Source organism: Salvelinus fontinalis, chromosome 42 (genome assembly GCF_029448725.1).
Source record: "Salvelinus fontinalis isolate EN_2023a chromosome 42, ASM2944872v1, whole genome shotgun sequence".
Lineage (NCBI taxonomy): Eukaryota > Metazoa > Chordata > Actinopteri > Salmoniformes > Salmonidae > Salvelinus > Salvelinus fontinalis.
The window spans coordinates 23,203,277-23,347,455 of NC_074706.1; the positions used below are offsets into that span (position 1 = coordinate 23,203,277).

The 144,179-nt window shown below is 43.0% G+C and overlaps 5 protein-coding genes across 9 annotated transcripts in view; all 5 read left to right on the top strand.

Annotated features, from left to right (window-relative positions):
- The first annotated feature begins 5,350 nt into the window (after positions 1 to 5,350).
- LOC129841178 (zinc finger protein 205-like) lies at positions 5,351 to 33,039 on the top strand. Of its 2 annotated transcripts, XM_055909326.1 has the most exons (7): positions 5,351 to 5,859; positions 6,232 to 6,362; positions 6,559 to 6,714; positions 8,898 to 9,050; positions 9,425 to 9,536; positions 14,414 to 14,538; positions 26,169 to 33,039. In XM_055909326.1, exons 1-7 carry the CDS (start codon positions 5,583 to 5,585, stop codon positions 27,111 to 27,113), a joined length of 1,899 nt encoding a protein of 632 aa, XP_055765301.1. In that variant the 5' UTR covers positions 5,351 to 5,582; the 3' UTR covers positions 27,114 to 33,039. The 2 variants fall into 2 exon arrangements, with proteins under 2 accessions (XP_055765301.1, XP_055765302.1); XM_055909327.1 differs by lacking the exon at positions 26,169 to 33,039 and having other exon boundaries at positions 14,414 to 15,721.
- A 3,795-nt stretch (positions 33,040 to 36,834) lies between these two features.
- Positions 36,835 to 63,770, top strand: LOC129841176 (uncharacterized). 2 transcript variants are annotated; one of them, XM_055909325.1, is made up of 8 exons: positions 36,838 to 37,868; positions 39,092 to 39,213; positions 48,261 to 48,440; positions 52,453 to 52,611; positions 58,264 to 58,375; positions 58,618 to 58,745; positions 61,938 to 62,005; positions 62,322 to 62,484. In XM_055909325.1, the coding sequence occupies exons 1-8, from the start codon at positions 37,586 to 37,588 to the stop codon at positions 62,386 to 62,388; spliced, it is 1,119 nt and encodes a 372-aa protein (XP_055765300.1). In that variant the 5' UTR covers positions 36,838 to 37,585; the 3' UTR covers positions 62,389 to 62,484. The 2 variants fall into 2 exon arrangements, with proteins under 2 accessions (XP_055765299.1, XP_055765300.1); XM_055909324.1 differs by lacking the exon at positions 61,938 to 62,005 and having other exon boundaries at positions 36,835 to 37,868; positions 62,322 to 63,770.
- A 3,317-nt stretch (positions 63,771 to 67,087) lies between these two features.
- Positions 67,088 to 72,264, top strand: LOC129841181 (zinc finger protein 34-like). The gene is made up of 3 exons (XM_055909330.1): positions 67,088 to 67,575; positions 70,298 to 70,428; positions 70,614 to 72,264. Exons 1-3 carry the CDS (start codon positions 67,317 to 67,319, stop codon positions 71,808 to 71,810), a joined length of 1,587 nt encoding a protein of 528 aa, XP_055765305.1. The 5' UTR covers positions 67,088 to 67,316; the 3' UTR covers positions 71,811 to 72,264.
- A 12,383-nt stretch (positions 72,265 to 84,647) lies between these two features.
- On the top strand, positions 84,648 to 93,889 carry LOC129841186 (zinc finger protein with KRAB and SCAN domains 8-like). 3 transcript variants are annotated; one of them, XM_055909336.1, is made up of 7 exons: positions 84,648 to 85,174; positions 85,544 to 85,674; positions 85,849 to 86,013; positions 87,546 to 87,710; positions 88,101 to 88,212; positions 90,003 to 90,130; positions 91,692 to 93,889. In XM_055909336.1, exons 1-7 carry the CDS (start codon positions 84,898 to 84,900, stop codon positions 92,610 to 92,612), a joined length of 1,899 nt encoding a protein of 632 aa, XP_055765311.1. In that variant the 5' UTR covers positions 84,648 to 84,897; the 3' UTR covers positions 92,613 to 93,889. The 3 variants fall into 3 exon arrangements, with proteins under 3 accessions (XP_055765311.1, XP_055765312.1, XP_055765313.1); XM_055909338.1 differs by lacking the exon at positions 91,692 to 93,889 and adding an exon at positions 90,665 to 91,374 and having other exon boundaries at positions 84,650 to 85,174; XM_055909337.1 differs by lacking the exon at positions 91,692 to 93,889 and having other exon boundaries at positions 90,003 to 91,374.
- A 45,886-nt stretch (positions 93,890 to 139,775) lies between these two features.
- The window catches only part of LOC129841201 (protein suppressor of hairy wing-like), a 17,909-nt gene continuing 13,505 nt past the window's right edge, over positions 139,776 to 144,179 (top strand). Inside the window, exons 1-4 of the mRNA XM_055909366.1 lie at positions 139,776 to 140,286; positions 140,675 to 140,805; positions 141,006 to 141,176; positions 144,035 to 144,179. The exon at positions 144,035 to 144,179 is cut by the window's right edge and continues 20 nt beyond it. Coding sequence (XP_055765341.1) covers positions 139,998 to 140,286; positions 140,675 to 140,805; positions 141,006 to 141,176; positions 144,035 to 144,179 — 736 coding nt within the window. The 5' untranslated portion in view covers positions 139,776 to 139,997. The remainder of the gene's footprint in view (positions 140,287 to 140,674; positions 140,806 to 141,005; positions 141,177 to 144,034) is intronic.

The following is a 144,179-nucleotide window of genomic DNA, read 5'->3' on the forward strand; positions in this document are numbered from 1 at the left end:
GTCCCGAGCCATTAGAGCCGCCCGTCTGTTCCGAGCCGTCAGAGCCGATAGTCAGTCAGGAGCCGCTAGAGCCGCCAACCAGACAGGATCTTCCAGAGCCGCCAACCAGACAGGATCTGCCAGAGCCGCCAACCAGACAGGATCTGCCAGAGCCGCCAACCAGACAGGATCTGCCAGAGCCGCCAACCAGACAGGATCTGCCAGAGCCGCCAACCAGACAGGATCTGCCAGAGCCGCCAACCAGACAGGATCTGCCAGAGCCGCCAACCAGACAGGATCTGCCAGAGCCGCCAACCAGACAGGATCTGCCAGAGCCGTCAGTGAGCCATGAGCGTCTAGAGCCGTCAGCCAGCCATGAGCGTCCAGAGCCGTCAGCGAGCCATGAGCGTCCAGAGCCGTCAGCGAGCCATGAGAGTCGAGAGCCGTCAGCCAGCCATGAGAGTCGAGAGCCGTCAGCCAGCCATGAGCGTCGAGAGCCGTCAGCCAGCCATGAGCGTCGAGAGCCGTCAGCCAGCCATGAGCGTCCAGAGCCGTCAGCCAGTCTTGAGCTGTCCCTTAGCCCAGAGCGGCTATTTACCCAGAACTGCCCCTCAGTCCAGAGCTGTCTCTCTGTCCGGAGCTGCCTTTCAGTCCGGAGTTGCCCCTCTATCCTGAGCTACCCCTCTATCCTGAGCTACCTCTCTATCCTGAGCTACCTCTCTATCCTGATCTATCCCTCTGTCTTGAGCTATCCCTCTGTCCTGAGCTATCCCTCTGTCCCGGTGCTGCCCCTGTTGTCGATGTTACCAAAAGGATCTAGTGGGGGTAAGATGAGGGTGGACATTCATAGGGGGAAATGGAAGCTGGGATTGACTATGGTGGGGTGGGGACCTCGCCCGGAGCCTGAGCCACCACCGTGGTCAGATGCCCACCCAGACCCGCCCCTAGACTTTGTGCTGGTGCGCCCGGAGTTCGCACCTTATGGGGGGGGTTATGTCACGTTCCTGACCTATTTCTGTTAGTTTGTTGTATGTGTTAGTTGGTCAGGACGTGAGTTTGGGTGGGCATTCTATGTTTTCTGTTTCTATGTTAGTTTATGGGTTGCCTGGTATGGCTCTTAATTAGAGGCAGGTGTTTGGCGTTCCTCTAATTAAGAGTCATATTTAGGTAGGTGTTTTCACAGTGTTCGTTGTGGGTGGTTGTCTCCTGTGTCTGTGTATGTCGTTGCGCCACACGGGACTGTTTTCGGTTTGTTTGTTTTTCGGTTTATGTAGTCTGTTCCTGTTTCATGCGTTCTTCGTTATATGTAAGTTCTTATGTTCAGGTGCGTCTACGTCGTTTGTTGTTTTGTTAGTGTATAGTCGAGTTCGTGTTTTCTTTAATAAATAATAATGTCTTCAAACTCCGCTGCATATTGGTTCAATCCCTGCTCCTCCTCTTCATCAGAAGAAGGAGGAAAGCCGTTACACCGATGTTCACTCTGACAGAGCTCCAGAGTTTCTCTGTGGAGATGGGAGAACCTTCCAGATGGACAACCATCTCTGCAGCACTCCACCAATCAGGCCTTTGTGGTAGAGTGGTCAGACGGAAGCCACTCCTCAGTAAAAGGCACATGACAGCCTTCTTGGAGTTTACCAAAAGGCACCTAAAGTATTCTCAGACCATGAGAAACAAGATTCTCTGGTCTGATGAAACCAAGATTGAACTCCCTGGCCTGAATGCCAAGCGTCACATCTGGAGGAAACCTGCCACCATGTTTTTCAGCGGCAGGGACTGGGAGACTAGTCAGGTATGAGGGAAAGATGAACGGAGCAAAGTACAGAGAGATCCTTGATCAAACCCTGCTCCAGAGCACTCAGGACCTCAGACTGGGGCGAAGGTGCACCTTCCAACAGGACAACGACGCTAAGCACACAGCCAAGACAATGCAGGGGTGGCTTTGGGACAAGTCTCCGAATGTCCTTGAGTGGCACAGCCAGAGTCCGGACTTGAACCCGATCTAGCATCTCTGGAGAGACCTGAAATTAGCTGGGCAGCAATGCTCCCCATCCAACCTGATAGAGCTTGAGAGGATCTGCAGAGAAGAATGGGAGAAACTCCCCAAATGTGCCAAGCTTGTAGCGTCATACCTAAGAAGACTTGAGTCTGTAATCGCTACCAAAAGTGCTTCAACAAAGTTCTGAGTAAAGGGTCTGACTATTTATGTACATTTTATATTTCAGTTTTTATAAATTTAACAAAATGTCTAATAACCTGTTTATGCTTTGTCATTATGGGGTATTGTGTGTAGATTGATGAGGGGGGAAAACTATTTCATACATTTTAGAATAAGGTTGTAATGTAAAAAAATGTGGGAAAAGTCCAGGGGTCTGAATACTTTCCGAATGCACTGTATTTGTGGATGATACTATTATCAATGCTATTGCCACGACTGTTGATTGGCTGTGTCTAAACTACAGTCAGATGTTATAGCTATGCAGGAATCCCTTGCTGATTTAAAACTTGTGCTTATTACGGGCAAAACTAAATTGAACCTCTCATAAGAATGTTTCAGATTAACTACATGTTCACTCATTAGATGGTTATCCAATCAAGCGGATTCCTGTTTATAAATACTTAAGCATTTGGATGGATATGGATTTGACGCACCCCCTTTTCTCAATTGGGGGTCCTGTTGGCACTTTGTAATAATTTCGTTCCCAAATTAAACTGCCTCGTACTCAATTCTTGCTCGTACAATATGCATATTATGATTACTATTGGATAGAAAACACTCCCTAGTTTCTAAAACCGTTTGAATTATATCTGTGAGTAAAACAGAACTGGAGTTAGAGCAATTTTCCTATGAGGATGTGAGAATGCTGAAATCTGCAGGCTGTTCTGAGATCCGTTTATTAATTTGCCTGTCTTCTATTGGTTGAGATGCACTGGAAACGCCTTCCCCTGGATGTCAGTGAATAGTGAGAATTGAAATGGTGTTGCTAGGCAGATCTGAGAGCTTATAAATGGGCTGGCAACGTGGGGTCCGTCCTTTCTTCTCTTCGCCATGACGCAAAAAGGACCTCTGGATGTCGTTCTAGAAAGCTCCCGTTATAGCCCTTAGATATATCCGGCTCTGTTTTTATTCGATATAGGTGTTAAAGACATCATAATGTTGTTATTTTAAACCGAGTTATATCAGTTGATATCAATATATTGCGATTTTCGGATATTTATTAGTGCTGGCTTTTAGTGAGTTGGGCACGTCTTTGCCACATGGCTAATGTTTACTGCTAATTCGAACGTTGAAGACGACAATCTACAACCGAGCAACGATTCTTTTGGAAAAAGGACAACTTGCCCAAGATTCTGATGGAAGCTCATCAAATAGTAAGAACTATTTATGATGTTAATTCGTTGGTCTGTTGAAAAATGTTAAACTCATATTCCGCCATTAATCTTGGTGCGGTCTCGCTTTAACGCACGCTGTATGTCGTAGTAACGTTAATTTTAAAAATCTAACACAGCGATTGCATTAAGAACTAATGTATCTTTCATTTGCTGTCCAACCTGTGTTTTTTAGTCAAGTTTAGGATTAGTTACTGATTAGATTAGGTGCCTCTCCCAAGATTTCTCCCGACATATTGTTGGCAGCTTGGCTACTTTTCTCATTGTATAACCACGATTTGTGCCACTAAATGTGCACATTTTCGAACAAACTCTATATGTATTGTGTAATATGATGTTATTAGGACTGTCATCTGAAGAAGTTTGAGAAGGTTAGTGAAAAAATTAATATCTTTTGCTGGTTTATTCGTTATCGCTATTGTTGGCCTGAATCAATGCTGTTGTGTGGTTGGCTATTGTAGTAAGCTAATATAATGCTATATTGTGTTTTCGCTGTAAAACACTTAAAAAATCTGAAATATTGGCTGGATTCATATTTGTCTTTCATTTGCTGTACGCTGTGTATTTTTCAGAAATGTTTTATGATGAGTATTTAGGTAATACACGATGGTCTCTGTAATTATTCTAGTTGCTTTGGTGAGAGTTGTGATGGTGGCTGCAATGGTAAACTATGATTTACACCTGAAATATGCACATTTTTCGAACAAAACATATGCTATACAATAAATATGTTATCAGACTGTCATCTGATTCAGTTGTTTCTTGGTTAGTGGCTATTTATATCTTTATTTGGTCAAAATTGTGATAGCTACCTATGCAGGAAAAAAAAAAAGTTGTGTCTTTTGCTATCGTGGTTAGCTAATAGATTTACATATTGTGTCTTCCCTGTAAAACATTTTAAACATCAGAAATGATGGCTGGATTCACAAGATGTGTATCTTTCATCTGGTGTCTTGGACTTGTGATTTAATGATATTTAGATGCTAGTATTTACTTGTGACGCTATGCTAGGCTATGCTAGTCAGCTTTTTTACTGATGGGGGTGCTCCTGGATCCGGGATTGTGATGAAGTAGAATTAAAAAACATATAGATGAGCTGGTTAAGAAGCTAAGATTTAGATTTGGCTTTTTCTACAGAAACAGATCGTGCCTTTCTCTAAGCAGTAGGAAGCAGGTTATTCAGTCAACCTTTATCTGTACTTGATTAATGTGATATTATTTATCAAAGTGCAGCTGCTGCTACTCTTAAACCTTTGGATGCTATCTACCATAGTGCCATTCATTTTGTTACAGGTTACAGTTTTGATACACATTACTGTATCCTGTATCAAAAGGTTTGCTGTACTTCGCTAAAGACCCGTAGATTTCAATATTACTCCCTTTTTGTTTACAAGGCCCTACATAAAAGGCAGTTTTATCTAACTTTGTTGTTGAAGTATAGACACCTGAGTTGCCTAAACCATTCACATGATTTGTTAACTCTTGAGGTTCCTAGGGTCTCCTCAGAACTAGGTAAATCTGCTTTTAGTTTTAATGCACTGTATTGCTGGAACAAAATTCAAAACACATTTATTCTGATGTGCTGGTGCCATTCGGGCAATTTAGTATTGATTGGGGACTTTGTGGAGGAATGTAACTGTTTTTCAGGGTGATTTGTGATATTTTATTTGTGCTTCCCATGATTGTGTTTTGTATTTATATATATAATTGTTTGTGTGAACAATACATGTAGTTAGTTATATTGTATTATAAAGAGCACAATATTTCTTCCCTGTTAAAATAAAGGTTCAATAAAATAACGCTCTAGCTACTCTGTTTATTATATATCCTGATGCCTAGTCACCTTACCCCACGCACACTTATTAAGACCCAAAATATTTTTTTTATTTTAATGAACTTTTACGACATAGACAATTTTGACTTTGTGGCTGTGGTAACCCTGTGAAAGGCGGAAATACGTAAAACAACGTCTAGTCTGCCGGAAACTCACACGAAGAAGTAAACGGAAGTGAACAGTTATGAAAAAACAATTTCCACGTTATCGTTTTTATTGTTGTTATTTAGACGTGTATTAACACACATGAACTCAAAATATGACTCATTTAAATGCATCACATCACACCCCATGTCGTGTTTAATTCCCGTTGGAGACAGGACTTGGTTGAAAGCTGTTATCTAGGTAACGCTAGCTAGCTAGCTGCTAACGTTAGCAAAAAATGGCTAACTGTATGGTTTTTCACACTCAAATAGCCTCCATCATGGAGGTGCTAGCGAATGCCGCCGTGGCAGAGATCTGTAAACTCGTAGACGACGACTATGCCGTGTTTCGTTTGGAAATAAATCAAAGCCAGAAAGAAAACAGGGCTCTGCGGAGGAAACTACTAGAAGTGAAGGTTGCACGGGAGCGCGCAGAGAGGACAATGCGAGAGCGCGTCCTCGCCAGTCGTCCCAGTAGTGTTAAGATCCTTGACCGATACAGAGGAATGGCAAGAGGTACATTTTGCAGAAGGCAGAGGCTGTGCGACCTGTCGCCGTTCATTTATAGTTCAGTGCCTGTCGCCCCGTTCCCCTCTGTATATGTGTTCAGATGTTATCCAGAATTGTCCGTTTTTGGGTCGTATACAATACATCCCCTGATTACTTAGCTATCTTGTGCAGAGACATTATCATATTATAACCAGATTTTTGATTTACTGCATTTTCCATTATTTACTTAATGAAAACAATAAGATGCATGGAACATAATAAATAATATATCAAGAAGTTATGAGAAGTGTTACCTTAAATCCTTACCAATTGTAGACAATAATGTGTACAATATAACATTGAACCTAACCACCTCTTTTCCCCCAATCACACTCTCAGGTGAAGGACATCTCACTGGAGGCCACAGAAGCTTTCTGAAGCCAGCGGAACACAATACATGGAGAGATGACCAACCAATCACTGTTGATGAGGGGAGTGGAACCACATCCCAGAATTCTATGGTGATAGAGGTTAGTGTAATAGTGTTACATAAAAATTTGTTATCAAATGTGGCCTGTTTATTTCTGAAAATCTCCCCTCAGCTATTCACTTGCTTACATGTAACATCATCATTTATCCTCAGTTAAATAAAGGTAAAACATTTATTTTTATTTTTATCTGCCATAAGGAAGCTTGTGAGACGATATTGTTATCTTCCTGTGTCAGTCTGCAGATGCAGAGGCTGCAGGTCCTGGGGTCAAGCAGGAGAGGTCTGTAGGAGACCCACGGAACATCAGAGACATTCAGTCTGGAGCGCCCTCTGCAGCCACGGAGGACCCCACCAACCAAGCGCAGCCCAGGACCGGACGCAGCATCACGGAGGTCAGTGGAACACAGAACGCCGTCCTCAAGTCAGAGACAGACACCAAGACTTTAACTGTAACACACAGGCTCTTACACCCAGGATCTGACCATAGATCAGACCCAGAGAGACTGGGGCTGAGTAAACTGGGCAGTCCTCTTGCTCCCGGCTCCGAATATTTACCAGTATTTCACCAGAGCCAGAGGACTGTTAATTCCCGTGGGGATGGTGATGGTGATGCGTTAGACACTGCCGGTGATGATCCGTCTTGTTCTTACAATACAGAGATGGACCCTGGCAACATGCCCTTGGGTTTAGAGACACAGATTGATCTGTCTAGAGGGGACTGGAACCGGGGCAGTAGTAGTGTATACTCTAAAGGGTACCTAGATAAGAAAGAGGAGGTTATATTAGCAGATGAGGTGACAGTAAAAGTGGAGAGCGATGTTCCTCCCACATGGAATGCAGATAGTCTCCTTGGAGACGGACACTCACAGGGCAGAGATTTCTTAGATTACAGGGAAAGCTTGGAGACAAATCTAAATGTCGCCACCCACTCCCCTTTACACGTGTTCAAGGATCGCTACCCAGTTTCCACGTTGATGGCACCTTCCGATTCACACGGCTGTGTCCTTTTCGATCAGGTATTGAACTCAAACGACAGGGCTAGAGCCCAGGCTCAGGGAGGGGGAGCCACATCAGGCAATAGTAAAGAGAAACGGTTCCTCTGCATGTTCTGTAACAAAAGCTTCAGCAGCTCTCAGAAGGTGGAGAGGCACCAGAGGGTCCACACAGGAGAGAAACCATTCAGCTGTACCCAGTGTGAGAAGAGGTTCTCTCGCCAGGACACCCTGAAGAGGCACCAGAGGATCCACACAGGGGAGAAACCTTACAGCTGTTCACAGTGTCACATGCGCTTTGCACAGGCTGGTCAACTGAAGATGCACTTGAAGGTCCACACGGGAGAAAGGCCATTTGCCTGTACACACTGCGGGAAGAGGTTCTCAGAGAGGAGCTATCTCAGGATACACCAGCAGAAAAAACATTCCACTCTATAACATAGAAACATACCTATTCCACTCGATAGCTTCTGACATGTATATGAAAGCCTGCATAAATAAAAAAAACATTTAAAAAAACATCAGCAGAAAATATCCACAGATGCATTTGGAATAACGAGAGTCACAGATTTCAGTGTTGAATATTCCTGGTTAGAATATTGCATCCAGACATTGTGTGATATAAGTATGAAAAGTATTTTACATAGTGTTTGTACTGTAATGTTTACAAATGCCTATTTCATTACTTCCATTCAACAATAAATATTTTTCCCAAGACACTTTTGTAATGAGAAAGTGAATATAGTTTTGGTTTAGACATGTGTATGTGTGGTTTTCATATGGGGTATATAACCCATGTTTGTTTAATAAACACAAAATGGGACTTTTTATTCTGACTTTCATTGAGACTCCCTTTAATATACACTGAGTATACAATACATTAAGAACACCTGCTCTTTCCATGACAGACTGACCAGGTGAAAGCTATGATCTGTTATTAACATCACTTGTTAAATCCACTTCAATCAGTGTAGATGAAGAGGTGGAGACAGGTTAAAGAAGGACTTTAAAGCCTTGAGACAATTCATAGCACACGTGGCAAAGGAGATTATGAAAATGCATATAAAACGTTGGCCTACATTTAGGTGTACACGTCCATGTAATATAGCCTATGCAATATGATTATTTGACAATAGCAGTGTGTTTGTGTGCAGGGGGTGACTCATGTGAGATTCGAACCCTTTGCCACAATTACACAGAGAACAATTTAACCATTCAATGAAATACACGTGACAGTCTTGTTGTTAAGGACGCTTCCATGAACATGTCCAACTGTCTACGACTTTAGTTGTCTGCAGAAGGTGTGCCGGGATGTAATCGCTGCCACCTGGTGAGGCTATCAAAGGGCTAATGTGTGCCATGTTATCTGATGGGACCAGCTACAATTTAGCTTTCTGTCACATGCAAGTAAAATAATCATTTTAATTGGCTACTGTGCATTTTTTACATGAGAACCTGTTTAACTTTAAACGCTTGCTTATGTTTGCAAGTGTGGACCCTCCATGTGGAGTGTTTATCTTGTGTGTGTGTATGTACCTGAGGGAGTGTATGTCTGTGTAATCTGTATCACCTCTCTCTTCCAGGAGAAGGAGGGTCCAGAGGTGCTGCTGGTGAAGGAGGAGGGGTGTGAGGAGGGTCTGGGGAACCCTGAGGGGACCATGATCATGGAGGACAACCAGACTACACCTTCTCCTGAACCCACTGAGCAGCACAGAACCACACACAGTCTCACTGAGGTAAGCCCACTGTAAACTACTGTCTATATGGTATTAGGTTAGAGTAGGAGTGCTGATCTAGGATCAGTTTAGCCTTTTAGATCATAATGAATAAGGCTATGTAGATGGGTGGGGACCTGATTCTTAGTCAGCACTTCTACTCTGAGACTCTGTGGATAAGGGGGCCAGGTCTTTCTTGATTAATTTTGTCTAAAGTATGGGACCATGCCTTTGAATTATTAAACCATTAAAAGAATGTCAAGTAATCATATCAACTAACATGTTTGCATAGTACTCATAGCAGTCCCTCATTGCCCAATCAGAAGATGCTCCATAGCAGGGTGCTCATATCAGATTTCTTGATCCAACATCCTCTCACTCTGTATCTCTAACAGTCAGTAGACATGGAGGATGGGAAGCCTGATCTGCTGATAGTCAAAGAGGAGACAATAGAAGATGAACCAGAGAGCATTGACCTGCTGAGTGGACTAAAGATGGGGGAGCAAGGTAAGGGAGAAATACAGTGTACCAAACATTAAGAACACCTTCCTAATATTGAATTGCACCCTCCCCACTCAGAACAGCCTCAATTCATCTGGGCATGGACTCTACAAGGTATCAAAAGTGTTCCATAGGGATGCTGGCCCATGTTGACTCCAATGCTTCCCACAGTTGTCAAGTTGGCTGGATGTCCTTTGGGTGGTGGACTAGTCTTGATACACACGGGAAACTGTTGAGCGTGAAATACCTAGCAGCATTGCAGTTCTTGACACAAATGTGTGCCTGGCTTAAGTGTCATCAGCCGGTGGCAAATAACTGTCAGGCTCACAGTAATTAATTAACAAACACATTTAGCGTCGCCTGGCTACCACACATCGCCTACAAGCCACTGATGTTGACCTTTGGAACATCTACATTTTAAAAAGTCTAATAAAGACTACACATCACAATAGTCATTTATTTTAGACAGCTCTAAAGAAGCATTGTTACAAATCCCTTTGGCCTGACAGTCTAGGGGGGATGGTAATGGGACCCGAAACATAACTCATGCAAAGTGTAATAGTGACAAAGAAACGGTGAGGACGAAATATCCACAACAACTTAAATTACCATCAAACACACACAGGGTTTATTTCTAAACGCACTGTAAAGGGGGGAGCAGGAAAAGGGGCTGAGCTGGACCCAAGGAAAGAAACAATAAGCATCCAAAAACACCCCTAAGCTAGAATAGCCTATTTCAACAACGGCTAACTAACCAAAAATAGTGGGTGGTCCGCCCAGTTCTAACTAGTGTATTTAACAAAGTATTCCTACAGGTAAGTCACCCGTGGTCATACTTTATCTTGGTACCCCCTTTTCCCACCGTCAAACAAACACCATAACAAAACCAATACTCACAGGTGGGGACAAAGTGACATGTACTTGCAAACCAAACAAGATATCTATAGACAGATGGCATTGACAGAGAGATTGAGCTCCAGAGAAAACAACTGACAGGGTTTTTAAACCAAGGGAAAGGGAATGTGATTGGGTAAGGGAAAAGGAGCAGGTGTCTTCCGATTAGCGACTGATTGATGACTGATTGGGGAATGATGATTGTCACCTGTGAGTAGGGGAGAAGGAGAGAAAATAAATACACACAGGATACACACAGAATACTTGTATCCGTAACAAGCATGATATGAAGAAAATGTAGTCTATTTCAGAAGAACAGAATAGCATACTCTGAGTTGTCCTGATCTGGCTATGCCAAATGGCTGTGGGCTACACTAGTTCATTTAGCAGACAAGGTTTTCTTAGAATTCCGTGGCATTATTTTACAGTATGAAGAATACAATTGAACAAAGCAGAATAAAGGATATTTTCTCCAAACGATTTGAGGGAGTGCGCACATGCGGCTATTCTGGGTTGAGCGGTTAACAAAGAAATAGGTACTCCTATATGCTTAATTTAGAGTTATTAGTGTTCCTTTAGTTGTTCTACAAACGTCGGGCTATATGTTTTGATTTTTAATACATTGTACAGCTGCATGAGGAGACTCTAATGATGATTCGAAAAAAGCTGCTTGAAAGGCATGAGCTCTGCTTAGTTTTTTTGCGCACGCTGTACACGCTACATCAGTCACGCATTCACAATTTGACAAGCATTTGATAATGCCTAGAATTTCACGGCGGTATCCCCTTTGTGTGGCCGTAATGCACCATAAAAAAATCCATGCCTTTTGCAGCCAGTGGCAGTTGTGCCCTTCTCCCGGAGTGCTGCTCGCTCCGTAACGTGATCGGGTCTTTCTCACAGGCTACAAGTGAAGACAGACACATCGGGGGATGCAACTGCGCGCATCCTTATCCATTTCCGAGGTGCATATTGATGATACTGGAAGAACTGTCCACATGTACTTTTCGGCAGCCAACAAAATGAGTAGGCATAATGAACAGCAAAAGCCTATGTCAATCTACTATCCTCCGTAGTACTTTTTATGCAATGTGGCTGACGCAACAAATCATAACGAATAGCTTAAAATGTTGATAAACTATTAGGATATTTATTCACATTATAAGCACAACAATGCGCTCATGGTAGTAGGCTATAAGCGCGAATGTTCCATTAGCGGAAAACACCATTAGCAAAAATGAGAATGGGAAATTATCTTCCCCAAACTTGAAACTCACATGCTGCTTATGTATGCCTGTTAGGCTCTACAGCCCTTGTAAAGCGGCATAATGTGCTTAATATTAAGAAGTTATTTGGACATTTTAGTTGTGATAAAAACCTTATTAAAACATATAGGCCCATGGGCTAAGCTACATGAGGTGTGCGACTATGATTAGAAAAAGTTGCCCCCAAAAAAGGCATTGTTTCTGATGCTGGGCATCATTCACAAATGATAATATAAACTCAGCAATTGACAGTCCTCTCACTGTCAATTGCGTTTATTTTCAGCAAACTGAACATGTGTAAATATTTGTATGAACATAAGATTCAACAACTGAGACATAAACTGAACAAGTTCCACAGACACGTGACTAACAGAAATGGAATAATATGTCCCTGAACAAAGGGGGGGTCAAAATCAAAAGTAACAGTCAGTATCTGGTGTGGCCACCAGCTGCATTAAGTACTGCAGTGCATCTCCTCCTCATGGACTGCATCAGATTTGCCAGATCTTGCTGTGAGATGTTAACCCACTCTTCCACCAAGGCACCTACAAGTTCCCGGACATTTCTGAGCGGAATGGTCCTAGCCCTCACCCTCCGATCCAACAGGTCCCAGACGTGCTCAATGGGATTGAGATCCGAGCTCTTCGCTGGCCATGGCAGAACACTGACATTCCTGTCTTGCAGGAAATCACGCACAGAACGAGCAGTATGGCTGATGGCATTGTCATGCTGGAGGGTCATGTCAGGATGAGCCTGCAGGAAGGGTACCACATGAGGGAGGAGGATGTCTTCCCTGTAACGCACAGCGTTGAGATTGCCTGCAATGACAACAAGCTCAGTCCGATGATGCTGTGACACACCGCCCCAGACCATGACGGACCCTCCACCTCCAAATCGATCCCGCTCCAGAGTACAGGCCTCGGTGTAACGCTCATTCCTTCGACGATAAACGTGAATCGGACCATCACCCCTGGTGAGACAGAACTACACTTTTTGCCAGTCCTTTCTGGTTCAGCGACGGTGGGTTTGTGCCCATAGGCAACGTTGCTGCCATTGATGTCTGGTGAGGACCTGCCTTACAACAGGCCTACAAGCCCTCAGTCCAGCCTCTCAGCCTATTGTGGACAGTCTGAGCACTGATGGAGGGATTGTGCGTTCCTCGTGTAACTCGGGCAGTTGTTGTTGCCATCCTGTACCTGTTCTGCAGGTGTGATGTTCAGATGTACCGATCCTGTGCAGGTGTTGTTACACACGTGGTCTGCCACTGCGAGGACGATCAGCTGTCTGTCCTGTCTCCCTGTAGCGCTGTCTTAGGCGTTTCACAGTACAGACATTGCAATTTATTGCCCTGGCCACATCTGCAGTCCTCATGTCTCCTTGCAGCATGCCTAAGACACGTTCACGCAGATGAGCAGGGACCCTGGGCATCTTTCTTTTGGTGTTTTCAGTGTCAGTAGAAAGGCCTCTTTAGTGTCCTAAGTTTTCATAACTGTGACCTTACTTGCCTACAGTCTGTAAGCTGTTTGTGTCTTGATGACTGTTCCACAGGTGCATGTTCATGAGTTGTTTATGGTTCGTTGAACAAGCATGGGAAACAGTGTTTAAACCCTTTACAATGAAGATCTGTGAAGGTATTTGGATTTTTACGTATTATCTTTGAAAGACAGGGTCCTGAAAAAGGGATGTTTATTTTTTTGCTGAGTTTATAATTCACAAGTGATAGGCTAATATTGTCACCCATCAGACTATTCTTGATTTAATCTTGTCTCTAAATAATATGTGTGAAATTTGTTTTGATTTAGAATCGACCATTATCATGCACCTGTATCGAAACAGGGGCAGCGGGAAAAAATAAATGTCATCTATGCACTTAAATAGCGAATACAGGACGTTTTCCCCATGGTTCATTTTCATCTCAGCCAGGTAAGCTATACTCCTGTTGTAAAGAGAAGAAATGTGCTTAATATTAGGGAAGTTGAGAAATAAATATAGTAGGCCTAGCCTATATGAAGCTGATGGGATCCTTATCTTTTTAGGAGGCCATCACTCTGTTTTCTTGCGCAATTGCATAGCCTATTGAAATGTTGCGCAACATGTGCTCATGGGCTCTCATGAAGTGTTTGATTAGATTTTTGATTACATTTGCAATGTAAGAGTGATTAGAGGGACAATAGAATGCTGAGTACCAGGCAGTTAGCAAGTTTGGTAGGCCGCTAATGACCAGCAGCAGCAGCATCAGAGCTTGGAGAAGCCTAATTACCGTGACTCTACGGTCACATGGAATTTGACTGCCTTCATGACTCGTGACCGCCGGTGTGGTGGTAATACAGTCCCCGCAACAGCCCTATGCCTGGCACCTACTACCAAACCCGTTTAAAGCCACTTAAATCTTTTGTCTTGCCCATTCACAATCTAAATGGCACACATACATAAACAAGCCATGTCTCAAGTCTTAAAAATCATACTTTAACCTGTCTCCTCCCTTTCAGTCTGTCATCTCTGTGTCATGGAAAGAGCATGTTTTGTATACTGTGTACATATAGCCTACATACAGTAATAGATCTTCAATGGGAATAGTGATGCAACTGGCAATTTTTTCTTCATTCAAAAAATGAAATCATTACAACTTATGTTTACATACAAAAACACAAATTATAATGTATAAACCTGACCTGATAAGTGACATTTAAAAAAAAAATAGGTCTATTTTCTAACCTCTTCTTGCAGGTGGTTGGCTGGAGGCTAACAGGGGAGACTGGGTGGCCATCTTGGATTCCCAGAACCAGACGGGGGCAAACAAGGGCCCAGGGGACATCACTGAGAAGGCCAGGACCAGAGGTGACATAGTGGAGGTCAGTGGATGGGACAGCGTCCTCAACTCTGGGCTGGGGAACAACACTGTTAACCACAACCAGAAACAGACAGTCGAACACAAAACAACCAAACTTAGTCTCCATGACAACAGACTGGCTGAGACCAGGGCAAGGTGTAGATTTGGTCTGCGGGGACGGGGAGGTGTCTGTATGCAGGGGGAGAGAACAACTGACACAGACTCAGCTAGCGATGCTCCGTCCTGCTCCTATAGTTGTGATTCAGAGACACTGATGGCACCTCTGGTTAACCACCTAACAGGTGCTGCCTTCAGCCTGCCTTCTATAGGATCTATCAACTGGAACATGGACCCTGCGACAACCCAGGTACTCCCTGGCCTTCGTCCTCCTCACAGTCACCTTATGTTAAACCAGACTTCAGACAATGCTAGTGCCTCAAAACTAAATGGCTATATAAGCCCGATGACAAATGACAGTAGTAGTAACGCTATCTGTAGATCACGTGGAAAAGAGAAGCGCTTCCCATGTTCTTTCTGTGGGAAAGCCTTCAGTTTCCCGAAACAGGTGGAGATCCACCAGAGGATGCACACGGGGGAGAAACCCTACAGCTGTACCCATTGTCACATGTGCTTCGCACAGGCTGGTCACCTAAAGAGACACCAGAGGGTCCACACAGGGGAGAAACCCTACAGCTGCCCCCAGTGTGAGAAGAGGTTCTCTCACCAGCACCAGCTGAAGATGCACCTGAAGGTTCACACGGGAGAGAGGCCATTTGCCTGTACGCAATGTGGGAAGAGGTTCTCAGAGAGGAGCTACCTCAGGATACACAAGCAGAAAATGCATACGGCCCATGTATAGTGTGTAGTGTTGACATGTAATACAGTACTAGTTAGTTTGTAATTCATTCTCTTGGTTTTGGATGTAGTAAGGAACTGAATGAAGTGAAACAGGAAAGAATGAGTATGATGGGGCAGAGTAAAGGATATGGTGATGGTTGGTGTGAAGGTGTCTGTAAAAATTTTTCACTGGTGTAAAGTAGTGAAAATGTGTGTAATGTTGAACCTTTTCCAAAGTATTCTCAAATTAATTTATCAAAGGGAGTGTACCAGATTTACAGAAAATGTAAAGTGTTACCATAGTGAGAAAAGTTATTATACTTGTCACGTATCGTTTTGTGCAATAAAAGTACTGTACTTCAAAGTTATGTTAGTGTATGACCATTTTGTTGAAATGAAATACAATATTGACTGTGCTGACCTACTTGGTTATTTTTGTATTATTTTAGGGACTGAGTTTCCTTTCTCAGTCTAACCAAAACATTATACTTAATTTTTTAATCAACACATATGGACATTGGCTCCATATTGTTAGGTACTTGAAATCACAGTGTTAGAGATGGGCTAAACTTTATTTATTATTTTACCCACCTCCACCTTCCCACATTTAGAGGAACTAAAAGATTTATTATAAACTGAGCAAAAAAAGAAATGTCCTCTCACTGTCAACTGCGTTTATTTTCAGCAAACTTAACATGTGTAAATATTTGTATGAACATAACAAGATTCAACAACTGAGACATAAACTGAACAAGTTCCACAGACAAATGACTAACAAATGGAATAATGTGTCCCTGAACAAAGGGGGGGTCAAAATCAAAAGTAACAGTCAGTATCTGGTGTGGCCACCAGCTGCATTAAGTACTGCAGTGCATCTCATCCTCATGGACTGCACCAGATTTGCCAGTTCTTGCTGAGATGTTACCCCACTCTTCCACCAAGGCACCTACAAGTTCCCGGACATTTCTGGGGGGGAATGGCTTTAGCCCTTACCCTCCTATCCAACAGGTCCCAGACGTGCTAATGGGATTGAGATCCGTGCTCTTCGCTGGCCATGGCAGAACACTGACATTCCTGTCTTGCAAGAAATCACGCACAGAACGAGCAGTATGGCTGGTGGCATTGTCATGCTGGAGGGTCATGTCAGGATGAGACTGCAGGAAGGTTACCACATGAGGGAGGAGGATGTCTTCCCTGTAACACATAGCGTTGAGATTGCCTGCAATGACAACAAGCTCAGTCCGATGAGGCTGTGACACACCGCCCCAGACTATGACGGACCCGCCAACTCCAAATCGATCCCGCTCCAGAGTACAGGCCTCGGTGTAATGCTCATTGCTTCGACGATAAACGTGAATCGGACCATCACCCCTGGTGAGACATACCGCGACTCGTCAGTGAAGAGCACTTTTTGCCAGTCATGTCTGGTTCAGTGACGGTGGGTTTGTGCCCATAGGGGGACGTTGTTGCCGGTTATGTCTGGTGAGGACCTTCCTTACAACAGGCCTACAAGCTCTCAGTCCAGCCTCTCTCAGCCTATTGTGAATAGTCTGAACACTGATGGAGGGATTGTGAGTTCCTGGTGTGACTCAGGCAGTTGTTGTTGCCATCCTGTACCTGTCCCGCAGGTGTGATGTTCGGATGTACCGATCCTGTGCAGGTGTTGTTACACGTGGGCTGCCACTGCGAGGACGATCAGCTGTCCGTCCTGTCTCCCTGTAGCGCTGTCTTAGGTGTCACACAGTACGGACATTGCAATTTATTGCCCTGGCCACATCTGCAGTCCTCATGTCTCATTGCAGCATGCTTAAGGCACGTTCACGCAGATGAGCAGGGACCCTGGGCATCTTTCTTTTGGTGTTTTTCAGAGTCAGTAGAAAGGCCTCTTTAGTGTCCTAAGTTTTCATATTTTGACCTTAATTGCCTACAGTCTGTAAGCTGTTAGTGTCTTGACGACCGTTCCACAGGTGCATGTTCATTAATTGTTTATGGTTCATTGAACAAGCATGGGAAACAGTGTTTAAACCCTTTACAATGAAGATCTATGAAGTTATTTGGATTTTTATGAATTATCTTTGAAAGACAGGATCCTGAAAAAGGGATGTTTCTTTTTTTGCTGAGTTTACAAATATAAGGAGACATCCTTATTCTTTTGGCAGGTTTTCTTTCCTTGTATTCTTTTCAATCGTAGGCATGTAATACCATTGACAGATGTTACAAAAAAGCCATCCCACAATAGGGAAGTGGGAGCTAAAGGTTCATGGTCCCCCAGACTACCCGCCAGACCACCCCACCCTCTTCAGTCCACTACCTCAGTGTTGTAAACACACAAAAGCAAAGAAAGAATTATCTTAAACTAGAAAAGGACATAAACAGGAATCACATACAAACAACCACAAATACTACTCAACAAACAAAAATAATGAAACAAATAGAATTGTCATATGACTGGCAATCAGGAGCTCCTTTTGTATATGAAATCTGGCCCATCCTTCTTGATGTGTTATTTGGTCCCACTATACCTCACACTTTATTTTGCAATCTAGTGTATAATAGTGTTTCACAGTTAGGTTAAAAGAGTCCAAGACTAACATATTTATTTTCTGAGTTTTAAAAATGAAAACCTTCCCCAGCAGAATCAAAAGATTGTATATCGTTTTGTATCTGTCCCTGCACTCAATATAACTGTTTGTGGAAAAATAACAAAATCGTGTAAAACAGGGAGCAACCACTCTTGTACTTTTGCCCAAAAGTTAACTATGGAGCAATACCAGAAAATATGTAACAAATCCAGCGCTTCCACACGACAAAAACGGTAGAAAGAGGATTCTTCGATGCCCAATATGTGTAACATCTTGTTAGTAGCCAGAAATATTTACAATATCTTCAACTGAAACATTCAGTTTGTGGAGTCTGTTGTTCTATAAATGCTTTTCCCAGTAAGAGTTGAATTTGTGTGGGAAGGCAACTAATTTGTTGTTTTCCCAAATTAAAATGGTACTTGTCTTTATCTCTAGTTAACCATCTGTGAGATTTAATATGAGGTCTACCAACAGTTTATATTTTCTTTCCCTTAACTTTTTCTTCCATTCTGTTTGAATTGCTGCCAATACCTGATAGTAAATATGTTCCCATACAATTGTGCACAGTGTAAAATTCCCATTACTATCAATTATATATTTTTTATTATAAGATCCTCTTTTTCAGAAACACATTCCCAATTTTTTTTATTTATCCGTGTATTTGAATTCAACCATATGATCTGGCTCTGAATTTTTCTGGGGATCATGGCTCTCAATTCTCCTGGGGACATTCCTGCTGTCAGCATGCAAGAAAGATTTTATTGATTATTTGAAGAATGGGTATACAGTGCCTTCAGAAAGTATTCATACCCCTTGACTTAATGCAAAGTGTTTTTTAAAATATTTGCACATTTATTGAAAATTAAATATCTAACTTACATAAGTAAATCAATGCATGTTAGAATCACCTTTGGCGGCGATTACAGCTGTGAGTCTTTCTGGATAAGTCTTTAAGAGTTTTGCACACCTGGATTATACAAAATTTGCACATTATTATTAAAATAATTATTCAAGCTCTGTCAAGTTGGCTGTTGATCATAGATAGACAGCCATTTTCAAGTCTTGCCATAGATCTTCAAGCCGATTTAAGTCAAAACTGTAACTAGGCCACTCAGGAACATTAAATGTCTTGGTAAGCAACTCCAGTGTGTATTTGGCCTTGTGTTTGAGATTATTGTCCTGCTGAAAGCTGAATTTATCTCCCAGTGTCTGTTGGAATGCAGACTGAAGCAGGTTTTCCTCTAGGATTTTGCCTGGCCTCTATTCTGTTTCTGTTTATCCTAAAAACCTCCTTGGTCCTTGCCGATGACAAGAATAATCATAACATGCTTGAAAATATGAAGATTGGTATTCAGTGATGTGTTGGACTTACCTGAAACATAACACCTTGTATTCAGTATATAAAGTTAATTTCTTTGCCACATTTTTTGCAGTTTTACTTTAGTGCCTTATTGCAAACAGGCTGCATGTTTTGGAATATATTTATTCTGCACAGGCTTCATTATTTTAAATCTGTAATTTATGTTAGTATTGTGGAGTAACTACAATGTTGTTGATCCATCCTCAGTTTTCTCCTACCACAGCCATTAAACTTTAACTGTTTTGAAGTCCCCATTGGCCTCATGGTGAATTTTGGCCACGATTGGCCTCATGGAGCGGTTTCCTTCCTCTCCGGCAACTGAGTTAGGAAAGATGCCTGTGTCTTTCTAGTGGCTGGGTGTATTGATACACCGTCCAAAGTTTAATTAATAACTTCACCATGTCCAAAGGGATATTCAATGTCTGCTTTTTTACATTTTTACCCATCTACCAATAGGTGCCCTTCTTTGCGAGGCATTGGAAAACCTCCCTGGTCTTTGTGGTTGAATCAGTGTTTGTTTGAATTTCACTGCTCAACTGAGGGACCTTACAGATAATTGTATTTGTGGGTTACAGGGATGAGGTAGTCATTATAAAACCTGTGTCATTCTAAACACACTTATTGCACACAGAGAGAACCCATGCAATGCATTATGTGACTTGTTAAGCACATTTTTACCCCTGAACTTATTTAGGCTTGCCATATCAAAGGGGTTGAATAGTTATTGACTAAAGACATTTCAGCTTTTTAATTAATTTGTAAACATTTCTAAAAACATAATTACACTTTGACATTACAGGGTAATGTATGTAGTCCAGTGACACAAAATTCAGGCTGTAACACAACAAAATGTAGAAAAAGTAAAGGGGTGTGAATACTTTCTGAAGGCACTGTAGATCAACTGAGAGGCAATGAAGGTGTTTGTCAAGGTTACTCTGCCATATAAAAGACAAAGCTTTACCTTTCCACAGCAATAGTATTTTGTCATTCTTGGCTAGTTTCAAATCTAAGTTCTCCTTTACAAGATCCTTTATTCTTTTGGAATGTGGATGCCAAGCATGTCCACTGGGCCATTGCTCCACTTCATTGGTACGCAAGACAATCCCGTAGGACAAAGAAGCCATATGTGGAGATCCTAGGCTGGTGTGGTTACACGTGGTCTGCAGTTGTGAGGCTGCTTGGATGTACTGCCAAATTCTCTAAAACGACGTTGGAGGCGGCTTATGGTAGAGAAATGAACATTAGATTCTCTGGCAACAGCTATGGTGGACATTCCTGATGACAGCATGCCAATTGCACACTCCTTCAAAACTTGATAAATCTGTGGTATTGTATTGTGTGACAAAACTGCACATTTTAGAGTGGCCTTTTATTGTCCCCAGCACAAGGTGCACCTGTGTAACGAGCATGCTGTTTAATCAGCTTCTTGATATGCCATACCTGTCAGGTGGATGGATTATCTTGGTAAAGGAGAAATACTCACTAGAGAGAAATACGTTTTTCTTGTGTATGGAACATCTCTGATCTTTTATTTCAGCTCATGAAACATGGGACCAACGCTTTACATGTTGCGTTTATATTTTTGTTTAGTATATATTGGAATTGTTCCTGATTGGGATGGCCAGCATCTCGATAGCCAATAAGAATAAATAAGGCGAAACTGGATCCCCTTGTCGAACCCCTCTAAATAAATAAATACCCAATATTCACTACTTTACTCACCGGTTTCTGATATAAGACTTTAAACGATTGAATAAATGACTTACCAAAATTAAAATACTGAAGGCATCTATATAAATGAGATTCCATCTTGTCAAAAGCCTCCTCAAAATCTGCACTTGCCTTTTCTTCTATTTCACAATGTTCAATAGTTTCCAGAAAAATACTGTCACCTATGTAGCGATCCTAAATAAAGCCAGATTGCTCACTTTCAGTAATTTTGCTTATTACGTTCGTCATTCTAAGTGCTAAACATTTTGATAGAATATGGGTGTCACAGCATAAAGTGAGGGGTCTTCAGTTTTTGAGATGCACAGGGCTTATATAATGGCCATTTGCCTCCTGCTTCAATAGTAATGTAATCAGTCCCTCTCTTTGGGTTGTTGATCATTCCCCCTGTTCAAATGAAACATTTAAGCAGGTGAACAAAGGTTCTTTGTTTTCTGTAAAAAAAAATACCCTCTACACCTCAATTGGTACACCGTCAAAGCCAGGAGATTTACCAGTTTGGAATTAGTTAATTGCCATTAGTAGTTCATCGTCAGCGATCAACCCCTCACAGGATGCTTTTTGTATTTCTGTTAAGCTGCAATATGTAACTTTTTTGGGTGACCCGACCAAATTCACATAGAAAGCCAAGGTGTAACTTTTCATCTTGGTATAGCTTGCGGTAATATAGAGCTTGTCAACAACAATATAAGCACCAAGCCTAGTCTATTTCTGTAAAGCTGCAATATGTAACGTTTTGGGCGACCCAACCAAATTCACGTAGAAATGTGCGTTATAGATCTGTCATTCTCATTTATTTATTATTATTTATTTTTTTTACCGTTATTTTACCAGGTAAGTTGACTGAGAACACGTTCTCATTTGCAGCAACGACCTGGGGAATAGTTACAGGGGAGAGAAGGGGGATGAATGAGCCAATTGTAAACTGGGGATTATTAGGTGACCATGATGGTTTGAGGGCCAGATTGGGAATTTAGCCAGGACACCGGGGTTAACACCCCTACTCTTACGATAAGTGCCATGGGATCTTTAATGACCTCAGAGAGTCAGGACACCCGTTTAACGTCCCATCCGAAAGACGGCACCCTACACAGGGCAGTGTCCCCAATCACTGCCCTGGGGCATTGGGATATATATATATATATATATATATATATATATATATATATATATATATATATATATATTTTAGACCAGAGGAAAGAGTGCCTCCAACTGGCCCTCCAACACCACTTCCAGCAGCATCTGGTCTCCCATCCAGAGACTGACCAGGACCAACCCTGCTTAGCTTCAGAAGCAAGAAGCATTGAAAGCAAGTCTAAGAAGCGGTAGATCTGTGAATTTCTATGCTTCCCATTCTTAAGTTTTGTTTTTGCGTCTTTTACTTTCGATTTTGTGCACCAGCTTCAAACAGCTGAAAATATAATATTTTTGGTTATTGAAAAGATATTTCACATTTAGATGGTATAATGATTCTCTGCACTGATTTCTTGTTTTGTCACAAACTGAAATTATGCAAACTGTTAGAATTTTAGCAACCATTGCATCAACCAGTGTGCATCATTGACCATATTTAAGCATCGGGTAGAGTATTTTCCGCATGTTATTTCTTTCTTGAGGAAACTGGTCATTAAGCCCAAAGTTCCTACTTTGTAATTGTCTACCCTTGGATTTAACCAGTACTTTTTCTTTGTAGGCCTAATGACCGAATTTGGCCATGATGGGGCGATTTTTGATACCTCATCTGCTAGGATATGTAGTTTTGTTTGTATTTTCCTAAGAATTTCCTCCATTATTCTCAGAAATACCTGTGAAAACTAGGTTCTCTCATCGAATGAGACTGTAAGTCTAATGAATCCACCTAGAGTCCACCGGTGTGTCAATATAAGTAACATAATTTAAAAAATCCCATCAAAATCTTTCCGTTTAAGCTAGATATCTGATTTTTTGGCATGGGCTGCGTCTCAATCCATCGCGTCCGCATCTGCAGTGGAAGGTGGCCAAGCTCCATCGGTGTTTGTCAGACATCCCGAAAAACGGTCTTCTCACGAAAATGGCTGTGGCGCGTCTGAGCGGTTTGGCCTACAAACTAACATGGAAAGATGAGACGAACATGATGGTGTTCTCCGTTTTGCTCAACGACCCGCACAAGTGTCACGGGACTCATGTGAATGTAACCAGTACTGTTTTTTTTTAATGAATGGAAGTATGGAGGTAGTTTTGTACCTACCCCAAAAAAGGGGTTAAATATGTGTAAAAGATTTCCTGAGATTTCTTTTATCTCCTAGATATAGGACAGACACTCCAAAACATTATTCCTTGTGATTTATTTTTTAACTGTCTTTTTTCCATTTATGAATGTATTATTCAATGCGTTTTTATTGGATTTGGTACTAAAGGCCAAAGTCATTTGATCAAATATATAAGAGTACCAGTCAAAAGTTTGGAGACACCTACAGTTGAAGTCAGCAGTTTACATACACTTAGGTTGGAGTCATTAAAATTTGTTTTTCAACCACTCCACAAATTTCTTGTGAACAAACTATAGTTTTGGCAAGTCGGTTAGGACATCTACTTTGTGCATGACACAAGTAATTTTTCCAGCAATTGTTTACAGACAGATTATATCACTTATAATTCACTGTATCACAATTCCAGTGGGTCAGAAGTTTACATACACTAAGTTGACTGTGCCTTTAAACAGCTTGGAAAATTCAAAAAAATGATGTCATGGCTTTAGAAGCTTCTGATAGGCCAATTGACATCATTTGAATCAATTGGAGGTTTACCTGTGGATATATTTCAACGGCTACCTTCAAACTCAGTGCCTCTTTGCTTGACATCATGGGAAAATCAAAAGAAATCAGCCAAGACCTTGTAGGCCTCCACAAGTCTGGTTCGTCCTTGGGAGCAATTTGCACTTTTCCAAAAAAAGTGCAAATCAATCCCAGAACAACAGCAAAGGACCTTGTGAAGATGCTGGAGGAAACAGGTACAAAAGTATCTATAGCTATAAATATATCTATAAAGTATTTATATCCACAGTAAAACGAATCCTATATTGATATAACCTGAAAGGCCGCTGAACAAGGAAGAAGCCACTGCTCCAAAACCGCCATTAAAAAAGCCAGATTAAGGTTTGCAACTGCACAAAGATCGTACTTTTTGAAGAAATGTCCTCTGGTCTGATGAAACAAATATAGAACTGTTTGGCCATAATGACCATCGTTATGTTTGGAGGAAAAAGGGGGATGCTTGCAAGCCGAAGAACACCATCCCAACCGTGAAGCAGGGGGGTGACAGCATCATGTTGTGGGGGTGCTTTGCTGCAGGAGGGGCTGGTGCACTTCACAAAATAGATGAGCATCTTGAGGGAGGAAAATTATGTGGATATATTGAAACAGCATCTCAAGACATCAGTCAGGAAGTTAAAGCTTGGTCGTAAATGGGTCTTCCAAATGGACAATGACCCCAAGCATACTTCCAAAGTTGTTGCAAAATGGCTTAAGGACAACAAAGTCAGGGTATTTGAGTGGCCATCACAAATCCCTGACCTCAATCCTATAGAAAATTTGTGTGCGAGCAAGGAGGCCTACAAACTTGACTCAGTTACACCAGCTCTGTCAAGTGGAATGGGCCAAAATTCTAAACTTATTTTGAATTAGTTGGTGAACGGATGATCTCCGCATGTGTGGTTCCCACCGTGAAGCTTGGAGGTGGTGGTGTGATGGTGCTTTGCTGGTGACACTGTCTGTGATTTATTTAGAATTTAATCAGACTTAACCAGCAAGGCTGTCACAGCATTCTGCATTATACACAATCCCATCTGGTTGCGCTTAGTGGGACTATCATTTGTTTTTCAACAGGACTTCCAGGCTGTGTAAGGGCTATTTGACCAAGAAGGAGAGTGATGAGTGCGGCATCAGATGACCTAGCCTACACAATCACCTGACCTCAACCCAATTGAGATGGTTTGGGATGAGTTGGACCGCAGAGTGAAGGAAAAGCAGCCAACAAGTGCTCAGCATATGTGGTAACTCCTTCAAGATGGTTGGAAAATGCATTCCAGGTGAAGCTGGTTGAGAGAATGCCAAGAGTGCAAAGCTGTCATCTAGGCAAAGGGTGGCTACTTTGAAGAATCTAAAATATATTTTGATTTGTTTAACACTTTTTTGGTTACTACATGATTCCATATGTGTTATTTCATAGTTTTGATGTCTTCACTATTGTTCTACAATGTAGAAAATAGCAAAAATAAATAAAAACCCTTGAATGAGTAGGTGTCCAAATTTTGATTGGTATTGTATATATTGTTTTAGACCTACGAATTCAAAATCAAATAGCTTACTAATCCATGGTATGACCATCTTAGAACAATAATAACCCCCCAGTCTTAGACTTAGAGAAATAATGTTTATTTGAGCATGTTATTGTCACTTGATAATGAATTAACAATAGTTGTGAGTGTTTTGACATTACCTTGGAGCTGTAGGTTGTCTTTGATCAGGTATTTTATTTGGAGCTGGCTTAATTCCATACTGGCCGTTAGGTCAGACTTTTACTGTTTTTTCTCCCCAATTCTGTGATATCCAATTGGTCGTTAGTCTTGTCCCATCGCTGCAACTCCCCTACGGACTCGGGAGAGGCGAAGGTCGAGAGCCATGCGTCCTCCGAAACATGACCCTGCCAAGCCGCACTGCTTCTTGACACACTGCTCGCTTAACCCGGAAGCCAGCTGCACCAATGTGTGGGAAGTAAACACTGTCCATTCGTGCACAACTTATAGCATTGATCATTTCTTTTTGAAGGACTGTAGTACATTGGTTTCAACCAGAGTTGTTTCCAAATCGGCAGTGTCTGTAGAATAGATCCTGCATCTTTTCGCTCCTTGGGGAGCTTGTTCTATTGACTGTGGTTAATGTTTTGTCATAGAAAGAGAAATGGGTGTGCTCAGTTCAAATGTTTGTAGTGACAAAAGTTCTCCGGGTGCCGCTGATGGAAAGCTGCCGGCGAAAAGCGTCCATTTGTTCTGGCCTCCGTTGCTAAACATGATATTTTATAATATCATGTCATGTTTCTGTGTGTACAGCAAATTGTTTCTTATATAAACCTTTATATTCTCTTCTGTACAATTTGTGTTCACAGTCTGCAGTCCACGAAGACCTGCTGATATCAGGTGTTGCTGGCGGAAGAGACTGGACCTCTGAGGCGGCTGGTCACAAACCTTGGCCTCGAATCAGGACAGTCGATCAAGAGCCGTCACTCTTCCTTCCCGAGTCGGAACCAGGACCCAACCGTGAGGGACAGAGACTCCACCAACACCACTATACAGAACACAACCAGTGGACAGGGGGACTGAACAACCTCAGTCCTGGTGGTCATCAGAGAGACAGAGGCTCCAGTCAGGGATCTAGTCTGCAGCCCAGACCCTTCTCTTCACATTCTCAGTGCAGGGATGGAGCAGGGCCTGGGGCTGATAGAGATAGACCCTCCTGTTCCTATGATACAAACACCGCAGTATCCATGATGAACAGAGCAGGTCACCCTGGGCTTCAGCCTTCAAAGAGGGTGGTGGGCGACCCTCCTGGTGGTAGTCTTTCAGGAAGTCTGTCTTCTTCAGGGTCTCGTCTAATGCCTAGTGACTGGGTTCATAGAAAGCCTGGACCTGGGTCTAGCCTTCCTCAGTTACCTCATGGTTACCCCACCAACACAGACAGGGTCAGGATGGGCGTTCCCCATGAGATGTACCTTGCTTATAACACAGCACACAATCCCAACAACACCCAAACAATGGCTAGAGGTCAAGGGGGGAGCTCAAAGACTAACCACCTGAGGGCGGTGGCTCCTGCTTCTACCTCCTCTGGTGTCATCGGGTCACAACGTGGGAGGCTGAGCATTAGGACGGACGCAGACAAGCCATACGCCTGCCCCACGTGTGGGAAGCGCTTTACTGAGGCAAACTATGTGAAGAAGCACCAGACAGTTCACACCAAGGAGAGGCCCTTCAAGTGCAAACTATGTCACAAGAGCTTCTCCTTCCTGACTAACCTTACCAGACATAGGAGTGTTCACAAAGGGGAGAAATCATAGCAGTGTGGCTTGAGTTTTACGCAGGGGATATCTGGGAACCATTCTTTAGCTGCCAAACACTACATGGCCAAAAGTATGTGGACACCTGCTCGTCTACACATCTCATTCCAAAATCATGGGCATTTACATGGTCTCCCCTTTGCTGTTATAACATCTTACACTCTTCTAGTAAGGCTTTCCACTAGATGTTGGAACATTGCTGCGGGGACTTGCTTCTATTCAGCTACAAGAGCATTAGTGAGGTCGGGCACTGTTGTTAAGCGATTAGGCCTGGCTCGCAGTCGGCGTTCCAATTCATCCCAAAGGTGTTCGATGGGGTTGAGGTCGGGGCTCTGTGCAGGCCAGTCAAATTCTTCCACACCGATCTCAACAAACCATTTGTGTATGTACCTCACTTTGTGCACGGGGGCATTGTCATGCTGAGACAGGAAACGGCCTTACCCAAACTGTTGCCACAAACTTGGACACACATAATCTTCTAGAATGTTATTGTATGATGTAGCGTTAACATTTCCCTTCACTGGAACTAAGGGCCTAGCCCAAATAATGAAAAACAGTTCCAAACCATTATTCACCCTCCACCAAACTTTACAGTTGGCGCTATGCATTCGGGCAGGTAGCGTTCTTGTGGCATCCGCCAAACCCAGATTTGTCCATTGGACTGCCAGATGGTGAAGTTGTTCTTCCAGATGGTGAAGCGTGATTCATCACTCCAGAGAATGCGTTTCCACTACTCCAGTGTCCAATACCGGCGAGCTTTACTCCACTCCAGCTGATGCTTGGCATTGCGCATGCTGATCTTAGGCTTGTGTGCGGCTGCTTGGCCATGGAAACCCATTTCATGAAGCTCCCGACGAACAGTTCTTGTGTTGACGTTGCTTTCAGAGGCAGTTTGGAACTGGGTAGTGAGTGTTGCAACCGAGGACAAACAATCTTTACATGCTACGTTCTTCAGCACTCGGCGGTCCGGTTCTGTTAGCTTGTGTGGCCTACCACTTCACGGCTGAGCCGTTGTTGCTCCTAGACGTTTCGACTTCATAATAACAGCTATTACAGTTGACCAGGGCAGCTCTAGCAGGGCAGAAATTTGACAAACTGACTTGTTGGAAAGGTGGCATCCTATGACGGTGCCACGTTGAAAGTCACTAAGCTCTTCAATAAGGCCATTTCACTGACAGTGTTTGTCTGTGGAGATTGCATGTCGGTGTGCTCAATGTTATACACCTGTCAGCAACAGGTGTGGCTGAAAAAGCCGAATCCACTAATTTGAAGGGTGTCCACATACCTATGTATATATGTGTATGTTACAAGAGCTTCTCCTTCCTGAGTATCCTTATTAGACAGTGGGAAGGTCCACAATAGGGAGAAATCATAGCAGTGTGGCTTGAGATTTATTGGTATTTTATTAGGATCGCCATTAACTGTTGCAAATGCATCAGGTTCTCTTCCTGGGGTCCACACAAAACATGATACAATAAGAACATTAATAGTCAAGAACAGCTCAAGGACAGAACTACATACATTTAAAACGTCACACAGATTACAAATGAGTACATACACACAAAAGATCTAGGTCAAATAGGGGAGAGGTGCTGTGCTATGAGCTGTTCATTAATCTGTTTTTTTAAAAACAGGTTTGCTGTAAACTTGAGCAATTTCAGATGGAAGAGAGTTCCAGCTAATCATGGCTCTATATAATACTGTACATTTCTTGAATTTGTTCTGGATTTGGGGACCGTGAAAAGTTCCCTAGTGGCATGTCTGGCAGGCTAAGTGTGTGTATCAGAGCTGTGTGTAAGTTGACAATGCAAAGGATTTGGAATTTAACACTGATTGCATCACCTTTTTTCATAAGAAACAGTCTCTGCTGCACTTAGCCAAGAGAGACTGGTATGTATATTGTTGATATTAGCCCTCTAATTACAGTGAAGAGCAAGACATTCCACTCTGTTCTGGGCCAGCTTCAGTTTTTCTATGTCCTTTGCAGCACCTGACTGGGCAATAATCAAAATAAGATAAAACTAGAGCCTTTATTTGCGGAGTGTGGTGTCAAAAAAGCCAAGCATCTCTTTATCATGGACAGACCTCTCCCCATCTTTACAACCACTCAATGAATATGTTTTGTCCATGACAGTTTACAATCTTTTCCTGGTTAAAAAAAATATTTTTTATAATTCCAAGGTCACACCATGTAATTTAGTCTCCTCAACTTGCTCACCGGCCACATTATTCATGATCAGATTCAGCTGAGGTATAGAACTTAAATGATTTGAGGGAATGATTTTTCCCAAATATAATGCTCTTAGTTTTAGAGATGTTCAGTTCAGACTAGTTTATTACTGGCCACCTATTCTAAAACTGACTTCAACTCTTTGTTTAGGGTTGCAGTGATTTCACTAGCTGTGGTTGCTGACACATATAGGGTTGAATCATCAGGGTACAGTCAGTATACAGTGCATTCGGAAAGTATTCAGACCCCTTAATTTTCCCCCACATTTTCTTACGTTACAGCCTTATTCTAAAATTGATTAAATAGTTCCCCCCCCCCCCCCCTCATCAATTTACTCACAATACCCCATAATGACGAAGCAAAAACTGTTTTTTTTTCAGAAAAAACGAAAATATCACATTTACCTAAGTATTTAGACCCTTTACTCAGTACTTTGTTGAAGCACCTTTAGCAGCAATTACAGCCTTGAGTATTCTTGGGCATGACGCTACAAGCTTGGCACACCAGCTTTTGGGGAGTTTCTCCCATTCTTCTCTGCAGATCCTCTCAAGTTCTGTCAGGTTGGATGGGGAGTGTCGCTACACAGCTATTTTCATGTCTCGAAGCCACTCCTGCTTTTTCTTGGCTGTACTTAAGGTCATTGTCCTGTTGGAAGGTGAACCTTCGCCCCAGTCTAAGGTCCGGAGCGCTCTGGAGCAGGTTTTCATCAAGGAACTCTCAGTACTTTGCTCCGTCATCTTTCCCTCGATCATGACTAGTCTCCCAGTCCCTGCCTCTGAAAAACATCTCCACAGCATGATGCTGCCAGCACGATGCTGCCAGCACCATGCTTCACCGTATCGAAGGTGCCAGGTTTCCTCCAGACGTGATGCTTGGTATTCAGGCCAAAGATTTCAATCTTGGTTTCATCTGACCAGAGAATCTTATTTCTCATGGTCTGAGAGGCCTTTAGGTGCCTTTTGGAAAACTCCAAGCGGGCTGTCATGTGCCTTTTACTGAGGAGTGGCTTCTGTCTGGCCACTCTACCATAAAGGCCTGATTGGTGGAGTGCTGCAGAGATGGTTGTCTTTCTGGAAGGTTCTCTCATCTCCACAGAGGAACTCTGGAGCTCTGACAGAGTGACTATCGGATTCTTGGTCACATCCCTGACCAAGGACTTTCTCCCCCGATTTCAGCCAGCTCTAGGAAGAGTCTTGGTGGTTCCAAATTTCTTCAATTTAAGAATGATGGAGGACACTGTGTTCTTGGGGACCTTCAATGACCTTAATTTTTTGGAACCCTTCCCCAGATCTGTTCCTCAACACAATCCTGTCTCGGAGCTCTACAGACTATTCCTTCGACCTCAAGACTTGGTTCTTGCGCTGACATGCACTTTCAAATATGGTACCTTATATAGACAGGTGTGTGGTTTTTCCCACCTTCTCAGCTTTAATATTGAGGATAGATTGTTGCTTCCATCAATGTAATTGTCTGCAACATTTCCAATTCCCCATATATTTTTGGGTAACAGACTTTTTTTGACTATACCTTTATTATTCCCCGCAAACCCTACCACCCCTCCCCCAATTGGAGTAAACTAAGAAACAATAACACTTAGGCTTCTACCTTCAGTTTATACATATTATATACATATCTATTTTACAATAGTTATATTTTGTTTGTTTTTAGTCCTTCCTCTATTTCCGATGTCCATCCAGTTTGTAACTGTGCTATTTAACAACATTTCTGAACATATTTTACAGACCCGTATGTTTTACATTGGTTATCTTATTAGTCCCACCCTTCAGCTCCATTCAACCCCTCCCATCTATCTCTTAACACCATCCATTTTGGATTTCTATTTGCCATATATTTTTCAACTGTGCTGTGATGCTTCACAAAAGTACTGAACCTTTTTATTTTCATAGCTACTACAGATTGTAAATTAAAGACAAAAAAAATCTAAAATAATTATTATATTATTGATCAATTGACTATGACTTTTCAAATCACCCAGTATTGCTATCTGCAGCATTAGTTCTAGGTAAATGTTGCAATTCTTCAGCCATTCCTGGACCTGTGACCAAAAACAAGCTAAATATGGACAGTACCAAAATATATTATCTAATGTCTCTTCCTCCTCGCAGCAGAATCTGCAGAGCTGGGAAGATTGTATCCCCCATATATATATATAATATTATATTGGTTGCAAGAATTCTGTATAATAATTTAAATAGAAAAATTTGAATTTGAATTTTTGAATCCGGCGTCGTTTTGCGTGTCAATTCATATACCATGTGCCATGGAATCGGTACATCGAACATCTCTTCCCAACTATTTTGCGATTTACATGTTACAGATGTAAATTTTTTGGTCCTTAAATTAAATTGGTATATATTTTTATTTATCACAATTTTCTTTAACAATTTGTGGTTTTTAATGCAGGGCCTGACAGACAAGTTCCTTACTTTTCCCCCTTCCACTTGCCTCTTCCATTTTTGTGGTAATGAGGCAATTAGTTGGTTGTAATTTTGGGTAGAGCAGACATTTCCATATGTCTGTGTTAGCTGCATGTGTGACATAACTCCACCAGTCCTATTCATGATATCATTTGAAAAAATTATACATTTTTTAAAGATTTTATTGAAAAATAAGTTTATATTAAAATTAGTATATTTGAGTTTTACCACAAAATTTGTTATATTGATTTTTCTGTCTTTTCAGGTGGATTAAACTGAAATTGCAAACAACTTCAAATCAAATTTTATTTGTCACATACACATGGTTAGCAGATGTTAATGCGAGTGTAGCGAAATGCTTGTGCTTCTAGTTCCGACCATGCAGTAATATCTAACAAGTAATCTAACAATTTCACAACAACTACCTTATACACACAAGTGTAAAGGAATGAATAAGAATATGTACATAAAAATATATGAATGAGTGATGGCCGAACGGCATAGGCAGTAGATGGTATAGAGTACAGTATATACATATGAGATGAGTAATGTAGGGTATGTAAACATTATATAAAGTGGCATTGTTTATTAAAGTGGCTAGTGATACATTTATTACATACATTTTTCCATTGTTAAAGTGGCTAGAGTTGAGTCAGTATGTTGGCAGCAGCCCCTCAATGTTAGTGATGGCTGTTTAACAGTCTGATGGCCTTGAGATAGAAGCTGTTTTTCAGTCTCTCGGTCCCCGCTTTGATGCACCTGTACTGACCTTGCCTTTTGGATGATAGCGGGGTGAACAGGCAGTGGCTCGGGTGGTTGTTGTCCTTGATGATCTTTTTGGCCTTCCTGTGACATCGGGTGGTGTAGGTGTCCTGGAGGGCAGGTAGTTTGCCCCCGGTGATGCGTTGTGCAGACCTCACTACCCTCTGGAGAGTCTTGCGGCTGTGGGCGGAGCCGTACCAGGCGGTGATACAGCCCGACAGGATGCTCTCGATTGTGCATCTGTAAAAGTTTGTGAGGGTTTTTGGTGACAAGCCGAATTTCTTCAGCCTCCTGAGGTTGAAGAGGTGCTGCTGCACCTTCTTCACCATGCTGTCTGTGTGGGTGGACAATTTCAGTTTGTCCGTGATGTGTACGTCGAGGAACTTAAAACTTCCCACCTTTTCCACTACTGTCCCGTCGATGTGGATAGAGGGCTGCTCCCTCTGCTGTTTCATGAAGTCCACGATCATCTCCTTAGTTTTGTTGACACTGAGTGTGAGGTTATTTTCCTGACACCACACTCTGAGTGCCCTCACCTCCTCCCTGTAGGCCGTCTCCTCGTTGTTGGTAATCAAGACTAGCACTGTAGTGTCGTCTACAAACTTGATGATTGAGTTGGAGGCGTGCATGGCCACGCAGTCATGGGTGAACAGGGAGTACAGGAGAGGGCTGAGAACACACCCTTGTGGGGCCCCAGTGTTGAGGATTAGCGGGTTGGAGATGTTGTTACCTACCCTCACCACCTGGGGGCGGCCCGTCAGGTCCAGGACCCAGTTGCACAGGGCGGGGACGAGACCCAGGGTCTCGAGCTTAATGAAGAGTTTTGAGGGTACTATGGTGTTAAATGCTGAGCTGTAGTCGATGAACAGCATTCTTACATAGGTATTCCTCTTGTCCAGATGGGTTAGGGCAGTGTGCAGTGTGATTGCGATGGCGTCGTCTGTGGACCTATTGGGGCGGTAAGCAAATTGGAGTGAGTCTAGGGTGTCAGGTAGGGTGGAGGTGATATGGTCCTTGACTAGTCTCTCAAAGCACTTCATGATGACGGAAGTGAATGCTACGGGGCGGTAGTCATTTACCTCAGTTACCTTAGCCTTCTTGGGAACAGGAACAATGGTGGCCCTCTTGAAGCATGTGGGAACAGCAGACTGGGATAAGGATTAATTGAATATGTCCGTAAACACACCAGCCAGCTGGTCTGCGCATGCTCTGAGGACGCGGCTGGGGATGCCGTCTGAGCCTGCAGCCTTGCGAGGGTTAACACGTTTAAATGTTTTTCTCATGTTGGCTCCAGTGAAGGAGATCCCGCAGGTTTTGGTAGCGGGCCGTGTCAGTGGCACTGTATTGTCCTCAAAGCGAGCAAAGAAGTTGTTTAATTTGTCTGGGAGCAAGACATCGTGGTCCGCGATGCTTGTTTAAAAAAATTACGATATTTTGGAGATGATTTCATTTTCAAATAACCAAAAGTGAGCAGTTGTAATCTGAATAAAGGGAAAAAGGCCATTCTTGAACATGGGGTGAGACATTCTTACTAATTTACTAGAGAACCATTTCGGATTTAAGTATAACTTTTGTATGACTGACGCCTTTAGTGAGAGGTCTAATGCTTTAATATTTAATAATTTCTGCCCTCCGAATTCATATTCGTTATATAAATAGGCCCTTTTAATTTTCTCTGGCTTGCCATTCCAAATAAAATTGAATATTTTTTGTTCATATAATTTAAAAAGCAGGTAACTAGGTGTAGGCAACCATAAGCAAATAGGTAAACTGTGATATGACTAAAGAGTTAATCAGGGTGATTTTCCACAAATACAGGTATTTTCCTTTCCATGGTAGCAAGATTTTATCTATTTTTGCTAACTTTCTATAAAAATGTATTGAGTGAGATCATTTCTTTATTTTGGGATATGTATACCGAGTATGTCCACATCCCCCCCCCCCCCCCCCCCCCCTCATAATTTGTTTTACTCCTCTTGACAGTTTAAAACTTTCTGAGATGAAGCCATTATTTGCTATTTTACACCTAGGGTTACTATACATAACTGTAACCCATTTTATAAGAGATTCTCCAAAATTGAAATATTCTAGGCATTTATACACTGCTCAAAAAAATAAAGGGAACACTTAAACAACAATGTAACTCCAAGTCAATCACACTTCTGTGAAATCAAACTGTCCACTTAGGAAGCAACACTGATTGACAATACATTTCACATGCTGTTGTGCAAATGGAATAGATAAAAGGTGGAAATTATAGGCAATTAGCAAGACACCCCCAATAAAGGAGTGGTTCTGCAGGTGGTGACCACAGACCACTTCTCAGTTGCTATGCTTCCTGGCTGATGTTTTGGTCACTTTTGAATGCTGGCGGTGCTTTCACTCTAGTGATAGCATGAGACGGAGTCTACAACCCACACAAGTGGCTCAGGTAGTGCAGCTCATCCAGGATGGCACATCAATGCGAGCTGTGGCAAGAAGGTTTGCTGTGTCTGTCAGCGTAGTGTCCAGAGCATGGAGGCGCTACCAGGAGACAGGCCAGTACATCAGGAGACGTGGAGGAGGCCGAAAGTCAAATGTTAAATGGTTAAATGTGGTGGTTTGCGCTTTCAGTTCTGCACGAATGCCGCCATCTATCCACGGTTTCTGGTTAGGGTAGGTTTTAATAGTCACAGTAGGTGCAACATCTCCTATGCAGTTCCTTATAAACTCACTCAACGAATCAGTGTATACGTCGATATTATTCTCTGAGGCTACCCGCAACATGTCCCAGTCCGCGTGATCAAAACAATCTTGAAGCGTGGATTGATCAGACCAGCGTTGAATAGTCCTTAGCACAGGTACATCCTGTTTGAGTTTCTGCCTCTAGGAAGGGAGGAGCAAAATGGAGTCGTGGTCAGATTTGCCGAAAGGAGGGTGGGGGAGGGCCTTGTATGCATCGCGGAAGTTAGAGTAGACTACAGTCAATATGCTGATAGAATTTAGGTAGCCTTGTTCTCAAATTTGCTTTGTTAAAATCCCCAGCTATAATAAATTCAGCCTCAGGATATATGGTTTCCAGTTTGCATAAAGTCCAGTGAAGTTCCTTGAGGGCCGTCGTGGTATCGGCTTGAGGTGGGATATACACGGCTGTGACAATAACCGAGGAGAATTCCCTTGGGAGATAATATGGTCGGCATTTGATTGTGAGGAATTCTATGTCAGGTGAACAAAAGGATTTGAGTTCCTGTATGTTGTTACAATTACACATTAGTCATTAATCATGAAACATATACTTCCGCCCTTCTTCTGTCCGGAGAGATGTTTTTTCCAGTTGGCGCAACGCACAAAGAATCCAGGTGGCTGTACCGACTCCGACAGCATTTCCCGAGAGAGCCATGTTTCCTTGAAACAGAGTATGTTACAATCCCTGGTGTCTTTCTGGAAAGCAACCCTTGCCCTAATTTTGCCAACCTTGTTATCTAGAAACTGGACATTAGCGAGTAACATACTCGGGAGCAGTGGGTGGTGTGCGCCTCCAAAGTCTGACCAGAAGACCACCCCGTCTACCTATTCTCCGGCAGCGTTGTTTTGTGTCAGCCTCTGGAATCAGTTAAAACTCGGAGTGTGGTGTCAGGAAAACAACCTCTCACTCAACATCAACAAAACAAAGGAGATGAAGGTGGACTTCAGGAAACAGCAGAGGGAGCACCCCCCTATCCACATCGACGGGACAGCAATGGAGAAGGTGAACAGTTTTTAAGTTCCTCGGCGTACACATCACGGACAAACTGAAATGGTCCACCCACACAGACAGTGTGCAACAGCGCCTCTTCAACCTCAGGAGGCTGAAGAAATTTGTCTTGTCACCTAAAACCCTCACAAACTTTTACAGAAGCACAATTGAGAGCATCCTGTCGGGCTGTATCACCGCCTGGTATGGCAACTGCACTTCCCACAACCGCAAGGCTCTCCAGGGGGTGGTGCAGTCTGCACAATGCATCACCGGGAGCAAACTACCTGCCCTCCAGGACACCTACAGCACCCGATGTCACTGAAGGCCAAAACAATCATCAAGGACAACAACCACCCGAGCCACTGCCTGTTCACCCCGCTACTATGCAGAAAGCGAGGTCAGTACAGGTGCAGCAAAGCTGGGACCGAGAGACTGAAAAACAGCTTCTATCTCAAGGCCATCACTAGCACATTAGAGGCTGCTGCCTATAGGCATAGACTAGGAATCACTGGCCACTTTAAGGAATGGAACTTTAATAATGCCACTTTAATAATGTTCACATATCTTGCATTACTCATCTCATATGTATATACTGTATTTTATACCATCTATTGCATTTTGCCTATGCCGCTCTGTCATTGCTCATCCATATATTTATATATTCTTATTCCATTTCTTTACTTAAATCTGTGTATTAGGTAGTTGTTGTGGAATTGTTAGATTGCATGTTAGATATTACTGCACTGTCGGGACTAGAAGCACAAGCATTTCGCTACACTCGCAATAACATCTGCTAAACATGTGTATGTGACCAATCAATTTTGATTTGATCCGATTTTTTTCTTGAGCTGATGGTTGGGGGCCAGAACATAATTACAAATAATTTGTAGAACGCAAATTGACCGCACGAAGCCCAAGCAGATATGATGTTCGACTAAAACAATAATTTAAAACCTTGCTCACATTTGTATACGAACACGTTTCTCTCCATTATGTGTGGAAATACTTGGGAACAGATTTCTTAGTGGTACCTTATTTAAAAACAAAAAAACAGCGCTCATACGTTTTTAATTTAAACACACCCTTTGAGCTATGACGTTACCCAATAACATCCTTTCTCTTCAGTTTAAACGGAAGTGAACAGTGACCAAGAACAATTTCCACGTTAGCGTTTTTGTTGTTATTTCGACGTTAATTAACAACATGCGACGAACAAATATGACTAATTTAGCTGCACAGCATCACATACCTACCCCATGTAGTCTTTAATTCGAGTTGGAGACAGGACTTGGTTGATAGATGTTATTTAGGTAACGCTGAACTAACAATGGCTAACTGTATGGTTTTTCACACTCAAATAGCCTCCATCATGGAAGTGCTAGCAAATTCAGCCGTGGCAGAAATCTGTAAACTCGTAGACGACGACTATGCAGTGTTTCGTTTGGAAATTTCTCAAAGCCAGAAAGAAAACAGGGGATTGCGTAGAAAACTACAGCTACTTGAACTGAAGGTAGCAAGGGAGCGCGCAGACAGGACAATGCGAGAGCGCATCCTCGCTAGTCGTCCCAGCAATGTCAAGATCCAAGACCGATACAGAGGAATGGAAAGAGGTACATTTCGCAGAAGGCCAAGGCTGCACGGCCTGTCGCCTTTCATATATAGTTTCGTTCTTGTCGCTCCCGTTCAGATGTGTTACATAAAATTGAGTCTTGGTCAGTTTTTGGATAGAATGCAATAATGCCCCTGATTACTTAGTTATCTAGCGCAAAAACACAAAAATATTCTAACCAGATTCTTGATTTACTGCATTTCCTATTATTTTCTCAATGAAAACAATGTGATGAATGGAACATAATATTGTGAACAAAAATATAAACGCAACAATTTCAAATATTGTACTGAGTTACAGTTCATATAAGGAAATCAGTCAATTTAAATAAATCAATTAGGCCCACATCTATTACACATGACTGGACAGAGGTGTGGGCCTGGCTGCCAAGTGGGTGGGCTTATGCCCTCCCAGACCCACTTGGCAGCCAGGCCCATCCACTGGGGTGCCATGCCCAGCCAATCAGAATACATTTTTATCCCCCTCAAAAGGGCTTTATTACAGGCAGAAATACTCATCAGTTTCATCAGCTGTCCGGGTGGCTGGTGTCAGACGATCCCGCAGGTGAAGAAGCCGGATGTGGAGGTCCTAGGCTGGTGTGGTTACATGTGGTCTGCGGTTGTGAGGCCGGTTGGAAGTACGGCCAAATTCTCTAAAACGACGTTGGAGGCAGCTTATGGTTGTAGAGACATGAACATTACATTCTCTGGCAACAGCTCTGGTGGACATTCCTGCAGTCACCATGCCAATTGCAAAACTCTCAAAACTCTCAAAACTTGAGACATCAGTGGCATTGTGTTGTGTGACAACTGCACAGTGGGCTTTTACTGTCCCTAGCACAAGGTGCACCTGTGTAATGATCATGCTTTTTAATCAGCTTCTTGAGGTGCCACACCTGTCAGGTGGATGGATTATCTTGGCAAATGAGATATGCTCACTAACGGATGTAAACAAATTTGGGCACAAAATTTGAGAGAAATAAGGTTTTGTGCATATGAAACATTTCTGGGATCTTTTATTTCAGCTCATGAAACATGGGACCAACACTTTACATGTTGCGTTTATATTTTTTGTTCAGTGTACATTGATCACTAAATAGTATAGAAAGTTATGAGAAGTGTTACTTTACATCCTTGCCAATTCTAGACAGTGTCAAAAATGTAAATAGTGTACCGTTAAGTATTGACAGTAGCTAAACTTCCTCTTTCCCCCAATAACTCTCAGGTGAAGGAGATCTCACTGGAGGCCACAGCAAGGCAGCAGGACAAAATACATGGAGAGATGACCAACCAATCACTGTTGATGAGGGGAGCGGAACCTCGACCCAGCACGTTATCGTGATAGAGGTTAGCAGTGGTGTAGTGGAGGCTATACGCCATATACCCACTAAATTTTCAGTGAGCATTGCGTATACTCATTTTGTAATCCCCACTGATGCGTATCAAAGTAGTGTAGTGGAGGTATACGCCATATCAATTAATAAGGCTGATGAAACAGATCAGAATGTTTAGCTTAAAAAGTTGATAAACTATTATTTCTTCACATTTTGGGTGCAGCAATATGCACACGGCTGATGTTCCAAAATGCAATTTGTGGAAAACACCTTTCTAAAATGCGTACCGCACATGCTAGAGGTTTCATGGACAGAGATGGAAATATCCGTTAGAAATTTATAAAGAGGGGAGATCTAAAGATGCAACAACTATCATCGGTTTCTAACATGACAAGGATAATGCCTTGGCTGCTAGACAATGAAAGAAAGAAAACCAATAGTATAGGAGAAAGCATATGAGGAAGCCTTTATAAAATAATTGACTCCACATTTCTATGGTGGGATTTTGGCTATAGGCTACTTTGATCCAAGGTTAAACATGCCTCATAATATGAAGTAAAAAGTCCAGGTTTCAAACAATTAACGAACAGGAAAATATAGCGATGCTAATGCTGGCCTAACCGTACTCTGGTAGATGGAAAGGCTTTCCCAATAACCGTCTCAATTAAATGTTAACTAGCCTACCTTTCAGAATGATATCATGATTATTTCCATCAATCCAGTGGCTATTTTGTTTTTAAAATTCCATCTCGTGCTACAGAACAGTGCTGTAGCCAGATATTGATGGGTGGGCCTGCAGAAATGTGTGTGGGCCCCCCAAAATAATTATGATGGGGGGGGGGGGGGGGGGGGGCATGTACCTTCCTGCATATTTTGCCATGGGGCAAAGAGAAAAATTTGCAGTTTTAAGGCACATTTCCTGCAGATCTACACATTTTGCCATAGGGCAGAGGGAAACATTTGCAGTTTTATAGCTCACCCGATGCTATTCTACACATTTTGCCACGAGGCTGAGAAAAGTTTGCATTTTTAAAGCTAATTAAAACAAAAATATAGGTTTGTTGGTTGATAACGGCATTAGATTATGAGCTGTCTTGTTTGCTAAATAAACATGAAATAGGCAGTGGCATGGCGCATATAGCCATAATAGCACAGTGACATATGCCTCAAAGCAGTCATATTCATCACTTATTGGGGGTGTGGCTTTCAGTTAGTTATTTTTGGCAACCTAGCCTGTGAGAGTGAAAGTCATTCTAGTTCATATGTTCTGTTATATTTGATCAAATCTGACTAACCCAGTGCATTGCTTGCGAGGAATTCTATCTGATGGTGTTTGCATGTTTAAGTAAAAAGACAAATAATGTCCCGTTTGGAATACTGACAAGTAAAGAACATAAAAATGACTAATAAAAGCCACATCCATGCGTTCTCCCCTGCTACAGAAACACTGTTAACCAAACAACAGTTCTAGGTGCCTGTGTACTTGAATTAAAGGGTAACTACACAAAAAAAGTATTTCCTTCGAATTCCCCCCCCCCCCCCCCCCCCAGACCTAAAAAGTTGTCTCCTGATGTGGCTTAATCATTGTTATGGATTTACATCCAATTTTTTTTTTTTTTTTTCATTAAAAACGTGTAACTTTGATAGCAAAAGCCTTTAAAAAATCATTATAATAATAAACGTCTGAAACCTGCGAATGTATGACTCAGTTTAGCCTACTTTCACAGTACAGCTTAGGTTGGCCTGACTGTGAAAGACCAATATGGGATACAGTGCCTTGCAAAAGTATTCACTCCCCTTGGCATTTTTTCTATTTTGTTGCATTGCAACCTGTTATTTAAATGGATTTTTATTTGGATTTCATGTAATGGACATATAGTCCCAATTGGGGAAGTGAAATTAAAAAAATTACTTGTTTCAAAAAATTCCACTTTTTTTTTAATGGAAAAGTGGTGCGTGCCTATGTATTCAACCCCTTTGCTATGAAGCCCCTAAATAAGATCTAGTGCAACCAATTACCTTCAGAAGTCACATAATTATTTCAATAAAGTCCACCTGTGTGCAATCTAAGTGCCACATGATCTGTCACATGATCTCAGTATATATACAAACCTGTTCTGAAAGGCCCCAGAGTCTGCAACACCACTAAGCAAGGGGCACCACCAAGCAAGTGGCACCGTGAAGACCAAGGAGCTCTCCAAAGAGGTCAGGGACAAAGTTGTGGAGAAGTACAGATCAGGGTTGGGTTAAAATATCTGAAACTTTGAACATCCCGCGGAGCACCATTAAATCCATCATTACGAAATGGAACAAATATGGCACCACAACAACCCTGCCAAGAGAGGGCCACCCACCAAAACTCACGGACCAGGCAAGAAGGGCATTAATCAGAGGCAACAAAGAGACCAAAGTTAACCCTGAAGGAGCTGCAAAGCTCCACAGTGGAAATTGGCATATCTGTCCATAGGACCACTTTAAGCCGTACACTCCACAGAACTGGGCATTATGGAAGAGTTGCCAGAAAAAAAGCCATTGCAAGCAAACACGTTTGGTGTTCGCTAAAAGGCATGTGGGAGACTCCCCAAACATATGGAAGATGGTAATCTGGTTAGATGAGACTAAAATTGAGCTTTTTGGCCATCAAGGAAAACGCTATGTCTGGCACAAACCCAACACTTCTCATCACCCGAGAACACCATCCCCACAGTGAAGTATGGTGGTGGCAGCATCATGCTGTGGGGATGTTTTTCATCGGCAGGGACTGGGAAACTGGTCAGAATTGAAGGAATGATGGAGTGCACTAAATACAGGGAAATTCTTGAGGGAAGCTGTTAGTCTTCCAGAGATTTGAGACTGGGATGGAGGTTCACCTTTCAGCAGGACAATGACCCTAAGCATACTGCTAAAGCAACACTCGTGTGGTTTAAGGGGATACATTCAATGTCTTGGAATGGCCTAGTCAAACCCAGACTTCAATCCAATTGAGAATCTGTGGGATGACTTAGATTGCTGTACACCAGCAGAACCCATCCAACTTGAGGGAGCTGGAGCAGTTTTGCCTTGAAGAATGGGCAAATATCCCAGTGGCTAGATGTGCCAAGCTTATAGAGACATACCCCAAGAGGCTTGCAGCTGTAATTGCTGCAAAAGGTGGCTCTACAAAGTATTGGCTTTGGGGGGGGGGGGGGGTGAATAGTTATGCACGCTCAAGTTTTCTGTTTTGTTGTCTTATTTCTTGTTTGTTTTACAATAAAACATATTTTGTATCTTCAAAGTGGTAGGCATGTTGTTTAAATCAAATGATACAAACACCCCCAAAATATTTTAATTCCAGGTTGTAAGGCAACAAAATAGGAAAAATGCCAAGGGGGGTGAATACTTTCGCAAGCCACTGTATATCATTTTAGGTCATTCAGAGTGTACAGTACATTTTGGAAAATATTCAGACCCCTGCCTTTCCACATTTTGTTACGTTACAGCCTTATTCTAAAAGTATTAAATAATACCACACACAATACACCATAATGACAAAGCGAAAACAGGTTTTTAGACATTTTTGCAAATGTATTAAATATAAAAAAACAGATACCTTATTTACATAAGTATTCAGACCCTTTGCTATCAGACTCGGAATTGAGCTCAGGTGCATCCTGTTTCCATTGATCATCCTTGAAATGTATCTACAACTTGATTGGAGTCCACCTGTGTTAAATTCAATTGATTGGACATGATTTGGAAAGGCACACACCTGTCTATATAATTTCCCACAGTTGATAGTACATGTCAGAGCAAAAACCAAGCCATGAGGTCGAAGGAATTGTCCGTAGAGCTCCGACAGGATTGTGTCGAGGCACCGATCTGGGGAACGGTACCAAAAAATGTCTGCTTCATTGAGGGTTCCCAAGAACACAGTGGCCTCCATCATTAAATGGAAGAAGTTTGGAACCATCAAGACTACCTAGAGCTGGCCATCCGGCCAATCTGAGAAATTGTGGTAGAAAGGCCTTGGTCAGGGACGTGACCAAGAACCCAATGGTCACTCTGTCAGAGCTTCTGAGTTCATCTGTGGAGATGGGAGAACCTTCCAGAAAGACAACCATCTCTGCAGCACTCCACCAATCAGGCCTTTATGGTAGAGTGGCCAGACGGAAGCCACTCCTCAGTAAAAGGCACGACAGCTCGCTTGGAGTTTGCCAAAAGGCACCTAAAGGACTCTCAAACCATGAGTAAGAAGATTATCTGGTCTGATGAAACCAAGATTGAACTCTTTAGCCTGAATGCCAAGCGTCACATCTGCAGGGAAACCTGGCACCTTTGATACGGTGAAGCATGGTGGTGGCAATATCATGCTGTGGGGATGTTTTTCAGAGGCAGGGACTGGGAGACTAGTCATGATCAAGGAAAAGATGACGGAGCAAAGTACAGAGAGATCCTTGATGTAAACCTGCTCCAGAGCGCTCCGGACCTCAGATTGGGGCGAAGGTTGATCTTCCAACAATACCACAACCCTAAGCACACAGCCAAGACTGACCAAGCTTCGGCCAAGCTTCCGACCAAGCTTCGGGACAAGTCTCTGAATGTCCTTGAGTGGCCCAGCCAGAGACCGGACTTGAACCCGATCGAAAATCTCTTGAGAGGCCTGAAAATAGCTCTGCAGTGACGCTCATCATCCAACCTGACAGAGCTTGAGAGGATCTGCAGAGAAGAATGCGAGGAACTTCCCAATTACAGGTGTGCCAAGCTTGTAGTGTCATACCCAAGAAGACTCTAGGCCAGGGGTGTCAAACTCATTCCACGGAGGGCCTAGTGTCTGCAGGTTTTTGGTTTTTCCTTTCAATAAAGCCCCAGACAACCAGGTGTGGGGAGTTCCTAACTAATTAGTGATGTTAATTCATCAATCAAGTACAAGGGAGGAGCGAAAACCCGCAGACACTCGGCCCCCCGTGGAATGAGTTTGACACCTGTGCTCTAGGCTGTAATCGCTACTAAAGGTGCTTCAACAAAGTACTGAGTAAAGGGTTTGGATACTTACAGTACCAATCAAAAGTTTGGACACACCTACTCATTCAAGCGTTTTTCTTTATTTTTACTTTTTTCTACATTGTAGAATATTAGTGAAGACATCAAAACTATGAAATAACACATGGAATCCTGTAGTGACCAAAAAAGTGTTAAACAAATTCTTCAAAGTAGCAACCCTTTGCCTTGATGACAGCTTTGCACACACTTGGCATTCTCTCAACCAGCTTCACCTGGAATGCTTTTCCAACAGTCTTGAAGGAGTTACCACATATGCTGAGCACTTGTTGGCTGCTTTTCCTTCACTCTGTGGTCCAACTCATCCCAAACCATCTCAATTGGGTTGAGGTCAGGTGATTGTGTAGGCTAGGTCATCTGATGAAGCACTCCATCACTCTCCTTCTTGGTCAAATAGCCCTTACACAGCCTGGAGGTGTGTTGGGTCATTGTCCTGTTGAAATGATAGTCCCACTGAGCGCAAACCAGATGGGATGGCATATCGCTGAGGTAACCATGCTGGTTAAGTCTGCCTTGAATTCTAAATAAATCACAGACAGTGTCACCAGCAAAGTACCATCACACCTCCATGCTTCACCGTGGGAACCACACATGTGGAGATCCGTTCGCACTACTCTGCGTCTCACAAAGACACGGCGGTTGGAACCAAAAATCTCAAATTTGGACTCATTAGACCAATGGACAGATTTCCACCGGTCTAATGTCCATTGCTCGTGTTTCTTGGCCCAAGCAAGTCTATTCTTTGTAGTGTCCTTTAGTAGTAATTTCTTTGCAGCATTTATTTGGGCTGCAATCTGAGGTGCAGTTAACTCTAATTGAACTTACCCTCTGCGGCAGAGGTAACTCTAGGTCTTCCTTTCCTGTGTCGGTCCTCATGAGAGCCGTTTTTTTTTGCAACTGCTCTTGAAGAAACTTTCAAAGTTCTTGAAATGTTCTACATTGACTGACCTTCATATCTTAAAGCAATGATGGACTGTCATTTATCTTTACTTATTTGAGCTGTTCTTGCCATAATATGGACTTGATCTTTTACCAAATAGTGCTATCTTCTGTATACCACCCCTACCTTGGCTCAAACGCATTAAGAAGGAAAGGAATTCCAAAAATTAACTTTTAACAAGGCACACCAGTTAATTTAAATGCATTCCAGGTGACTACCTCATGAAGCTGGTTGAGAGAATGCCAAGCGTGTGCAAAGCTGTCATCAAGGCAAAGGGTGGCTACTTTGAAGAATCTCAAATATAAAATATATTTTGATTTGGTTACTACATGATCCCATGTGTGTTATTTCACAGTTTTGATGTCTTCACAATGTAGAAAATAGTAAAAATAAAGACAAATCCTGAAATTAGGTGTGTCCAAATGTTTGATTGGTACTATGTAAATGTTATATTTCAGGTTTTTAGTTTTATAAATTTGCAAACAAACTGTTTTTGCTCTGTCATTATAGGGTATTGTGTATGTTGATGAGGAGGAGAAAAAAAAATGTCATCAATTTTAGAATAAGGCTGTAATGTAACAAAACGTGGAAAAAGTCAAGGGGTCTGAATACTTTCCGAATGCACTATATGACACTGTTTTTCATAATTTTTCACCCAGGGAGCCACAGGTTCCTCGTTTTGTAGCCTAAGATTTTGCTCCAAATTTGCATCGTCAAATTCATGAAAACATGGCCATATAAGATATATACTGAACAAAAATATAAACGCATCTTGCAACAGTCTCAAAGATTTTACTGAGTTGTTGTTGATATATGGAAATCAGTCAAATTGCCATTGATAAAATGCAATTGTGTTCGTTGTCCGTAGTTTATACCTGCCCATACCATAACCCCACCATGGGGCACTCTGTTCACAAAGTTAACGTCAGCAAACCGCTCGCCCAGACGACGCCATACATGCCGTCTGCCAGGTACAGTTGAAACCGGGATTCATCCTTGAAGAGCACACTTTTCCAGCGTGCCAGTGGCCATCGAAGTTATGCATTTGCCCACTGAAGTCGGTTACAACGCCGAACTGCAGTCAGGCCAAGACCCTACTGATGATGATGACGAGCACACAGATGAGCTTCCCTGAGACCGTTTCTGACAGTTTGTACAGAAATTCTTTGGTTGTGCAAACCCACAGTTTCATCAGCTGTCCGGGTGATGATCCCGCAGGTGAAGAAGCCGGATGTGTAGGTCCTGGGCTGGTGTTGTGTGAGAGCAAAATTACAATATTATGTTATAATACTGTTACTGCATCAAATGGTTGTTTTATGGAATAGAATAGGGGGTTCTTAGAACACTCATCTGTGTGTGTTCTACAGAGTTGGGCCTTTGGCACTTAATGCTGACACTGGATTTACGATGCCTTTAGTGATAACCTAAAGACCCCATTCCATAGCATGAGTTGGTGTACTGGGAGGTACCAAGGTGGAGATGACGAGTATGGATAATGACTCTGGTTTCCACACAATGAGAACAATCTTTACAGCAGATACTGTCTACTGTGAATTATTGATTTCCTTTGTATCAATCCTAACCTTGTGACCCATTCCACACTTCTGTTGTTTGTCATGTAGACTAAGAGGGTGTATCTTTGCTATAAAAGGTTTTTTGTATTCTTTGTGTCGGGGCTCTCAACACAACAGTCAAGAGTGTTGTGTCGACCAGCCATAGTTATTGCAGAGCACTGACATTAATTCACTTGTGTGTGGTGTGACATGCTTTCCTTATTAATATGTGCATAAAGATTTATAACTTTGACTTGTGTGATAAGTTTGTCTCTCCTCATTTGATAATAAAGAAATAACCACCACAGTGGTTACACGTGGTCTGCAGTTGTGAGGCCGGTTTCAAATTCTCTAAAATGCTGTTGGAGGCGGTTTATGGTAGAGAAATTAACATTACATTCTCTGGCAACAGCTCTGGTGGACATTGCTGCAGTCAGCATGCCAATTGAACCCTTTCTCAACTTGAGACGTCTTTGGTATTGTGTTGTGTGACAAAACTGCACATTTTTAGACCACTTTTTATTGCCTCCAGCACAAGATGCACCTGTATAATGATCATGCAGTTTAATCAGCTCCTTGATATGCCGCACCTGTCAGGTGGCTGGATTATCTTGGCAAAGGAGAAATGCTCACTGACAAGGATGTAAATAAAACATTTGAGAGAAATAAACTTTTCTGTGCATATGAAAGATTTCTGGGATCTTTTTTTAGCTCATGAAACATGGGACCAACACTTTACATGTTGTGTTTACATTTTTGTTCAGTATATATTAAAATGTTTTCAATGCATTTTCAGGTAGTGTATAGTGCAATGTCCCTCAAAATGGTTTTCTTAAATTAATAATGATCCAGGTTCTTCCACCATGTTTCTCACATGTTCAGACTACATTTTGAGAATATATGGAAATGTGTAGTTTTTTTTAAATTACTATTATGGGCATTATTTTATAGGTGACCTTAAGTATGAATATTGATTAATTGACCCCATGGGTCATGAAATGTGGTTTAACCAATTCATGTTGCCTACTATAATGTGTTGTCAACAATTCAATCATATTTTTCAGCAAAATAAGTATTTTTAATAAAAGATATGTATACCAATCTCAGTCCACCGTACTTTTTACTGACATGTTGATATGTCCATTTGTATTTTTTTTTTTGCTTGTTAGCTTTTTTACATTTTAACTATTTATTTTCATATTCCTACTCTTCAAGGTCTATACTAACATGAATGGAACAATATTAATCCCTCACAAATGTAATTCCTGCCTTTATCCCATACTTTTGGTGACTCATTTTTTGTTTTCTTACAGCCTTCTGAGTATACAAAGTTAATGCCACAACACTGAACTGTAGCAACCCAAAATTATACAAATTATGTAAATTGATGCAGGAGGGCTGGGGGAGTTGACCAATAAAGTTCTAGTGAAGATTTCTTTAAAATCCAGTTCTAAATCCATTGTCAAAACATGCTCTACCAGCCTGTTGAGAATAGGGTTAAGTGGTTAACCTCTTCTCTTCTTGTGTCAGTCTGCAGATGCAGAGGCTGCAGGTCCTGGGGTCAAGCAGGAGAGGTCTGAAGGAGAGGAGGACCCACGTCACAGCAGAAACATCCAGGAGGACGCAGCGGCTGAAGTGGCGCCCCCTGTAGCCACGCAGGACCCCACCACCGCTCCAGCGCAGCCCAGGATCAGACGCAGCATCACGGAGGTCAGTGGAACGCAGAACGCCGCCCTCAAGTCAGAGACAGACACCGAGACTTTAACGGGGCTGGAATCACTGAGCTGTGCTCCTGCTCCCCGCTCAGAGTATAGACTTTACGGTAACCCAAGCCCGAGGACTGTTCTGTCGCATCAGGACTCGAGTGACGTGTCACAGACTGGCAATGATCCGTCCTGTTCATACGTTATAGAGATGATACCTGGTGACATGCCTTTGGGCTTAGATACACCGACTAATGCAATGAGAGGTGACTGGAACCGGTACAGTAGTAGTGTAAACTCTGAAGGGTTCCTAGATAAGAAAGGGGAGGGTCTGGTCGTAGATGAAGTGACTGTGAAAGTGGAGAGCGACGTTTCTCTGTCATGGAATGCAGACGAAACTCACTTAGGAGAAGGACACTCGCAGGGCAACACCAGTGACTTCTTTGACTACAGGGAAAGCTTAGAGACAAATCTAAATGTCGCAACCCACTCCCCTTTACACGCGTTCAGGGAACGCGACCCAGTGTTCACGTCGATAGAGCCTTCCGATTCACATGTCCGTGTCCTTTTTGATCAGGTATTGAACTCAAATGACAGGGCTAAAGCTCAGGCTCGGGGAGGGGCAACAACATCAGGCAATAGTAAAGAGAAACGGTTCCTCTGCATGTTCTGTCACAAAGGCTTCAGATGCCTCCAGAATGTGGAGATCCACCAGAGGGTCCACACAGGGGAGAAACCCTTCAGCTGTACCCAGTGTGAGAAGAGGTTCTCCCACCAGCACCACCTGAAGAGGCACCAGAGAGTCCACACAGGGGAGAAACCATACAGCTGCCCACAGTGTGAGAAGATGTTCTCTCGCCAGGACCAGCTGAAGATGCACCTGAAGGTCCACACTGGAGAGAAGCCATTCGCCTGTATGCACTGCGGGAAGAGTTTTTCAGAGAGGAGATGCCTCAGGATACACCAGCAGAAAAACCATCCCACTCTGTAATATAGAAAGCAACCATTCCACTCAATAGCTTCTGATGTTTAGATCAAACCCTGCATTAAAGACAAAGATTCATTTTTGTTGTTGTCAGCTAAAAAGACCCATAGATGCATTTGGAATAACAAGAGTTTCGGTGTTGAAACAGACTTCAGCGTGGAAGATTCCTGGGTAGAACATTGCATCAACACATTGTGTGATATATAAGGCATATATACGCCTAATGAGTGTCTTACATATTGTGTTTGTACTGTGTAGGCTATATGATGTTCACAAATGCCTATTTCATTACTTCCATTGAACTACTTTATTTTTTAAATTAATGCAGTTTATCAAGTTCACAATGATTTTTTTGTTGAGACGTGTATGTGAGGTTTTCGTATGGTGTAATTAACACTTATGTTTAATAAACACAACATGGGACTTTTCATTCTAAGACTTTTATTGAGACTCTCTTTAGTATACATCTGATCTCACACTACTCTGCATACACACAACAGTGCTTTATAACCAATATACATTTAAATATAAATAAATACATTACCAACACACAAACACCCACTATACAGTCGTGGCCAAAAGTTTTGAGAATGACACAAATATTCATTTTCACAAAGTCTACTACCTCAGTTTGTATGATGGCAATGTGCATATACTCCAGAATGTTATGAAGAGTGATCAGATGAATTGCAATTAATTGAAAGTCCCTCTTTGCCATGCAAATGAACTGAATCCCCAAGAAACATTTCCACTGCATTTCAGCCCTGCCACAAAAGGACCAACTGACATCATGTCAGTGACTCTCTCGTTAATAACACAGGTGTGAGTGTTGACTAGGACAAGGCTGGAGATCACTCTGTCATGCTGATTGAGTTCGAATAACAGACTGGAAGCTTCAAAAGGAGGGTGGTGCTTGGAATCATTGTTCTTCCTCTGTCAACCATGGTTACCTGCAAGGAAACACATGCCGTCATCATTACTTTGCACAAAAAGGGCTTCACAGGCAAGGATATTGCTGCCAGTAAGATTGCACCTAAATCAACCATTTATCGGATCATCAAGAACTTCAAGGAGAGCGGTTCAATTGTTGTGAAGAAGGCTTCAGGGCGCCCAAGAAAGTCCAGCAAGCGCCAGGACCATCTCTTAAAGTTGATTCAGCTGCGGGATCGGGACACCACCAGTACAGAGCTGTGAGGTGTGAGTGCATCTGCACGCACAGTGAGGTGAAGACTTTTGGAGGATGGCCTGGTGTCAAGAAGGGCAGCAAAGAAGTCACTTCTCTCCAGGAAAAACATCAGGGACAGACTGATATTTAGCCAAAGGTACAGGGATTGGACTGCTGAGGACTGGGGTAAAGTCATTTTCTCTGATGAATCCCCTTTCCGATTGTTTGGGGCATCCGGAAAATAGCTTGTCTGGAGAAGACAAGGTGAGCGCTACCATCAGTCCTGTGTCATGCCAACAGTAAAGCATCCTGAGGCCATTCATGTGTGGTGTTGCTTCTCAGCCAAGGGAGTGGGCTCACTCACAATTTTGCCTAAGAACACAGCCATGAATAAAGAATGGTACCAACACATCCTCCAAGAGCAACTTCTCCCAACCATTCAGGAACAGTTTGGTGACGAACAATGCCTTTTCCAGCATGATGGAGCACCTTGCCATAAGGCAAAAGTGATAACTAAGTGGCTCGGGGAACAAAACATCGATATTTTGGGTCCATGACCAGGAAACTCCCCAGACCTTAATCCCATTGAGAATTTATGGTCAATCCTCAAGAGGCGGGTGGACAAACAAAAATCCACAAATTCTGGCAAACTCCAAGCATTGATTATGCAAGAATGGGCTGCCATCAGTCAGGATGTGGCCCAGATGTTAATTGACAGCATACCAGGGCGAATTGCAGAGGTCTTGAAAAAGAAGGGTCAACACTGCAAATATTGACTCTTTGCATCAACTTCATGTAATTGTCAATAAAAGCATATGACACTTATGAAATGCTTGTAATTATAGTTCAGTATTCCATAGTAACATCTGACAAAAATATCTAAAGACACTGAAGCAGCAAACTTTGTGGAAATCAATATTTGTGTCATTCTCAAAACGTTTGGCCACAACTGTACACAACTGTACACATCAAAATAGTTTAGTCAGGTTTGTCTGATGATTTATCATAGCACACTCATATTTAACCACAATATATTTACAGTGCCCTTAGAAAGTATTCATACCCTGTGATCTATTCCACATTTTGGTTGTGTTACCGCCTGAATTCGAAACTGGTTTAAATTAATTTTTCCCTCACCCGTCTACACACAATACCCTATAATGACTGAACCAGGTTTTCCGCTAGGGTTGTGCTTGTTCTTAACTCCATTCAATACATTTTTTATCCTAAAAAACTACCCAGTCCTTAACGATTATAAGCATACCCATAGCACGATTCAGCCACCAACCACTATGCTTGAAAATATGGAGAGTGGTACTCAGTAATGTGTTGTATTGGATTTGACCAAAACATAACACTTTGTACTCAGGACAAAAAGTGAATTGCTTTGCCATATTTTCTGCAGTATTACTTTAGTGCCTTGTAGCAAACAGGATGCATGTTTTGGAATATTTGTATTCTGTACAGTCTTCCTTCTTTTCACTCTGTCAATTAGCATAGTATTGTGGAGTATCTGCAATATTGTTGATTCATCCTCAGTTTGCTCCTCTCACAGCCATTAAACTTTGTAACTCTTTTAAAGTCACTATGGTGAAATCCTGAGCTGTTTCCTTCCTCTCCGGCAACCAAAAACATGATTCCACTTTGACATTATGGGGTATTGTGTGTAGGCCAGTGACAACAAATCTAAATGTAATCCATTTCAAATTCAGGCTGTAAACAACATTTGAAAAAGTTAGGGGGTGTGAATACTTTCTGAACAATAAAGTAATTCTGTAACTACAACATAGGACTCAAACGTAGAGACGTATGTACGTACCTGAGGGAGTGTATGTCTGTGTAATAATCTGTATCACCTGTCTCTTCCAGGAGAAGGAGGGTCCAGAGGTACTCCTGGTGAAGGAGGTGGGGTGTGAGGAGGGTCTTGGAAACCCTGAGTGGACCATGGTCATGGAGGACAACCAGGCTACACCTGAATCAACAGAGGAACCAGCTGAGCAGCACAGGACCACACACAGTCTCACTGAGGTGAGCCCACTGTGAACTGTCTTTATGGTATTAGGTCCATATCAGTGGTGGTCAGTGGTTTTGATGATGAGGGAGGACGATTTTTTTTCATGAGCACCCAGTTCAATGTAACATCAATAGGTTTAGGCTACTACGTGATGCAAAATTTTTCCCTATACCCATCATGAGGTTGTTACAACCTAGCCTATGAATTAAAGTTTACAATGTAGCCGCACACAGGTCGAGAGAAAATGTTGAGATGACAGACATTGACACATCTAGCTGATCTTGGGTGTAATCATTAGTCCAACAATTGCAAATTAGAGTTTCTATTGGACAAATTCAGGTATGTTTATCCCTGTTTTGTTCACTTTCATAGCAGCCACGTTGTATTCCTTCTCGCATCTATGCATTCTCCTCCTCTCACCCTTTCCCTTCGTTTGTGGACTTCAATGCAAAACACATCAGCTGTATGTGTCCAGGTGAAGAAACCTTTTCAAATCATATCCTAACCGCTACACACAGCCTACATTGTTGTCCCCATATTAGCTAAAGTAACATCCCAGTCAACATAGCTAATAGAACTTATGCATTAGTAAACACGCTACAATCATGCAGTAACCTTAGTCACTCAGCAGTTTAGCGTTTATACCGGCGGGCCCCGGTGGAAATAAATTAATACAACGATAAAGACTTGCGTGCATACCTTGACTTGGAAGAGTTCCAGTGTTGTGTTGGATAGTCATAGCCAGCTAGCTAACATAGCATCCTTCTGTTTGAGCCAGGTGTTTTGAGTGAGCTAAACTAGCTAGCTAAGTAGGTGAAACTGAAAGTGAAAAAAATGACACTCTCTCTCTTGCTTCTCCTTCATTTTTGAAGAAATTAATTTGTTCAAAACTGTTCAACTATTGTCTTTCTCTCTCTTTGAGTAAACTACTCACCACATTGTATGCACTGCAGTGCTAGCTAGCTGTAGCTTATGCTTTCAGTACTAGATTCATTCTCTGATCCTTTGATTGGGTGGACAACATGTCAGTTCATGCTGCAAGAGCTCTGATAGGTTGGAGGATGTCCTCCGGAAGTTGTCATAATTACTGTGTAAGTCTATGGAAGGGTGTGAGAACCAAGAGCTTCCTAAGTTTTGTATTGAAGTCAATGTAACAAGAGGGAGGACGCTAGCTCTCCCCCGGCTACATTATGGTGCTACCCTACAGATTGCTGTTGAGGCTACTGTAGAACTTCATTGCAAAACAGTGTTTTAATCAATTATTTGGTAGTTTTATCTAAAAAGGAGAACTTCGTAAATGTTTAAAATGTATTTTTATTAAATTCATTTGGGAGGATGGTCCTCCTCTTCCTCCTCTGAGGAGCCTCCACTGGTCCATATCCACAAAGCCTCTCAGAGCAGGAGTAGTCTAGGATCAGTTTTGCCTTTTAGATCATAATGAATAAGATTATTTGGAAAGATTCTAGATCAGCATACCTACTCTGAGACTCTTTGTGGATATGGGCCCAGGTCTTGATAAATGTTGTCTTAAGTGTGGGACTGTCACGGTCGTCATTGTAATCATACTCATATCGGTTCGACATATTTATTTATTATGTAAGTGAACCGCACAACAAAATAATAAAGAATAAACAAAACATGACGTTCTGTAGTGCTCACAGGCATCAACACAAAAACAAGATCCCACAAAACACAGTGGGGAAATGGCTGCCTAAATATGATCCCCAATCAGAGACAACGATAAACAGCTGCCTCTGATTGGGAACCATACCAGGCCAACATCGAAAAAAATAACCTAGATTACCCACCCTAGTCGCACCCCGACCTAACCAACATAGAGAATAAAAAGGCTCTCTATGGTCAGGGCGTGACAGGGACCATGGCTTTGAATGATCAAACCATTGAAGAGTGTCAAGTAATCAAATCAACTAGCACATTTGCATAGTATTATATCAACTATCATTTTTGCATAGTACTCATAGTAGCCTCGTCGCTATCCAGGTTTCCCTAAAACGGGAAGCCGGGCAAAGTTCCATGGCAGAAATTAGCTAAAGAGGGGTGAGAAACCCGGTGTAAACCAGTGACGCAACGCAACACGTCAAACCAGTCAAATGCCTTGCTTGGACGGAGCTCCAAAGATGCTCACCAGATTAATGCCGTAAGAGCAACAGTGCGTGAGGACTAAACATGTCAACAACACAAGCACTAGTGACAAAACATTTAAAAACTTTTTTTCATTCTTCCCCTCTAATCGGGGACTGATTAAGACCTGGGACACCAGGTGAATGCAATTAATTATCAGGTAGAACAGATAACCAGCAGGCTCCGGACGATGTACAGTAACTGTTGAATACCCTACGGAAAGAGTTGAATACTATGGGAACAACTGCAACCTTTTTGCAAGCAACATTGCTAAAATCAATAAAATAAAATGAACGTCATAATATGTTACCTGTAATACTCATCTCCTGTAGTCTAATTGTCAACTCCCTATTGTCATACTGTACCTAAATTACAAGAGTTGGATTTGCACTAAACCATTTTACATGTCAGCACTTAAATGGCATGTACAAAATCTGGTATATGGTTTGCCTCATAAACATTGTCTACTGGTATCATTTTCAACTGAGAGCGTATAGCTCAACATGTAAACAATGTGTGAGTTTAGATATTCTCTGCTTCAGATGCCCATAAGGCCAGTCATGCCATCATACTATAAGCCTGTGGCTGCATTGGTGATGCATGCCGTATGATAAGCTGCAAATGGATTCAGATAGCTGAGATACTGAGACAGAGTGACAACCAAATAAAACAGACTGGAGATCTTACAGCTAGACACGAAGGACATGTTCATTTGAGAACAGACACACAGACACATTACAGACAGAACCCCTTCCCCTCTTTATTACAGGATTGTGATGTGATTAATCAATTTTGAATAATAGTTTAACAATTAAATCAAGTTTAAACACTTCACTACATAATGTACAAATACGCTAACTCATATGTAAAGATTAGATATCTTAGTCTAAACAACAATAGATGATTGAGTAGTAACAAATAGGCTACTATTACTAAAGCATAATTCTAGGTGAACAAAACAAACTCCATACCAGCGGTGGCCAACCTTCCTCCACTGAACCCTGATCTACTGGGTGAACAGACTTCTGTTCCAGCTGAGTAATAGCACACTACTAGATTACCAACTCATTAGAAGTTGATTCAGGTGTGTTATTGCTGGGCTGAAACAGAACCCTGCACACCGAGCAGGGTTGGCCTGCTCCAATTGTAATAGGTTTATACATTGTGTGTGATGTTTAACAGTATTTTTTTTATACAACATGTGCTAACATGTTGACTTTTTCCACATTTTGTTACGTTACACCCTTATTCTAAAATGTATTTTAAAAAGTCTCAATCGACACAAAATACCCCATAATGAAAATGCAAAAACTTTTATTTATTTTTTGGCAAAAAATGTATAAATGAAATATCACATTTACATAAGTATTCAGACCCTTTACACAGTACTTTGTTGAAGCACCTTTGGCAGCGATTACAGTCTCAAGTCTTCTTGGGAATGACGCTACAAGCTTGGCACACCTGGATTTGGGGAGTTTCTCCCATTCTTCTATGCAGATCCTTTCAAGCTCTATCAGGTTGGATGGGGAGCGTCGCTGCACAGCTATTTTCAGGTCTCTCCAGAGATGTTCGATCGGGTTCAAGTCCGGGCTCTGGCTGGGCCACTTAAGGACATTCAGAGACATGTCCCAAATCGACTCACTCCTGCGATGTCTTGGCTGTGGTTTAGGGTCATTGTCCTGTTGAAAGGTGAACTTTCACCCCAGTCTGGGGTCCTGAGCGCTCTGGAGCAGGTTTTCCTCAAGGATCTTTCTGTACTTTGCTTCGTCCATCTTTCCTTCGATCCTGACTAGTCTCCCAGTCCTTGCCACTAAAAAACATCCCCACAGCAGGATGCTGCCACCGTTGGGATGGTGCCAGGTTTCCTCCAGATGTGACGCTTGGCATTCAGGCCATAGTGCAATCTTGGTTTCATCCGACCAGAGAATCTTGTTCCTCATGGTCTGAGTCCTTTAGGTGCCTTTTGACAAACTCAGAGCGTGCTGTCATGTGCCTTTTAGTGAGGAGTGGCTTCCGTCTGGCCACTCTACCAGAAAGGCCTACAGACATTTCCTTCGACCTCATGGTTTGGTTTTTATTCTGACATGTACTGTCAACTGTGGGACCTTATATATAGACAGGTGTGTGCCTTTCCAAATCATGTCCAATCAATTACATTTACCACAGGTGGACTCCAATCATGTTGTAGAAACATCTCAATGATGATCAATGGAAAAAGGATGCACCTGAGCTCAATTTCGAGTCTGATAGCAAAGTTTCTGAATAGTTATGTAAATAATGTATTTCTGTTTTTTATGTTTAATAAATTTGCCAAAAATGTCCCAAAAACATTTTTTTCACATTGTCATTATTAGGTATTGTGTGTAGATTGATGAGGAAAAATGTAATTCAATCAATTCAAGGCTGTAACGTAGCAAAATGTGGAAAAAGTCAAGGGGTCTGAATACTTTCCGAATGCACTCTAGATAGGCCTACCTATGTTAGCACATGTTGTATGGAAAAAATCCTGATGGTATACACAGTTGTTTTGTGAGAAGGTGTTAAAGTTCACAGTTAGCTGAAAAGTACCAGTGGCTTGCCTTGGGCCCAAAGTGAGAGCAGGTCCGCTGGAACCATGGCCTAGTGAGACACAGGTGCCGGCCCTTGTAGATGGAAACAGAAAACTCTGATATGGAAATGCGCCATTAGTCTCTTGGGACCTTGTGCCAGAAAGGCAAAGTGTTCCCATTTTGAACCATTTAATTTGTCTGAAGGTAGATTAAAACAAGTGCACCTATAGGCCTACCGCAGGCCAATCAGATAGCTCTTGACTCAGAAAGGTTGGTGACCACTTATGTAAAGTGGTGTAAAGTTAGCTAACTAGATAGCACCTCAGTTGAGTTAGCCTACAAAGTGGCCTACTACTAGTACTGAAATAAATAAATACATTTTCATAACGTATTTACTTACTTGAGTAGGTTCTCCCACCTCCTCTGTTTTTTGGGTCCTTGCCAAAACGAAATAATGGGCAATCTTCAAGATATTTCCAGTGGTAGCAAGGCATTATTTCCATGTGGACGACTGGGCAAAACGTGTGTATGTCACCAGAGCGGTTTAGAATGTGTTGTGACGTTTGTCTTAACTAGCGTAATCCACTTACAGTTTCAATAAATATAAGTCTGTCGGCCACACTTGATAACTTGAAAACTAGCACTTGAAACCAGCATACGCAACAACTCTCTACAAAATGTGGCCTACCCCAACACACAGCACCCATTCAACAGGGCTATGGGGGAGGGATCTTGAACTGTAACATCCAATCAGAATCTTGCCCCTGGGAGCCATGGCCCATTCAAATCATTTTTGCAATACAAACATTATCCAGACCTTCAAGGGAGGCGTGACAACAATGTGATTTCGAAGGTATGGCAATGCGAGACTATACTCATAGCAATTCCTCATTGCCCAATCAGAAGATGCTTCATAGCAGGGTGCTCATATCAGATTTCTTGATCCAACATCCTCTCACTCTGTATCTCTTACAGTCAGTAGACATGGAGGATGGGAAGCCTGATCTGCTGATAGTAAAAGAGGAGACAATAGAAGACGGACCAGAGAGCATTGACCTGCTGAGTGGACTAGCGATGGGAGAGCAAGGTAAGGAATTAATACATATAGCTTACATACAGTAATAGATCTTCATTGGGAATAGTGATGCACCTGGGAATTTTTGTCTGAATTTTCATCATTCATAAAATGAAATCAATACAACCTATGTTTACATCCAAAAACTCACATTATAATGTATAAACTTGACCTGGTAATTAACAAAAAAAACTTCACATGTAGAGTTTTCTCTGCCATGTTTGTAAAGTATATTTTGTAACCCCTTTCTTTAGGTGAGTGGCTGGAGGCTAACAGAGGAGACTGGCCGGCCATCTTGGATTCCCAGACCCAGACAGGTGCAGCCAAGGGCCCGGGGGATGACATCACTGAGCAGGCCAGGACCAGAGGCCACATAGTGGAGGTCAGTGGATGGGTCAGCGTCCTCAACTCTGGGCTGGGGAACAACACTGTTAACCACAACTAGAAACAGACTGATGAACATAAAACAACAACTGAACTTAGTCTCCATGACGACAGACTAGCTGAGACCAGGGCGCGGTGTAGATTTAGTCTGGGGGGACAGGGAGGTGTCCGTATGCAGCGAAAGAGAACAGACAAAGACTGGGCTAGCCGTCCTGATTCTATAGTTGTGATTCAGAGAGACTGATGGTGCCTCAGGTTAACCCCCTAACAGGTGCTGCCTTCAGCCTGCCTTCTATAGGATCTATCAACTGGAACATGGACCCTGTGACAACACAGACACTCCCTGGCCTTCGTCCTCCTCACACTCTCCTAATGTTAAACCAGACCTCAGACCATGCCAGTGCCTCAACAGTAAATGGCTACACAAGCCCACTGACAAATTACAGTAGTAGTCAGTAGATCAGTAGATCTGGTGGCAAAGAGAAGCTCTTCCAGTGTTCATTCTGTCGGAAAGTCTTCCGTTTACCCAAACAGATGGAGATCCACCAGAGGATGCACATGGGACAAATAGTTTGACTGCCATCTTTACCGTGCCAGTTTCTCCCATTTGTCCAGCCTGAAGAGGCACCAGAGAGTCCACACAGGGGAGAAATCCTACAGCTGCCCCCAGTCTGAGAAGAGGTTCTCCCACCAGCCCCATCTGAAGATACACCTGAAAGTCCACACGGGAGAAAGACCATTCGTGAAATGTCAGAATAACAGTAGAGAATGATTTATTTCAGCTTTTATTTCTTTCGTCACATTCCCAGTGGGTCAGAAGTTTACATACACTCAATTTGTATTTGGCAGCATTGCCTTTAAATTGTTTAACATGGGTCAAACGTTTCGGGTAGCCTTCCACAAGCTTCCCACAATTAGTTGGGTGAATTTTGGCCCATTCCTCCTGACAGTGCTGGTGTAACTGAGTCAGGTTTGTAGGCCTCCTTGCTCGCGCATGCTTTTTCAGTTCTGCCCACAATGTTCTATGGGATTGAGGTCAGGGCTTTGTGATGGCCACTCCAATACCTTGACTTTGTTGTCCTTAAGCCATTTTGCCACTATGCTTGGGGTCATTGTCCATTTGGAAGACCCATTTGCATCCAAGCTTTAACTTCCTGACTGATGTCTTGAGATGTTGCTTCAATATATCCACATAATTTTCCTCTTCATGATGCCATCTATTTTGTGAATTGCACCAGTCCCTCCTGCAGCAAAGCACCCCCACAACATGATGCTGCCACACCCGTGCTTCACGGTTGGGATGGTGTTCTTCGGCTTGCAAGCCTCCCCCTTTTTTCCTCCAAACATAACGATGGTCATTATGACCAAACAGTTATATTTTTGTTTCATCAGACCAGAGGGCATTTCTCCAAAAAGTACGATCTTTGTCCCCATGTGCAGTTGCAAACCTTAGTCTGGCTTTTTTATGCCGGTTTTGGAGCAGTGGCTTCTTCCTTGCTGAGCGGCCTTTCAGGTTATGTCGATATAGGACTCGTTTTACTGTGGATATAGATACTTTTGTACCTGTTTCCTCCAGCATCTTCACAAGGTCCTTTGCTGTAGTTCTGGGATTGATTTGCACTTCTCGCACCAAAGTACGTTCATCTCTAGCTCCTTCCTGAGCGGTATGACAGCTGAGTGGTCCCATGGTGTTTATACTTGCGTACTAATGTTTGTACAGATGACCGTGGCAACTTCAGGCATTTGGAAATTGCTCCCAAGGATGAACCAGACTTGTGGAGGTCTACAATTTTTTTTCTGAGGTCTTGGCTGATTTCTTTTGATTTTCCCATGATGTCAAGCAAAGAGGCATTGAGTTTGAAGGTAGGCCTTGAAATACATCCACAGATACACCTCCAATTGACTCAAATGATGTCAATTAGCCTATCAGAAGCTTCTAAAGCCATGACATCATTTTCTAGAATTTTCCAAGCTGTTTAAAGGCACAGTCAACTTACTGTATGTAAACTTCTGACCCACTGGAATTGTGATACAGTGAAATATTCTGTCTGTAAACAATTGTTTTGAAAAATGACTTGTCATGCACAAAGTAGATGTCCTAACCGACTTGCCAAAACTATAGTTTGTTAACAAGAAATGTGTGGAGTGGTTGAAAAACAAGTTTTAATGACTCCAACCTAAGTGTATGTAAACTTCCGACTTCAACTGTATATAGTGCTTTTCATACAGAATCACCTAAAAAAAAACAAGGGAGCTGGCAGTTCATGGGAGAGGGTCTTCCACAGCTAGATGATGATGCAGTTCAGTAAAGGTGTAGCTTGATTGGAGGCAGCGTCGATGGTACAGCCAGGGAGGGATCCACCACCGAATGTGTAGACCCCACCTGGGTGATGCTTCGGCAGCGGTAAGTGCCTGGAGGCCACCACACCTGGTGGGGGCTACACATTCGGTGGTGGATGTTCCAGCCTACCTACAGAGGAGGAGGAGGAGCTGTGAACTGCAGAGACAGATGTGCCTGATAAAGCTCCGGGCCTGTCTGATTGATGTGTCTCTCCTACTAGACGAGCCTCTGTCATCCCCTCACACCACAGTCCACGTCTTTCTATTTTTCTAAACTGACGAAATGTAATCATCATTTGTATGGGGTATGGTGGCCATTGGCTTAACTTATCCCATGGCCATTGGCTCAACTTACCCCATGGCCATTGGCTCAACTTACCCCAAGGCATACATTTTGACTATTATTAGTCCAAATGGCTCCAAGGATGCACTTTCATGCCATGTTTAGGACCTCATATTGAAGCTTATAGAGACCCCAACTGATGTATAAAACAATCTTAAAACGATCTACTTTGGTTTACATACAAGCGTCATGAAACTTACAACAATAAATGAATTTGACTTTGTGAAAATCTTTTTTTTTTTTTTTTTTTTTTTTTAGCTAACTTGCTTACCACTTTTTCCATGTGGTTTCTTCCTTCACAGACTCCATGAAATAATGGTTAGTGCTATCCGGAATCCTTTGGACTTCCCTACCCTAAACCCTAACCGTACACATTTTAAATTTCAACTTTAATGGGGTAACGTCAGATTTGGGACTTCCAAAGGATTTAAGATAGCATGGACCATGAAATGATGACCTCTTCCTAAATATTTGGTCACATGATTCATTTTGTGTTTGGTTTCTTAGAAACAAGGTGTGGGTCAACTAACCCTTTGTCTCAACTTACCCCACTCTCCCCTACTTCAGTTCTTTATGTAAGTGTATGACCATTTGAAACTATGTTTAAATTAAATACAAAATTGACTCTGTGCTGACTGACAAAATAAAAATTCTGGGACTGAGTTTCCCTTATCTCAGTCAAACCAAAACATTATACTTCATTCTTGAATCAACACACATGGCCATTTTTTATAATAAACTCCAATGGCTCCATATTGTTAGGTACTTGAATCACAGTGTTAGAGATGGGCTTAACTGTGGTAAACATTTTATTATGTCATGTTTCTGTGTGTACAGGAAATCAATTCTTATTTAAACCTTTAAGCTTTTCTGTTGTATTTGTGTTTGCAGTCTGCAGTCCATGAAGACCTGCAGATATCCGGTATTGCTTGCGGGAGAGACTGGACCTCTGAAGTGACTGATCACAAACCCTGGCCCCGGATCAGAACTCTGGATCAGGAGCCGTCGCTCTTCCTTCCTGAGTCGGAACCGGGACCGAACCACGAGGGACGGAGACTCCACCACACAGAACACAACCAGTGGACAGGTGGACTGAACAACCTCAGTCCTGGTGGTCATCAGAGAGACAGAGGTTCCAGTCAGGGATCCAGTCTGCAGCCCAGACCCTTCTCTTCACAGTCTCAGTGCAGGGATGAAGCAGGGCCTGGGGCTGATAGAGATAGACCCTCCTGTTCCTATGATACAAACACCACAGTATCCATGATGAACAGAGCATGTCACCTTGGGCTTCAGCCTTCACAGAGAGTGGTGAGTGACCCCCCTGGTGGTAGTCTATCAGCAAGTCTGTCTTCTCCTTCAGGGTCTTGTCTAATGCCTGGTGACTGGGTTCATAGAAAGCCTGGACCTGGGTCAAGCTTTCCTCAGTTACCTCATGGTTACCCCACCAATACAGACAGGTTCAGGATGGGCGTTCACCACAAGAAGCACCTAGCCTATAGCACAGCACACAATCCCAAAAACACCCAAACATTGGCTCAAGGAGGGAGCTCAAAGACTAACCACCTGAGGGTGGTGGCTCCTGCTTCTACCTCCTCTGGAGTCATTGGGTCACAACGTGGGAGGCCGAGCATTAGGACGGACGATGACAAGCCGTACGTCTGCCCCACGTGTGGGAAGCGTTTTGCTAAAGCAAACTATGTGAAGGAGCACCAGACCGTTCACACCAAGGAGAGGCCCTTCAAGTGCAAACTATGTTACAAGAGCTTCTCCTTCCTGAGTAACCTCATCAGACATAGGAGTGTCCACAACGGGGAGAAATCGTAGCAGTGTGGCTTGAGATGTACACAGGGGATATCTGGGAACCATTCTTTAGCTGACATTTTTGAAAACACAGTATAAGTGGAAGGCCCCTCCAAACCCCCAAAATAAAAAAGAAAATATGAATATTAATATTTTTTATGATTGGTATACACCCACACCATTTTTTAATGTTTTTATTTAAATTAACATTTATTTAACTAGGCAAGTCAGTTAAGAACAAATTCTTATTTACAATGAAGGCCTACACCGGCCAAACCCGGATGACCCTGGACCAATTGTGCACCCCCCTTATGGGACTCCCAATCACGGCCGTTTGTGATACAGCCTGGATTCGAACTGTACTGTGTCTGTAGTGACACCATTCTGTTGTTAGGGTATGCCCAACCATTCCAACACAGAAAAGCTACTTTTTAATTAATCACTCATATTGTAATTATATGTCAATGATCAGCTAGGGGAAAATCTGATTTTCAACATTTTGATGCCATGTTTATAATTATATAAAATATATGCAACAAATTTTCTATGAACATGTTTCTGTGCCAATGCACCACACAACCAATAAACAAAGCATACCGATTTCAGGCACTAAAATATCATGGTTTGCGTTTTCAACACCACAATAAATAGACTATGTCAATCTCGACAAACAGAAAATACATCCCTCCCTACCTGGTAGGCTTACCCAGTATCGAAGGCTTGACAATCTCTGAATGTCATTAAACTTTTTGGTGTTTTGTAACCAATGTCTCTTTCCATTGATCAATTGGCCACTGCACAGTTTGGATTGATCGATTTTATTTGTCAGTTTAAAAAATACAAATATTTTTTAAAGTGACCAGGATTGCACAATAAAGTCTGGACTTATTTCCATTGTGGTCGCTATTTTCTACATAAATACTTCCACTACATGACCAAAAGTATGTGGACACCTGCTCATCGAACATCTCATTCCAAAATCATGGGCATTAATATGCAGTTGGTCTTTGCTACTTTGCTACTATAACAGCCTCCACTCTTCTGGGAAGGCTTTCCACTAGATGTTGGAACATTGCTGTGGGGACTTGCTTCCATTCAGCCACAAGAGCATTGGTTTGGCAATTAGGCCTGGCTTGCAGTCGGCATTCCAATTCATCCCAAAGGTGTTCGATGGGGTTGAGGTCAGGGCTCAGTGAAGGCCAGTCAAGTTCTTCCACATCGATCTCGACGAAATATTTGCATATGGACCTCACTTTGTGCACAGGGTCATTGTCATGCTGAAACAGGAAAGGGCCTTCCCCAAACTGTTGCCACAAAGTTGGAAGCACAGAATCGTCTAGAATTTCATTGTATGCTGAAGCGTTCTCCTGTGGATTTGGCTATTTCAGTCACACTCGTTGCTGATGGGTGTATACAATCGAGCACACAGCCATCCGACAAAACCAGATTCGTCCGTCGGACTGCCAGATGATGAAGCGCGATTTATCACTCCAGAGAATGTTTTCACTGCTCCAGAGTCCAATGGTGGCAAGCTTTACACCACTCAAGCCCATGCTTGGCATTGCGCATGGTGATCTTAGGTTTGTGCGCGGCTGCTTGGCCATGGAAACCCATTTCATAAAGCTCCCGACGAACAGTTCTTGTGCTGACGTTGCTTCCAGAGGCAGTTTGGAACTAGGTAGTGAGTGTTGCAAAAGACAGACAATTCTTACGCACTTCAGCACTCGGCGGTCCTGTCCTGTGAGCTTGTGTGGCCTACCACTTCACTACTGAGCTTGTTGTTGCTCCTTATTGTTTCACAATAACAGCATGTACAGTTGACCGGAGCAGCTCTAGCAGGGCAGAAATTTGTTGGAAAGGTGGCATCCTATGACGGTACCATGTTGAAACGGGTGTGACTGAAATAGCCAAATCCACTAATTTGAAGGGGTCTCCACGTACTTTTCTATATACTGTACTGTATATGATTACATAGATAGACACATTACAGAGAGAGATGAAAAAATGTTCAACCTCCAGATGAGATTGAGGGGGGAGTTTAAGTACAATTCTTACAAGCTTTTTTGGCTTGTAGTTTATTCTTTAGATATTTGGGGCTGCTGGTGAACCATGATGTGCAAGCATAATCAAAGTGAGACTGGATTAGCGCACTTGCCAGTTTTTAGGGTGTCTATAGCTAGGTTTCCATCCAATTGGTGACAGCTTTTCATGTGAATATTCTAAAATCTTCATAAAAACAATATGCCATTTCAGAGTTTCCTTTAGGAAAATGACAGAGAATATTTTTTATTTACTGGACATTTGAGAAATTTGACGGACATCCATATGCATTCAGATCCAACCTGGTGCAGCCAGCGCCAATAAAAGACGAGGGATGTTGGTCAAACACAAGGAATAGTGTTTTTGTAATTTGTTATAAGCTGTTTTTAAGGACACGTAAATGTGGCTCATTTACGTGTCCTGAAAAACAGCCTATAACAAATTACACAGTGGGTGGGTAGAAGACCCAGGCATACATACACTTAGGTTGGAGTCATAAAAACTATTTTTTCAACCACTCCACAAATTTCTTGTTAACAAACTATAGATTCGGCAAGTCAGTTAGGACATCTACTTTGTGCATGACACAAGTCATTTTTCCAACGATTGTTTAAAGACTGATTATTTCACTTATAATTCACTGTATCACAATTCCAGTGGTTCAGAAGTTTACATACACTAAGTTGACTGTGCCTTTAAACAGCTTGGAAAATTCCAGAAAATTATGTCATGGCTTTAGAAGCTTCTGATAGGCTAATTGCCATCATTTGAGTCAATTGGAGTTGTAAAAAACTGAGTTTAAATGTATTTTGGCTAAGGTGTATGTAAACTTCTGACTTCAACTGTATATATATATATATATATTTTATGCCTAATCCAAGAGATATAGAGATATGCCGGTGTTATGCTGATATACACATATAGACTACAGAAGGAGGGTCATTTGTTCATTTTCGATCCAAATATTTTTTATAAAGATAAGCATTATATTGTTAGGTTATAGGAGTAACTCTGGTAAGCCTGAAATAGTCTTCCTCACCTAAAGTTCAACTGTCGGGAGTCAGTTGGAACGCCGGGGCGCATTACCTTCATATCATAGGTCTGCAGTAGCTAAATCTTAATAATAGCCACCATACCAGACCTTTACAAACGTTTATAAAATTATTACCATAATATCTAAAGTAAGACAAGCCATTTTTATAGGGAAAATACGATCAGAAGAGTAAATGTAAACCAGGTGAAAAAACGCACTACCCCCCCCCCCCCCCCCCCCCGTGCCAATTATTTTTTTTTTAAACATACAACCCTCCCCTATTTTGGACCACCCCTCCCTCCAGTAAATATCGATCAGGACCTTATTCTAAAGATCCATTTTGGGCCAAAAAAAACACTAAAATAACGGCTTTAAACTGTCTAACTAATCAATGCACCATAACACCAGGTCATCTAATGCTTAAAAACAAAATGGATGAATAAGATATTTGTAAATAAACCGATTCAGAATATTGGGAGGGACACGTCCCCCCCATCCCCCGTGGCAATGTCGCCTATCCTGCGCAGAGTACTGGCTTGAGCAGTTCCATCCTCTCTAAATGTATTTTGAATGACTGAGGCTTACTTTTTTGTTTTGTATTTATTTTTTTCGTGGTTGAGATTGGTATACACCCACACGATTTCATTTATTTAATAGAACCCTTATTTAAGGCAAGTCAGTTAAAGATTTGTAGATTTTTTCTCAATTTTTCCCCCAATCCAGTAGTAGGCGGCAATACACCTTTTATGTCTGGATGTAGTCCACCCTAAAACCCCACCAAATAAGAATTAAACGGAAGTAAATAATGACCAAGACAAATATACACGTTAGCGTTTTTATTGTTGCTATTTAGACGTTTATTAACATCCTGGAACTCAAAATATGACTACCTTCACAGCATCACATACTTACCCCAGGTAACGTTAGTGTTTAATTCGCTTTGGAGACAGGACTTGGTTGATAGATGTTTGTTATCTAGTTAACGTTAACTCTTCGCTAACTAGCTGCTAACAATGGCTAATTTTAACGGTATGGTTTTTCACACTCAAATAGCCTCCATTATGGAGGTGCTGGCGAATGCAGCCGTGGCAGAGATCTGTAAACTCGTAGACGACGACTATGCAGTGTTTCGTTTGGAAATTTCTCAAAGCCAAAAACAAAACAGGGCGTTGCGGAGGAAACTACAGCTACAACTACTGGAACGGGAGCGCGTCCTCCCCAGTCCGCCCAGTAGTGGAAAGATCATCGATCGATACAGAGGAATGGCAAGAGGTACATTTAGCAGAAGTCCGAGGCTGCAGGGTTTGTCGCCCCGTTCCCCTCTGTGCATGTGTGACTTTAGATGCATTAACCCAGCTTGGTTTCATAGACTAGACGTAACATTGTAAATGTAAATCCGAGACACTCAAAATTAGTATTAACTGTTATGTTTGGTATAGTTACATAAGACAGATGGTCGGGACGTATAAAGTAAACCCAAAGGTTGCGAGTTTGAATTTCATCACGAACAACTTTAGCATTTTACCTAATTAGCAACTTTTCAACTACTTACTACTTTTTAGCAACTACTTAGCATGTTAGCTAACCCTTCCCCTAACCCTACCCCTTTAACTAAACTCTAACCTTAACCGCTAGCCTAGCTAACGTTAGGCACCTTGATAGAATTCATAACATATCATACATTTTGCAAATTCGTAACACTACTGTAAGTTTAGCAAATTCGTAACGTATAATACAAATTGTAACATGTTATATGAAATGGGTGATGGACAGCCACAAATTAATCCATACCATACAAAACGTAACATGTCATAATAAATGAAGTGTCTCAGAATTACATGCAGAATATTACAAAATTCTCTGATATCAGGTTGGTTAACCACATAATGGTTAGTTATCCAGAATTGGGTCTGTCAGTTGGGTCTGTCAGTTTTTTTGGGATAGTATGCAATAGAGGTCTACCGACTATGATTTTAACGCCGATACCGATTATTGGAGGGCCAAAAAAGCCGATACCGATTAATCGGCTGATTTATTAAAAAAAATAAAAAAAAATGTTTTGTAATAATGACAATTACAAAAATACTGAATGAACACTTATTTTAACTCAATATAATACATCAATAAAATCAATTTAGCCTCAAATAAATAATGAAACATGTTCAATTTGGTTTAAATAATGCAAAAACAAAGTGTTGGAGAAGAAAGTAAAAGTGCAATATGTGCCATGTAAGAAAGCTAACGTTTAAGTTCCTTGCTCAGAACATGAGAAAGCTGGTGGCTCTTTTTAAAATGAGTCTTCAATATTCCCAGGTAAGAAGTTTTAGGTTGTAGTTATTATAGGAATTATAGGACTATTTCTCTCTATACCATTTGTATTTCATTAACCTTTGACTATTGGATGTTCTTATAGGCACTTCAGTGTTGCAAGTGTAACAGTAAAACTTCCGTCCCTCTCCTCGCTCCTACCTGGGTTCGAACCAGGAACACATCGACAACAGCCACCCTCGAAGCAGCGTTACCCATGCAGAGCAAAGGGAACAACCACTCCAAGTCTCAGAGCGAGTGATGTTTGAAACGCTATTAGCACGCACCCCGCTAACTAGCTAGCCATTTCACATCGGTTACACCATCCTAATCTCGGGAGTTGATAGGCTTGAAGTCATAAACAGTGCAATGCTTGAAGCACAACAAAGAGCTGCTGGCAAAACGCACAAAAGTGCTGTTGAATGAATGCTTACGAGCCTGCTGCCTACCACCGCTCAGTCAGACTGCTCTATCAAATCATAGACTTAATTATAACATAATAACACACAGAAATACAAGCCTTAGGTCATTAATATGGTCGAATCCGGAAACTATCATCTCGAAAACAAGACGTTTATTCTTTCAGTGAAATACGGAACCGTTACGTATTTTATCTAACGGGTGGCATCCATAAGTCTAAATATTCCTGTTACATTGCACAACCTTCAATGTTATGTCATAATTACGGAAAATTCTGGCAAATTAGGCAGCCCAAACTGTTGCATATACACTGACTCTGCGTGCAATGAACGCAAGAGAAGTGACACAATTTCACCTGGTTAATATTGCCTGCTAACCTGGATTTCTTTTAGATAAATATGCAGGTTTAAAAATATATACTTCTGTGTATTGATTTTAAGAAAGGCATTGATGGTTAGGTACACATTGGAGCAACGATACGCACCGCATCGATTATATGCAACGCAGGACACGCTAGATAAACTAGTAATATCATCAACCATGTGTAGTTAACTAGTGATTATGATTGATTGATAGATTTTTTATAAGATAAGTTTAATGCTAGCTAGCAACTTACTTTGGCTTCTTACTGCATTCGCGTAACAGGCAGGCTCCTCGCGGAGTGCAATGTAATCAGGTGGTTAGAGCATTGGACTAGTTAACTGTAAGGTTGCAAGATTGAATCCCCTGAGCTGACAAGGTAAAAATCTGTCGTTCTGCCCCTGAACGAGGCAGTTAACCCACCGTTCCTAGGCCGTCATTGAAAATAAGAATGTGTTCTTAACTGACTTGCCTAGTTAAATAAAGATGAATAAAGGTGTAAAAATATATATATTTTTTAAAAATCGGCCAAATCGGTGTCCAAAAATACCGATTTCCGATTGTTATGAAAACTTGAAATCGGCCCTAATTAATCGGCCATTCCGATTAATCGGTCGACCTCTAGTATGCAATAATTCCGCTGAATACTTAGCTATCTTGCACAATATCATATTCTAATCAGATTCATGATTTAGTACATTTCTTATTATTTACTCAATTAAAACAATGTGATGCATGGAACATAATCAATTGATCTATAAATAGTATATCAAAAAGTTATGAGAAGTGTTATCTTACATCCTTGCCAAATCTAGACAGTGTCAAAACAGTCAACAGTGTAAAATGTACCATTGAGCATTAACAGTACATAACTTAACCACCTCTTTTCCCACAATCACTCTCTCAGGTGAAGGACATCTCACTGGAGGCCAGAGGAGCTTTGTGAAGCCAGTGGGACACAATACATGGAGAGGTGACCAACCAATCACTGTTGATGAGGGGAGTGGAACCTCAACCCAGCATATTATCATGGTAGAGGTTAGTGTAACATAGAAAGTTACAGTACATCAAATGTAGCCTGTTTATTTCAGAAAGACTTCCTTCAGCTATTCATGTACATCCATATTTATCTGCCATAGAGGAGATTGTGAGACTTCCCTATGACATTGTTATCCAATTTAACTCATGTACCGGTTAAATAACCTCCTCTCTTCTTGTGTCAGCCAGCAGATGCAGAGACTGCAGGTCCTGGGGTCAAGCAGGAGAGGTCTGAAGGAGAGGAGGACTCACAGCACAGCCGAGACATCCAGACTGGAGCGGCAGGAGAGCCCCCTGTAGCCACGGAGGACCCCCCACCCTCCCCGGCGCAGCCCAGGATCCGACGCAGCATCACGGAGGTCAATGGAACGCTGAACGCTGTCCTCAAGTCAGAGACAGACACCAAGATTTTAACTGTAACACACAGGCTCTTACACACAGGATCTGACCACAGATCAGACCCAGAGAGATTGGGGCCGGGGAGACTGGGCTGTCCTCCTGCTCCTGGCTCAGAGTATTTACCGGTATTTCACCAGAGCCAGAAGACTGTTCATTCCTGTGCTGATGGTGACACGTTAGACACTGGTGGTGATGATCTGTCTTGTTCTTACACTACAGAGATGGACCCTGGCAACATATCCTTGGGTTTAGAGACACAGACTGATCTGTCTAGAGGGGACTGGAACCAGTACAATAGTAGTGTATACTCTGAAGGGTGCCTAGATAAGAAAGGAGAGGATCTGGTTGTAGATGAAGTAACTGTGAAAGTGGAGGGCGACATTCCTCCCACATGGAATGCAGATAGTCACCTAGGAGATGGACACTCACAGGGCAGAGATTTCTTAGATTACAGGGAAAGTATAGAGACAAATCTTAATGTCGCGACCCACTCCCCTTTACACTCGTTCAGGGATTGCGACCTACTGTCCACATCGATGGGGCCTTCAGATTCACACAGAAGCATCCTTTTTGATCAGGAATTGAACTCAAATGACAGGGCTAGAGCCCAGGCTCAGGGAGGGGGAGCCACATCAGGCAGTAGTAAAGAGAAACGGTTCCTCTGCATGTTCTGTAACAAAGGCTTCAGCTGCCCCCAGAAGGTGGAGATCCACCAGAGGGTCCACACAGGGGAGAAGCCCTTCAGCTGTACCAAGTGTCACATGCGCTTCACCGAGGCTGGCAACTTGAAGAGGCACCAGAGGGTCCACACAGGGGAAAAACCCTTCAACTGTACCCAGTGTCACATGCGCTTCGCCCAGGCTGGAGACCTGAAGAGGCACCAGAGGGTCCACACAGGGGAGAAACCCTACAGCTGCCCCCAATGTGAGAAGAGGTTCTCCCAACAGCAGCAGCTGAAGATGCACCTGAAGGTCCACGTGTGAGAAAAGCCTTTCGCCTGTACGCACTGCAGGAAGAGGTTCTCAGAGAGGAGCTACCTCAGGATACAATAGCAGAAAAAACATTCTACTCCATAACATAGAAAGTACCATTCCACTCAATAGCTTATGATGTTCAGATCAAAACCTGCATTGGACTCAGTGAGATAAAGTAGATGCACAAAGTAAACAGCAGGAGTGGGTCAATTTCTACAACCGTGTTGAAGTGCAAGTTCCATTGTGGAATATATAAGGCATATACTGTATGAGCCTGAAGTCTGTTACATATTGTGTTTGTACTGTGTACGCTATATGTTCACAAATGCCTGTTTCATACTACTTTAATGAGAAAGTGAATGCAGTTGATCAAGTTCAGGCAGATTTTTAGTTGAGACCTGTATGTGTAGTTTTCATATGGTGTATGTAACACTTTTTTATGTTTAATAAACACAAAACATTATTTTTTATTCCAAAACTTTCATTGGGACTCTCTAGTATATATCACATCTGAACTCACTATTCTGCATACTCCCAATAGTTCTTTATAACCAATATACACTAATATACCAATATACCAATATACACTAAATATACCTACACTTACCCACACATTAGAGTTGAGCGTTATGGACAAAAATCCATATCGCGATAAATTACCTGAATTGATGCGATTACTATAAATAGAACAATACGTTTATAACAATATGCACCACAGTTAAAAAAATATGTAATTTAAACTACTACTAGTTCAATGGTTGAAGCCATCAATTGTCCCGTTAACCAACAGCTTCTACCCCCAAGCCATGACTCCTGAACAGCTAATCAAAGGGCTACCCAGAACCCACTTTTACGCTGCTGCTACTCTCTGTTTATTATCTATGCATAGTCACTTTAGAAAACGTATTTCATTTCAATCTTCACATTTCATAGGCTACTTATTGTAATGAATGATATGCCTATCAGCCAAATGCCTGCGATAAGTGATCGGTATTGTCGGTTTGTCTACAATTTCGGTTTAGCATCCCTGCTCTACCACACACTACTGTACACGTCAAAATAGTTTAGCCAGGTTTGTCTGAAGATGACATAGCTGACTCATATTTACATTTAGATTTGAGCTCTTATCCAGTGACTTACAGGGCGGCAGGTAGCCTAGTGGTTAGAGCGTTGGACTAGTAACCGAAAGGTTGCCAGATCGAATCCTCAAGCTGACAAGGTAAAAATCTGTTGTTCTGTCCCTGGGCAAGGCAGTTAACCCACTGTTCCTAGGCTGTCATTGAAAAATGATTAACTGACTTGCCTAGTTAAATAAAAACAGTAGAGTCCATGCAGTTGCAGCCTTCACCTGCCTTTCCAGCTGTTTGGGAGATGGGACTCCTGTATCTCCCTGGTCTTGTGGCTTTGGAATTGTTCATACCCTAGACTGGCTACCCGCCAGGGTTTGAGAGCCCAGCCTACCCAACATTTTCCCGTAACCTTGATTTACCCACATCATATGATGAAATCATTCTGTAACTACAGTATAGGCCTCAAACATAGTGGGGATGAGTAAACACTCCATGTTGAAAGTGTATTTATTATCTGTATGTGTGTGTGTACAGTATGTACCTGAAGGAGTGTATGTCTGTGTAATCTGTATCACCTGTCTCTTCCAGGAGGAGGAGAGTCCAGAGGTGATGCTGGTGTAGGAGGAGGGGTGTGAGGAGGTTCTAGGGAACCCCCATGGTGATGGAGGACAACCAGACTCATGCCTTTTGAATGATAAAACCATTAAAGAGTGTCAAGTAATCAAATCAACTAACATGTTTGCATAGTACTCATAGCAATCCCTCATTACCCATTCAGAAGATGCTCCATAGCAGGGTGCTCATATCAGATGTCTTGATCCAACATCCTCTCACTCTGTATCTCTTACAGTCAGTAGACATGGAGGATGGGAAGCCTGATCTGCTGCTGGTCAAAGCGGAGACGATAGAGGACGGATCAGAGCATTGAGTGGACTTAAGATGAGGGAGCAAGGTAAGGGAGAAATACTTATTTTCTACAAACAGTAATATATCTTCAATGGGAATAGTGATGCACCTGGCTTAATTTTCTTCATTCATAAAATGAAATCAATACAACTTATGTTTACATATAAAAACACAATGTATGAACTTGGCCAGGTAATTGACTCAAACTCCATATGTAGAGTTCTCGCTGCCATGTTTGTTGGCTGGAAGCTAACAGAGAAGACTGGGCGGCCATCTTGGATTCCCAGACCCAGACTGGTGCAGCCAATGTCCCAGGGGACGACATCACCGAGCAGGTCAGGACTACATGTGACGTAAAGGAGGTCAGTCGATAGGACGGCGTCCTCAACTCTGAGCTCGGGAACAACACTGTTAACCACAACCAGAAACAGACTGTACTGTACTACACGTTACGTGAATGTATGACTATTTTGGTTTAAATTAAATACAAAATTGACTCTGTGTTGACCGACTTGGCTATTTCCGTATCATTGCAGGGTTTCCCTGAGCTGAACCGATTTGTTAACAGAATAAATGTAACTAAATAGAATCAAAAATCCCCCCCAAATAATGATTTACCATAAACATTAAACAACAGTTATGCTGCAGTCTCCAAGAAATTTTGTGTCGTCTGAGATTCCCAAAGATTGGAAAGCAGCTGCGGTCATCCCCCTCTTCAAAGGGGGGGACACTCTTGACCCAAACTGCTACAGACCTATATCTATCTATCCTACCCTGCCTTTCTAAGGTCTTTGAAAGCCAAGTCAACAAACAGATTACCGACCATTTCGAATCGCACCATACCTTCTCCGCTATGCAATCTGGTTTCAGAGCTGGTCATGGGTGCACCTCAGCCACGCTCAAGGTCCTAAAGGACATCTTAACCCCCATCGATAAGAAATAATACTGTGCAGCCGTATTCATTGACCTGGCCAAGGCTTTCGACTCTGTCAATCACCACATCCTCATCGGCAGACTCGATAGCCTTGGTTTCTCAAATGATTGCCTTGCCTGGTTCACCAACTACTTCTCTGATAGAGTTCAGTGTGTCAAATCGGAGGGTCTGTTGTCCGGGCCTCTGGCAGTCTCTATGGGGGTGCCACAGGGTTCAATTCTTGGACCGACTCTCTTCTCTGTATACATCATTGATGTCGTTCTTGCTGCTGGCGAGTCTCTGATCCACCTCTACGCAGACGACACCATTCTGTATACTTCTGGCCCTTCTTTGGACACTGTGTTAACAACCATCCAGACGAGCTTCAATGCCATACAACTCTCCTTCCGTGGCCTCCAATTGCTCTTAAATACAAGTAAAACTAAATGCATGCTCTTCAACCGATCGCTGCCTGCACCTGCCCGCCTGTCCAACATCACTACTCTGGACGGCTCTGACTTAGAATATGTGGACAACTACAAATACCTAGGTGTCTGGTTAGACTGTAAACTCTCCTTCCAGACTCACATCAAACATCTCCAATCCAAAGTTAAATCTAGAATTGGCTTCCTATTCCGCAACAAAGCATCCTTCACTCATGCTGCCAAACATACCCTTGTAAAACTGACCATCCTACCAATCCTCGACTTCGGTGATGTCATTTACAAAATAGCCTCCAAACCCTACTCAATAAATTGGATGCAGTCTTTCACAGTGCCATCCGTTTTGTCACCAAAGCTTCATATACTACCCACCACTGCGACCTATATGCTCTCGTTGGCTGGCCTTCGCTTCATACTCGTCGCCAAACCCACTGGCTCCAGGTCATCTACAAGACCCTGCTAGGTAAAGTCCCCCCTTATCTCAGCTCGCTGGTGACCGTAGCAGCACCCACCTGTAGCACGCGCTCCAGCAGGTATATCTCTCTGGTCACCCCCAAAACCAATTCTTCCTTTGGCCGCCTCTCCTTCCAGTTCTCTGCTGCCAATGACTGGAACGAACTACAAAAATCTCTGAAACTGGAAACACTTATCTCCCTCACTAGCTTTAAGCACCAGCTGTCAGAGCAGCTCACAGATTACTGCACCTGTACATAGCCCATCTATAATTTAGCCCAAACAACTACCTCTTTCCCTACTGTATTTATTTATTTTGCTCCTTTGCACCCCATTATTTCTATCTCTACTTTGCACATTCTTCCACTGCAAATCTACCATTCCAGTGTTTTACTTGCTATATTGTATTTACTTTGCCATCATGGCCTTTTTTTGCCTTCACCTCCCTTGCTCACATTGTATTTAGACTTATTTTTCTATTGTATTATTGACTGGATGTTTGTTTTACTCCATGTGTAACTCTGTGTTGTTGTATGTGTCGAACTGCTTTGTTTTATCTTGGCCAGGTCGCAATTGTAAATGAGCTTGCCTACCTGGTTAAATAAAGGTGAAATAAAAAAAAAATAATGTCACCTGTCAGCAGTCTATTGTTACTTGATGATGTTCACATTCAAATTACAATTCTATTCATGTATACACCTTTTGCTATATGAGTGATTGTTGGTCATTCCACTAGCAGGTATTTCTGGATCGAAGGGTGTCCGTCGGGTGACAATGGCACCTATTTTCACATTCTTCCCTTCCAGGAACTGCAGACTTCTGATCAGTCCTTCCTTCTCCATGCGGGTGCTGTTATGCTGTTAAAAGATTATGAAACTACTGCAAAGTATATCTACAGCTTTAGAACATAGATAATAAAATATGATTATATCTCACCTGAACAAGTTGGATGTCCAGTACTTTGTTAGTTTTAAGGCACATTTATGTATAGATTCCATATTTTGCAGGGACCTATAGGGGTGAGACGGTACACAGAGTTTACTCTACAAGGGCAAATAATAAAGAAATTGTGATATACAGTGAACTCCAAAAGTATTGAGAAAGTGTGTGTACTTCAGTGTATTTATACTTGGGATCTCGCTATTAAACAAGCAAAGTTTTATTTTTTTAAATCGCTGGAGTCCGTATTAAATGGTTGTGATATTAAGTTTACACTTATGAACTACAAGCCTACAACGTTAGCTAGCTAACGTTACTGTTCTGCTTTCCATTGTCAGGTAATGTCTGCATTTATTTCTACGTCGTTATGCTTAAATGTTAGGTTTGCCTTGTTATTGTTTGGTATTAAGGAATGTTTCCTTTCTGTATTTGTCTACAAATGATCCATAAAGCCAACTCCTCTCTCTCATGGATCTATTGGACTACTATTTATGCTAGCTGTCAAACTGTACACCAGAAAACAGTGAGGACAAAATCGTGCTCATGGGTCTTTTTACATGGAAATGCAAATTTGTGTTTACAGTCTGCAGTATGAGGACCTGCTGATATCCGGTGTTGCCACTGAGGTATAATAACAACAGGAGACTGTGTCCAAGAAGTCCGACAGGTTGTTTTCAAAGTGTCCGTTGTCGTGGAATTATTGTAATCAAAAGGAGACACTTTTACATTTATTCAAAACAATCAAACTTTATTATTTAATTACTGCAGTAATGGAGCTTGTCAACAAACCCCCCCCCCCCCCCCCCCCCCCCCCCCTAGGTGATTCGTTGAGAGCCCAACGACAAAAGATACCATGGCCTTTTACAGCAAAGACACACGCCCTTCAGTCTACATGACAAGCAACAGATGTATGGAATGGGTCACAAGGTTAAGATTTGTATGAAAGATACTTAGAATTCACAGCAGACAGTATCTGCTGTAAAAACGTATAATTGTGTAGAAACCAGGATCTGGCCCCAAGCCATCTCTCCCTGGGACCTTCCAGTCAGGCACACAGACACTAATCATGCTATGGAATGTGGTCTTGTTAAGTTTATCACCAATCCATCGTAAATCCACTGTCAGTGTTAAATCTCCCAGAGGCTCACTTTCAGTAGAACACACCCAGATGAGTGTTCTAACAACCCCTTATTCTGTTGCATAAAACAACCATTTGATGCAATTACAGTATTATAACATAATCTTGCAATTTTGCTCTCACACCATCTATGAAATTGTCTTTCTGTGCTGGGCATCAGTACCGAAGCAAAACTGTAGGAGCAATCGAAATCATGCTTCTAGACGCAACCCTGGCCCCTTGGATTTTGCTGGCGGGTGAGACTGGACCTTTGAAGCGGCTGGTCACAAACCCTGGCCCCCGTGGAGCCGTTGCTTGTCTTTCCTGGGTTGGAACCAGGACCGAACCGGGGTCTAGCCTTACTCAGCTACCTCATGGTTACCCCACGAATACAGACATGGTCAGGATGGGCATTCATCACAATAGGTACCTAGCCTATAACACAGCACATAACCCCAACAACACCCAAGGGTAAATCCATTTGAACTCAATCACTTTTTAACAGCACCCATTTTGATTTTTAAAGAAACCTTCCATATATATTTTCCAATTGTAGAAGTGCTCATAAAATGACTTTTTGGACCTGTATGCCAAAACATTCAAGAGATAAAGGTGCTCAAAGTTGATCTATTTTGCATACCCCACTATACAATGAGACTTTCATGTCTTCATCACTGGAAAACATAAACGGTTGAGATTGATATAAAAAAATACTTCTCTTTTTTTTCTTCACCTTAAATTTCAATTATCTAAAAACGTGTGAACTCGTGATTTTAAAAAAAATAGTATTTTTTGTACCTTAGACCCTATTTTACATCATCTGATGTTTTTGTGTTGTGCCTGCCATTGATTGAGACACAATATGCACTTGAAAACAGGAATGGTTGTCATGATAAATGTACTAAAATGGGAATAAAATGTAAATGTCAACTTTCAAATGGTACCACAAAGACATCAGATGATGTTGACCTGAATGGTCAACATTCATATGTTGTTTTAAAATTACACTGTCAAACCTCCATAGGAAAGCTATTGAAATCATAGAAATACAGATAATAAAATAGACATGACCATTTAAGTTGACATTTGACTGTGGGTGAACCGGTGGCCATCTTTGTGGTAGTAATTAGAAGTTAAAACCAGTGAAATGTCACTAAATAATCTACGTAATCCCACAAAGTAATAATGTATCATGAGGGCCATAAACAATAACTAGTAATGCTGCATCCACCAAGAAATTTTGATCAAAACATCTGCTCCCACCGCTGTGAACGTCACAGTGCTCTAGCTTGGCTTCCTGAACTACTTCTTCTTCGGTGGAGTTTAACTGTGGTTGGCATCCAGTATGTTGCATTACCACCCCCAACTGGACTATAGCATAAATCCATTATCCTTTATTATCTTATTTTTTTTAACTAATAACTGACCCTACAGTTATTAAAAACCCACTACCCCATTCCACTACTTTGACCCTATCTGCTCCTGCATCATGCCAACGGCCTGGGAGGACAGGACACCACCACTCAACACACCCTGTAACTCTTCTGAAGTCAAATCTCATATACACAAGTACCTCTCTGCAGCTGCCACCACATCTTTTTTCTGTGATTTACATTCCATTTCTGTGGTAATCATTGCTATGAACGCTAAGAAGCCAGCCTTCCTGAAGCATATATCACTCATTGGCCTACCCTTCTGTGCTGGCACAGATCTACTACTCACAGGGATCCTCTCAGGATTCCTCACCCTTGACCGATCCTCCTCTACTTTCTTCACTACCTCAGCATTCGACACCTTCTGCACTACTCTGACCATCCTCAACCTGCCTCTCTCGCACCGGACACGTCAGATCCCCAGAATCATGTGCACCCCTACAGTTGATACACAGAACTTTATCCACCGGAACTACTCAATCCTCTGTCCCATGCCCTCCTGGACACTTCCCACATCTAGGAATCTCCCTCCTACACACTGCTGTAACATGACCATAAACGTTGCACCTAAAACAACGTAGTGGATTCGGCAAAAAAACTCTAACAGGATAACTGATACATCCTAACATGAATTTGTCGGGTAAAGACTCTGATTCAAAAGGACTGACAGTGACCCCTCTGTTGCACCACGCTCACCACCGAGTCTGCATCTTGCACCACGCTCACCACAGAGTCTGCATCGCACCAAATGGCGGGCGTCACACCAGGAATCTTCAACTTCAATTTCTCTACATTCAACCCTGTTCCTAAGAGCAAAGCACGAAACAGATCTTGACCCAAGTTGCGTTACACGGAGCGCCCACTCCCCCTGGGCAGAAGAAACACAAACAAATATCACAAGTCCACTATAGGCTATCTTCACTGATTCAACTGCACCCAACTCCTTTCCCACCCACCTTGAAACCACAAAAGGATCTGCCAAAGGGATCCACTTTCTCCAAAAATGTCACTCCTACTGGACCAGATTCTTCTTCGTAATGTCCATCGATGCCAGGTTCGGGCTCCGAGCTCTTCACCACGCCTTCCACCTCACTTAACTCGGCTTCATTCACTTCCATTTTACCTCCAGAACTCGGTCTGTTGGACATCTTACTCTGTTTGTACTTGACCCAAGTCTTCTTTGACACCATCTCCCTTTTTAAAATCGCCACTATTATAAAGTAGTCTGTGTCTGTAAAATACGTATAAGATGTATAAATTGAAGGTAAAAGCAGAAGTGTTTATTAGTTTACTCCAATTGGGGGAGCGGTGGTAGGGTTGCGGGGAATAATAATAAAGGTATATTCTTTAAAAAAGTATGTATGTCTATATAGGTATGTGTATGTATATATGTATATATGTATGCATGCGTGTATGGATATATATATTTACCCCAAAAAATATGGGGGATTGGAAATGATGCAGACAATTACATTGGAAGCAACATTCTTTCCGCAATATTAAGCTGATCCACCCCCAAAAAAAAAAAAAAAAAAAAAAAAAAAAAAAAAAAAAAAAATCGCCATCGTCATCATATGCAACCTTTGCTTTCCTCATTCTCTTCAACCTCTTTTTCCTCTTCCATTCCTCCTCCAAAATACACCTTTCCATGTCCCTGTCCCAATATTCCTCTTCTCCCGGATGTGCTAGCGGCCCGGTGGCTTCTCGACAACTCCATCTCATAATTGTCCTGCTGACCTCGGAAACGTGTCTTCTCCGGGCTCCGACATTTTGAAAGCATGAGCAATGCACAAACAAATTCAGAAATCTTGGTGCGTATTCTCTTGCTACGTCCTTTTTTTACCTGGAAAAAGCATCAAGACAGACATCTCTGGACACAAGCAAAAGTTAGCTAACTAACACTCACACATTCATGGAGTCAAACAGGCTGTGGACGAAAGATCGACTTTCTGAACTTGTTGGGAACTCGCCTTACATCTAATATGAACCTTGTCCTTTTATGACAAACAATGTGTTTTTTGTTTTAAATCTATAAATTATTTTCGATTACTTTGATAAAGTTGGCTATAAATCAATCTCTGAATGTCCTAGAGCAGTGGTTCCCAACCAGGGGAATAAGGACCCCTGGGGGTACTTGGCCTATCCACAGGGGTACTTTAGAAGACTCACGAGACCATAGACTTACTGGTAAAATGAACATGAGAGGGTACTTCAGGGGCACTCCAGGCAGAGCAATATTCAGTTGGTGGAACAATAACCGGAAAAGGTTGGGAACCACTGTGCTAGAGTGATGAAACCACTCTCCCCAGCTGCCAGTGGCTGTGACGTAGGGTTCAGCCAGGAGTTGATGGACAGTCAGAAGAGTGAATGAAATAGTAGGAAGGAGATCAGAGCTTTAAGTGGTGTCAGATTTCACATCCTACTTCACACAGGCGGAAGAGACACTGTATACTAATGTGTCAGTGAGAAGTAAGGCTACCGCTTTAAGAGGTTAACATTTCATGGACATTTCAAGATCGTGGACTTCAGGAAACAGCAGAGGGTGCACCCCCCTATCTACATCAAAGAGACCACAGTGGAGAAGGTGGAAAGCTTGAAGTTCCTTGGCGTACACATCACTGACAAACTGACATGGACCACCCACACAGATAGTGTGGTGAACCTAAGGAGGCTAAAGAAATTTGGCTTGTCACCTAAAACCCTCAAACTTTTACAGATGCACAATTGAAAGCATCCTGTTGAGCTGTATCACCGCCTCGTACTGCAACTACACCGCCCGTAACCGCAAGGTTCTCCAGAGGGTGGTGCGGTCTGCCCAACGCACTACCGAGGGCAAACTACCCGCCCTCCAGGACACCTACAGCACCCGATGTCACAGGAAGGCCAAAAAGATCATCAAAGACATCAACCATCCGAGCCACTGCCTGTTCACCCCGCTATCGTCCAGAAGGCGGGGTCAGTACAGGTGCATCAAAGCTGGGACCAAGAGACTGAAAAACAGCTTCTATCAAGGCCATCAGACTGTTAAACATCACTAGCACATTAGAGGCTGCTGCCTATAAGCATAGACTAGAAATCACTGGCCACTTTAAGGAATGGAACACTAGTCACTTAAATAATGCCACTTTAATAATGTTCACATATCTTGCATTACTCATCTCATATGTATATACTGTATTCTAAACTATTATACGGTATCTTAGTCACTTAATAATGTTTACATAGCTTGCATTACTCATCTCATATGTATATACTGTATTCTATACTATATCTTAGTACGTTCCAATCTGACATCGCTTGTCCTTATGTACATAGTCTTAATTCATTACTACTTTGATTTGTGTGTATTGGGTATATGTTGTGTAATTTGTTAGATAATACTTGTTAGATATAACTGCACTGTCGGAGCTAGAAGCACAAGCATTTCACTACACCCACAATAACATCTGCTAATCACGTGTATGTGACCAATAGAATTTGATTTCTATTCAATTTAAATTTCAAATGGTGTATCAACTCAATTGCTGTGGTCTGAATGAATAGGTCCATTCTATGAATTCTATTTTTATGATTGAAATGACCCCCCCCCCCCCCCCCCAAACTTTTAATTTGAAACAGGCTTGTGTAAATACCTGTTTTTAGAGACTATAGAACTAGGCTAGAACAAGGACATATGAATATTTACCTTACTGAGGTGATGTAGATGGAATAAAATCGTTCTATTATTTTCTACCCTGTTCTTTCTAAACGAGTGTGCTCTGAGCTTGAAAGATACTGATCATAGGAGATTTGATGTGTAATGTACTAAGAAGTAGCGTATTCCAAATAACAAGGCGCATACCTTTTTCATTTAACCACACCCTTTGAACTATGATGCCAACCAATAAGATCCTTTCTCTTCAATTTAAAACGGAAGTGGGGTGTCTTGATTTATCTAGTTCTCTCTAAGTCATGACGCAGACACGGAAGAATGGGAAGGCACCAGGCTCAAACCTACATCTTCCGAATATATACCTGGTAATGGTGTTAAAGAATTAGCCTGACCAGGATGAAGTACCTGCGGCAACAGGTGTGGTAGAGACTTCCAACGTTTACTCTGAGAATCCTACCAGAGATGATTTTGGACCGGTAGGAGTGACCTTTTTTGGAAAAAGTGGATCCCTGCTATTCGGCCAGCCCATGTTGTTTCAAGCTATTTAAAAGGACAAACTGTGATCTGTCAAAGTTGGGGTGGAATTGTTATATAATTTTTTTGCATCCTCCGTCCAGACGCAGCGAGCGAACCACGTCTCGCGCTTCTGGCATCAACCTGTATCGTGCTTTGCTTTCTCAAAGGAGCGATCAATGGGGTAGCGTAGTGTAGAGTAAAGGTGGATCAAATAAAAAATAATATTCCTGGTGTTTGAGATGCGCGCCGTATGATGAGACGTAGACCCTGTGGCAATGGCGCGACTGAGAATACCCTGTCTGTCTTGTTGAGCTTTGACACAGAGTTTCTACCTGGTAAGGTTAATATTTGCTATTCTGTGAGGGCCTATGTTCCGAACCCGCTACGATGCTTTTGGTGCCAAGGATTCCGATATGTTGCAGCAGTGTGGAGATAGGGAGATCCTACGATGTGAGAAATGTACAGGAGGGCGTAGTCGGAGGGAGTGTAAAGTTGGGATAGAGAAAGCATTGTGTGTCAACTGTGGGGGCGCCCATGCAGCTGGGGATCAGAAGTGCCCTGTGAGATAGAGACAGGTTGAGATTGCCTGATTAGAGCGATCCAGAGAGGATGGGTAGGGCGCTATGGTTATTAATTGTACTGCACTGCTGGAGTGTAAATCCCCAAAAATAGAGATTTTAGCGTAGAATATCTACGGGGGGTTTTAAGAGAAGGCGATAGGGGTTCCATCCTCCCAGGCTGGTGGCCTGGAGTAGGATCTGGTTGGGTTCAAGTAGTGGATTTTTGGGGTATAGTGGTATATACACTAAGTGTACAAAACATTAGGACACTGCTCTTTCCATGACATAGACTGACCAGATGAAAGCTATTATCCTGTAATAATGTCACCTGTTAAATCCACATAATCAGTGTAGATGAAGGGGAGGAGACAGGTTAAAGAAGGATTTTTAAGCCTTGAGACATTTGTGTGTGCCATTCAGAGGCTGAACGGGCAACACAAAAGATTTGTGTCTTTGGTAGTAGGTGTAAGGCACACCGGTTTGAGTGTGTCAAGAACCGCAACACTGCTGGGTTTTTCACACTCAACAGTTAACCGTGGGAATCAAGAAAGGTCCACCACCCAAAGGCCATCCAGCGAACTTGACACGAATGTGGGAAGCATTGAAGTCAACATTGGACAACATCCCTGTGGAACGCTTTCAACACCTTGTCTTCCATGGCTGACGAATTGAGGCTGTTCTGAGGGCACAAGGGGGTGCAACTCAATATTAGGAAGGTGTTCCTACTGTTTTGTACACTCAGTGTATGTGTAGGGTTAGATGGTGCAATTGATTCCCCCCCCCCCCCCTTTTTTGTGACAAAATGTGCAATTCACACTCCGATCTGTAAAACGCAGCAGCATTAGGCCACGCAACAAAGCTTCTAGACTGCCGGAAACGCATACGAAGAAGAAGGGAGTGAACAGTGACCAAGAAACAATTTCCACCTTAGCGTTTTTTTTTGTATTAAGACGTTTATTAACAACCTGGAACTCATAATATGATTAATTTAACTGCACAGCATCGAATACTTACCCCATGTAGTGTTTAATTCGCACTAGAGACAGGACTTGGTTGATAGATGTTCTCTACGTAACGCTAGCTAGCTGCTAACAATGGCTAACTGTATGGTTTTTCACACACACATAGCCTCCATCATGGAGGTGCTAGCGAATGCAGCCGTGGCAGAGATCTGTAAACTCGTGGACGACGACTATGCAGTGTTTCGTTTGGAAATAACTCAAAGCCGGAAAGAAAACAGGGTTTTGCGGAGGAAACTACTGGAACTGAAGGTGGCGCGGGAGCGCGCAGAGAGGACAATGCGAGAGCGCGTCCTCACCAGTCGTCCCAGTAGTGTCAAGATCCTCGACAGATACAGAGGAATTTCAAGAGGTACATTTAGCTGCGTGGCCTGTCGCGGATCATGTATAACGCAGTTACCGTCTGTGTTAAGATGTGTTACCCAGAATTGGTTATTTTGGATAGTTTTTGGATAGTATGCAATAATTCACCCGATTACTTAGTAATCTTGCATAAAGAGACAATATAATATTCAAAACAAATGTATTGATTTACTGCATGGCTATTATTTACTCAAGGAAAACAATATGATGCATAATACATTGATCAGTACAATAAATGGTATATCAAGAAGTTATGAATAGTGTTACCTTACATCCTTGCCAATTGTAGACATTGTTAAGTGTACAATATAGCATTGACAGTAGTTAACCACGTCTTTGCCCCCAATCACTCTCTCAGGTGAAGGACATCTCACTGGAGGCCACAGAACTATTGTGAAGCCAGCGGGACACAATACATGGAGAGATGACCAACCAATCACTGTTGATGAGGGGAGTGGAACCTCAACCCAGCACATTATCATTATTGAGGTTGGTGTAATAGTGTTATATTACAAATTATAATTACTTTGGAAATCAAATGTAGCCTGTTTGTTTCAGAAAGGCTACCCTCTGCTATTCACTTGGTTACATGTACATCCTCATTTATCTGCCAGAGGGGAGCTTATGAGACTTCCCTACAACATTGTTATCTTCTTGTGTCAGTCTGCAGAGGCTGCAGGTCCTGGGGTCAAGCAGGAGAGGTCTGAAGGAGAGGACCCACGGCACAGCAGAGACATCCATACTGGAGTGTCTGGAGAGCCCCCTGTAGCCAGAGAGGACCCCACAACCACCCCAGCGCATCCCAGCACCCGACGCAGCATCACGGAGGTCAGTGGAACGCCGAACGCCGTCCTCAAGTCAGAGGCAGAGACCAAGACTTTAACTGTAACACACAGGCTCTTACACAAAGGATCTGACCACAGATCAGACCCAGAGAGATTGGGGCTGGGGAGACTGGGCTGTCCTCCTGCTCCCGGCTCAGAGTATTTACCAGTATTTCACCATAGGCAGAGGATGGTTCATTCCCATGGCGATAGTGACGTGTTAGACACTGGCGGCGATGATCCGTCTTATTCTTACGTTACAAAAATGGACCCTGGCAACATGCCCTTGGGTTTAGAGACACAGACTGATCTGTCTAGAGGGGACAGGAACAATTACAGTAGTAGTATATACACTGAAGGCTGCCTAGATAAGAAAGGGGAGGTTATAGTGGTAGATGAAGTGACTGTGAAAGTGGAGGGCGACGCTCCTCCCACATGGAATGCAGATAGTCACCTTGGAGATGGACACTCACAGGGCAGAGATTTCTTAGATTACAGGGAAAGCTTAGAGACCGATCTAAATGTTGCCACCCGCTCTCCTTTACACTCGTTCAGGGATCAAAACCCAGTGTCCACATCAATGGGGCCTTCCGAGTCACACAGCCGTGTCCTTTTTGATGAGGTATTGAACTCAAACGACAGGGCTAGAGCCCAGGCTCAGAGAAGGGGAGCCACATCAGGCAATATTAAAGAGAAACGGTTCCTCTGCATGTTCTGTAACAAAGGCTTCAGCTGCCTCCAGAAAGTAGAGAGGCACCAGAGGGTCCACACAGGAGAGAAACCCTTCAGCTGTACCCAGTGTGAGAAGAGGTTCTCCCGCCAGGACCACCTGAAGATGCACCTGAAGGTCCACACAGGAGAGAGGCCGTTCGCCTGTACACACTGCGGGAAGAGGTTCTCAGAGAGGAGATACCTCAGGATACACCAGCAGAAAAAACATTCTACTCTATAACATAGAAAGTAAACATTCCACACGATAGCTTCTGACGTTTAGATCAAACCCTACATGAATTAAAAACATTTATTTTAGATGTTGTCAGCAGAAAATAACCACAGATTGTGTGGTATATAAGCCTACAAAGTCTGTTTCATATTGTTTGTGCTGTGTAGGCTATATGATGTTCAAATTTTCACAAGGCACTTCATGAGAAAATTAATTCAGTTTATCATGTTCATGCAGATTTTTTTGTTGAGGTGTATGTATGGTTTTCATATTGTTTAATAAACAAAAAAACTGAACTTTTCATTCGAAGACTTTCATTGACTCTCTCTCATTAAAAAACATCTACTGTACGTCAAAATAGTTTAGTCTGGTTTGTCTGACTTTTGACTTATCATAGCTGACTCATATTTACCCACAACATCATATTTATGTCCACCATGATGGGTTTAACAACAATGAAGTCATTCTGTAACTACAGTATAGGACTCAAACATAGTGGGGATGGGTAAACACTCCATGTTGAATGTGTGTTTTATCTGTGTGTGCTTAACTGAGGGAGTGCATGTCTAATCTGTATCACCTGTCTCTTCCAGGAGGAGGAGGGTCCAGAGGTGCTGCTGGTGAAGGAGGAGGGGTGTGAGGAGGGTCTGGGGAACCCTGAGGGGACCATGGTCATAGAGGACAACCAGACTACACCTCCTCCTGAACCCACAGAGGAACCAGCTGAGCAGTACAAGACCACACACAGTCTCACGGAGGTAAGCCCACTGTGAACTACTGTCTGAATGGTATTCGTTCAGGGCCCGTATCCACAAAGCCTCTCAGAGTAGGAGTACTGATCTAGGATTTGTTTTGCCTTTTAGATCATAATGACTAAGATTATATAGACAAGTGGGGACCCGATCCTTGATCGGCACTCCCACTCTGAGACTCTTTATGGATAAGGGCCCAGGTCTTGATTAATTTTGTCTTACGTGTGGGACCATGCCTTTCAATTATCAAACCATTAGAGTGTCATATAATCAATTCAACTAACACGTTTGCATAGTATAACATCAATCCCTCATTGCCCAATCAGAAGATGCTCCATAGCAGGGTGCTCATATCAGATGTCTTGATTCAACATCCTCTCACTCTGTATCTCTTAGTCAGTAGACATGGAGGATGGGAAGCCTGATCTGCTGCTAGTCAAAGAGGAGACAATAGAAGACGGACCAGAGAGCATTGATCTGCTGAGTGGACTAAAGATGGGGGAGCAAGGTAAGAGAGACATACATACACTGCTCAAAAAAATAAAGGGAACACTTAAACAACACAATGTAACTCCAAGTCAATCACACTTCTGTGAAATTAAACTGTCCACTTAGGAAGCAACACTGATTGACAATAAATTTCACATGCTGTTGTGCAAATGGAATAGACAAAAGGTGGAAATTATAGGCAATTAGCAAGACACCCCCCAAAACAGGAGTGATTCTGCAGGTGGTGACCACAGACCACTTCTCAGTTCCTATGCTTCCTGGCTGATGTTTTGGTCACTTTTGAATGCTGGCGGTGCTCTCACTCTAGTGGTAGCATGAGACAGAGTCTACAACCCACACAAGTGGCTCAGGTAGTGCAGTTCCTCCAGGATGGCACATCAATGCGAACTGTGGCAAAAAGGTTTGCTGTGTCTGTCAGCGTAGTGTCCAGAGCATGCAGGCGCTACCAGGAGACAGGCCAGTACATCAGGAGACGTGGAGGAGGCCGTAGGAGGGCAACAACCCAGCAGCAGGACCGCTACCTCCGCCTTAGTGCAAGGAGGTGCACTGCCAGCGCCCTGCAAAATGACCTCCAGCAGGCCAAAAATGTGCATGTGTCTGCTCAAACGGTCAGAAACAGACTCCATGAGGGTGGTATGAGGGCCCGACGTCCACAGGTGGGGGTTGTGCTTACAGCCCAACACCGTGCAGGACGTTTGGCATTTGCCAAAGAACACCAAGATTGGCAAATTCGCCACTGGCGCCCTGTGCTCTTCACAGATGAAAGCAGGTTCACACTGAGCACATGTGACAGACGTGACAGAGTCTGGAGACGCCGTGGAGAACGTTCTGCTGCCTGCAACATCTTCCAGCATGACCGGTTTGGCGATGGGTCAGTCATGGTGTGGGGTGGCATTTCTTTGTGGGGCCGCACAGCCCTCCATGTGATCGCCAGAGGTAGCCTGACTGCCATTAGGTACCGAGATGAGATCCTCAGACCCCTTGTGAGACCATATGCAGACACATGCACATTTGTGGCCTGCTGGAGGTCATTTTGCAGGGCGCTGGCAGTGCACCTCCTTGCACTAAGGCGGAGGTAGCGGTCCTGCTGCTGGGTTGTTGCCCTCCTACGGCCTCCTCCACGTCTCCTGATGTACTGGCCTGTCTCCTGGTAGCGCCTGCATGCTCTGGACACTACGCTGACAGACACAGCAAACCTTTTTGCCACAGTTCGCATTGATGTGCCATCCTGGAGGAACTGCACTACCTGAGCCACTTGTGTGGGTTGTAGACTCTGTCTCATGCTACCACTAGAGTGAGAGCACCGCCAGCATTCAAAAGTGACCAAAACATCAGCCAGGAAGCATAGGAACTGAGAAGTGGTCTGTGGTCACCACCTGCAGAATCACTCCTGTTTTGGGGGGTGTCTTGCTAATTGCCTATAATTTCCACCTTTTGTCTATTCCATTTGCACAACAGCATGTGAAATTTATTGTCAATCAGTGTTGCTTCCTAAGTGGACAGTTTGATTTCACAGAAGTGTGATTGACTTGGAGTTACATTGTGTTGTTTAAGTGTTCCCTTTATTTTTTTGAGCAGTGTATATAGAACATAATAGATATAGCTACTTCATTGGGATGCGCCTGGCTATTATTTTCTCTTCATTCAATAAAATGAAATCAGTACAATGTATGTTTACATACTAAAACACACATAATGTACGAACTTCACCAGGTAATTGACAACAACAAAAAACTCCATATGTACAGTTTTCTGTGCCATGTTTGTAGTCTATTTTGTAACCTTCAGGGGATTGGCTGGAGGATAACAGAGGAGACTGGGTGGCCATCTTGGATTTCCAGACCCCGACCAGTGCAGCCAAGGCTCCAGGGGACAACATCACGGAGCAGGCCAGGACCAGTAGCGACATAGTGGAGGTCAGTGGATGGGACAGCGTCCTCAACTCTGGGCTGGGGAACAACACTGTTAACCAGAAACAGACAGTCGAACACAAAACAACGACCAAACTTAGTCTCCAAGACAACAGATTGTCAGAGACAAGAGTGAGGCGTCGATTTGGTCTGCAGGGACAGGGAAGTATGTGGCTTGAAAGAACAGACACAGACTTGGCTAGCGATGCTCCATCCTGCTCCTATAGTTGTGATTCTGAGAGACTGATGGCACCTCAGGTTAACCACCTAACAGGTGCTGCCTTCAGCCTGCCTTCTATAGGATCTATCAAATGGAACATGGACCCTGTGACAACACAGACACTTCCTGGCCTTCGTTCTCCCCACACTTTCCGAATGTTAAACCAGACCTCAGACAATGTCAGTGCCTCAACACTAAATAGCTACACAAGCCGATTGACAAATGACAGAAGTAGAGACGGAATCCGTAAAGGTGGCAGCGCCACAGAGAAGCGCTTCCCTTGCTCTTTCTGTGGGAAAACCTTCAGTTTCCCCCAACAGGTGGAGATTCACAAGAGGATTCACACGGGGGAGAAACCATTTGTTTGCCACCTGTGCCGGGGTAGTTTCTCCCAATCGTCCAGCCTGAAGAGGCACCAGAGGGTCCACACAGGGGAGAAACCCTACAGCTGCCCCCAGTGTGAGAAGAGGTTCTCCCACCAGCACCAGCTGAAGATGCACCTGAAGGTCCACACGGGAGAGAGGCCGTTCGCCTGTATGCACTGCGGGAAGAGGTTCTCAGAGAGGAGCTACCTCAGAATACACCAGCAGAAAATGCATACGGCCCATGTATAGAGTATAGTGACATGTAATGTAGTACTAGTTAGTTTGTAGTTAAATCTGTTGGTTTTGGATGTATATGGAGCTGGATGAGGTGAACCGAGGAAATAATGAGCATGGTGAGGTAGAGTAAATGATATGGTGATGGTTGGTGTGATGGTGTCTGTAAAAACTTTTCACTAATGAAAGTGACAGCCTTGTCCTGTTTGATGCTGGTGTTTTATAATGAGGAAATTATAGTGCCTTAATTCATGTTTACTTGACATGAAGTGGTGAAGCTGTGTCTAATGTTTAACTTTTTCCAAAGTATTCTAAAATACATTTTATCACTGCAAGGGTACCAGATTTACAGAAAATAGTGTTACCATAGTGAGAAAAGTTATTCTACTTGTCACGTATCATTTTGTGCAATAAAAGTACTGTACTTCAAAGTTGAGTGTAAGACCATTTTTTAAAAATGAAATACAAAATTGACTCTGTGTTGACTGACTTTATATCATTGCATCATTGCAGGGACTGAGTTTCCCTTCTCAGTCGAACCAAAACATTATACTAATTCTTGAATCGACACATATGGAAATGCTTTTATAATAAACTCCAATGGCTCCATATTGTTAGGTACTTGAATCACAGTGTTAGAGGCTTGACTGTGGTTAACATTTTATAATATCATGTCATGTTTCTGTGTATACAGCAAAGAGTTTCTTATATAAACCTTTATGCTTTTCTGTTCAATTTGTGTTTACAGTTTACAGAGGACCAGTTGATATCTGGTGTTGCTTGCGGGAGAGACTGGACTTCTGAGGTGGTTAGTCACAAAGCCTGGCCCCGTATCAGAACTCTGGATCCGGAGCCGTCGCTCTTCCTTCCCGGCTCAAAACCAGGCCTGAACCACAAGGGACAGAGACACCACCACACAGAGCACAACCAGTGGACAGGTGGACTGAACAACCTTAGTCCTGGTGGTTATCAAAGAAACAAAGGCTCCAGTCAGGGATCCAGTCTGCAGCCCAGACCCTTCTCTTCACAGTCTCAGTGCAGGGATGGAGCAGGGCCTGGGGCTGATAGAGATAGACCCTCCTGTTCCTATGATACAAACACCACAGTATCCATGATGAACAGAGCAGGTCAACCTGGGCTTCAGCCTTCACAGAGAGTGGTGGGAGACCCGTCTGGTGGTAGTCTATCAGCAAGTCTGTCTTCTCCTTCAGGGTCTCGTCTAATGCCTGGTGACTGGGTTCATAGAAGGTCTGGACATGGGTCTAGCCTTCCTCATGGTTACCCCACCAATACAGACAGGGTCAGAATGGGTGTTCATCACAAGAGGTACCTAGCTTATAACACAGCACACAATCCCAACAACACCCAAACAATGGCTAGAGGTCAAGGAGGGAGCTCAAACACCAACCACCTGAGGGTGACTCCTGCTTCTACCTCCTCTGGTGTCATTGGGTCACAACGTGGGAGGCAGAGCATTAGGACGGATGCTGACAAGCCGTACGTCTGCCCCACGTGTGGGAAGCGCTTCGCTGATGCAAATTATGTGAAGAGGCACCAGACCGTTCACACCAAGGAGAAGCCCTTCAAGTGCAAACTATGTTACAAGAGTTTTTCCTTTCTGACTAGCCTTATCAGACATAAGAGTGTCCACAAAGGGGAAATATCATAGCGGTGTTGCTTGGGATATCTGGGAACTATACTTTAGCTGAAATATAGTGTGAAGTGTCTTGGGGTAAGAGGATAATTAATCACATGCCCCTCGTTAACTTGGAATTTGAAACAGGCTTGAGTAAATACCTGTTCTTAGAGATACAGTAAACCTGGGCTAGAACAAGGAGAGTTTAATATTTACCTTACTGAGGTGATGTAGATGGAATAAAGTAATATTACTTTTCTACTCTATTCTTGCTGACACACTGTCCTTTCTAAACAAGTCTACTCTCAGCTTGAAAGATACAGTACTTGTCATAGGAGATTTGATGTGTAACATAATAAGCAGTACCATACTTCCAAGAAAAGCACGCATACAGTTTATTTAACTACACCTTTGAGCTATGATGTCAACCAATAACATTATTTCTCTTCAGTGTAGACGGAAGTAAAGTGACCAAGAACAATGTTCACCTTAGCGTTTTTATTGTTATTTAGATTTTGTTAAGACCATGGTACTCGAAATATTAGTCATTTAACTGCACAGCGTCACATCCTTACCCTAGGCAGCCTTTAATTCGTTGGAGGCAGGACTTGGCTAACGTTCGTTAACAATACCAACAGCTATGGTTTTCCACACTCAAATATACTCTATTATGGAGGTGTTAGCGAATACAGTTGCGGCAGAGATCTGTAAACACATAGACGACAATGCAGTTTTGTTTTAAAATGTCTCAATGCCAGAAAGTAAACAGGGTATTGCGGTGGAAACTACAGCAACTGGAACTAAAGGAATCGCTTGAGTTCGCAGAGGACAATGCAAGAGCGCGATTCTCGACCGATACCGAGGAATGGCAAGAGGTTCGTACATCTTGCAGAAGGCCGAGATTGACTTGCGGCGTTTCCACTAGTTATCACAATCACAAAGTCAATATCGTAACAATTTCTAAAAACAAAATGTGCTTTTTGGTCTTAATGTCCAGTTAGGATTAAAGTTTGCAGTGTGGTTAGGTTTAAAATCACATTTTAAGATCCAGTCATAAACCCCATCCTATTTCTACAACGTATCTGTGGTAACAAGTGACGACCAGGTTGCGGGGCCTTGCGCATGTGTGACTTGTATGGATCCATGAGCACCAATATGTGAAGCACACGGGAGCATAAAGGCATAAATACATTTTCAGTAATTTTCCAACCTCAAAATGTTGAATAAACAAAAGCTTTGATTTCTTGGCCTTATTAGAAATATATCAAAACACAATGATGTTGAGGTACAGACCCCTGCTGACTAATAAACACATCTTTAGTTTAGGATATCTTTAAGAAACATTGCCTTGTGGCTTGAAATTCTGTTACCACAAACAGAAGTAACTTTAATTTAGTTTCTGAATTATTAAGTGATTAAAACTCTATATATAAAATCGCTACTGGAATTTCTGAAATTAAATTGGCTACAATGGGAAATCCTAGTTGTCACAAACTACAGTTGGGTCACCTGCTACTGTCCTCCCAGTGGCATACTGTTACCTTCAGCTGATAACAGATTTCGTTCTCTTTCTGTCACCTGGTGGTCAAAGTAAGTGTGTGAATAGTCTGGACAACCGCTCTCTTTCTTCTCTCTTTCTCAGTAGCTAGCTAACTTTTCAGTGTGAATACCGCAACGCAGTTGGCATCAGTTGCTGGGACTTCTAGTCTATTTCCAGTGATCCTGCCGACCAAGGTCGGGTCTGAGGAGCTATTTGGCGTTGCAGCTAGCCTAGATCCCTGCTGTTTGTTTTCAATCTTCTCTGTGACCTGCCCTGTCTGGAACTGCGAGGAGTAACAGCGTAACCTACATTGCCAGCTACCATGACAAAGACCAAAGCCGATAGAAGTACCGTTGAGGACAGTGGTGTCTCTCTATCACACATGAAGGATCTTTTAAATGAACAAAAAGAAAAAAGCTTCAAGTGTTTTGTCCAAATACTGGTGGATTCAACTAATAAAAGAATGGACGACCTGACCAGAGAAGTCCAGGACCTGAAGAACAGTTTGCAGTTCTCCCAGGGTCAGCTCGATGATTTGAAAAAGGAAAACGGCAAGATGACAGCAATCTGTAAGTCATTGAGAGAGGACATCAGTTCTGTGTGTGAATCCATGATAAAAATGACAGATAAATCAGACTACCTCGAGGGACAATCAAGGTCAGTGGACGAAATTGCAGAATCTCCACGAGACCTGGATGGAGTCTGAGGACAAAGTGAGGGAAATAATCTTGAAGATGGACCACAGGAAGATTGAGGTAGGGCGAGCCCACAGGACTGGAAAACCCACCACCGGCCCAGGTGACAGGCCAGGCTGATAATGGTCAAGTTCCTGAGGTTCAAGGACAAGGTAGCTGTTCTGGAAAGAGCCAAGAACTTGAGAAGATTGTATATCTTCCTCAACGAGGACAATCCTGTAGCTGTGCGTCAGAAAAGGAAAGAACTTATCCCAGCCATGAAAGCTGCCAGAGTGTGTGGGGACATTGCTTACATCCGCTATGACAGGCATATTGTCCACCCTACAACCCAGAGGCCTGGAAGGGATGAGAGAGCCAAGCCAGATAACATTCATATATTAGCCATTTCTGAGACTCACTTAGATCATTATTTTGATGATACAGCAATAACAATACAAGGAAATACAGTTGAAGCCGGAAGTTTACAAACACCTAGGTTGAAGTTAATAAAACTCGTTTTTCAACCACTCCACAAATTTCTTGTTAACAAACTATAGTTTTGACAAGTCAGTTAGGACATCTACTTTGTGCATGACAAGTAATTTTTTCAACAATTGTTTACAGACAGATTATTTCACTTATAATTCACTGTATCACAATTCCAGTGGGTCAGAAGTTCACATACACAAAGCTGACTGTGCCTTTAAACAGCTTGGAAAATTCCAGAAAAGGATGTCATGGCTTTAGAAGCTTCTGATAGGCTTATTGACATCATTCGAGTCAATTGGAGGTGTAGCTGTGGATGTATTTCAAGGCCTACCTTCAAACTCAGTACCTCTTTGCTTGACATCATATGATGATCAAAAGAAATCAGCCAAAACCTAAAAAAAAATACTTGTAGTCTGGTTCATCTTTGGGAGCAATTTCCAAACGCCTGAAGGTATCACATTTATCTGTACAAACAATAGTACGCAAGTATAAACACCATGGGACCACGCAGCCGTCATACCGATGGCCTGGGGGTAGGTTTATGACAGTCATAAATAACTCTCCCCCTTTTTTCCTCTCTCTACCCTACTGATGTGACTATTGAAAATCCCTTGGTTAACATAGAGATTCTGGGAACATCAGAAGGTGGGGGGAAATGAACCATATTTTGGTAATCTAATCAGTTGAACATATGCGTTGGTACTTAATGAATATGATGTCAGTTCGGTTGTTATCTGAAACCTTCTCATCAATGATAGGATGACATAAACTGTACAGTGGAAAGTCTACCCATTATATTTATCAGATTCACATGGAATTGTTGTGCAATTTAAATGTTTAAATATGAAATTATTTGTGAAAAGATTAAATGTAATTTTAGCTTCTAAAATGTGAGAATTGGGTTTTCATGAGTGAATTAGGCCCGAATCAGTGGCCCGCCCACGTGAAGAGACATTGGTTATAAACTATGAAACACACCCTCCTCTCCCTTCCTATATAAAGCCTTGACGACAATATAACTTCCTGTTCCGGGGACATTAAGGCGACGGCCTTGATGTTAGAAGGACAGGTGACACCTACAGAGCAAAGCCAATCTCAGCTACCTAATGAAATTAGCATTGAATTCCCATGTGAAGAGGACGATCGACACGTCGAATATGATGAATTTCGACAATACCAGCCAGAAGATAGCATGAGCATATAAGCATGGTAACGGGGTATGAACTTTGAACTCTGATTCACTCCAGCCGCCAAGCGTGGACTGGGAAAGGACAGACAGAGTATACCGTCTACCACACAACGACGTTACTAAAACGGATACAGTTTACCACCAGAGACGCTCTTCAAAGGATGGAAGAACTCTTGGGCAACTCGGCCTTCCATCTACCACCAACCTATTGAAGCGCAGCTCAGAGTAAATATTTATTGCATTTTCCTTTTCCAAATGGGCGGTAATTTAGAATGCATAAGATTCTGTATTTACGATAGAGTAGCTGCCTATGGCCCGATAGAGACATCGCTTCTCCCTTTGGTCTTCAGTCTTCCCGCTCTTTCACTCAAACCCAGACCCCTTTTCTTTGTGTAACCAGCTGTCATATCTGTTCCGTCCGCTTGGGACGTTTTCCTTTATGACATAATCAAGGTATGATTCATTCTGTGTATATGTAATTCTGTGTGATTAGTTAGGTATTTAGTAAATAAATAATTAAACCCAATTTTGTATTGCTGATTCAACTTGTTAGCCAGGGTTCGTGAAGATAACCAAGAATTTACAACTTTCAGATGAGACTGAAATAAGGTGACGATTAATATTGACTGCTATTGATGTAAAATATTACTAGGACTTTAAGAGTTTATTCGGAAGATAACAGCTCTATAAATATTATTTTGTGGTGCCCCGAATTTCTAGTTAATTACATTTACATGATTAGCTCAATCAGGTAATATTAATTACAGAGAAAGGATTTTATAGAATAGCATGTCACATCACTTAACTTCTTGCAACTATAGGGGGTGCTGTTTCGCATTAGCATAATTTTCTCTACAGATTAAACTGCCTAGTACTCAATTCCTGCTCGTACAATATGCATATTATTGTTATTATTGGTTAGAAAACACTCTCTAGTTTCTATAGCCGTTTGAATTATGTCTCTGAGTGGAACAGAACTCATTCTACAGCACTTTTCCTCCCAGTGAGTGAGTTTTCAGAACTCTTGGCCTCTGGTTCCAGATCAGTTTTAAAGCCACTGTAGATCCTATGAGGATACAAACACTGCCCACGCCTTCCTCTAGATGTCAGTAAGTGGTGACAATTTGAATGGAGTCGATTGCGCAATAATTGGCTCTATAAATCACCAAATACCGGAAGTAGCGTTCCTTTGGACTCTGCGCTCAACGCAAGAAGGATATCTGACTGGCCTTTTTCCAAGCCTTGGTTTAGCCAGTAATATAGCGTCGGTCATCTTTTTACTCGTTATAGGTGTTAGAAACATCATAAGGTAGTTAATTTAAACCGTTTTATAGCAATTTATATCCGTTTAGTGCGATTTTGAGGCATTGCTTTGTAATAGACTTTGAAGCTCCGGGCACGTTTCGGGGTCCCGGTCGTACGTTAGTGGGCATTTCGACGGACAAGTGGACATCTTTCGACCAAAAGAAGATTATACCCAAGAAAGGATTCATTGCCCAAGATTCTGATGGGAGAACAGCTCATAGTAAGAACAATTTATGATGATAAATCGTGTTTCTGTCGAAAAATGTTAAACGCTTATGCCGCCATTTTGTTTGCTATAGCTTCGCTTGGCGCAACCTGTATTGAAAAGTAAGGATAATTTAAAAAATGTAATTCCGCGATTGTATTAAGAATTAAATTGTCTATCAATCGCTGTCCACCCTGTATTTTTTAGTCAAGTTTATGAATATTTATGTATAAGACTAGATCACTGTCTAATATGGTGCACGACATTTTCTGACCAGCTGTGCTACTTTTGTCATTGTCTAACCATGATTTTGGTGGCTAAATATGCACATTTTCGAACAAACTCTATATGTATGTTGTAATATGATGTTACAGGAGTGTCATCTGAAGAATTCTGAGAAGGTTAGTGAAAAAATTAATATATTTTGGCGATGATAACGATATCGCTCTCTTTGGCTTGAATCAGTGCTCGGGTAACGTTTGCATATGTGGTATGCTAATATAACGATTTATTGTGTTTTCGCCGTAAAACACTTAGAAAATCTGAAATGTTGTCTGAATTCACAAGATATGTGTCTTTCCATTGTTATGTGCTGTGTATTTTTAAGAAATGTTTTATGATGAGTAAATTGGTAATACAAGTTGCTCTCTGTAGTAATTCTAGGAGCTTTGGTGAGATTTGTGATGGTGGCTGCAATGGCAAACTGTGATTTATACCTGAAATATGCACATTTTTCTAACAAAACCTATCCTATACCATAAATATGTTATCAGACTGTCATCTGATGAGGTTGTTTCTTGGTTAGTGGCTATCAATATCTTAGTTTAGCCGAATTGGTGATAGCTACTGGTGTTGAGAGAAAATGGTGGACAAAGAAAAATGGTGATTTTTGCTAACGTGTTTAGCTAATAGATTTACATATTGTGTCTTCCCTGTAAAACATTTTAAAAATCTGAAATGGTGGCTTTATTCACAGGATCTGTATCTTTCATCAGGTGTCTTGGACTTGTGATTTAATGATATTTAGATGCTACTATTTAATTGTGACGCTATGCTAGCGATGCTAATCAGTGGGGGGGGGGGGGTGCTTCCGGACCCGGGGTAGAGGCTCGTGAAAGGTTAATCCGGCATAGCCAAAGACACGACACCGCTCAGGAAGAAGACGCGTTCTGTCTCCTAGAGATGAACGTACTTTGGTGCGAAAAGTGTGAATCAATCCCAGAACAACAGCAAAGGACCTTGTGAAGATGCTGGAGGAAACAGGTACAAAAGTATCTATATCCACAGTAATCAAGTCCTATGTCGTCATAACCTGAAAGGCCGCTCAGCAAGGAGGAAGCCACTGCTCCAAAACCGCCATAAAAAAGCCAGACTACGGTTTGCAACTGCACATGGGGACAAAGATCGTACTTTTTGGAGAAATGTCCTCTGGTCTGATGAAACAAAAATAGAACTGTTTGGCCATAATGACCATTGTTATGTTTGGAGGAAAAGGGGGAGGTTTGCAAGCCGAAGAACACCATCCATACCGTGAAGCACGAGGGTGGCAGCATCATGTTGTGGGGGTGCTTTGCTGCAGGAGGGACTGGTGCGCTTCACAAAATAGATGGCATCATGAGGTAGGAAAATTATGTGGATATTTTGAAGCAACATCTCAAGACATCAGTCAGGAAGATAAAGCTTGGTCGCAAATTGGTCTTCCAAATGGACAATGACCCCAAGCATACTTCCAAAGTTGTGGCAAAATAGCTTAAGGACAACAAAGTCAAGGTATTGGAGTGGCCATCACAAAGCCCTGACCTCAATCCTCTAGAAGATTTGTGGGCAGAACTGAAAAAGCGTGTGCGAGCAAGGAGGCCTACAAACCTGACTCAGTTACAGCTCTGTCAGGAGGAATGAGCCAAAATTCACCCAGCTTATTGTGGGAAGCTTGTGGAAGGCTACCCAAAACGTTTGTCCCAAGTTAAACAATTTAAAATGCAATGCTACCAAGTACCAATGGAGTGTATGTAAACTTCTGGCCCACTGGGAATGTGATGAAAGAAATAAAAGCTGAAATAAATAATTCTCTCTACTATTATTCTGACATTTCACATTCTTAAAACAAAGTGGCGATCCTAACTGATCTAAGACAGGGAATTTTTTACTAGGATTAAATGTCAGGAATTGTGAAAATCTGAGTTTAAATGTATTTGGCGAAGGTGTATGTAAACTTCCGACTTCAACTGTAACATCTATAGAAGAGACAGAAATGCTTATGGGGGAGGTGTTGTATATTTAGAGCCATATCCCTGTAATGCTTAGAGAATATCTCATGTCAAGTGTTATTTAAGTGTTTTGGTTGCAGGTTCACTTGGCACATCTAAAGCCTTTTCTTTTGGGGTGTTGCTATAGGCCTCCAAGTGCTAACAGTCAGTATCTAAATAATGTGTGAAAATACTTGAGGTCTACTTTCTTGGAGACCTGAATATTGACTGGTTTTCATCAAGCTGTCCATTCAATAGGAAGCTTCTCACTGTAACAAGTGCCTGCGATCTGGTTCAGGTTATTAATCAACCTACCAGGGTGTTTACAAACACTACAAGAACAAGATCATCCACATGTATCGATCACATTTTTACTAATACTGTAAAACTTTGTTCTAAAGCTGTATCCATACCCATTGGATGCAGTGATCACAATATCGTGGCTATATCCAGGAAAGCCAACGTTCCAAAAGCTGGGCCTAAAATAGTGTATAAGAGATCATACAAAATATTTTGCTGTGACTCTTATGTGGATGATGTTAAAAATATTTGTTGGTCTGATGTGATTAATAAGGAGTATCCAGACAGTGCACTTGATGAATTTATAATATTGCTTCTTCCAATTATTGATAAACATGTACCTGTTAAGAAACTGACTGTTAGAGCTGTTAAGACTTCATGGATTGATGAGGAATTGAAAAACGGTATGGTTGAAAGAAATGGGGCAAAAGGGGCGGAGCTAGCATGTTGGAGTGAACGGCGGTGTGTGAGAGGCTCCTGCAACTTTTTTGCGAAATAATCTAACTTAACCTACTTTATGATACTTTTTACAACAAACATTTCTTTCTAATACAACATTGTAACTTTCTGTGTAAAAATGCCGAGTAATAAGCGGCCAAAGGACAATAAATCCACATCGGAGGCCTACTCCACACCAAACAACGAGACAGACATGGCGGAAGGCACAGGCAACAACGTGACACTTAAAGAACTTACCCGGGCTTTGGGAGAACTACATGTTGCTTTAGCTGAGGATCTTAAGGCTACTATTGCTGAACTGGACACCAAAATCGAGAGCACCATTCGAACGGTCGCTTCGCAGGGCCAGAGTATTGTGGACCTTGAGAGGGCTTTTGAATTCAACGCTGGTAGGATCGACGAGTTAGAGAAGCTATGCTCGTCACTGCAGGGTAGTGTGCAGAGGCTTTCTGTGAAAGTGGTCGACCTGGAGGGCCGTTCCAGACGTAATAACCTTCGCGTTGTTGGTCTGGCAGAGGGGGTAGAGGCGGGCTCTCGCCCCACAGACTTCTTCGCCAAGCTATTGAAGGATGCAATGGGGTCGGATGTTTTGGCTTCGGACCCCCAGCTGGACCGTGCACATCGCGCCCTTGTCCCAGTGCCTGGACCGGGCCAACGTCCTCGCCCAGTAATCATCTGTTGTCACAGTTTCAAGACCAAGGATCTTATCCTGCGCAAGGCCCGAATGAGGGGCAACCTGCTACGTAAAGGGCACCCCTTCCGTGTCTATGATGATTATGCGCCCGATGTGGCAAAGCACCGCGGCGGCTACAGAGATGTCATGACCAAACTCTACAAACTCCATCTTCGCCCAGCCTTGCTCTTCCCTGCAAGACTAAGAATTACCCCGCCTTCCGGTGAGAAGATTTGGCTCTCCTCAGTTTTGGACGCAGAGAAGTTTATCCGGGAACATACGCCAATCCCCCGTACAGGTTAGAGTGCCTTGTCATTGTGTGTTAGGGTCTGCTCATGGAATCGAATCCATACTATACCATAACGGGTGAAACCGTATTGAACGGTCTCAACAAGGGCTACCGAACATGTAAGATGCTGTGGAGGGCGGTCTGGGCTCTCAGTTAAAGTCACTTTCATTCTGGCTGTGTTCAGAGCGATGCCTATTTGGGATGCCTTCCAGGTTTGATCATTGACACTTTTGGATGAATATACTTATATTCCCCCATTTTTTGTTTTGTTTCGTTATTTATTTTTCAATTCTTACATTTATTGTTATTACAATACCATTTATTTATTGCTTGCAGGGGACTGGGGGTGATGGTTGGGAAGGGGCAGACACAGACACCTGGATAGCAAGTTGATGTTTTGTGCCGTTCTGCCTTTGTTTTAGCCGAGGGCCGCTCTCCCGATTAGATCCCCACCAGCCCTCTGTAGTGTCTGTGTAGGTGTGCGTACATATAATTATTATTTGTACTTTATAATTATTTTCTCTTAGCATTTTACTATTATGTATGTGTATATTTTAAATTAGTGTAGATTATTACTCTGGGGCATGAATGTTTCTGTATGTATGTGTATATATGCATATGTATATATGTGTGTGTGTGTATATGTATATATTTTTTTAAATATATACTTTTATATGTATTTTTGGGGGATGTGTGTGTATGTATGTGTGTATGTGTGTGTATGTGTGTATGTATATGTGTGTGTATGTATGTGTGTGTATGTATGTATGTGTGTATGTATATATATATATATATATATATATATATATATATATATATGTGTATGTATGTATGTATGTATGTATGTATGTATGTATATGTGTAGGTAGATATGTATGTATATATATATATATATATATATATATATATATATATATATATATATATATATATATAACCTTTTTATTTATTCATTTTCTGACTGGGGTGTACGTTTTAATTTAGAAAAATTCTTGTTTCCGATCTAACCCACAATATGTAAATGTACGGCTTTCTAAGTCGGTTGCTGATGGTTCATGTTTAGACCGGCATTGCTTAGCAATATAATCTTGTGATGCTTTATCTTGCTTATCTCAGGGATTGACCCAAGATGACGCTTAAGTGCGCAATATGTTTAAGTTGCAACTTATTCTCTTTAGGTTTATTAGATGCTAATTGAACACTTTATTCGCGGGAGCCTCCTCAGTTCATATGTTAGTAGAAGTTCTAGGATAGTGAGAGGTGAACATATAGTTGGGATTTTATTTTTGTTTTACCTCTTGTTCGAGGTCACGCCGGGCTTTTTTGGCATCGGCCAGACAATGTGTTTATTATTATTATATATATTTTTTTCTCCTATTTGTGTATGCCTGTTAAATGTGGGTTGATCGGGGGGTAAATAGTGGGGAAAGTAGGGGAACGGGGTGGGAAGTAAAGGTGCTTGCAGGGGGGAGGGGCTGGTTGGATACTGCTCGGGTGTAGCTGCTACATATGCTGATCGTGATGGTTTGGTGCGCTTTCTTACCTTTTTATTGAGTTACATGTTTTGCAGGCCACCATAGGAACTACAAATGAGAGGGGGGCGGGGCTCACATTCACTTCCTGGAATGTCAAGGGTTTAAACGAACCAATTAAGAGAGGCAAGGTCCTAGCTCACTTGAAAGCACTCTCGTCTGATATTATATTTTTGCAAGAAACCCATCTGAAAAATAATTCTCATAGCAGACTTAAATGTAGGTGGGTGGGGCAAGTGTATCACTCTAACCTCTCTGCCAAAATGAGAGGCACAGCGATTCTGGTACGGAAAGGAATTCCCTTTCTACATAAAACCACTATTGTGGATAAAGAGGGTCGTTATGTGATCGTAATAGGAGAGATCCACTCTACTTCTGTAACTCTACTAAATATCTATGGGCCAAACATTGATAACCCCTCTTTTTTCAAAAGAGTCCTTGCCCTGATTCCAGATATCTCCCATACTAACCTGATCATTGGAGGGGACCTTAACTGTGTGCTAGACCAATATTTGGACAGATCCTCTACCCGGCGAACCCCCACCTCCTATTCAAGTGAATTCTTGAATACCTACATAAAGAATTCTAACTTATTTGATATATGGAGGATCACTAACCCTACAGGTAGGGAATACTCCTTTTACTCTCATGTTCACAATGTTTATACTCGAATTGACTACTTTTTGGTTGATGCTAAACTACTCCCCTATACCTGTAATGTGAAGTATCATGATATTATAATCTCGGACCACAGTCCACTCACCTTCTCCCTGAGATTGGGTGACATCGTACCAAACGAGAGGGTCTGGAGGTTAAATCCTCAGCTCCTCACAGAACCAACATTCTGTGAACATCTTAAAGACCAAATTACATTTTTCTTTGATACCAACGACAACACAGAGACTTCCCCAGCATTACTGTGGGAAACACGTAAGGCTTATTTGAGAGGCTGTATCATCTCCTATCAGACTGCCAGGAGTAGGCAAAACAGGGGAAAATTGGTAGAACTGGAGGGACAAATTCACTTACTGGATAGGGAGAATTTTAGACATCCATCTATGGAGAAACCTAAAAAAATTACCTCTTTAAAATTTGAATATAATCAGATTCTCTCAGCTAAAATGGCTAAATCTTTTCTCTACACCAAGCAAAAATATTTTGAGTTTGGTGACAAACCACACAAATTACTCGCCAGACAACTTCGAAATAATGTGAGTGACCGAATGATTCACAAAGTTAAATCTGCATCTGGGGAATTACTCTCTTCCCCCAAAGACATCAATGACAGATTCCGTCAGTTTTATGAGACTCTATATACATCTAAAGCAGATCCTAACCCCTTAATTATGCAAATGTAACGGCGTTCCTCCTCCTCTTCATCCGAAAAGGAGGAGTAGTGATTCGACCAAAATGCAGCGTTGTAGTTCGACATACTATTTATTAAACAAAACAGAAAACACGACGAACACTTGAATAATTACAAAACAATAAACGACGTAGACAGACCTGGACGACGAACTTACATGAAACACGAAGAACGCAATAACAGGAAAACTGACTACATAAAACGAACAAACAAACAAAACCGAAAACAGTCCCGTGTGGCGTAACATACACTGACACAGACACAGGAGACAACCACCCACAACAATCAATGTGAAAACACCTACCTTAATATGACTCTCAATCAGAGGAAATGAAAACCACCTGCCTCTAATTGAGAGCCATATCAGGTCACCCTTAAACAAACATAGAAACACATAACATAGACTACCCACCCAAACTCACGCCCTGACCGTCAAACACATACAAAATAACAGAAAACCGGTCAGGAACGTGACATAACCCCCCCCCCCTCAAGGTGCGTACTCCGAACGCACCACCAAAAGTCTAGGGGAGGGTCTGGGTGGGCGTCTGACCACGGGGGTGGCTCAGGCTCTGGGCGAGGTCCCCACCCCACCATAGTCAATCCCAGCTTACGTCTCCCCCTTAGAATGACCACCCTCATAATACACCCACTTAATTTTAATGGTAACCTTACGATAAGAGGCAGCACCGGGACAAGGGGCAGCACCGGGATAGAGAGATAGCTCAAGACAGAGAGGTAGGTCAGGATAGAGAGGTAGCTCAGGATAGAGGGGCAACTCCGGACTGAAGGGGAGCTCCGGACAGAGAGACAGCTCTGGACTGAGGGGCAGTTCTGAATAAATGGCAGCTCTGGGCTGAGAGGCAGCTCATGACTGGCTGACGGATCTGGACGCTCAAGGCTAGCTGACGGCTCTGGACGCTCATGGCTAGCTGACGGCTCTCGACGCTCATGGCTGGCTGACGGCTCTCGACACTCATGGCTGGCTGACGGCTCTGGACGCTCATGGATCGCTGGCGGCTCTGGCAGATCCTGTCTGGTTGGCAGCTCTGGCAGATCCTGTCTGGTTGGCGGCTCTGGCAGATCCTGACTGGTTGGCGGCTCTGGCAGATCCTGTCTGGTTGGCGGCTCTGGCAGATCCTGTCTGGTTGGCGGCTCTGGCAGATCCTGTCTGGTTGGCGGCTCTGGCAGATCCTGACTGACAAATGGCTCTAGCAGCTCCTGACTGACTAACGGCTCTGACGGCTCGGGACAGACGGGTGGCTCTAATGGCTCGGGACAGACGGATGGCTCAGACGGCACTGGGCAGACGGATGGCTCAGATGGCGCTGGGGAGACGGATGGCTCAGATGGCGCTGGGGAGATGGATGGCTCAGATGGCGCTGGGGAGACGGATGGCTCAGATGGCGCTGGGGAGACGGATGGCTCAGATGGTGCTGGGGAGACGGATGGCTCTGGCCGGATGAGGCGCACTGTAGGCCTGGTGCGTGGTGCCGGAACTGGAGGCACCGGGCTAAGGACACGCACCTTTAGGCTAGTGCGGGGAGCAGGGACAGGGCACACTGACCTCTCGAAGCGCACTATAGGCCTGGTGCGTGGTACCGGCAGGAACGTGACAGCAAAACTTTTTGGAGGACTGTAATCTTCCTGCCCTGAACCAGGAAGATTCTAACTTCCTGAATAAGGAAATATCTCTTGAAGAAATTTGAGAAACAATTAAAACTCTAAAGAGTGGCAAGACCCCGGGCCCAGATGGATACCCTGGTGAATTCTATAAAACATTCAGCAGCATGCTCTCTCCCTACCTGCACAAAATGTTGGTTCAGGCCAAGGAGGATGGAGCTCTCCCATCTACTTTGGATGAAGCATTCATTACAGTTATACATAAGAAGGGTAAAGATCCGGAAGAGGTAGGGTCATACAGACCAATATCCCTCCTTAATACAGACGGAAAGATTTTAGCAAAAACCCTGGCTAACAGGCTTAGCACTTTAATTGGCAAATTGGTCCATTCGGACCAGACCGGCTTTATCCCGAACAGAAACTCATTCTTCAATCTCTTCAACATTATGTATTCTCAGAGGTTACCAAACGTGGACTTTGCCGTTATATCTCTTGACGCCGAGAAGGCTTTTGACCAAGTTGAGTGGTCCTATCTATTCAAAGTCCTACAGAAATGTAATATTGGAGATGGGTTCATAAATTGGATCCAGCTTTTATATAGGAACCCCTGTGCGAGAATACTCACTAACCAATCATTGTCGCCCCGATTTAACCTCTACAGAGGGACAAGGCAGGGTTGTGCGCTGTCGCCTATGCTCTTCGCCTTAATCATTGAACCTCTCGCTCAGGCGATTAGATCTGATGCAGCAATACACGGCTATAATACTAAAGATACTCTAAATAAGATTTCCCTATACGCAGATGACATTCTCCTTTATGTAACAGAACCCCAAGCTAGTATTCCAGCTATTCTTGATGTGATTAAGTTGTTTGGTACCTTCTCGGGATACAGAATAAATTGGAACAAGAGTGAATTAATGCCCATACGGTTACAAAACACCTCCTGGCTAGAACATCTTCCAGTTAAGTTATCTTCAGAAAAATTTACCTATCTAGGAATTGTAGTTACCAAACAATACTCCTTACTGTTTAAAGAGAATTTCCCCTCTCTGATGCAAAAACTCAAGACAAACATACAATTTTGGAGAACTCTCCCAATTTCTCTGCTCGGAAGAATTAATGCCATTAAAATGGTCTTCCTCCCACAACTGCTCTACCTATACCAGAACATCCCAGTATTCATACCTAAATCCTTTCATAAACAACTGGACTCAATTATCAATCCTTTCATCTGGGATTATAAAACACACAGGATAGGTAAAAAACACCTCTGCAAATCCAAGATGGAAGGAGGATTGTCTCTCCCAAATTTTTTATTTTATTATTGGGCCGCTAACCTCAGCGCTGTTACGTTTTTGCTGGATAACGCACGTCGGTCACCCAGCTGGCTTAGTATGGAGCGGGAGGAGTGTCACCCCTTCTCTATTGGTGCTGTGATTTTGTCGCCTGTCAATCTGGAGAGGTCACTTTATCGTAACAATCCTATTATACATAGCACAGTCCGAATCTGGAAGCAAAATAAAACCCACTTTGAGCTTAGACCAATGTCATTCATGCTCCCTGTTGCCAGGAACCCCTCCTTTGCCCCCTCTAACCTTGATAACACCTTTGAGCAATGGGGAGAGTTGGGGATAAGTACAATAGGGGATTTATACACTACTCAAAAAAATAAAGGGAACACTTAAACAACACAATGTAACTCCAAGTCAATCACACTTCTGTGAAATCAAACTGTCCAATTAGGAAGCAACACTGATTGACTATAAATTTCACATGCTGTTGTGCAAATGGAATAGACAAAAGGTGGAAATTATAGGCAATTAGCAAGACACCCCCCAAAACAGGAGTGATTCTGCAGGTGGTGACCACAGACCACTTCTCAGTTCCTATGCTTCCTGGATGATGTTTTGGTCACTTTTGAATGCTGGCGGTGCTCTCACTCTAGTGGTAGCATGAGACGGAGTCTACAACCCACACAAGTGGCTCAGGTAGTGCAGTTCATCCAGGATGGCACATCAATGCGAACTGTGGCAAAAAGATTTGCTGTGTCTGTCAGCGTAGTGTCCAGAGCATGCAGGCGCTACCAGGAGACAGGCCAGTACATCAGGAGACGTGGAGGAGGCCGTAGGAGGGCAACAACCCAGCAGCAGGACCGGTACCTCCGCCTTAGTGCAAGGAGGTGCACTGCCAGAGCCCTGCAAAATGACCTCCATCAGGCCACAAATGTGCATGTGTCAGCATATGGTCTCACAAGGGGTCTGAGGATCTCATCTCGGTACCTAATGGCAGTCAGGCTACCTCTGGCGAGCACATGGAGGGCTGTGCGGCCCCACAAAGAAATGCCACCCCACACCATGACTGACCCATCGCCAAACCGGTCATGCTGGAGGATGTTGCAGGCAGCAGAGCGTTCTCCACAGCGTCTCCAGACTCTGTCACGTCTGTCACATGTGCTCATGTGCTCAGTGTGAACCTGCTTTCATCTGTGAAGAGCACAGGGCGCCAGTGGCGAATTTGCCAATCTTGGTGTTCTCTGTCAAATGTCAAACGTCCTGCACGGTGTTGGGCTGTAAGCACAACCCCCACCTGTGGACGTCGGACCCTCATACCACCCTCATGGAGTCTGTTTCTGACCGTTTGAGCAGACACATGCACATTTGTGGCCTGCTGGAGGTCATTTTGCAGGGCGCTGGCAGTGCACCTCCTTGCACAAAGGCGGAGGTAGCGGTCCTGCTGCTGGGTTGTTGCCCTCCTACGGCCTCCTCCGCGTCCCCTGATGTACTGGCCTGTCTCCTGGTAGCGCCTGCATGCTCTGGACACTACGCTGACAGACACAGCAAACCTTTTTGCCTCAGTTCGCATTGATGTGCCATCCTGGATGAACTGCACTACCTGAGCCACTTGTGTGGGTTGTAGACTCCGTCTCATGCTACAACTAGAGTGAGAGCATCGCCAGCATTCAAAAGTGACCAAAACATCATCCAGGAAGCAGAGGAACTGAGAAGTGGTCTGTGGTCACCACCTACAGAATCACTCCTGTTTTGGGGGGTGTCTTGCTAATTGCCTATAATTTCCACCTTTTGTCTATTCCATTTGCACAACAGTATGTGAAATTTATTGTCAATCAGTGTTGCTTCCTAAGTGGACAGTTTGATTTCACAGAAGTGTGATTGACTTGGAGTTACATTGTGTTGTTTAAGTGTTCCCTTTATTTTTTTGAGCAGTGTATATAGAAGGGACCTTTGCTTCCTTTGAGTTGCTGAGGGAATCTTCCCAGAAGTAACTTTTTCAGATACCTACAAATCAGAGACTATGTTAGGAAACACCTCCCAACATTTGGGAACGTTAAGCCTTGCATGTTTGACGGATGCATAAAAACATCCCCCACCTCAGACAAACTGATATCTCGTTTATATGATGCTTTTCAATCGGTTAGCACACCTTCTACAGATGCCATTAAGGCAAAATGGGAGGAAGAACTAGGGACTGACATTTCGGTGGCAGACTGGGAAGATAGCTTGGAGTACATCCACACCTGCTCCATTAACTCCAGACATCGTCTCATACAATTCAAGGTATTACACAGATTACACTATTCCAAAACCAAACTGCATAGGATATTTCCTGATACATCCCCTATGTGTGATAAATGTCAGGCTGCACAGGGTACACTACTCCACTGCTTTGCCCTATGCTCTAGCTTGTATGGTTACTGGTGTGGAATTTTTAGGATCCTCTCTGAAGTTCTGGAGACTTCAATTGACCCAGACCAGCTTCTGATAATCCTGGGAGTGTCTGATTCCCTAAACGGAATAGCCAACCCCCAAAAACAACTCATCTCTTACAGTCTCATTTCGGCAAAAAAACTAATCTTGTTGTTCTGGAAAAAGAGGGAAGCGCCCACTACCAAATTATGGCTCAGCGAATTGGCAAACACTGTACACTTAGAAAGGATTAGATATATTCTGAACAATAAATTATCAACATTTGATCAAATCTGGCAGCCTTTCCTCTCTTACTTGGACCGTTTGGCGCTGTGAATTTGTACTTTTTAACGCACTCTCAAATTGTAATCCACCTTTGGGCAGCATGTGTTGGCACCGCCACCCGAGCAGTCGGGAGGGGAATAAGGGGAAGGGATAAAGGGGGGGAAGAAGCGGGGGAGGGATAAAGGGGGGGAATAAGTGGGGGGGTGACACCTACCCTCTTTCTTTCTACCTGTCCTTGTTCTGTATGTCTTGTTTTGTAATATTTGTTTTGTACCCAGAACTCTGGGTCTTTTTATTTCTGTCTGCTCTTTTATGTTTAGTTAAAAATTGTATACCTGCCTTTTATACCTATACACCATTCCTGTGTGTGTTCAATAAAAAATATTTGAACGAAAGAGATGGGGCAAAAGGAGTGGCTAATAAGTCTGGCTGCACATCTGACTGGCTGATTTACTGCAAATTGAGAAATTAATGTGACTAAACTCAACAAAAAGAAAAAACTGTATTATGAAGCCAATATCAATGATATAAAGAATGATGGAAAAATACTTGAGTACTTCAAATGAAATTATGGGCAGAAATACAAATTAAACTTTAATTGAATCAGATGGCTTATGCATCACAAAACCATTTGATGTTGCCAATTAATTTAATGATTACTTCATTGGCAAAGTGTGCAAACTTAGGCAGGAAATGCCAACAATGAATAGTGAGCCATCGTATTCATGCATAAAAAACAAATAATGAAAGTTTGAATTTTGTAAAGGTAGTGTGGGAGAAAAATTGTTAGCGATCAATAATGACAAATCATGGTGTAGCTGTTGAACAAGTTGAGGAGTCTAAATTCTCTCTGCCCTCTGCCCATTCATCACCATTTTACCTGTTGTTGTTGTCTTCGCTGATTAGCTGTTGTTGTCTTTTCCCACCTCCCACACATGCGGTGACTTCACCCAGCATAACTAGCGCGTCCAGAGATGCAACCTCTCTTATCATCACTCAGTGCCTGAACTGCTGACAACTGTGCACGGGCGGATCCAGGATCAGTAAGACAAAGACCTGACCTCTGAATTGAGGGTTTATTTCAGGCCAGTGGTGAGCTGGTACACGACAGAGGTGGTGATGAGATCCAACCTACATTGCTTTTCCCAGTCTACTAGACGAAGGTCAGTAAATCTTTATTCACGAATTTGGGGAATTGACGCTTGGGCTACATTCAGAAATATATTTGATTGTTTTTGTGTAGTTTAGGTGTTGATTTTAAATTCCCATAGGGCATTCTTACCTGGTGACCTATCTTTAGAATTTTGTGTAGAGAAAAGTTTTAAAGGCAACAAAGTATTCTATGCAAATGGAAGGTAGGAATTGGGTGTAGAGCAACCTAGGCAGATGTAGAAGGGGGTCCGTAATGACACCGGTTATCTGCAGTACCAAACTAAACTAAAGAATATTGGGATCTAATTGTAACTTGATCAAGAATATATTAGAAGGTCCGTAAATGACGCGAGGTATCAGGGGCTACTACCAAACTATCTGTGGCCACTACCTATGTAAACTAACTGAAAGGAGATATACACATTAGAAAAGGACGATAGCAATTGAGTAAGGAATTAAAGAGACACACACATAGATTGTGATAACAACTATAGTGATTGGATAAACAGTAAAAAGCACACACCTAGATCATAGAAATACATATACATATATTGTGAGAATTAAGCATAGAAACCACAAGGTTTTACTAAACATGAGTAGTAAATCCTCAAAAGAGGTTCCGGAATTAACCGGAAATTAGCGGGATATGCATTTAAAAGATAAAATAAATGTCTACTTCTGTTTAAAGTGGAGGAAGGAGTATGAATTTGATGGAAGTTTGGACAAAGAAAAGTTGGAACTAATGATAAGACAGATACGTAAGGCATGTGGAGACAAGCCAGATAAACAACGGGCAGAGGGGCTAGACACAGCGAGGGTATGGTTAGCCGAGGCGAGGAGGAGAGCAGAGGGAGAAAAGAAAAGGAAGTAAAAAAGAAGGAAGATGTAAGTAGCAAGCAACTAGGAACAATAACTCCCACGGCTCCTCTGGTGGTCTCTCATAATCCTAAATTGTACCCAACCCTGATCGACCAGGTGTGGAGAGAGAATCCCGATGATGAAACAGTGGTGGTGAGACGACGGCAGCCAGGGCTTCCCGTCCCAACCCCACCACCCCCATACGGGGAACCCCCTGGAGCCGAGGGAGGGGTAGAGCAGGAGGAGGAAAGGATAGGGCTAGCTGCCCTAGGGAACGTCAGGAAAGATTTAACCGAACTAGGACAGGATTTAGCAAACTGATTGAGAAAGTGGATAGAGGTAGAGAAAGGGAGAAAGTTGAGAAAAGTGGATAGAGACAGTCAAAAGAAAGGTGTAGATAGTCAAGGGAAACAGCAGGTCGAGTGTTAAATATCAGGCTGTCTGAATCCCGGAAAAGAAGGTAAGAAGGCAAGCGTAGAGAAAGGGTGAGAGAAAGTTACAAGATAAGGGGACATACAGAGAAAACGAGAGAGAAAGAGTAAGGAGAATACTCGCTGGGGAAACGCATAGACCTTTAAATTAGGGCTATTTTCTGTGAATGGTCTCAGTAGTACGTGCCGGAGGTTACGACTACCGACAATTATAATAATAGGGTTATTTGCGTCTCAATCATTTCAATAGCGTTGGTGGTCGAGGGGTGGAACTCTTGCCTACAACGCGGGAGACTCGGGTTCGTATCTCAGCCTATGCATCGATAGACTAAAATTAATTCTGATTGTAATTCAAATATTGGTATGTTTTGCCGGGAGAGATATGGTTGTTAGGGTTTGTTTAAGATATAAACTGAACGTTTTAATAGCTTGTTTAGGTTAAATTGAAAGACTAATTCATTCTAAATAATAGCGAGTTGATTTCAATGGAATACGTTGTCTTGCCTAAATGGTCTACTGGAATAACGTATTGAGAATGGAGTCGTATTTAAAATGCTGAATCATAGAAGAGACAGTTACCTAAATCTAATGAATTCTAAATAATAACGGAGAGATAATTACGATAGAGTTGTGACAATCGAATGTTTTTATTCTTATGGATTGACTGACATACGTTATACATTTAGCGAAGTACATGTTACTTTAAAATTTTGGAGTAGAGAAAGTTGGAAAGTTTGGTTTTACTCTTATGATAGTCTTAAAGCAGAACTCAGTTTGAGTATGGGGTATATTTTTGCCTGGAGGCAGGAATAGGAGAGTTGGTTGCAGTGTTGCCAACTAATTTTCAGTGTATGTTGCTAGAGGCAGGTTGATTTGTTGCTAAATGACGTTGTGATATCATTGCGTGATAGTGTAAAACTGCGTCATTAAGTAGAATACACAATAACTTTACTCAAATTGATTAGACAGTTGTTCAGGTACAGACTCCCACTCTTTCTGTACTTCTGGCAGTACAATTTAGATTGAGAGATGTTGATTGATGTTGTAAGTTCTGTTCAAGATCAAACATTCGTGACCAACTATATTAATTGGGTTTGGCTTGTCGAACCCGTACTACTGCTGCTGCAGTCAGCCAACAATGCTTCCTGGGCACGGGCTGAGTGCCTGCTGCTGACTTCACTCACAATGCATTTTTGCAGCCAGGCAATGGTATTGGGACTGAGGGTGTGACAGAGAAAATTGTTTGTGTCATTTAGAGGGAAAATGCGTGCATTATAGCTTTGAATCACTTTTCAAAAGTTGCTAAAAGTTCCAAATATTTTTTTTTTAAGTAGCTAAATTTGTCAGGGTAGTCTGAAAAGTTGCTAAATCTAGCAACAGAATTGCTAGGTGGGCATCACTGGTTGGTTGTGGCTCACTGGGCTATATTTGGCTGTAAGCGATTCAGGTCTGAATAGTTGAATCGTAAAAGTTTTGTGATAGTTTCTGGTTATTGATTTTTGGTATGATTGTTTTGGTAACACCAGTGAATTGGAACAGAGAGTTCAAGTATTCTAACATTATAATCTGTTTCCATTACGTGGAACCATGTTAGGTCGGTAAAGGGGATTGCAGGTTTGGTTAATTTTATTTTAAAGGGACAGTGCACATTAATCATAGTTGTGTGTGTCTAATGGCAGGGTATTCCTATCAAGCATTTTCAGAGACTGTTTGCGGACAGATTGAATGGGATTTAATGTTGCAAAGCAAGCTTGGAGCGCACGTTCAATTAGGTATAATGAACCATTGAGGAAATTTAAAACTAATGATTGGAGGGAGTACAATGGAATTATCATTATTATTAGGTTTTGTTTGTAGTCAACGTTTGGGTTTCTGAATCGGGGTAGTCTGACAAAGTGGTTTTTCTGGGAAAAAGAGTGCTTCATTGTCTTTCTTTGGAAATGTTTTCCGGGGCTGTAATCTTGAAGGGAGCGAGTGAGATAGAGGCATGTTTCTACCAAAATTGAAAAGGCCTGGATATGTTCTGTTTGTTTTTAGCCTTTGGGTTTGAGGAGATTTCCATTTTCCTAGAGACACTAAATCTTAAAGGGGTACACACATATGGAATATTAGAAGTTTTATTTTCTGAGTTTTAATTAAACACGTGAATTATTTTGATAAGGGAATGTTCTGGGAACCTGGGATACAACATGTATAAAATGTTTGATGGTTTTTCTTTAAGTTGTATAATATAGTATGAAACACGACTATAAAAGGGTGGTATGAACTGTGACCTCTATCATGGCTTTCCTTTGTGGTCTGATCAGCCTCATGGGAGGGCCATTTGGATAATGAATTTAAGGTCATTTGTGATATTGATTTTAAGGTAAATTGAGTAATTGATAATTATGAACGAGTTTATAGTTCTTTGACATAGTTGTAATTTGAACCAATGAGAAGAAAGAAATGGCATAGCCTTGGACTAATGGTAGACTTATGTTAAATAATCAGGACATATTCTAAGCCAACAGGACAGTTTACTACCATAGACATGTTTTTTCTAAAATGCATGAGTCCAGACAGGGAGACAGTGAGCCATTTAACGCAAATATTTGAAAACAACCTATATTTGATACTGACAGACAGTTAGTAGAAAAGGCAGACGGAGAAGGGCTCCCCCGCCCTATGCGGAGGCCTGAGGTGACCTTGATGGTCTGGGAGTGAGGAGCAGGAGACCTGGAGCATTGCAAAGGTTAGAATCTCATAACATGCCAGGATTGAGAGGAGATAGCAGACACTGAACCATTGCCTAGAAATTATTCGTCACAACAGGCCGAAATAGTAGCATTGACTAGTGCCTGCGAGATAAGACACTTGACAGAGAATTGTGACAGGATAGCCATGAACACAGGCCCCAGGGAGAATTGGACACGTGGAAAATGAAAGGGCCGATCCTACAAGATAATGTCAGATATAAGGATAATTTACTAATCTAACCTAAGTCATTGTTTAGATATGCGGCAATATTGATACATGGGCAGAAGCCATGAAGGTTAGGACACACTTTGTGTCCTATTGGTTAATAAACAAAACATTTTTTTAAATAATTGATAAATATACGAAATGGATAGAGGCGTTTCCTACATCCTCAGCAGATGCAGAGACAGTGGCTAGGGCATTATGTCGGGAGATTATCCCGCGATTTGTACTGCCTGAGACTATTTATAGCGACAATGTTTCCAATCAGGTGATAAATAATATAGATCAAAGATTAAACATTGATGGAACGCATTAATTCCACGATTAAGAGTAGACTAAGGAAAACACATTTAAGTACTGGAATGAATTGGGTAAAATGTTTGCCCATAATGTTAATGACCATTAGAATAACCCCTGATAAGGAGGGACTGTCTCCGTTTGAGAAGGGTTTTGATAGACCCTACAGAATGCCCGGATTAGGACGATTGGAGCAAGCAGACATAGAAGTAGAGAATAGCATCGTTGAACATATGAGGAGTTTGTTCATTAACCAAACCCGTATGGCAATGATTTTATGCTCTACAGGAGACCTACAGAAGGAGATTACCCACAAGATTGGGCCAGGAGACTGGGTCTGGGTACAATCACCAAAGAAAAGGGACTGGAAGCAGCCACAGTGGGAGGGGCCATACCAAGTACTCCTGGTGACAGCCTTCGCGGTGAGAATAGCTGAAAGAGCTCCCTGGGTTCATATCACACATTGCAAGAGGGTAAGACACACTGACACTGTCGAACAATCCCAGAGTTAGGAGAAGAACCGAATACCAATAGGGTTCGGGGGTAACCTCTCTAACGAAGATTCCCTGACCCCACCCTATCCTCCCTGTGTGCGTTCATAGAAGTGAAAGTATAGGCTGGCCTCTAGCTGATGATATGTTCTCCGGGAAAGGGTGGGACTTTACAGGAGTGCTGATTGGTCTGAGCTGTCTTATTGTGGGAGCCATATTCCTAATACACCATGACCCATCCGAGAATGCAGAAGGTGGTAACTTGACCCATAGAGTAGAAGATGATAGTGGAGATCGGGAAGGATGTCTCAGTGGAGTTCTGTGTAGACCAAATTGGGTCTCTGACCCCTTGGCAGTCTAGAACTATGAGCCATTATGGAAGATATATGTGCAGGTCCCCGTGTAGTTCATGGAAACAGGTCATAGCCCACACCGACAGAGAGGGCTATATAAATCCACCTACCCAGTATGGAAGGAGTTGGAGTATAGTGAAGGTGAGGGTTTTTGACTGCAATCCGGAGCGAGAGAAGTATTGCATAAAGGTACGTATTACCATTAAAAACGTTGTGGCAAACCTCTTCAAGGTTATGAGCGTTTGTCACAAATTAAGTGGGAAACTATCACCAAATTACCCAAGAATGAGAGTTCTTTCGAACAGGACAGTACCTGTGTGTTTGTTTCTCCGTCATGGTCCACCCAGATCGTAGGCAAGGTCAAGGATATCAGGGTTCGGTACACGAATCGGGTTCTCGGTATGTCCAGGTCCAAACGCCAACAGGTAAGTCCAAAACAGTCCAGCTCATACACGGTAAATCCAGCCAATATCTATTGTCTCTTTCTCTACGGTTCATAGATCCTTCCACCCCTCTCTGCAGTCCTTTCGAAGGTGGTAAGATATGCTTCCACATCATCCTGTGCTGTCATTTTTTGAAGAAAATGATTTGCCCGCCTCTGGGTATTTGCAGCTGGTAATTGAGCCCCAATTTGGTCCGCTAGCCCCTTTAGGCCTTCTCTTAACTCCCGGGGGTTTCTCTCTTGCTCTTCTCTGAGCAGCTGGTTGGTGCGGTGCTGGACCTGTAACGTGTCCTGGTACATTCGCATTGCATCCTGATGAGCTATTTGTTGAGCTCTAGTTGCCTCTTGTTGGGTGGCCGCCGCTTGTAACAGGGCTCCCTCCATACTCATTTTCCTGAGAAACTATCCTAACCAAACAAAGCCACAAAAAAAAAACCTGACTCCCCTTTGGAGTGCTAACTGAACTTTTTTTCTTTTTTTCTTTTTACCTAACCAGCGGCATGGTTAGTCCATATGCCCACAACGTAAAGAAAGAGGATCTAGGGTTATGGTATGTTGGATTTGACCAGGTTTCGGTTGATACCCTAGTGCCATTCCGGGTAGAAGAGGTTAGGGCAGGTGATAGCTCTATAGTCAGCCAGAATACAAGCAGAGCCCCGGATAAAACAGATACTGACAGTGGTCGTCCAGAGCCAAGGGCCGGTGCGGATAGTTCAGACGAAAGATCTGAAGGAAGTGATTGAGGTGGAAACTGGTTATGGGGATTCTAACCTATGGTTAGAATGGATTCAGTATACAGCCAGATCAGTAGCGAAAGAAGAATGTTATGCCTGCGCCACAGCAAAACCTCAGTTGACAACCATTCCTTTTCCATTTGATGGAATTGATACACCCAGGTGAATGGCCGGTATGGTAAAGCTGTTCATGAAAGCAGGGTTGCCAGACAATGACAGTTGCATTGATCTGCATTATCTGTATCCCGATGTGCCCATTACATCCAGACTTCCCCCTTTCACAGTTACAGGAGGACATTATTATTGTATGGCTCGATACATCACACACTAATGGGACGTATGGGAAGTAAGAATATTCAATAGGACAGAGAATGTTACCCGTTTCTTTTGTTGCTGCTGCAGATACGGAACCCCACCGGGCCTTCACGACTGACTGCCGACGTTATCTGCCCGAGGGATTTATCCAACCGGCAAATCCGTCCCGACGTTACCTGAACGCTCACCTGAGGCCCGCTAATCGTTAGCTGTCCTATCGGCTGCTATCTGAACAAAACCCCACTACACGGAACCTACCGACGGAAACGCACGAGGTATCTACAAACAGACCTCCATCCTATGCTGCTACCGATAGCCATATACCCGGCCAGCTGTCTGGATCGCCACGACCCCAACCAACCTCTACTCACTGGACCCTTACTGATCACTCGATTAAGCATGCCTCTCCTTAATGTAAATATGCCTTGTCCATTGCTGTTCTAGTTAGTGTTTATTGGCTTATTTCACTGTAGAGATTCTAGCCCTGCTCTCTATACCATATCCAACCTATCAGTTCCACCACCCACATATGCGATGACATCACCTGGTTTCAATGATGTTTCTAGAGACAAGATCTCTCTCATCATCACTCAATACCTAGGTTTACCTCCACTGTATTCACATCCTACCATACCTTTGTCTGTACATTATTCCTTTAAACTATTTTATCGCCCCCAGAAACTTCCTTTTACTCTCTGCTCTAGTAGCTCTAGGCGACCAATTCTCATAGCTTTTAGCCGTACCATTATCCTACTTCTCCTCTGTTCCTCTGGTGATGTAGAGGTGAATCCAGGCCCTGCAGTACCTGGCTCCACTCCTATTCCCCAGGCGCTCTCTTTTGATGACTTCTGTAACCGTAATAGCCTTGGCTTCATGCATGTTAACATTAGAAGCCTCCTCCCTAAGTTTGTTTTGTTCACTGCTTTAGCACACTCTACCAACCCGGATGTTTTAGCCGTGTCTGAATCCTGGCTTAGAAAGACCACCAAAAATTCAGACATTTTTATCCCCAATTACAATATTTTCAGACAAGATAGAACGGCCAAAGGGGGCGGTGTTGCAATCTACTGCAAAGACTGCCTGCAGAGTTCTGTTATACTATCCAGGTCTGTTCCCAAACAATTTGAACTTCTACTTTTAAAAATCCACCTCTCTAAAAACAAGTCTCTCACCGTTGCCGCCTGCTATAGACCACCCTCTGCCCCCAGCTGTGCTCTGGACACTATATGTGACTGATTGCCCCCCATCTATCTTCAGAGCTCGTGCTGCTAGGCGACCTAAATTTGAACATGCTCAACACCCCAGCCACCCTACAATCTAAGCTTGATGCCCTCAATCTCACACAAATTATCAATGAACCTACCAGGTACCACCCCAATTCCGTAAACACGGGTACCCTCATAGATATCATCCTAACAAACTTGCCCTCCAAATACACCTCTGCTGTTTTCAACCAAGATCTCAGCGATCACTGCCTCATTGCCTGCATCCGTAATGGGTCAGCGGTCAAACGACCTCCACTCATCACTGCCAAACGCTCCCTGAAACACTTCAGCGAGCAGGCCTTCCTAATCGACCTGGCCGGGATATCCTGGAAGGATATTGATCTCATCCCGTCAGTAGAGGATGCCTGGTCATTTTTTAAAAATGCCTTCCTCACCATCTTGAATAAGCATGCCCCATTCAAGAAATTTAGAACCAGGAACAGATATAGCCCTTGGTTCTCTCCTGACCTGACTGCCCTTAACCATCAGAAAAACATCCTATGGCGTTCTGCATTAGCATCGAACAGCCCCCGTGATATGCAACTTTTCAGGGAAGCCAGAAACCAATATACACAGGCAGTTAGAACAGCCAAGGCTAGCTTTTTCAAGCAGAAATTTGCTTCCTGCAACACAAATTCAAAAAAGTTCTGGGACACCGTAAAGTCCATGGAGAATAAGAACACCTCCTCCCAGCTTCCAACCGCTCTGAAGATAGGAAACACTGTCACCACCGACAAATCCACTATAATTGAGAATTTCAATAAGCATTTTTCTACGGCTGGCCATGCTTTCCACCTGGCTACCCCTACCCCGGACAACAGCACTGCCCTCCCCTCTGCTACTCGCCCAAGCCTTCCCCATTTCTCTTTCTCCCAAATACAGTCAGCTGATGTTCTTAATGAGCTGCAAAATCTGGACCCTTACAAATCAGCCGGGCTAGATAATCTGGAACCTTTCTTTCTAAAACTATCTGCTGAAATTGTTGCCACCCCTATTACTAGCCTCTTCAACCTCTCTTTCGTGTCGTCTGAGATCCCCAAAGATTGGAAAGCAGCTGCGGTTATCCCCCTCTTCAAAGGGGGGGACACCCTTGACCCTAACTGCTACAGACCTATATCTATCCTACCCTGCCTTTCTAAGGTCTTCGAAAGCCAAGTCAACAAACAGATTACCGACCATTTCGAATCACACCACACCTTCTCCGCTATGCAATCTGGTTTCAGAGCTGGTCATGGGTGCACCTCAGCCACGCTCAAGGTCATAAACGATATCGTAACCGCCATCGATAGGAAACAATACTGTGCAGCCGTATTCATTGACCTGGCCAAGGCTTTTGACTCTGTCAATCACCACATCCTCATTGGCAGACTCGACAGCCTTGGTTTCTCTAATGATTGCCTCGCCTGGTTCACCAACTACTTCTCTGATAGAGTTCAGTGTGTCAAATCGGAGGGTCTGTTGTCCGGGCCTCTGGCAGTCTCTATGGGGGTGCCACAGGGTTCAATTCTTGGACAGACTCTCTTCTCTGTTTACATCAATGATGTCGCTCTTGCTGCTGGTGATTCTCTGATCCACCTCTACGCAGACGACACTATTCTGTATACTTCTGGCCCTTCTTTTGACACTGTGTTAACAACCCTCCAGGCGAGCTTCAATGCCATACAACTCTCCTTCCGTGGCCTCCAACTGCTCTTAAATACAAGTAAAACCAAATGCATGCTCTTCAACCGATCGCTGCCTGCTCCTGCCCGCCTGTCCAACATCACTACTTTGGACGGCTCTGACTTAGAATATGTGGACAACTACAAATACCTAGGTGTCTGGTTAGACTGTAAACTCTCCTTCCAGACCCACATCAAACATCTCCAATCCAAAGTCAAATCTAGAATTGGCTTCCTATTCCGCAACAAAGCATCCTTTACTCATGCTGCCAAACATACCCTTGTAAAACTGACCATCCTACCAATCCTCGACTTCGGTGATGTCATTTACAAAATAGCCTCCAAAACCCTACTCAATAAATTGGATGCAGTCTATCACAGTGCCATCCGTTTTGTCACCAAAGCCCCATATACTACCCACCACTGTGACCTGTACACTCTCGTTGGCTGGCCCTCGCTTCATACTCGTCGCCAAACCCACTGGTTCCAGGTCATCTACAAGACCCTGCTAGGTAAAGTCCCCCCTTATCTCAGCTCGCTGGTCACCATAGCAGCACCTACCTGTAGCACGCGCTCCAGCAGGTATATCTATCTAGTCACCCCCAAAACCAATTCTTCCTTTGGACGCCTCTCCTTCCAGTTCTCTGCTGCCAATGACTGGAACGAACTACAAAAATCTCTGAAACTGGAAACACCTATCTCCCTCACTAGCTTTAAGCACCAGCTGTCAGAGCAGCTCATAGATTACTGCACCTGTACATAACCCATCTACAATTTAGCCCAAACAACTACCTCTTTACCTACTGTATTTATTTATTAATTTATTTTGCTCCTTTGCACCCCATTATTTCTGTCTCTACTTTGCACTTTCTTCCAATGCAAACCAACCATTCCAGTGTTTTTTAGTTTTTATTTTACTTGCTGTGTTGTACTCACTTCGCCTCCATGGCCTTTTTATATTTTATTTATTTATACATATATCTGTTTGCCTTCACCTCCCTTATCTCACCTCACTTGCTCACATTGTATATAGACTTATTTTTTTTTCACTGTATTATTGACTATATGTTTGTTTTTACTCCATGTGTAACTATGTGTTGTTGTATGTGTCGAACTGCTTTGCTTTATCTTGGCCAGGTCGCAATTGTAAATGAGAACGTGTTCTCAATTTGCCTACCTGGTTAAATAAAGGTTAAATAAAATAAAATAAAAAATTACAACTGACAAGACAATGAGGGACCTGACTGGGTGGTTGAGTTCTGAGGACTTTAGTAAGATAAAAAGGCCCAGAGCGTATGTCTGGTGGTTGTGTGGAGGTATGAAGCTGTGGCCTAACCTGCCTACCAATTGGACCGGTATTTGTAAACTAGTGCAGTTAGGCATGCCCTTCACCCTTATCCGACGCAAAGACCTAGTGCCAGGTAGAAGAGTAAGAAGGAGTGCTCCGTCAGGATCTTTTGACAATAGAGTTTACATTGATAGCATTGGAGTTCCAAGGGGGGTGCCTGATGAGTTCAAAGCTAGGAATCGGATATGGGCTGGCATGGAATCAAGCATCTTCTGGTGATCAACTCTCAATAAAAATGTATATTGGATCAATTATATCTACTATAACCAACAGCGTTTCATCAACTATACTAGAGACGCGATAAAAGGTTTAGCAGAACAAACCGCGGCGACTAGTTTGATGGTGTGGCAGAATAGGATAGCATTGGATATGTTACTGGCCGAAAAGCGTGGTGTGTGTGTGATTTTCGGAGCAGAATGTTGTACTTTCATCCCCGATAACACAGCTCCAGATGGATCAGTGACCAAGGCCCTGGCTGGTTTAACTACATTAGCTCACGAATTAGCAGAGAACTCTGGGGTGGATAATGCTATAACAAATTGGTTTGACAGTGTGTTTGGGAAATGGAAAAATGTCATAATCACTGTGTTGTGGGCAACTTTCACCTGTATGAGTGTTTTGGTTCTGTGTGGATGTTGTTTGGTCCCCTTAGTGAGAGGTTTGATTACCAGGACTCTGGAGAGGTCAATGACGCAACAGATGGTGAGATACGGACCGATTCCGAGCTCCGGTCAGTGGGATGATGAATACGGGCCTCCAGGCCTAGGAGATGGCTCCGTTTATTTCAACTACGAGGAGCCCATGTTGGATGAGACTGTTTTTGAGGGTTAAGACTGTTTTTTTATGAAGATTGTAATAAAAATCCTTACAGGAAGCGTTATGATTGGATATAGGCCTATAACAGTCATGGATGGATATCGAATGTACATACATGTATTGGTTTGAAATGTTCTTGGATACCATTTATGTTTCCATATAGTATATGAGGTATCAGTGTGTACTATTTAATCATTAAGGGTGGATGTGTTAATGGAATTTATAGCTTAAAAGAAATGATTAGAATACTCCACTCTGAAACCATATAATTGGAGAAATTGACTAGAATCATAAAGTTATAATAAATGATGTGTGTAGTTTTAGTCAGTCAAACAATATGTCTATTATAGTGTCTTGAGCACAGACTGTCTGAGCAAGATTTGGGGCCGACCTTGGCTAGGGGCCACTGAGAGATTGGGGAGAGGACAGGGAGTGATTCTAACGGTGTTCTCACGGTCCCTAATCTTTGTCGGCTGGGTAGCAGGACATGTGTGTGCGTATGTTAGTGTGAATGTGTGTGCGTTAGTGTGAATGTGTGTGCGTATGTTAGTGTGAATGTGTGTGCGTGAGGAGCCAGTATAAAATGAATTGCTTTGTACAACAGGGGAGCGCTCTCGTAAATAAACTTTCTGACTATCGTAGCTGGGCCTCCGTCTGATTCATTTCAACCAGTTTCTTATAAATCCTGGATTTCAGACTGAGTAGTTAATTGAATTGGGGTTTATGAACATTGAGAACATAATTCTCGTAACAGCTTACCTTCACTGTACCCGCACCCTGTCTGTACATTATACCCCAAACCTATTCTACCACGCCCAGAAATCTGCTCCTTTTATTCTCTATCCCCAAAGCACTAGACGACCAGTCTTGATAGCCTTTAGCCGTACCCTCATCCTACTCCTCCTCTGTTCTTCGGGTGATGTGGAGGTTAACCCAGGCCCTGCATGTCCCCAGGCACTCTCATTTGTTGACTTCTGTAACTGAAAAAGCCTTGGTTTCATGCATGTTATTTTCAGAAGCCTCCTCCCTAAGTTTGTTTTACTCACTGCTTTAGCACACTCTGCCAACCCTGATGTCCTTACCATGTCTGAATCCTGGCTTAGGAAGGCCACCAGAAATTCTGAGATTTCCATCCCCAACTACAACATTTTCCGTCAAGATAGAAGTGCCAAAGGGGGAAGAGTTGCAATCTACTCCAGAAATAGCCTGCAAAGTTCTGTCATACTTTCCAGGTCTATGCCCAAACAGTTTGAGCTTCTAATTTTAAAAATGAATCTCTCCAGAAATAAGTCTCTCACTGTTGCTGCCTGTTATAGCCCCCCCCCCCCCCCCCCAGCTCCCAGCTGTGCCCTGGACACCATATGTGAATTAATTGTCCCCCATCTATCTTCAGAGTTTGTTCTGTTAGGTGACCTAAACTGGGATATGCTTAACACCCCAGTCGTCCTACAATCTAAGCTAGATACCCTCAATCTCACACAAATTATCAAGGAACCCACCAGGTACAACCCTAAATCCGTAAACATGGGCACCCTCATAGATATTATCCTGACCAACTTGCCCTCCAAATACACCTCTGCTGTTTTCAAATCAGGATCTCAGCGATCACTGCCTCATTGCCTGCATCCGCTATGGGTCCACGGTCAAACGACCACCCCTCATCACTGTCAAACGCTCCCTAAAACACTTCTGCGAGCAGGCCTTTCTAATCGACCTGGCCTGGGTATCCTGGAAGGATATTGACCTCATCCCGTCAGTCGAGGATGCCTGGTCGTTCTTTAAAAGTATTTTTCTCACCATCTTAAATAAGCATGCCCCTTTCAAAAAATGTAGAACTAAGAACAGATATAGCCCTTGGTTCACTCCAGGCCTGACTGCCTTCGACCAGCACAAAAACATCCGGTGGCAGACTGCACTATCATCGAATAGTCCCCGCGATATGCAACTTTTCAGGGAAGTCAGGAACCAATACACGCAGTCAGTCAGGAAAGCAAAGCTAGCTTTTTCAAACAGAAATTTGCATCCTGTAGCTCTAACTCCAAAAAGTTCTGGGACACTGTAAAGTCCATGGAGAATAAGAGCACCTCCTCCCAGCTGCCCACTGCACTGAGGCTAGGTAACACTGTCACCACCGATAAATCCACGATAATCGAGAAGTTTAATAAGCATTTCTCTACGGCTGGCCATGCTTTCCTCCTGGCTACCTCAACCCCGGCCAACAGCTCCGCACCCCCCGCAGCTAGTTTTTTAAAATTGTATTTATTTTTATTTATTTTTATTTCACCTTTATTTAACCAGGTAGGCTAGTTGAGAACAAGTTCTCATTTGCAACTGCGACCTGGCCAAGATAAAGGATAGCAATTCGACACATACAACAACACAGTTACACATGGAATAAACAAACATACAGTCAATAATACAGTAGAAAAAATTGTCTATATACAATGTGAGCAAATTAGGTTAGATAAGGGAGGTAAAGGAAAAAAAAGGCCATGGTAGCGAGGTAAATACAATATAGCAAGTAAAACACTGGAATAGTAGATTTGCAGTGGAAGAATGTGCAAAGTAGAAATAGAAATAATGGGGTGCAAAGGAGAAAAAAAAAATAATACAGTAGGGGAAGAGGTAGTTGTTTGGGCTAAATTATAGATGGGCTATGTACAGGTGCAGTAGTCTGTGAGCTGCTCTGACAGATGGTGCTTAAAGCTAGTGAGGGAGATAAGTGTTTCCAGCTTCAGAGATTTTTGCAGTTCGTTGCAGTCATTGGCAGCAGAGAACTGGAAGGAAAGATGACCAAAGGAGGAATTGGCTTTGGGGGTGACCAGTGAGCTGAGATAAGGCGGGGCTTTACCTAGCAGAGACTTGTAGATAACCTGTAGCAAGTGGGTTTGGCGACGAGTATGAAGCGAGGGCCAACCAACGAGAGCGTACAGGTCGCAATGGTGGGTAGTGTATGGGGCTTTGGTGACAAAACGGATGGCACTGTGATAGACTGCATCCAGTTTGTTGAGTAGAGTGTTGGAGGCTATTTTATAGATGACATCACCGAAGTCGAGGATCGGTAGGATGGTCAGTTTTAAGAGGGTATGTTTGGCAGCATGAGTGAAGGATGCTTTGTTGTGACATAGGAAGCCGATTCTAGATTTAATTTTGGATTGGAGATGCTTAATGTGTGTCTGGAAGGAGAGTTTACGGTCTAACCAGACACCTAGGTACTTGTAGTTGTCCACGTATTCTAAGTCAGAACCGTCCAGAGTAGTGATGCTGGGCGGGCGAGCAGGTGCGGGCAGTGATCGGTTGAATAGCATGCACTTAGTTTTACTTGCGTTTAAGAGCAGTTGGAGGCTACGGAAGGAGAGCTGTATGGCATTGAAGCTCGTCTGGAGGTTAGTTAACACAGGGTCCAAAGAAGGGCCAGAAGTATACAGAATGGTGTCGTCTGCGTAGAGGTGTATCAGAGAATCACCAGCAACAAGAGCAACATCATTGTTGTATACAGAGAAGAGAGTCGGCCCGAGGATTGAACCCTGTGGCACCCCCATAGAGACTGCCAGAGGACAACAGGCCCTCCGATTTGACACACTGAACTCTATCAGAGAAGTAGTTGGTAAACCAGGCGAGGCAATCATTTGAGAAACCAAGGCTATCGAGTCTGCCAATAAGAATGTGGTGATTGACAGAGTCGAAAGCCTTGGCCAGGTAGATGAATACGGCTGCGGTTAAGATGTAGTTTAGGATCTTGAGCGTGGCTGAGGTGCACCCATGACCAGCTCTGAAACCAGATTGCGTAGCGGAGAAGGTACGGCGGGATTTGATGCAGTCTATCACAGTGCCATCCGTTTTGTTACCAAAGCCCCTTATAACACCCTCCACTGCGACCTGTATGCTCTAGTCGGCTGGCCCTCGCTACATTTTCTTCGCCAGACCCACTGGCTCTAGGTCATCTATAAGTCGATGCTAGGTAAAGTCTTTTCACAGTTGCCAGGTCCAGAACAAATTCAAGGAAACATACAGTATTATACAGAGCCATGAGTGCAAGTGAATAGCGCAAGTGAACAGCAAACCTGGTTAAAAAAGACAAAGAAAGTAACACCTCACGGCACAATGCCTCTCCCCCATGTGACCTACTTGTGAGTATGTACTGACATGTATGTGTAACTGATAGACACACACACACACACACACACACACACACACACACACACACACACACACACACACACACACACACGTTAATGTTTTTCAATTTATGTAAATTCTACAGTATTTTGTCTGTAATGTCTTTTTCGTTATATGTCGGACCCCAGTAAGGCTAGCTGTCGCCATTGGCGTCGGATAATGGGGATCCTAATAAAATCCAATCAAAAACTAGGAAAGTGATTTGAAAGGTATTTTCAAGCTAACAATTATGAGTGCTAACCATGGATGACTGGGTGTAAGCAAACCAAGAAGCTGTACCGCTGGGATTGTACTCTCCAGCACCACAATATGTCAACCTGGGCCAGTACTGGTTTCAAAGACCTAGCCAATTTTACGAAGTCAGCTCTGTGCCACCAAAACTCAACTTCACACCTGCGAACTACGGTGAGCTCAAAAACATTTGGGGACTCAAGAGTAGACTTTCAGTTTAATGAGAACCTGTGCAGAGAGACTATTTCTTACAAAGAGAAAGTCAGGCAGAACAGGGAGATTCTGAAGCACTTCAATCACACTGTGTTGTGCTGTTGGCAGTGCTTGACTTGGGCGGGAGCTCACCGAAGCGGAGTACCGACACCTACATTTTTCTCCTGCACCTCTTATAGAACATTAGCTCAAAAGTATTGTTGAGCTCCTGCTCCCGAATATAAACAGTACCGGCACCTAAAACCTATTTCAGTACAAGTCAAGTGCTGGTTGTTGGGCAAGCAATAATTGGCATTCAGAGGACATGATGAGGGAAGATAATCGGCTAATAAAAGGGAACTACTTGGAGATGCTGGATTTTTTGGCTTAGTATGACAGCCCCCTAAACTGTCATCTTGCTACAGCAACCATGTTTATTGGCACTTCCAGCAAAATCCAGAATGACCTGATCCAAGCGGTCGCAGATGTAAGTAATGACAGATGCCATGAAGGAGGTGGTGAGAAGAACACCTTGTGTAACCATTAGGGTTGAGACAACAGACATTAGCAATGTAACTACCGACGGTGGTGTGAAGGAGAGATTTGATGAGTATGATGATGTCACTGAGGACAAGCGGGCAGCTGATGTTGCATCCCTGGTTCTCGTTTTTATTGGAGGAGTATGGATCCACTCCCTAAGTAGTGGCACAGTGTTACGATGTGGCCGCAGTCATGGTCTCTGGTCTAAACTGAGTACACGCAAAGGTCAAAGAATAAAATCCTGCAGGCTCAGTTCATTCATTATTATGCGCACACGCTTAACCTGGTTAAGTAACAAGGTGCTGCAAAGTCGACTAAGATTTTTTCAACTCCATCATTGAGTACTCTGACGTGCTGTTTGTATTTTGCAGAACAGGGAATTTGGCATGCAGTTCTGGTTGTACATGCAGCACCACCGAGAGGGAGAAAGGGGACTTTCATTCTATCTACAGACGCATGGAGACATTCGGGCGCGGTACAAACAGCTACACCTTGGGATCATTGATAACCTTCTCCCTCAGCTAGGAAATATACAGTACAAGTCAAATGTTTCGACACACCTACTCATTCAAGGGTTTTTCTATATTTTTACTATTTTCTACATTGTAGAATAATAGTGAAGACAAAACTATGAAATAACACATATGGAATCATGTAGTAACCAAGTGTTAAACAAATACAAATGTAATATTTTTCAAAGTAGCCACTCTTTGCCTTGATAACAGCTTTGCACACTCTTGGCATTCTCTCAACCAGCTTCATGGGGTAGTCACTTGGAATGCTTGAAGGAGTTCCTACATATGCTGAGCACTTGTTGGCTGCTTTCCTTCACTCTGCGGTCCAACTCATCCCAAACCATCTCAATTGGGTTGAGGTCAGGTGATTGTGGAGGCCAGATCATCTGATGCTGCACTCCATCACTCTCCTTCTTGGTCAAATAGCCCTTATACAGCCTGGGAGGTGTCGTTTAGGTCATTGTCCTGTTGAAAAAGAAATGATAGTCCCACTAACTACAAACCAGATGTGATGGCGTATCGCTGCAGAATGCTGTGGTAGCCATGCTGGTTAAGTGTGCCTTGAATTCTAAATAAATCACTGACAGTGTCACCAGAAAGGCACCCTCACACCATCACACCTCCATGCTTCACGGTGGGAACCACACATGCAGAGATCATCCGTTCACCAACTCTGTGACTCACAAAGTCACACAGCGGTTGGAACCAAAAATCTCGGTCTAATGTCCATTGCTCATATTTCTTTGCCCAAGCAAGTCTCTTCTTATTGGTGTCCTTTAGTAGTGTTTTTTTGCAGAACTTCGAACATGAAGGCCTGATTCACGCAGTCTCCTCTGAACAGTTAATGTTGAGATGTGTCTGTTACTTGAACTCTGTGAATGTCGCGCCCTGACCATAGAGAGCCCTCGGTTCTCTATGGTGTTTAGGTCAGAGCGTGACTAGGGGGGTGTTCTAGTCATTGATTTTCTATGTGGCTGGGTTGTATGGTTCCCAATTAGAGGCAGCTGGTAATCGTTGCCTCTAATTGGGGATCATATTTAGGAAGCCCTTTCTCCCACCTGCTTTGTGGGATATTGTGTTTTGTGTACGTGCATGTAGCACCACTGATGTCACGTTTCGTTGTTTGTTTATTGTTTTGTTTGGAAGTTTCACTTTATAAAAAGATGTGGAACTTTAATCACGCTGCTCCTTGGTCTGTCTCTCCTCACGACCGTGACAGAATATCCCACCACGAAAGGACCAAGCAGCGTACAACGGAGGGAAAAGTGAGTTGGACCTGGGAAGAGATAATGGGAGGTTGCGAGGCTCTTCCTTGGCGGGAGTCGCAGAGTAATCGGGAAGGACAGCAATGACACCGGGGGCCGCGGCCACAGAAACCCCAAGATTTTATTTTGGGGGGGGGGGGGGGGGGGGGGGGGGCACGAGGGGTGGTCGGCTGAGCAGCGGAGAGTGCCAGAGCCCGAATGGGAGTCGATGGAGGAGTGCAATGAGGGATACCGGAGAGAAGAGTTAGCGAGGAGTATGCTGCAGCGCAGGCATGCTGAAGATCGGGTCATCAGTCCGGTGCCATATGTGCCAGCTCCTCGCACTCGCCCTGAAGAGCCAGAGATCATCAAGGAGGTGATGGAGAAGTTGGGAGAGAAAGAGAGGAGAGAGATGTTGTGTTCTGCTCAACATTCGACCTGAAGAGCCTGTCAGCAGTCTGGTGAAGTCTGTGCCGGCTCCACGCATCTGGCCTCCAGTGCGCCTCCCCAGTCTGGTACGTCCTGTGCCAGCTCCCCGCACTCTCCCTGAAGTGCGTGTCACCAGTCCGGTACCACCTGTGCACGACTCCACGCACCAGGCCTGAAGTGCGTGTCACCAGTCCGGTGCCACCTGTGCCGGCTCCACGCACCAGGCCTCCAGTGCACCTCCCCTGTCCCGCTCCTAGGCCGGAGCCTTCCTCTGTGCCGGTGCCCAGTCCAGGCACGGTGTCCAGTCCCACTTCCTGGCAGGAGCCTTCCTCTGCGCCGGTGCCCAGTCCAGGCACGGCATCCAGTCCCGCTCCAAGGCAGGAGCCTTCCTCTGCGCCAGTGCCCAGTCCATGCATGGTGTCCAGTCCCGCTCCCTGGCAGGAGTCTTCCTCTGCGCCGGTGCCCAGTCCGGGTGCGGCGTCCAACCCTGCTCCATGGCCGGAGCCTTCCACTGCACCGGTGCCCAGTCCAGGCACGGCATCCAACCCAGCTCCATGGCCAGAGCCTTCCTCGGCGCCGGTGCCCAGTCCGGGCACGGTGTCCAACCCAGCTCCATGGCCGGAGGCTTCCTCGGCACCGGTGCCCAGTCCGAGCGTGGTGTCCAACCCAGCTCCATGGCCGGATCCGTGGTCGGGCCGGGGACTACGACCCGCACCGGAGCTGCCACCGACACTAGTCACCCCCCTACCTTCCCTATTTGGTTACTGGTTTTGCTGCCGGAGTCCGCACCTTAGTACCCCCCCCCCCCCGTCCCCCCGTCGCGCCCTGACCATAGAGAGCCCTCGGTTCTCTTCTTTTCCTGTGGCGGTCTTCATGAGAGCCAGTTTCATCATAGTGCTTGATGGTTTTTGCAACTGCACTTGAAGAAACGTTCAAATTTTCCAGATTGACTGACCTTCATGTCTTAAAGTAATGGTGGTCTGTTGTTTCTCTTTGCTTATTTGAGCTGTTCTTGCCATAATATGGACTTTTACCAAATAGGGCTATCTTCTATATACCACCCCTACCTTGTCATAACACAACTGATTGGCTCAAACCCATTAAGAAGGAAATACATTTTTATGTCTTCACTATTATTCTACAATGTAGAAAATAGTACAAATAAATAAAAACCTTGGAACGAGTAGGTGTGTCCAAACGTTTCACTGGTACTGTAGCTAAAGTCAAGTCTTCTCAGTCACTGATCTGGAGAAACGTATACACTCAAGGACCACGAAAGGCTCATGTTCCTTGTCCTCCTTGACCCACAACAGTTCCCCAGGTATAGTGAAACCTTCCCCAGTACTGCATTCTCATGTCTTGGGGAAAGCTATGACACCAACTTTTATCTGTTGCAGCTCAAAACTGAACTCACAGTAATGTACTCCATGTCTGACTTCGAGGGTAGGATGCCGGCCGATCTTCTCCATGTTCTCCGGCATAAGAGGCTGAATGAGAGTATGCACCAACTGTATCTGCTTACCTGTCTGGTATTGACCGTTCCTGTGTCCACATTCTCCCCCCTGAAACGGATCAAGACTTTCTCTAGGAACACCACCGGACCGGCCCGACTGTCAGTCTTGGCTTTGATGTCTATCGAGAAAGTACTTTTCTCAGATATATAATTAAAGGACAGTGCCTTCAGAAAGTATTCACACCCCTATACTTTTTCCACGTGTTACAAATTGGGATTAAAACGGATTTAATTGTCTTTTTTTCTACAATCTACACAAAATACTCTTTCAAAGTGAAAGAAAAGTTATATATTTTTTAAAAAGATGAATGAAAAGTAAAACACTAATATTTGGATTGGATAAGTATTCAACCCCTTGAGTTAATACATGTTAGAATCACCTTTGGCAGCAATTATAGCTGTGAGTCTTTTTTGGGTAAAATTGTACAATATTAGCCATTAGACATTTTTTATTCTTCAAGCTCTGTCAAGTTAGTTGTTGATCATTGCTAGATAGACATTTTAAAGTCTTGCCATAGATGTTCAAGCCAATTTAAGTCAAATCTATGAATAAGCCACTCAGAAACATTCAATGTCGTCTTGGTAAGCAATTCCAGAGTATATTTGGCCTTGTGTTTAGGTTATTGTCCTGCTAAAAGGTGAATTTGTCTCCCAGTTTCAGTTGGAAGGCATTCTGTTTCTTTTTATCCAAAAAAACCCTCCCTAGTCCTTGCCGATGACAAGCATACACAGCACATCTATTTTCTTTGCTGTCCGTGGTCTGTCATGGTAATGTCCTGTATTACTAAATGAGGAGCGTTTACAAACCACACACCAGTCAGAGTTATACTTAAACTTCATCTTTAATTATGTGAGCTTCACCATAGCCCTTTGACTCTCAGATCAATTCAGTGTCAATTAAGAATTCTGAGAGTGCCTATAAGAGAATACCAATATCTTTTATAGCCAAGATACACCCCTCTCAACTTACATGACGAACCACAGATCTTAGGAACAGTTCACAAAGAAAGACTTTTACTTGAGAGAGGAGTATCCCATAGACAAATAGCATTAGCCATAAATTATCGTTCAGTTTGGTCTCTAAGACGAGGTTCTAATCTCGTTCTTGGTACTTCATAGTACCAAAACATTACCTCATCCAATGGCATATATCAATTGTCAACTCTAGATACTTCCATCTCAAATACACCCCCTCTTCTCCCCACTCCTGGACAAGCTCACTGGGGGGAGTGACTTGTGCACAGATATTGTGGAGCCAAGAGATAACTGGTTCCCCCTTAATCATCCCTTCACATGGTTTAACAGATACATTCACATATGAAGACAATGTTCCATTCTGTCCTCCTCCCCTATTGATCCAAGATGGCATAGCAGTTCAGACGTCTTTTTTGTCCTCGTATTGTCGTGTCCTGTATACATATATATTTACACCTTTCTTCGCATATCTTTGTATATTTTATTATCCAAGAACTCAACTACAAAAGCTTTCCTGCAACCCGCCTCACCAATTACAAAAAAAAAGTATTATTTACCTCAAATCTGAAAATCCACAGTGGAAGCTAGCCAGAGGATAACCAGAAGCCGGCCGAAACTAGCCAGAAGCTAGCCGGAAGCTACCCAGAAGCTAACTAGAAGCTAGCCAGTAGCTGATCTGAAGCTGCCCAGAAGTTAGCCGGTTTGCTGGCTAGCGTTGGTGTTCCAGCTGCCCACGTTTTGTGGTCTTCAGCTATTCCTTTAGCTCGATAATCTATCGGCACTTTTGTGCAACGCGACTCGGACCGGAGCATACCGGGCCTATTTTTCTCAGTGTCCCCGGATTTCAGCCGCAGGCTCTGGACGTTTGCACCTTGATTTCGCAGCTAGCTAGCTGCAAACCGTGCGACTTTTGGCTTACGTCGATCCCGGAGCAAACTTAAATTATTCCGGAGCTAGCCAGCTGATGAGTTCCATCAGCCATTCCTGGGCTACAGTCACCTATCCGGACCCGTTTTTTGTTGTTGTTGTTGTTGTTGTTGCTGCAGATGCGGAGCCCTATCGGGCCTTCACGACTGACTGACGACATTATCTGCCCGAGGGAGTTATCCAACTGGCACCTCCGTCGCAACGTTACCTGAACGCTCATCTGGGGCCCGCTAATCGTTAGCTGTCTTATCGGCTGCTATCTGAATAAGTATATCGGACAATTTTTTCTTGGGTCACTATATCTATTTTGCCAATTGGATTGATCCCCTCTACCACACGGAACCCCACTAATCTACCGACGGAAACGCACGAGGTGTCTAAAAATAGACTTCCATCCTATGCTATCTTGCTACCGATAGCCATCTACCCGGCCAGCTGTCTGGATCGTCGTGACCAACCTCTACTCACTGGACCCTTATGATCACTCGGCTAAGCGCACACTCTGCCAACCCGGATGTTTTAGCCGTGTCTGAATCCTGGCTTAGGAAGACCACCAAAAATTCTGACATTTTCATCCCTAATTACAACATTTTCAGACAAGATAGAACGGCCAAAGGGGGCGGTGCTGCAATCTACTGCAAAGATTGCCTGCAGAGTTCTGTTTTACTATCCAGGTCTGTTCCCAAACAATTTGAACTTCTACTTTTAAAAATCCACCTCTCTAAAAACAAGTCTCTCACCGTTGCCGCCTGCTATAGACCACCCTCTGCCCCCAGCTGTGCTCTGGACACCATATGTGAACTGATTGCCCCCCATCTATCTTCAGAGCTCGTGCTGCTAGGCAACCTAAATTGGAACATGCTTAACACCCCAGCCATCCTACAATCTAAGCTTGATGCCCTCAATCTCACACAAATTATCAATGAACCTACCAGGTACCACCCCAATTCCGTAAACACGGGTACCCTCATAGATATTATCCTAACCAACTTGCCCTCCAAATACACCTCTGCTGTTTTCAACCAAGATCTCAGCGATCACTGCCTCATTGCCTGCATCCGTAATGGGCAAGCGGTCAAACGACCTCCACTCATCACTGTCAAACGCTCCCTGAAACACTTCAGCGAGCAGGCCTTTCTAATCGACCTGGCCGGGGTATCCTGGAAGGATGTTGATCTCATCCCGTCAGTAGAGGATGCCTGGATATTTTTTTTAAATGCCTTCCTCACCATCTTGAATAAGCATGCCCCATTCAAGAAATTTAGAACCAGGAACAGATATAGCCCTTGGTTCTCTCCAAACCTGACTGCCCTTAACCAACAGAAAAACATCCTATGGCGTTCTGCATTAGCATCGAACAGCCCCCGTGATATGCAACTTTTCAGGGAAGCTAGGAACCAATATACACAGGCAGTTAGAAAAGCCAAGGCTAGCTTTTTCAAGCAGAAATTTGCTTCCTGCAACACAAACTCAAAAAAGTTCTGGGACACTGTAAAGTCCATGGAGAATAAGAACACCTCCTCCCAGCTTCCAACTGCACTGAAGATAGGAAACACTGTCACCACCGACAAATCCACTATAATTGAGAATTTCAATAAGCATTATTCTACGGCTGGTCATGCTTTCCACCTGGCTACCCCTACCCCGGTCAACAGCACTGCACCCCCCACAGCAATTCGCCCAAGCCTTCCCCATTTCTCTTTCTCCCAAATACAGTCAGCTGATGTTCTGAAAGAGCTGCAAAATCTGGACCCTTACAATCAGCCGGGCTAGATAATCTGGACCCTTTCTTTCTAAAACTATCTGCTGAAATTGTTGCCACCCCTATTACTAGCCTTTTCAACCTCTCTTTCGTGTCGTCTGAGATTCCCAAAGATTGGAAAGCAGCTGCGGTTATCCCCCTCTTCAAAGGGGGAGACACTCTTGACCCAAACAGCTACAGACCCATATCTATCCTACCCTGCCTTTCTAAGGTCTTCGAAAGCCAAGTTAACAAACAGATTACCGACCATTTCGAATCCCACCATACCTTCTCCGCTATGCAATCTGGTTTCAGAGCTGGTCATGGGTGCACCTCAGCCACGCTCAAGGTCATAAACGATATCTTAACCGCCATCGATAGGAAACAATACTGTGCAGCCGTATTCATTGACCTGGCCAAGGCTTTTGACTCTGTCAATCACCACATCCTCATCGGCAGACTAGACAGCCTTGGTTTCTCTAATGATTGCCTCGCCTGGTTCACCAACTACTTCTCTGATCGAGTTCAGTGTGTCAAATCGAAGGGTCTGTTGTCCGGACCTCTGGCAGTCTCTATGGGGGTGCCACAGGGTTCAATTCTTGGACCGACTCTCTTCTCTGTATACATCAATGATGTCGCTCTTGCTGCTGGTGAGTCTCTGATCCGCCTCTACGCAGACGACACTATTCTGTATACTTCTGGCCCTTCTTTTGACACTGTGTTAACAACCCTCCAGGCGAGCTTCAATGCCATACAACTCTCCTTCCGTGGCCTCCAATTGCTCTTAAATACAAGTAAAACTAAATGCATGCTCTTCAACCGATCGCTGCCTGCACCTGCCCGCCTGTCCAACATCACTACACTAGACGGCTTTGACTTAGAATATGTGGACAACTACAAATACCTATAAGGTGAATGCACCAATTTGTAAGTCGCTCTGGTTAAGAGCGTCTGCTAAATGACTTAAATGTAAATGTAAATGTAGGTGTCTGGTTAGACTGTAAACTCTCCTTCCAGACTCACATCAAACATCTCCAATCCAAAGTTAAATCTAGAATTGGCTTCCTATTCCGCAACAAAGCATCATTCACCCATGCTGCCAAACATACCCTTGTAAAACTGACCATCCTACCAATCCTCGACTTCGGTGATGTCATTTACAAAATAGCCTCCAATACCCTACTCAATAAATTGGATGCAGTCTATCACAGTGCCATCCGTTTTGTCACCAAAGCCCCTTACACTACCCACCACTGCGACCTGTACACTCTCATTGGCTGGCCCTCGCTTCATACTCGTCGCCAAACCCACTGGCTCCAGGTCATCTACAAGACCCTGCTAGGTAAAGTCCGCCCTTATCTCAGCTCGCTGGTCACCATAGCAGCACCTACCTGTAGCACGCGCTCCAGCAGGTATATCAATTCAATTCAATTCAATTCAATTCTTCTTCTATATCTCTCTGGTCACCCCCAAAACCAATTCTTCCTTTGGCCGCCTCTCCTTCCAGTTCTCTGTTGCCAATGACTGGAACAAACTACAAAAATCTCTGAAACTGGAAACACTTATCTCCCTCACTAGCTTTAAGCACCAGCTGTCAGAGCAGCTCATAGATTACTGCACCTGTACATAGCCCATCTATAATTTAGCCCAAACAACTACCTCTTTACCTACTGTATTTATGTATTTATTTTTGCTCCTTTGCACCCCATTATTTCTATTTCTACTTTGCACTTTCTTCCACTGCAAACCAACCATTCCAGTGTTTTTATTTTTTTATTTTTTACTTGCTATATTGTATTTACTTCGCCACCATGGCCTTTTTATATTTTTATTTATTTTTATATATATTTTGTTTGCCTTCACCTCCCTTATCTCACCTCACTTGCTCACATTGTATATAGACTTATTTTTCACTGTATTATTGACTGTATGTTTGTTCTACTCCATGTGTAACTATGTGTTGCTGTATGTATCGAACTGCTTTGCTTTATCTTGCAGGTCGCAGTTGTAAATGAGAACGTGTTCTCAATTTGCCTACCTGGTTAAATAAAGGTGAAATAAAAAAATAAAATAAAAAAATTCTGCATAGCACCAGACATGTAAAAGACAAGCCTGACCTCTCCCCTCTCTGGGCCCCAAGTGACTTTTCCCTAGCAGAGAAGGGAAAAGTGCAACTGCCAACAGTATAGTCCAAAAGGAGACATTCTAATGACAAGTATCTCACATAAGCATATTATGAAAGTAAATAAAACATCTTATTTATCTATGTTACCTAACTAATTCTGATTCATCCCCAAGAGGTCTTGAATCAATAGTTAGGCCTATGTGTGGTTGAATTTATTCCGCCACTGTGCGAGTGTGACTTGTCTTTTGGAACTGTTCTTGTGAAATTATGTATGGCTTTTAGGTCTTATATATCCAGCGGAGAATTGATGTAGCAGGTTAGGATAACTAGGTTAAGGTTCGGACAAGGATTAGGTTTAGCTAAAAGGCAAAAAAATATATACACTACTGTTCAAAAGTTTGGGGTCACTTAGAAATGTTCTTGTTTTTGAAAGAAAAGCACATTTTTTCCCCCATTAAAATAACATCAAATTGATCATAAATACAGTGTAGACATTGTTAATGTTGTAAATTACTATTGTAGCTGGAAACGGAAGATTTTTTATGGAATATCTACATAGGCGTACAGAGGCCCATTATCAGCAACCATCACTCCTGTGTTCCAATGGCACGTTGTGTTAGCTAATCCCAGTTTATCATTTTAAAAGGCTAATTGATCATTAGAAACCCATTTTGCAATTATGTTAGCACAGCTGAAAACTGTTGTACTGATTAAAGAAGCAATAAAACTGGCCATCTTTAGACTAGTTGAGTATCTGGAGAATCAGCATTTGTGGGTTTGATTACAGGCTCAAAATTGCCAGAAACAAAAAGTTGAAGGCTATTCCATGCGAGAAATTGCCAAGAAACTGAAGATCTCGTACAACGCTGTGTACTGCTTCCTTCACAGAACAGCGCAAACTGGCTCTAACCAGAATAGAAAGAGGAGTGTGATGCCCCGGTGCACAACAACAGGACAAGTACATTAGTGTCTAGTTTGGGAAAAAAATGCCTCACAAGTCCTCAACTGGCAGCTTCATTAAATAGTACCCGCAAAACACCAGTCTCAACGTCAACAGTGAAGAGGCGACTCCGGGATGCTGGCCTTCTAGGCAGAGTTGAAAAAAAAGAAGCCACATCTCAGACTGGTCAATAAAAAGAAAAGATTAAGATTGGAAAAAGAACACAAACACTGGACAGAGGAACTCTGCCTAGGAGGCCAGCATCCCGGAGTCGCCTCTTCACTGTTGACGTTGAGACTGGTGTTTAGAGGGTACTATTTAATGAAGCTGACAGTTTTTGTGCCAAATCTATGGTAGTGTTGAAAATGCAATGGAAACACTTTGAACATTACATTTGGTATTCGCTAAATGAAAAATTAAGAAAAAAAGTAATCACGTACTGATTTTTATCCACAAATCAGTCTGGTTGGTCTGGTGGGAAAATGTGCATATTTTCTTTATGTCATTTTTGAATATTCGCATGGAAATCTGTCGCCAATTGGATGGAAATCTAGATAAAAAGTGTAATGAATTTATACTCCAGAACAGTAGGCGAACGCAGCAGGTGGTGGCATGCACATCTCATGAATGTTTGCGGACCGCCATAATACCATAGAAGAAGTATACGGAAGTGAACAATAACAATACTTTCCACGTTCGGGTTTTGTTATTTCTACGTAACACACTGGAACCAAAAATATGACAAATGTCACTACAGAGCATCAAATATTTACTTCAGGTAGTGTTTAGTTCACGTTGGAGACAAGACTTGGTTGATATATGTTATCTAGGTAAGTCTAGCTAGCTAGTTGTTGACGTTAGCTAGCAATGGCTAACTGTAACGGTATGGTTTTTCACACTCAAATAACCTCCATCATGGAGGTTCTAGCAAATGCAGCCGTGGCAGAGATTTGTAAAGTCGTAGACGACGACTATGCAGTATTTCGTTTGGAAATTTCTCAAAGCCAGAAAGAAAACAGGGCATTGCGGAGGAAACTACAGCTCCTGGAACTAAAGGTGGCACGGGAACGCACAGAGAGGACAATGCGAGAGCGCGTCCTCGCCAGTCGTGCCAGTACTTTCAACATCCTCGACGGATACAGAGGAATGGCAAGAGGTACATTTTGCAAAGGCGTGGGTGCCTGCCTGTCGCCTAGTTCCCCTCTACACATGTAACTTGTGTTAACCAGAATTGGGTCTTGGTCAGTTTTTAGATAGTATGCAATAATAACCCTGTTTGCTGAGCTATCTTGCACAAAGATACAATATCGTATTCTAACCAGATTCTTGATTTACTGTATTTCCTATTTACTAATTGTAAGCAATATGATGCATGGAACATAATTGATCTATAAATAGTATATCAATCAGTTGAGAAGTGTTACCTTGCATTCTTACCAATTCTAGACATTGTCAAAACTGTCAATAGTGTACAATATACCGTTGAACATTGACAGTAGCTTACCTAACCACCTCTTTTTCTTTTCCCCCAATCACTCTCTCAGGTGAAGGACATCTCACTGGAGGCCACAGGAGCTTTGTGAAGCCAGCAGGACACAATACATGGAGAGATGACAAACCAATCACTGTTGATGAGGGGAGGGGAACCTCAACCCAGCACATTATCATGATAGAGGTTAGTGGAATATTGTTACATTAAAATTACAGTACATCAAATGTGGCCAGTTTATTTCAGAAAAGCTCCCCTCAGCTATTCACTTTCATACTTGTGCATCCTCATTTATCTCCCATAGGGGAGCTTGTGAGACATCACTACGACATTGTTATCCAATACAACTCATGTACCTGTAATAACCTCCTCTCTCCTTGTGTCAGTCTGCAGATGCAGATGCTGCAGGTCCTGGGGTCAAGCAGGAGATGACTGAAGAGGAGGACTCACAGCACAGCGGAGACGTCCAGACTGGTGCGGCAGGAGAGCCCCCTGCAGCCACGGAGGACCCCACAACCGCCCCAGTGCAGCCCAGGACCCAACGCAGTATCATGGAGGTCAGTGGAACACCGTCCTCAAATCAGAGACGGACACCAAGACTAACTAACACACAGGCTCTTACTTAAAGGATCTGACCACAGATCAGACCCAGAGAGACTGGGGGCTGGGGAGACTAGGCTGTCATCCAGAGCCAGAGGACAGTTCATTCCCGTGGGGATGGTGACCAGTGGCAGTGATGTTCTTAGGCTACAGAGATGGACCCTGACAACATATCCTTTGGTTTAGAGCAGCTGTGGACTCAAGTCACATGACTTGGACTCGAGCCTGACTAGACTCAACGCAAGCATCTTGGGACTCGTCTGAAGTCGGTACAGCCAATCTGCCAATTTCTGTCTGTAGGGGCCAAACGTTTGGGCTACACACTAATATGACCCCTTAGTGGAAAGGTGGAAGTCTCATCTGTTTTGCTCTAGGACGCCGACAGGCCTCAACACCCGTCTGAAGGTATTGGACCCGTCTGAAGGTCCCCCAGTACCAGTTGAAAAAGTGAATGGCAGTATATATGGAGACTGTTTGGTGACAAAAATAAGGGGTTAAATACATGTAAAAACAAAAATGTTTCCCGATCTTTCTTATATCTCTCAGATATAGGACAGACACTTCAGAACTAATTTCCTTTAGAACTGTTGTACAATGTAGTGAATCTCTTATTCAATGCGTTTGTGTGGGCTAATAGCAGTAAGGCTCCACAATTTTTTGTTTGTTCATCAAATCATTTAAGATTTTTGCGGGATACTTAAAATTCAAAATCAAATAGTAAAATGATCCTTGGTATGGCCTTCTTAAAACAATTCCATATAGCTTAGTAGAATCCCTCCCTTCCCGGATTAGACAGGGCTTAGACTGTTATGGTTTTAAACTGACTGATGGGGAGACTTATCTTTAGAGATCGGTGACGAGTGTGTCATTTTCTTTAGTGATCTGAATGTCAAGGAAGCTGACACTAGAGTAACCAAAGTCCACAGTGAAATGAAGATGATCATTTGACTTATTAAGAAACTCATGGAACATCTCAAGTTCATTGGGAGTCCTGTCAAATAATACCAATATCATCTATATAATGTTGATATAGTTTGATCACGGATAGAAAGGGATTTTACTCAGGGTTGGGATGTGATCATGCTCTAAGCCAGTGATTCCCAAACTTTTTCAGTTGGTGTACCACTAACTGAATTTTGTTCTGCTCGGAGAACCCCTGAAGTACCACCTTGTGTGCATTTTACCAGTTAGTCTATAGTCTCATGAGTCTTCTCGTACCCCCTGTGGATAGGTCAAGTAACTCCCTGTGGATAGGCCAAGTAACTCCCTGTGGATAGGCCAAGTAACTCCCTGTGGATAGGCCAAGTAACTCCCTGTGGATAGGCCAAGTAACTCCCTGTGGATAGGCCAAGTAACTCCCTGTGGATAGGCCAAGTAACTCCCTGTGGATAGGCCAAGTAACTCCCTGTGGATAGGCCAAGTAACTCCCTGTGGATAGGCCAAGTAACTCCCTGTGGATAGGCCAAGTAACTCCCTGTGGATAGGCCAAGTAACTCCCTGTGGATAGGCCAAGTAACTCCCTGTGGATAGGCCAAGTAACTCCCTGTGGATAGGCCAAGTACCCCTGGTTGGGAACCACTGCTCTAAGCTTCCCATATAAAGATTGGCATAATTGGGTGCCATCGTACTCCCCATAGTGGTTCCTTTGGTTTGTTGGAAAAAGTAACTTCTAAACATAAAAGTTATTTGGGAGTAACAGCTCTGCTAGGTTACTGGTACATGAGGAGCTAGGCCAAGACTCTATAGGGCGTTGTTCCAAAATTAAGCTTGTGGCCTCTAGTCCACATATGTGGGGTATTTATGTGTATAGACTTTCAACATCAAAACAGGCCACCGATATTAGCATTTTTCACGCATCATGTCCAAATCATCCAAAAGTATCTCATACGATTGTAAAGCTCAACAAAGTCACTTATAGATGATGTGAACATGATGCGTGAAAAAAGCTAATATCTGTCCCATGACTTGAATGGGATTTGTGCCACAAATGTTAAAACGTTAGCATGTGAAACTCTCAGGTTGTGACTTGCTTGTGACTCGAATAATAGTGACTTAGTCTCACATCTGGTTTAGAGACATAGACTGATCTGTTCAGAGGGGTCTGGAACCAGTACAGTAGTAGAGTATAGGCGAGGGTCTGGTCGTAAATGAAGTGACTGAAAGTGGAGGGCGACATTCCTCCCACATGGAATTCAGATAGTCGCCTAGGAGACGGATACTTACAGGGCCGAGATTTCTTAGATTACAGGTAAAGTTGAGACAAATCTAAATGTCGCGACCCATTCCCCTTTACACACGCTCAAGGATCGCGACCCAATGTCCACATCAGTGTCTTTTTCGACCAAGTATTGAACTCAAGTGCAAGAACCCAGGCTCAGGCAGGGGGAACCACATCAGGCAATAGTAAAGAGAAACGGTTCCTCTGCATGTTCTGTAGCAAAGGCTTCAGCTGCCTCCAGAAGGTGGAGATCCACCAGAGGGTCCACACAGGGGAGAAACCCTTCAGCTGCCCCGAGTGTCACATGCGCTTTGCTGAGGCTGGTAGCCTCAAGAGGCACGAGAGGGTCCGCACAGGGGAGAAATGCAGTTTGGCCAGTACCCACTGCGAGAAGAGGTTCTAATAGTTGACTCATATTTACCCACATGTCCACCATGATGGATTTTACAACAATGAAGCCATTTTGTAACTACAGTTTAGTACTCAAAAGGTAGTGGGGATGGGTAAACACTCCATGTTGAAAGTGTGTTTATTATCTGTGTGTACGTACCTGAGGGAGTGTATGTCTATGTGATCTGTATCACCTGTCTCTTCCAGGAGGAGGAGGGTCCAGAGGTGCTGCTGGTGAAGGAGGAGGGGTGTGAGAAGGGTCTGGGGAACCCTGAGGGGACCATGGTCATGGAGGACAACCAGACTACACCTCCTCCTGAACCCAGAGAGGAACCAGCTGAGCAGCACAGGA

Bases quoted from the DNA above. Each gene is read 5' to 3' on its own strand.
- LOC129841181 (XM_055909330.1), top strand. From the start codon at position 67,317: ATGGCTAATTTTAACGGTATGGTTTTTCACACTCAAATAGCCTCCATT. The intron at 67,576-70,297 runs GTACATTTAGCA...TCACTCTCTCAG, and splicing joins ATACAGAGGAATGGCAAGAG to GTGAAGGACATCTCACTGGA. The intron at 70,429-70,613 runs GTTAGTGTAACA...TTCTTGTGTCAG, and splicing joins AGCATATTATCATGGTAGAG to CCAGCAGATGCAGAGACTGC.
- LOC129841186 (XM_055909336.1), top strand. From the start codon at position 84,898: ATGGCTAACTGTATGGTTTTTCACACACACATAGCCTCCATCATGGAG. The intron at 85,175-85,543 runs GTACATTTAGCT...TCACTCTCTCAG, and splicing joins ATACAGAGGAATTTCAAGAG to GTGAAGGACATCTCACTGGA. The intron at 85,675-85,848 runs GTTGGTGTAATA...TTCTTGTGTCAG, and splicing joins AGCACATTATCATTATTGAG to TCTGCAGAGGCTGCAGGTCC.
- LOC129841178 (XM_055909326.1), top strand. From the start codon at position 5,583: ATGGCTAACTGTATGGTTTTTCACACTCAAATAGCCTCCATCATGGAG. The intron at 6,363-6,558 runs GTTAGTGTAATA...TTCCTGTGTCAG, and splicing joins AGAATTCTATGGTGATAGAG to TCTGCAGATGCAGAGGCTGC. The intron at 14,539-26,168 runs GTCAGTGGATGG...TTGTGTTCACAG, and splicing joins CCAGAGGTGACATAGTGGAG to TCTGCAGTCCACGAAGACCT.
- LOC129841176 (XM_055909324.1), top strand. From the start codon at position 37,586: ATGGCTAACTGTATGGTTTTTCACACTCAAATAGCCTCCATCATGGAA. The intron at 48,441-52,452 runs GTCAGTGGAACG...TGTCTCTTCCAG, and splicing joins TCAGACGCAGCATCACGGAG to GAGAAGGAGGGTCCAGAGGT. The intron at 52,612-58,263 runs GTGAGCCCACTG...TATCTCTTACAG, and splicing joins CCACACACAGTCTCACTGAG to TCAGTAGACATGGAGGATGG.